The 144179-nt window shown below is 45.8% G+C and overlaps 1 long non-coding RNA gene across 1 annotated transcript; it reads left to right on the forward strand.

Annotated features, from left to right (window-relative positions):
- The first annotated feature begins 51932 nt into the window (after positions 1–51932).
- LOC119971021 lies at positions 51933–84594 on the forward strand. Its single transcript, XR_005461721.1, has 4 exons — positions 51933–52199; positions 63745–63860; positions 83775–83914; positions 84319–84594. It is a non-coding gene; the product is annotated as an uncharacterized LOC119971021 (long non-coding RNA).
- Positions 84595–144179: the final 59585 nt, after the last annotated feature.

Here is a 144179-nt window from a genome sequence, read left to right on the forward strand (position 1 = left end):
TCAGGTCTTTTTGAAAGGGTACTCCTACATTAAGTCTCAATGCTGGGCTGTCTTCTGGAGAGTTGGTCCCGGTTTCTCTGTGAGTTCTCCTGCCTTGAACGGCCGTAAGCCTTTTTTTATCCTCCTTTCTTCCCAGTCACCGTGCTGTACTGTTAATCGATTTATCTTCTGGGTGCATCCTGCTGAATGGCTTGTAGTTAGCGCCCCTCATCTCTTGTTCTATTCTACTCAATCGGACACGACAGATCCACCTGTCTGGGGATGACATCCCCAGCTCCAAAACTCTGTTGCGGCCTTATTATCGTGCAATCCTTCACATCTTTCTGGTTATTTCCAGTGAGCTCATTGTCCTTCAGGAATGCGATCAGCAGTCTCTCATAATGGGATGAACTCCTTACTGGGTACCACAAAAGAATCTATATTCATCAGGGAGGGGTTATTTATAATTACCTTCAGCGCAACTCGTCGTCTGTACAGGCCTTCATACTCTATTCTTGTTCCTTCCTATCCCATCTGCCTCATCTCAGCCTTTCGGAATATCTTTTGATTTCCCTTTCTCTCATATATTTGTCGAATTTCCTTTGAAAGCATCCAAATCGTTTGCCTTCAGCACTCCCAGTGGGACTGAGTTCCAAATTCTAACCAGTCTCTGAGCGAAGAATCCCGAGTTCATTTGGAAATAACTATCTTGTCTCCCCACTCCCCAGTTTTGAATTTTCCCACAAATGCAAACATTTTCTCCACACCTACCATGTTCAATCCATTCATAGTTGTAAAGGTTTAATTCTGTTCCCCTCTAAGTCTTTGCCACCCTGAAAGGAAAATCCTCGATCTCTCCAATCTTCCTCAATGGCTGAAATCTCTTAATCTGTGCCACCCTTGTGAATCTTTATTGTATTTTCTCCAGTATGTCTGTGGTCCTTCTTATATTGTGGGGACCAGAAATATTTGGTGTTAATGTGAAACCCGACCAGTGTCCAATACAAGTTTAGCACTGTGTCACTACTTCTGAATTCTATATCCTTAACAATCAATTCTACTATTATGATTAATAATTGTTTTTTATCCACATTTTGACGATTTGTTCAATTGTATGCTTTGATCTCTTTGTCTTCTACCATTTCCAGTTTCTTATTTCCTAATGGTGTCGAAATGCTTCAAATTGTCCGATCAGTATATGGGCTGGATTCTCTGATCAGCGACGCCAAAATCACGTTTGGCGGCGGGGCGGAGAATCCCCCGATGATGCCGAAATCGGGGGTGGCGGTGCTTTTGCGATGCTCCGCCCCCATGCCACATCCACGGCCTCCGTACGTTGGCTGAGGCTCGCCCCGCGATGCTCCATCCCCGACCGCCGAGTTCCCGCGGCGTGGGACGGTTGGGGAAGGGCCGATCCGCGGGCAGGGGTGGACATATTCAGGGCTGGGGCCACTATGGTGGGGCAGTCCGGGGCGCGTGAGCCAGCCGAAGGGGGGGACTATATCGTGGGCCGGGTCCGCGAGCGGCATCCGCCATGAAGCACGGCGCGGCTGCTGCAGGCCGCCGCCATGCGCATGCACGGCCACGGACCAAGCAATTCTCCAGGCTGTACGGGCAGCTGGAACTGTGAGCTCTATGCTGCCTCCCTGCTAGCCCCATCACAGCTTATCTTTCCACCCAGTTTAGTATCATCAGAAAACTTAAATGCATTACACTCCATTTCTTCATCTAAGCCATTAATATGGATTGTAAATAGCTGAGACCCAGTTCTGAGCCTTGGAGCACTCCGCTATTCACTGCCTGCCAACTTGAAGAAGACCCATTATGCCACTGTGGTTTTGTATTGTTGAACCAATGCTCTATCCATACCAAAATATTACCCCAACTCAATGAGCCCTTATCTTTCCCATTAACATTTTGTGTGCACCTTACCAAATGCCTCCTGGAAATCCAAGTATACTGAATCTACTGGTCCCCCTATATCTACCCAACTAGTGATATCCTTAAAAAACTATACGATTTCACTTTGGTAAAACCATGTTGACTTGTTCTTATCATACTCTGCTTTGCGTTGTGCATTGTGCATTGTGAAGACTTCCTTAGTAATAGATTCCACATTTTCCCAATAACTGATGGCAGGTGCTAAAATTGGCAGCCGACCTGCCACATTTAATTGAATAATTCAGGGTCAGTTAGGCTAGTTCTCAATCCAATTGACCCTGAAAATGTGCTGCTATCATAGAGTTATTCCACATAATTATTATGCTGTGACGTTACTAGTTGTTGTTATTACCTGTGGATATTTGTATTTAACTGCTGTTAGTTCTAATTCAATTCAGTTACTATTATTTTGTTGTTTACTTAGCTTCTCCCATTTTTGAGTCCATACTATATTTTAAACATAGTTATTTTTCTACATTAAGGAAGATGAACTTATAACGCATTTTCGACTTCGTTTTTGTGGTCAAGTTACCACAGTTGCCCACGCCTTGAAACGTTTGGTATGGACAGCAGGTTGGGAGCGGGAATCCTGATATTTTCACTTACCTGTTGAAAGGGGGAAAGGGAGGAGGGGGTCACCATTTGGGAGCTGCCCTTTGCCGATTATGTGGCAGCCCCCTACCCCCTTAGTTTGAACCCCTTTCCTTCCTACCTGCTACCCCTTAAACCCACACTATCCCCCCCTCTGACACTGTCGATAACCTGTCCAAACCTTTCTGGTCCAATATGTCAGATGTACCTGATCTGGAGATCCATGGGGCTTTGTCTGCTTTTCCATCTGTACTTCCCTTTGGCAAGCGCTACTGGTGCCTTCCGAGTGGCTGGCAGCTCCACAGGGCAGAGCTTCCGCCTCAGTGAGATGCAAAAGTCCAACTTGGTCCGTATTGATGAACCATGCACCACTTTAATGCTGTGGGTCTGGTTGTGCTCCATCTCAACATTGTTTCAGGGGGAATGTCATCTGCCACCACCCCATCACCATCAGCCTGATGTTTCTGTAATAGTGATTAAATCCAAATCATTTACATCTATTTGTGCCACCAATTAATCTATCTTATGGAATTGGGCATTCATGTAATGAATTTTTATTTTCATAATTTTACTTCCATTCTCTGCTCTGAACTTAATTATTAATGTGCAATTTTTGTTAAACTCTCTGCCCTTTCCTGCTCCACTCTGCTTGCCTTCAGCCACATTACAATACTGTTTCAATGCCTCATCCATTTTCTTTGAATTTTGAAATCTTCCTCCACACGAACCCTCCCTCCATCCCCTCAGCTCCCCATCACACCCTCCCCCCACTCTCCAGTTAACGTCCTGCCCACCGCCCTAGTTATACGATTGACCAGGGCACTGTGCCATTCTGGTTCAAGTGGAATAGTTCACTCTTCCCTGAGTAGTGATGCCAGGACCCCATGACCCGAAACTCTTTCTTCCCACACCACCCTCTGAGCCACATATTTAATTTTCTGATCTGTTCAGTCCAATGCCAACAGGCTCGTGGTTCAGGTAACCACCCAGCGATGATTACCTTTGATGTTCTGCGTTTTAATTTTGACCCCCAACTGCTCAAATTCTATGAGTACCTTTGATTCGATCTATGTTTTTTGGCTCCCACAACAAGTTTTCTAATGTCTTCTAGTATTTTAGTGCCGTTTTCTGCAAAGCTAGATCTATCCTCCAAATTCATTCACAATTCCTTATCAACCTACTTGTCTCAAATCCTTCCTCCGATCTGAATTGCTACCTTTACCTCTATTTTATGCTTTCTCTGTTTTCAGTCTATGTCTTAGCCGTTCCGCTATTTGTCCTCTAACTCCACGTGTAGTTGTTTGTGATCAGTCTGCTAATGGAAGGCTGTCAGAGAATTTCAAACATCTTTTTAAAACATGGCTGCTTTCTGTGTGGGGTACAGGTGAATTCTCTTCTGCAAGTGATGCGGTATTAACTGTTCAATTTTATATCTGCGATTGATAGATATTTTTCATGAAGGAGATGGGACAAAGGTGGGAATCTGGAGTTAGGTTGCTGTTCAGCCGTTCGCTGAGTGACAGGCTCGAGGGGCTAAAAGAACTCCTGTTCTTAATAAATCAACCATAACTGCAGCCGTAAGCTGGCTGGAAGGATTTATCCTGTTGCTTGATTTGAGCAGATGGCCTGGTTCCGACACAGCGTTTGGCAGTGGGGTGGAGGAACAGGAGAATCTGGAGCATCTGCATTTGCAGAATGGAACTGGGATGGAGATGTATTTGCAAAATCTGACATGTGTGCTTGGGCTGCACAGAAGATAATGGCAGCTGTGCTGTTATGGACTTACTTTGGGAGGATCAGAAAAAGCATCAAAAGATCCCTCACCAAAGTCAGGAACAACTCATTCTTGACTTCCTCTTATTCCTTTACATACTGCCTCTTGATGACATTTGTGGCTCACGTGGGGACAAATTCTATATGTATCCTCAGGACATCCCAGGACTATCTATCCATGCCAACCTCTCGACAATTCCACTAACCTCTGTGCTACCAGATTACTTGTCTGCCATCAGCTTTTGCAGAGGTGGCAATTTTCTCATGCTTTACATTGCAACAGCACAGTCATCATCATATTTATTCCCCGAAACAAAAGTGTCCTCTCTCCACAAGTTTTATCTTTATTCTTTAGTCAGTCTCTGATGGGGAACCTGTCTGAAACTTTGACATCCTTCTGTAATAACAATAATAATCTTTATTAGTGTCACAAGTAGGCTTACATTAACATTTTGCAAATACATCTCCATCCCAGTTCCATTCTGCAATTGCAGATGCTCCAGATTCTCCTGTTACTCTACCCCACTGCCAAACGCTGTGTTGGAACCAGGCCATCTGCTCAAATCAAGCAACAGGATGAATCCTTCCAGCCAGCTTACGGCTGCAGTTATGGCTGATTTATTACATTAACACTGCAGTGAAGTTACTGCAAAAATCCTCTAGTCGCCACACTACGGCACCTGTTCGGGTACACTGAGGGTGAATTCAGAATGCCCAATTCACCTAACGAGCACGTCTTTCGGGACTTTGTGCAAAGAAACCGGAGCAACCGGAGTAGATCCATGACCCAAGCCGCAAATCAACCCTGGGACCCTGGCGCTGTGAAGCAACAGTGCTAACCACTCTGCCAATCTGAACTTAATATTGTCTCCATCGAAAGACCATTTACTTCTATCTATGCAACCTCATTCTCCTTTGCCCCAACCTCAAGTCGTATGCCGAATCTTCATTTCCTCAATGCAGGTGGGAGTCACCTTTAACGTTTCATGATGGAAATAAAATTTACCTCTGCATTCCTGACCCCACAAGAACATTCATTTGACAATTTTTATGTTGGTGTAAATATTGCATTGTTGTTATTATGATCCTGGACCAGACCCCAACAGTGTCTAGGATACTGGATAGAAACCCAAAATTTTATTTTTAATTTGTAAGACAATGAGGAACAGATACTTCCAGATGTGATTTCACGCAAAATAGGTGTACGGTATATTAAAATAAATTTCATTATGAATACAGTATTAAAATACCTTTAACATCACAAAAGAAGATAGCTTATAATTACTCCTTAAAAATTGCTAATCAATACAGTGACACAATAACCCTTAACTGCTATCTTTATTCCCACTCAAACAACAAGAAAATCCATTTCAGTTCTCAATCCACTTTCAAATACAGTTATCGCATAGGAATACATGCTGAACAAAGATGTCTGAATATTCTTCTTTGAGAAAGCGACATCCTTTCGCACTGCTTTGAAGAAAAAACCTAAATCTTGTCAGAACCGTGCAGAAACTCTGGCTGTATTTCTACAGAAGTTGCTACTCAGCTTGTTTCCACTCAGCTTTTAAACACATTCTTCTGAACTGCTTGGAATGAAACTGCAAATATGTCTGCAGACATACCTTTAACTGATCTGCAGATGCTTGACTTTTGCCCACATTTCCATCTAAAACTCAACTATCTGTTTTTCTCCAAGACGCCCGAGAGCTCAGCTCCTCCCATCATCTCACCAAGCTGAAACACAAAGGGCTGTATTCTCCGATTTTAAGGCTATGTCCAGAGCATGTGTCTAGTATTACGACCAAAAGTTGGCGGCGTCCCTGCACCGATGCTCCGGCTGGTGGGAGGGCTAGCAGCTGCACCACGGAGACACCGGCTTTCCCTGCAGATATGGACGGAGAATTGCTGAGTCTGTGGCCACTCATGCGCACGGTGGTGGCCTGCAGCAGTCGTGCCATACAACATGGCATTGCCGCGCGCGGCCCCAGCCTGCCAGATAGTGCCCCCTGTAAACCGCCTCGCCACCCCCAGACAGCCCCCCACCAGGCCCCCCAGCCCCCGATGAAGCCCCCGTGTCGGCGGAATGGCTCCCACCCCGCGCGACTGTGGCAGTGCTGGACACAGTTTGCAGCAACGACGCGAGGTTGACAAAACCTCAGACCATAAGTGATCCACGCCATTGGGATGTAAGCCCATAGGGGGCGGAGTATCGGGGGACAGCCTTCAGGTGATATCCTGACGCTGTCCCAATGTCGTGCGGCATACTCAACCATGACGCCGTTTTGGAGGGAGCAGAGCATCCGAAAGCAGGCACCACCCCCGAGTTTGGAGTCAAAACGGATTCTCCGACCAATCACTGAATGCGATTTTGATGTCGGCAAGCGGAGAATCCAGCCCAATGTATGTAACTCAACATGGAACACCATCCCCAAAACATTCCATTAACCCAAGCTTTTACAATGTCTTAATTGCACGGTTGCAGCAGTTATACACACATTAATTCAGGCTATTAACCCTTACTGCACCAACTGCCTAAAATGCAAAATATCAGAAATTCCGACATTCTTCACAGTGTGGGTTTTGGGTTTTGTTTTGGTGTGGGCTTTGTGTTGCTGTGGGATTTTTGTTTTGTGCTGGTGTGGGTTTTGGGATTTATGTTTCTATTTTTATGTTTTGGTTTTGGGTTCTGTGTTTTGGGTTCTATAGAACATAGAACATAGAACAGTACAGCACAGAACAGGCCCTTCAGCCCTCGATGTTGTGCCGAGCAATGATCACCCTACTTAAACCCACATACCCGTAACCCAACAATCCCCCCATTAACCTTACACTACGGGCAATTTAGCATGGCCAATCCACCTAACCCGCACATCTTTGGACTGTGGGAGGAAACCGGAGCACCCGGAGGAAACCCATGCACACACGGGGAGGACGTGCAGACTCCACACAGATAGTGACCCAGCCGGGAATCGAACCTGGGACCCTGTTTTGGGTTCTGTGTTTTGAGTTCTGTGTTTTGGGTTCTGTGTTTTGGGTTCTGTGTTTTGGGTTCTGTGTTTTGAGTTCTGTGTTTTGGGTTCTGTGTTTTGGGTTCTGTGTTTTGGGTTCTGTGTTTTGGGTTCTGTGTTTTGTGTTTTGGTTTTGCGTTGGCATGTGTATTGGGTTTTGCTTTTTGCGTTCGGTGATGGTGTGGGTTATGGCTTTTTGTAATAAATGTTAATGTTTCAAGTCTGGATTATTCTTTGACAAAGCTAAGAGTCACCCAGACTCAAAACATTAGCTACCTTCTCTGACCATAGATGCCGTCATTCCTGCTGAGATTGTCCAGTAGTTTCTGTTTTTGTTTCAGATTTCAGTATCTGCAGTAATTTACTTTTATTAAAAAATGAAATTGGGATAAAATAAGAAAGGAGTTGATAAAGGCAGCTGTCTGAAGGGATTCTGTGACAAGGGGTATACAATGGGGTATAGAGGAAGTAACTTCAAAGTGGAGTGATATGAAATTGGCGCATAAACGCTAAAAAACGTATCCACAGGGTGGGTAACATCAATGCAAAATAATTATATGTCTGTAGCACAATAACTGGAGAAAGGTACACAGTACAAGCTACCATCATATCCACATCCAGCTGCAGAAACAGTCTCCCAAACAGAAGTTATTGCTAAATAGTTAGCTGGGTAAGATCCAAAACTCGCACCCAGAGGATTTCACCTTAATTGAATCTGAAGACAGTTTTTTCAAATGTGACCAAATAGCCTGTGCATGGTAATTATCTGCTGCATTTAGCTCATAGAGTTTTAGAATATTGATTGTTGTTTGGGGACAATGTGGCATCTCAGAGTTCAGGAAATCTAGGTATTTGGGAACCAAGGGGTAACTTCTTGTAATACGATGTGTGTATAGCCTTGAGTGTAATTAAGTGTTGAGTTGTATCATAGTCCTCCTTGCCATGTGTTTTTTTTAAGTTAATACATATTCGTAATTAATTGTTCGCACAATGACTGGACTATTCCTCCCTGGATCGTATATCTTTTCTCACAGTTATACGCTATTAAGAACTGAGGTTCCGAGTTACCCTTCTGGGTTTTAGGATACCCTTGCATTTAATATCAGCGGGGATCTTAACAATTTTTGAGGATGTAAAAGTAGAGTAAGTAAAGGGGAACCTGTTGATGTAGTATCATAGGATTCCCAAAAATCACTTGATAAGTTGACATATAAAAGGTTAATTTGCAACATGGAGATGCAAATAATTTCTTGGAACGATTTGGTTAATAGACAGGAAGCAAAGAGTCGGCTTATTTTCAATGATGTGGAGATGCCGGCGTTGGACTGGGGTGAGCACGGTAAGAAGTCTTACAACACCATGTTAAAGTCCAACAGGTTTGTTTCGAATCACTAGCTTTCGGAGCACTGCTCCTTCCTCAGGTGAAGGAAGGAGGAAGGAGAAGAAGGAAGGAGGAAGAATTAAAATAATGACTGCATATGTTGAAAAAGGTATAAATATGTAACACATCTTGCAAGTAGCAGCTGATTCAGCGAGCTTGCTTGTTGAACTATCTGTCCCTGCATATGCTTGAATAAATGATCTTAAACCTGCTATGAGACTGCTGTGAACTGTCTGTTCACAGAAGGTAGTGGTAACATGTGAGTGTTGCAAGGATAAAGGCTGGTGCCTCATCTATTTAATTCTATATTGAGGAGAACGCGAGTGACATACTCACACATGTTTGTTTTCTCAGTTTTTCTCTGTACGTCTTTTCTGTTTCTCCACCTCCTTCTAATTTATGAATTTCCTTAAATTCAAAAATTAATAATAACAATCTTTATTAATGTCACAAGTAGGCTTACATTAACACTGCAATGAAGTTACTGGTGAAAATCTCCTAGTCGCCACACTCTGGCTCCTGTTCAGGTACATTGAGGGAGAATTCGGAATGTCTGATCACCTAATAAGCACGTCTTTCGGGGCTTGTGGGAGGAAACCGGAGCACCCGGAGGAAACCCACGCACACACGGGAGAGAACGTGCAGACTTCGCACAAACATTTGGACCAAATGTTTGATCACATATTTCAATCTCCTCTTCCTTGCCTTATTTTTAATTTGTCTTGTTGCCTCTGTGGAATTTCTTGGGATATTGAAAGACATTGGACGGGATTCCTTCGGGAAAAATTAATTCTGATGACCAGAGAATTATGGCCATTGTATACATTCAAGTTTTGATGTACATTTAGGGGCTGGTTTAGCACACTGGGCTAAATCGCTGGCTTTTAAAGCAGACCAAGCAGGCCAGCAGCACGGTTCAATTCCCATTCCAGCCTCCCCGGACAGGCGCCGGAATGTGGCGACTAGGGGCTTTTCACAGTAACTTCATTGAAGCCTACTCGTGACAATAAGCGATTTTCATTTTTGCTGAAGTGGAGTGGTGCTAATCCATGGACTACAAAACCCATTGATGTGTTTACACTGCTGCTTCCTTAAGATAAACACTGAGATTTATTTTTATTATTTTGCATCATGTGAACAATGTACTGATTATTAATATGTGGCAAAGTATTTTACAAGCAATAAAAACAAAGAGAATTAGAAAAATGGTCATGAAGATTTAATAACAATTATAATATCTTACAGAATGTTCTCATACAGCATGATTATTCTGTGTCTTCATTTCTGTCCCTCTTCATATTAAACTGCATGTTGATAGACTGGACAAATCTATTTTCTTTCCTTTGATATAAAGATCAGCTTGTCTTTTATCTGCTGCATCTAGGGTGAAATAAAACACTATTACCGTTCGAGGGATTCTGAGTTCTGTTGCTGCTTGTATGACCGCCCTGGAATTCGCACAGGATTTCGCACTTTCAAGCAAGCGAGATTAACATGAATTCAGTGGCATTTCTCATTAATATTCTAGCATGAGCACAGTGTGCATCTGCAATAAGCACTGCTGTATTCACAGAATAAAAGTGAAAGGATTATTTGCCAAGTAGTCATCGCCATTCACATAATAGTTCCAAAATATTACTGTGCAAAGTAATATTAAAATGCTGCTCAATAGAAAGAACAACTTTTTTTAAAATGGCGAAAAATCATTTGTTTTTAATTGGAGATTTCTGCACTGTCACTACACAGAACCATCATTGTAGCATTATTTATGATCATGTCTCTGGTATAAAATACTTAAACTTTTTCCTTTATTCATTTTATTTATTTATGGGATGTGAGTGTCACTGGCTCGGTCTGCATTTATTTATAACCCCTAACTACTACTATGTAACTTCCAAACTGTACCTCAGGGCTAGATTTAGCAGACTAAATTCTTGCCATTTGGGAAGTGTATAGTAAGTAGGGGCAAAAGATTATGACCTTTTAAATACCGTTTTCTTTGCAGAACTATTGTAGAAAAAGTCCTTGGAAGCAATAAAGTTACTCACAATGCAATCCACTGACAGTCACTGTTCAAATCTAATAAAATTCTACATTTAGTTGCTAGGACGAACAATTAGCAAAAAAAACTCTGTTTAATTCATTACCAAATTTTAGTATTGTTAAGGACAGTAGGGGTGTTAATTTAATTTAATGCCACCTTGACTTCTCCTCTCACTACCCATCCCTAAACAGAAAGGTGTATTGTTTTTATTTTTGATATTGGATTGGATTGGATTTGTTTATTGTCACGTGTACTGAGGTACAGTGAAAAGTATTTTTCTGCGAGCAGCTCAAACAGATCATTAAGTACATGAAAATAAAAGAAAAGAAAAAGAAAATGCAAAATAGGGCAACACAGGTACACAATGTAAATACATAGACACCGGCAACAGGTAAAGCATACAGGGGTGTAATGTTAATCAGGTCAGTCCATAAGGGGGTCGTTTAGGAGTCTGGTAACAGCGGGGAAGAAGTTGTTTTTGAATCTGTTTGTGCGTGTTCTCAGACTTCTGTATCTCCTGCTCGATGGGAGAAGTTGGAAAGTAGGGTGGGAAAGTAAGTGGTGGTATATTGTCGCCAATGCTTACATTTTGAGTGTTCCAATACTCAATGAATGACTTGCACAGCAAACTCAAGGTAAGAAAAGATAATGGGGCTGGTTTATTTTTACCCGGGCACACATATGTGGGAGAGGTGCTTTGCAAATTTCACCCCTCTTTGCGCTCATATGATACAAAGGGTAATAAGTGAAAGGAAGGAGGTTCAGAGCCAAATCATAATAAAATACAATTCGGGATTTACATGTGCCCAGAGTCTAGAATCAAATTACTAAACAAACGTTTCTTCAGAGGGGGGGTTGATGTGCAGGACGATCTGTCTTTCCAGAAAGGAGATTTTCACCAGGGGAGAAGTCACAGAGAGTTGAATTCATTGTTCCAATGTTCCAGCAGTTCACAGCTTTGATGAGGCTCAGACTTACATCTGCTGCTAACGGCTTGATGGTAAGATTGTAGACAGCACAGGCTGATTGTCCGCAGCTACTGGTAGAACTCTTGCGATTACTGGCAGGCAGAGAGATCTGGGCGTGCATGTCCACCGATCTCTGAAAGTGGTAACGCATGTGGATAAGGTGGTCAAGAAGGCATACGGCATTCTGGTCTTCATCGGTCGGGGCATTAAATATAAAAATTGACAAGTTATGATGCAACTGTACAGGCCTCATTTGGAATATTGTGTCCAATTTTGGTTGCCACACTACCAGAAGGATGTGGATGCTTTGAAGAGGGTACAGAAGCGTTTTACTAGGATGTTGCCTAGTATGGAGGGCAGTAGCTATGAGGAGAGGTTAGATAAACACGGTCTGTTCACAATGGAACGACCGAGGTTGAGAGGCGACCTGATAGAGATCTACAAGATTCTGAGTGGCATGGTCAGAGTGGATAGTCAGATGCTCTTTCGAAGGGTAGGAGAGCCAAGTACTAGAGGACATAGGTTTAAAGTGCATGGGGAAAAGTTTAGAACAGATGTGCGAGGCAAGTTTTTTACCAAGAGAGTGGTAAATATATGGAACGCGCTGCCTGGGGAAGTGGTGGGAGCAGGTTTGATAGTGGCATTTGAGGGGCATCGAGACAAATATATAAATTGGGTGGGAATGGAAAGATACGGACTCCGTAAACGCATACGGTTTTAGTTTAGGAAGGTACCATGGTCGGCGCAGGCTTGGAGGGCCTCAGGGCCTGTTTCGGTGCTGTACTGTTCTTTGTTCTCTTTGGAGGTCAAGTCCCAGTTGACTATCACTTCCAATAGCTTGTAAATTTAATTAATTCAGACAGCTCAAGTCTCAGTCACGTAACACTGGCTTCAGGCTGTTAAACAAGGGCTTTGGTTGAAAGCTATTGTATGTTGGAACAGGTAACACTTTAGCCAGTAGCGCCGGATTGCAGATGATGAGGAGTTGCAATTATGAAAAATGAAAATGAAAATCGCTTATTGTCACGAGTTGGCTTCAATGAAGTTACTGTGAAAAGCCCCTAGTCGCCACATTACGCCACCTGTCCGGGGAGGCTGGTATGGGAATCGAACCGTGCTGCTGGCCTGCTTGGTCTGCTTTAAAAGCCAGCGATTTAGCTGAGTGAGCTAAACCAGCCCCTAGCTGCCTTTGTTGGTTGGGGCAGACACCTCGCCTGCAAAACCATTGTGTTGGCTTGGCTGGAATGTTACATTCCAGGAGGAATGTGTTAGCCTTCACTTTCAAACTGCTCAGAAAGTTCCAGAAGCCAGCATGTGATTAGCTGGCACCATTTTATCAGTCCAGCAAACAAAATGATTTCACAAAGTAGCCCAGCTGATGGAGACATATATTTATTTTCCGATCCGGGGCAGTATTTAAAGAAATATTCTGCAATGAAGGGCAAATGTTTGCATCGAGAGTTGAAGAAATACTAAACATCAGATGACCCACATTAAACAAGGAACTCCACAGCAATGAGATTCTGAAGGTGACAAGGATGAGGTGCGAATGAGATTTCCATCCCTCAGTATGAGGAAGCCTCATTCCCAAGAGCTTCCCACCAATCAGATTGGCCAGGAGCACTGGCAGTCCCAGCAAGTGTCTGAACTGAGTTGTGGCCGGGACCTCAAGCCCATGGATGAAGAGGACAAGGCCACTGGAGAAAGGGAAGTCCTAGATCAGGGGTGGGCAAACTATGGCCCGCGGGCCGCAAAGGTCTTTATGCGGCCCACCAAGTCATAAAAATGTATTTATTTATTTTTAAATGTTAATCGGGGGGGGGGGGGGGGGGGCTGTTGGGTTACTTACTGGTATAGGGTGGATACGTTGACTTGAGTAGGGTGATCATTGCTCGGCACAACATCGAGGGCCGAAGGGCCTGTTCTGTGCTGTACTGTTCTATGTTCTATGTTCTATATGAGGCGCCCAGAATCATAACCGGGTGAAGTAATTATTTTACTTAATATACTATGCGGCCCTTTAAAATTGTGAATTTCTGAATGTGGCCCTTGCACGGAAAAGTTTGCCCACCCCTGTCCTAGATAATGGACGGATAAGCATTGGGTAGCCTTGGGAAAGGGTGTGTGGTTGTGGGGAGGCCAGACATGGAGGGATGAAGTTGTGGAGGGGGGGGGGGGGGGGGTATTGGCTGGGGGGGGGGGTGCCCAATGTGCACAGGCAACATCTCAAAGGATGTATACCCCCACTTCTGTCCTGCATTTTAAAAAAATGTTTTTATTGGATTTTTGTACAGAGTATATTTTGCCGTTATGGCAAATATATGTACACAGGATATGATATATCGACATACATGTAAGTAGGCATCCATTTGTGCCGGCGATGCACTTCCGGAGGGCAATTCCCGAGTGGGTCTGATGTCGGTGTTACCCCTCGCATCTCCCAGTTGGATTTCGCCGCCATTGTCTTCTCGTGCACTCTGCCACTTCAGCCGGCCCTCCCGTCACCAAATGGAGAAAATTAAATTCACCATCCGAGGGTCAGACGACGGCTTCCACAGAACGTAGGAGCCATTCACCCGATTGTTCCTGGACTTGTTTGTGGCCAACAAACAAGGAGAAGAATAGCCAGGTAGAGGGTGAGATAGAACGGGAGGGGTGGGGGGGATCCAGGGGGGTTGGGGGGGGGGGGGGGGGGGGGGGGGGTAGGCAGGGAAACATTAACCAACCTGACATCCACAGGAACAGAGAAAAAGGAGAACACAGGCCGTCCTGCATTTTAAGCAGTTTTTTTCAAAAAGCCTGCCAACCTGCTTATGCCAACTCTATTATGGCAATGGGCGGCATAATATTTGGGTCAATTGGCTTGGCAGCAAGCTAATTTTAGCATTAATTAATGCTTTAAAATTGACAAGTGGTCTGCTAATTTTAGCACTGGTGGTTTTCATTTTTTGAGGGTCTACCCTGCCTTTGAATGAGGTACCTCAGATATTTAATAGTGATTTTGGCAAAATCACACTTTTCATTTGAAGTGAGTCCTGCCTCTTGTAGAGCTCTGAGAATCGGAAACCGATGCTCCTCTCTTGTGGGCCCACGGATAAGGATGTCACCTGGGAGATTAATTACTCCAAGTTTGCCTTGGACTTAGATGATGAGAAATTTCTTCACCCAGAGAGTGATGGGCCTGTGGAATTCTCAATCACAGAAAGCAGTTGAAGCCAAAACAAAGGAGGGAGATATAGCTCTTGTAGCGAAAGGGATCAAAGGATATTGGTGGAAAGTGGAAACAGGTTACGGAGTTGGATGATCAGCCATGATGGTAATGAATGGTGGAGCAGGCTTGAAAGGCCAAATGGCCTCTTCCTGTTCCTGTTACTCTTTATTTCTAAGATACTGGATCGGATGTGATGGAATATCTCTGAAGCTGTAGAGATGAGTGATGAAGCGTTTTAACATCCTGGACTCCTTGTTGAGGGGTATCTGCCAACACTGACCATTAGCATCAAGCTTGATGAAGAAGGCACTGTTGGCAAGGTTTGCCAAGCTGGCATCCACTAATACAATTGGGTGTATTTCTCTCTGAACTGCTTTGCTGAATTATGTGAGGTCAACGCACAGCTAGAGCTGACTATTTGGGTGGGGCTGTAGCCAATCCTGAAACCACCAGGTTGGTCCCATGACAGTTGATATGACATCTTTGTGCAGCATTCAAGTCACTTCCTCTTTGAATTTCTGCAGTAGTGGATGTGGTGCCTTCCCTGGGGATAAATAGGCAAACCACAAGGCATCTGAGAGCAGTATGGTATGGTATTCCTGTTTGAGCTTAATGAATCCCTGGAAGAGCTCTAGGAATTCTTGGTGGAATTCAGTTTTGGTGTCTGGTTTATAAAATCCCTACAGTGCCAAAGGAGGCCATTTGGCCCATTGGGTCTGCACTGACCAACCGAAAGAGCACCCGACCGAGGCCCATTCCACCGCCCTGTGTAGCCACCCGGGGTGGCCACTTCCCAATTCCAAAATGGATGCCCGCAAAGGTTATTAAACAGAGCAATTAAGTAAAAGCAACACTTAGCAACACCTATCCCCGTAACCCCACCGAACCTGTACACCCCTGCATACTAAGGGGCAATTTAGCATGGCCAGTCCACCTAATCTGTATATCTTTGGACTGTGGGTGGAAACCGGATCACCCGGAGGAAACCCAAACAGACACAGGGAGAACATGCAAACTCCATACAGAGAGTCACCTAAGGTCGGAATCAAACCCGGGTCCCTGACGCTGTGGCACCGCAGTGTTAGCCACTGGACTGAAGGACTTTTTGTAGGGTGACCAGTTACATTCACACATTCCTGCTGGGTAAAGAGATGCTTTGATCACGCAGGCGATAAGAGGTCTCTGATCTGACACCCCTCACGGTAGAGTGGCTGTGGTATGACCTCTCACCTGCCGATGAGTTCCCCCTGGTCCAGAAGCTTGATGTTTGAATGGCTGAACAGGACTGCTAAATAATCTGCCATTGTGGACACTGCAGCATCTGTTTTTAGACTAAAGTGAGTTTTAAATGTTTTAATTCCCAGATTGACAAACTGGATGTTTTTTTTATGATCTGGTACATCTCACAGGAAATCTGAGATGGCATTTGTTTGTTTATAGTCTTTGGTCTGGATGACCTATAAGCCATATTTATTTTGTTGTTTTCTTCCCTTCATGGAATTTTTAATTGTAGAGAACTGCGAAGCGTCGCGATCAGGGTCCCGCCCACAATAGGCATGACCAAGCCTCACGGACCTAAGTAGGTTTTAAACCCACGTAGACGTGCCCACACAGGATCTACCGGGCTCCCGGCTTCTACTGGCCTCCCCAGGGGGTCCCTAGCCAGGTGCCGTTCAGTACTGGTCGACACAAACATGGACCTGGCAGAACGGCAACTAGGGGGTGTCTCCCGGGCCATCGGAGGCTCCTGGGTGGTCGGGGACAGGGCAGGGTGGCCTCCTGGCCCTCCCCTGGAATGCAGGCACCCTGGCACTGCCAAGGTTCATGGGTGGCACTGTAAAGCCAGCAGGAGAGGTGCCACGGTGGTTAGCAGTGTCAGGGGTCAGGGCCTGGGAGAGTCATATCCGTGGAAGGAGAGTGGAGCTGGGGGTATGAAGGTTGGGTGGTGCAGGGCAGGTATCAATGGGCCTCTGGAAGGATTTTTTTCCTTCAGAGAACTTCAACAAATTGGTCAAACATGACTTCGCTTTCAAAGAAGAATGCTGGTTCTCCCCGATTACCGTGAATTTTTCTGAGTGCACAGCTATAACCTACAACACTTTCCCCACAACAAATTTCAATCTAACTGGCCTAGAGTTTCCTGTTTTCTGTCTTGCTCCATTGTTGAACAGAGGGGACACATTTGCGAATTACTTTTACGACTGGTTCCCAAATTTGTTTTTGCGGGTGAGGAGATATGAACTGGCTCCTTTTCTTCATTCAACCCCCTTGGCTGGTCACAAGATAAATTTAAAAGGATTCCTTCCCTGGTGGATAGCTTTTCCCAGTCCCAATATTTATGCTTTAAGAGGAGCCACTTTAACTCAGGTTTTCTTGAATTAAGAAAGAGTGGGCTTATAAACTATTAAATGTGAGAAAAATGATAAAGCACATGCATATACATTCACATAGATTAGAAAAAAGAGTGGAGTCCAAAAATTAGCAAAAAATGTTTTAAAAAAATTTAAAACACCCAATTCATTTTTTCCAATTAAGGAGCAATTTAGCTTAGTCAATTCACCTCGGCTGCACATCTTTGGGTTGTGGGGGGTGAAACCCACGCAAACACAGGGAGAATATGCAAACTCCACACGGACAGTGACCCAGAGCCGATCTCGAACCTAGGACCTCGGCGCCGTGGGGCAGCAATGCTAACCACTGCGCCACCGTGCTGCCCTAAAGTTAGCAAAAATAATACACAAATTAGACTTTGATTTTTCCATGAAGAGTAGATGGCAGAATGTTGCTGCCATTGCGATTTGTGATTCCACTAGTGCTGCCTTCTGTAGGTGAATAGTCGGTTTCAAGATTCCAATGTTCGGTTGTTTAGCACAGAAGCTGCCAGGTTTCCTTTTCAGCTGTGGCTTTGCTGACTTGGATTGTTCCAGTAATTGGAGAGGAGAGAGTTACCACTATGTGGGCGGCACAGTAACACAGTGGTTAGCACTGTTACTTTAGAGCGCCAGGGTCCCAGGTGCGATTCCTGGCTTGGGTCACTGTCTGTGCGGAGTCTGCATGTTCTCCCTGTGTCTGCGTGGGTTTCCTCCGGGTGAATCATTGAATCATAGAATTTACAGTGCAGAAGGAGGCCATTTGGCCCATTGAGTCTGCACCGGCCCTTGAAAAGAGCACTGGGCTTAAACCCCATGCCTCCACCCTATCCCCATTATCCCTTTAACCCAGTCACCCCACCTAACCTTTTTTTTTGGACACTAATGGCAATTTTAACATGGTCAATCCACCTAATTTACACATCATTGGACTGTGGGAGGAAACCAGAGCACCTGGGTGCTCCAGTTTCCTCCCATAAGTCCCAAAAGACATGCTTTTAGGAAATTTGGAATTCTGAATTCTCCCTCAGTGTACCTCGAACAGGCCTGGAATGAGGCGATGAGAGGCTTTTCACAGTAACCTCATTGCAGTTTTAATGTAAGCCTACTTGTGCCAATAAAGATTGTTATTGTTATGTCACACTACTTAGCAGTAGTTGACACTGACCATGTTTTGTTACTGGCATTTAGTCCTAGTTTTTGTATATTCCTGGAAGACGGAAATCCACAAACCGACCTGGAACATTACCCACAGGACATAATTCCTGCTGAATCAGCTTCCATTATCTTCACAGGGGATGGCAGTTTATTTCCGCGTGGCTTTTGTGCTTTAGATGTATACTTGTCTGTAAAAAGGGTGTGATTCCATTGTCTCTCTTTCAATATCACCCACCACCAGTGGCAGAATTTACATCCTTAGCCACCTTTGGCTTGTATGTCCATTTTTAACATCTGAGGTCTTAGTTGAAGTTCAATATTTCTGTATGTAATTTGAGACTTTTCCTCCATCGTTATGACATTTCCAATCCGATGGAAACTTTCCAGAATCTGGTGAATATTGGAAATTTAACACCAATGTATGTACTACCTCATTCACTACTTTTTTAAACATCCGATGATGAAGCCTTCCAGGACTCCTGACTTGACAGCCCGCATTTCTGTCAGTTTGCTGGGTATCACTTTCCTAGTACACTAGTATATACACTATGTATATATACTGTATACACAGTTTAAACTATGTGTACCAGATATACTGGTTATACTATATAATATGTACTAGTTACACTATGTTTACACCATATGTACTAGATATACTGTTTACACAATATAATATGTACATTAGTTACACTATGTATACTGGATACACTATTTATACTATGTATACTACACACGCTGTATACTACACCCTTTGTGTACAGCTTACAATGTGAGCTACAAAACAGGTAAAATGTGAAATACGGAAGTGTCATTGTAATTTTTCTTCAGTAACAGTCATTGGTCATGACAGAAAGCCTCTTAATCATAGTGATAGATGATAGCCTGTAGATCAGAAGTTCTGCCGCCTAACATGTCACTTAATATTTTTGTGGGGGCGGAATTGGAGTCAGGCCAGGACTCACACGTGCATGATTTAAGGAGGCATCTGGCCATTTAAATCATAAGCTGCCTGCACTGAAGTAGCATTTTGGAGGTCGAGAAATGTGAACTCCAGATTGTGCAGATTAGTTCTGCACTCTAAGATAAGAGTCAGCCAGAACTTGTAAATTTGTTCGGAGAGGTAAGATACTCCTTTACATATGGTCTGGGTACATTTGGGAGAGTAAGCCACACTTTTGGATTGTTAAAAGTGGACTTAATTGTGTGCAGAGACTGCAGAAACACATTGGAACTGTCAAAATTGTCATAGAACTGTCAGGCTGACAAAGAACTGTCAGAACTGTCAAATGATCATGGGAGCTGTCAGCATTGTCCAGGTATTAAACTCTCTTGGATTTTAAATTGAAAAGGATGTGTTGAGTATAAATTTTTAAAAAAAGCCTGGGCAGTGTGGTGGTGCAGTGGTTAGCACTGCTACCTTACATCACCGAGGTCCCAGGTTCAATCCCGGCTCTGGGTCACTGGCCGTGTGGAGTTTGCACATTCTCCCCGTGTTTACGTGGGTTTCACACCCACAACCCAAAGATGTGCAGGATAGGTGGATTGGCCGTGCTAAATTGCCCCTTAAATTGGAAAAGATGAATTGGGTATCCTAAACCTATAAACAAAAAGTAAAAAAAAAGCATGGTATTTCATTCTACCTGTTGACATAAGCTTAATGGCAATCATCATAGGATTCATGCTGCATGACTGATTTTACAACCTAACATTATCACAGTGTGGTTCCTGTTGATGAGAAGTTTTATTTTTGTTTGTAAATTTAAAGTACAAAATTCATTGTTTTTCCAATTAAGTGGAAACTTAGCGTGGCTAATCCACCTACCCTGCACATCTTTGGGTTGTGGAGGTGAGACCCACGCAGACACAGGGAGAATATGCAATCTCCACATGGGACAGTGACCCAGGGCCTTGGATCCTGGGGATACACAAAAACTTAGCAGTGGGGTTAGAAAGATTAAGAAAGTATAGATGCACAGCGTGGTCTGACACTTACAGATAGCGAGCTCTTATATAAGTGCTCAAACACTTTTTTCCATTTCCTAGTGCCTCCTTGATCTCATTCCATCTCTCCATTACTTGTTCCATATGCAATGGCATCCATCTAACATGTAATGGCTGGATGCTCACATATGGAGTCTCCTCTATCTTCTGTCTGCAAGGATGCTAGCTCATCGTTTGGCCTGCCTTTATACTGAAAGAACACAATTCATGGACTCTCAAAATACTTGCCTTTCTTGTGGCCTTGTGGAACCTCCTCATGAACCTGATCCTGGGCCCAGTCAGACTCACCATCAACAGGTTCAGGCAGCGTGCGACCGAGGGGGCCAATCAACCCGGCTTTCTGCCCCTCTACCACAGCCACGCTTACCGCTGGGTGACCCAAGTGACAGAGCATGCAGAGTCCACTAGCACCATTGAGGACATGCCCATTGGTACTGTGAGGACTGGGATGCCTTATCCACCCTGTTAATCACATTTAATGTTATAACTTTCATTTGTGATTTGCTTTTTGTTTCAAGAAGTATCCCTATAAGGGGCTGTCTCTTTAATTTGTTCTAGAGAGCATTTGATTTATGTTACTTAGTTATTTGATTTTCTCTAAAATAAACCTGATGTGGTAGGCAAGGCTGAGCTCATTGCTGCCGAGGCTCCATATTCAAGTTAACATGATCAGTTATCATGGACATCCAGGGGTATCAGTATTTGCGAAGAACAGATCAAAGGAAAGGGCAGTGGGGTTATATCGCTCGTTAAAGAAGAAATGAATGCAATAGTCAGGAAGGATATTAGCTCTGATATCTGTATGGGTCAAGCTGAGAAATACCAAGGGGCAAAAAACATCAGTGGGGGTTGTATATAGAGTCCCAAACTGTGGTGGTGATGTTGGGAATGACTTTAAACAAGAAGTTAGATACACTTGCAATAAATTAACATCTGTAATTGTGGGTGATTTTAATCTGCATAGAAATTGGGCAAATCAAATTAGTCATAATACTGTGGGCAAATCAAATTAGTCACAATACCGTAGAGGAGGAATTCTTGGAGTGTGTTCAGGATTGTTTTCTCGACGAATACATTGAATAAACAACTGGAGAACAGGCCATCCTGGACTGGATACTGTGTAAAGAGAGTGGAATCATTGGCAATCTGCAAGGTCCCTTGGAGGATGAGCGACCATAATATTATAGAATATTTTAACAAGGTGGAGAGTGAAGCAGTTGATTCTGAACAAAAAAAGGTTCTGCTGATTCTCTTGGCAAGTGATGTGTGAATGGTCTGTGAATAAAATCAATGGAGTGTTTGTAATGTTTCCATCTAGTTTCCTTTCAGCAATCTACTTGCCACTCATCTATGGTCAACCTGCAGTATACAATTGGAGTTTATCTCCTGTTTTCACTCTTTGTTTGATTGTAGCAGTGTCTCTGGTAGCAAGTACAAAAGTCCCAAACCCAAGTAATCCAACACTGTTATTGTGAATCAAGGAAGCATGGAACCCGATATGAGCTGAAATCAGAAGCTTTTTGAGTTCAGTCTCTTCTAATCAGCAGCTGGCAAGCAATGTCTGTTAGAAACAGTCAGGCTGAGAGAGCAGGAGTGAAAAAGATGATGAAAAAGCACTAACCCTTGTTCTGGGGTCACAGGATTAAAGCTAAAGCGATTGGTTTACGGTGATTCAGAACCGCACCTCACAAGGACATAGCTGTGGGTCACTAAGAATGAAATTAACTATCTTCCAACACAGCTAAAATCAATTGGGTACAGTTGTCCTCTGGGTGAGCCAAAATCAATAGGGTGAAGTTTATTACGCTGCAGAAACAAAAACAATTGAAAAGAGTTTAAAATGTTTTAAGTGAAAGATCAGCAGAAATTTCTGCCGTTCTCTTTCTCACTGCATTACAAATATTCCTTTTGCTTCCAAAGCCTTGAAGCAAAGGGTGAGAGGAACATTTAGGAGGCAACTGACCACTATGCAATGACTGAAAACGCTGAACCACAATGGTCAATTCTATCAATTGCAGAATTTAATCCGTGAGAGTTCACAATAAGAGGTTTTGAAATTGTCAACTAATATTTTTCTTTGTTATATATTATGGTAAAATTCTCCAATGTGTCACCCTTCCCTGTGGCAAGTTTAGATCAAAGTTATTCAGAAATGTAAATGCCTTTCTGTTTGAGATGCTTACCTTCCTGGATCCAGATGATAATTATATTTTTGTCAAGAGGTTTCCAAGAGCGTTCATCAATTTTTTGAAGATGTTCAGCGCTTGGGGTTTCTTGCAGGATCAAAGTCTGAATTTTTGACTAAGTATGTTTCAGATGCTCATTTAAAGGTCACCAATAGACTATTAGATCTTTAACTTGTGTTACAAGCTATTGATTATCATAAACAAGTGCTTGTTTGTTGTATCCATTTGTTACTGATAAATCCTTTACGAATATTAGTTGGGTAAGGTTCCTGCTATTGATTATTGCCCAGGGAACCTTTGTGAAAGTTAATTGACTCCATAATCTGCGAATGCTAGACCCTGTCAGAAATGCCTATTGATTCTTGATCAACTCTCAGAATGATGAGCAGTACCTTGCTCTGGATCCCCTCTCACCAATTCACTCCTCAGATTTCTTTCTTGTGAACTATTGTCTATTTCAGCTGCATTTTGTTTAACTTTTCGTGGAAATGGAAAGGGAGAATAGTAATCATGATAAGTTGACATTAAATAAGGATTCATGATGAGCCCTGAAGCTATGGTAAATGACCCCAGTGGAACTAATTTACAATTAACTTCACGAATGGTACACTCACTTCAATCACACAACTCGCCACCAGTAAACTGACTCTTGTAAAACGAACACTTGTAAAATATAATTCAAGTGTTGCTGTTCCTCCACACTGCCTCAATTCCACTTCAGCCCTCTTTGCACAGCCTTCTACACATGCACTAAATTATTTGCTTTATCTTTCTATCCTTCTGTCCAGTTTTGGAATGGACCGATTGCTAAAATACTCATTTGAAAACTGGATGGTGACAGGATGAAGCAAAAGTGGGAACTGTCATTCCACAGAGAAGGTAAGGCAGTGTGAGCCAGCACAACAGGCAACAGTGGACCACAAGAGAATTGTAACAGAATCATAGAAAATAGGAGCAGGTCGTATGGCTGTTTGACCAGACTCTGTCATTCATTATGATCCTGGCTGATCATCTAATTCCGTAACCTGTTCCCCCTTTCCCCCCAGATGCTTTGATCCCTTTAACCCCAAGATCTGTATCTAACTGCTTCTTGAAAACAAAAAAAATATGTTTTGGCCTCCACTGCTTTCTGTAGTCGAGAAATTTCCGCAGTCATTACTTTAAAAAAAATATAAATTTAGCGTACCCAATTATTTTTTTGGCCAATTAAGGGGCAATTTAGCGTGGCCAATCCATCTAACCTGCACATCTTTGGGGTTGTGAGGGTGAAACCCACGCAGACATGGGGAGAATGTGCAAACTCCACACGGACAGTGACCCAGGGCCGGGATTCGAACCTGGGTCCTCAGCGCTGCAGTCCCAGTGCTATCCACTGTGCCACATGCATCTCATTCCTAAATGGTTTACCCTGTATCCTTAGTCTGTGACCCCTGGTTCAGGACTCCTGAAATGAAATGAATGAAATGAAAATCGCTTATTGTCACGAGTAGGCTTCAATGAAGCCCCTAGTCGCCACATTCCGGTGCCTGTCCGGGGAGGCAGCTACCTGGAAAATCCTTCCTGCATTTATCCTGTCGACTCCTGTTAGAATTTTATAGGTTTCTATGAGACACTCCCCCATTCTTCGAAACTTCAGTGAATATAATCCTAACCGACTTAATCTCTCCTCGTATGCCAGGTCAAAGAATATCCAATTAGGCGCTTTGTATTGCAGAACCTGAGTATTGCTGAAAAAAGACATTTTGTTGAAGCTTTTCATCTTGTAATCATCAGGACAATCACAATGAAATGTCAGGGGAAACAACAATTTTGTACTGTATGAGAAGAGAGTGTTGATTGGTTGGCAAGTGGGCTCTGATTGGTGGGAGGGGTTGCCATGGAACATGCATCAGTTAATGGTGGCTTTTGTTTACAAAATTTAAACCAGGCAGCTGGACTCGGATTGGTCAAGACATTACGCGGAGGAATGAACAAGCAAATGGCTGTCAAATACTTTATTCAGCTAAAACAGGCGCAATGTGTGTACATGTTCTTTCTGTCTGCAAAGAACAGAACCATTTGTATTAATATATACAGCTTCCAGTACACGCAAATGTATCACCTTGTCAGCTTACTGACAATTCTTAGCAAACGGAGGGTTATTCAGCAAATGTTGTCCAATCCCGGAATCACATCTCATGTTGGGCACTGTGATTTGAGTTTTGCAAGTATGGGCTTGGATTGGGTGTGGCCTGTACCTTTCCCATTGTGAACGGTGGAAGGGACATGCTGTTTGATACGATCGATGAGTCTTTGGGATTATACAACCTGCATACCTAGCATCACACTGGCACTAAAATTCAGATACCACTTAACTCATTTGTGTGATAGGCAGAATGTATTTTTGGTTTGGCAACATCATTCTGTGAGCAGTGAATAACAATAATGCTGCTACTGTATTGTAACAGTGTGAAACAGCTGGCAACACATTTTGTAGAGGTAATTACAGATTACCTCAGTAATCTGAGGTAGACTTTAGGGCCGAAAGTGACAACCTTAGGCCCATTCAGAAGCCTGCTTGACATACAGTGTGAAAATGATCCCATCAAGGTAGCTATTATGCTGCAGGAAGCCTTTGCTGTGCCCTATTTTAGCATCAATGAGAACAACATTATAGTGTGTGGAACTGTAAGAATCCAGATGCTGTATTGACCATTGAAGGGAGACCTGTGGTAGACTTTGCTCGAGAACTCCCTTGGCAGATTTATCAGCTAGTAAGTCAAGGAAAGAGAGTTACTTTGACTGCTCCATTTCAAAGGTGAATTTGAGCGCAAGGGGGAGCCCATTAGGACAAGCCAGGAAATTAGTAAATGCTGATGTAGTTTTAAGTAAAACAAACATATAGAGGACATGTGCAAGGCTAAGTGGTTAGTTCTCATTCCATCAAAGGCACATTTCTCATGGAACCCAACAAAGATGCTTGCGAGAGCTGAGCCTAGAGGGGCACCACCATCTATTGGGCAGACATGCTGTCCTTCTCAGATCATTTTGCGCCACTTTCTCCTGGATGGTGTTGAGATTCTTGAGTTTTGTTGGATCCACCCGTGCGGATTTGTATAAAGGTTACAGCATGCAAGAAGGCCATTCAGCCTGTGACATCTGTGCTGGCTCTCTGAGGGAAACGTTCCCCGAGTGTCACTCACCCACCTTTTCCCTGTAACTCTGCACATTCTTCCTTTTTAGATAATATTCCCGGTCCCCCTTGAATGGTTTGACTGAATGTGCCTCCACCAAACTCTCAGACAGGGCATCCCAGAGCCTAACCACTCACCGTATGAAAAGGTTTCTCCTCATGTCACCATTGTTTCTTTTGTCAATTATCTTAAATCTGTGCCCTCTGGTTCTGATCCATCCACAAGTGGGTACTGTTTCTCTCTATCGACTCTGTCCAAACCGCTGAAGATTTTCATGACGTCTATCGTATTTTCTCTCAATCTTTACTTCTACAAGGAAAACAGTGCCAACTTCCATAGAATCCATAGAATCCCTACAGTGCAGAAGGAGGTAATTCGGGCCATCAAGTCTGTACCGACCATTTTGCAGATAGTTAGTGATGCAACCTCCAACCAGCTGGTGGCGCCAGACATCCTTCGCGTGACTTGAGAAACCTGCCAGTTGGTAGTAGGATGTACGGGAGGATAGTCGCACTTAGAGTAGTTCCAGTAAAATTCTCTGAATTCATTTAGTAGTTATTGTCTGTACAGTTGTTATCTGTTAGTTATCTTTCCACAGATTTGTTAATAAATCTTCTTTCTAGTTAAGTAATTAGATGTTCTGTGCATCTCATTACAATGGCCATTTCACAGAACACAATACAACCCTCCGAAAGAGCAGCCTTTCGAGGCCCACTCCCATGCCCTATCCCTGTAATCCCACCTATCCTGTGCATTTTTGGACTGTGCCACCCATTAATCTTCTCCAATGAATCTGCAGGGTTCCTCAACCCTGACCCTATTCCTGTGAATCTTTTCTGCATCCACTCTGATGCCTTCACTCTCACAGATATAGAGGTAGTTAAGTAAAATACAGATAATAGGCAGAATTCATATATAATTAGGATATTATATTTTAGAATTGAACACATGGTTATTCTTTCTTAATGGGCAGAAAATGGCTAAAACCAACCTTTTTACTGAAAAGCTGTTCCACAGGCAGTGATATGTCTGAATTTAATTCAACACAAATGAACATTACCTCATAATGCTAGAATCCAGTGGAATTTTTAAAAAGCCTTTTCTGAACACAGGTATCGACACAAACTCCCTTTCACCATTTTTAGATGTTGTATTCCTTGGCAACGGAATGCTAAAATGGTAATGATAATTCGGTCTGGAAGATGGAATCATTATCTATTAAGAAAGAATTCTTTAACTCTGGTATCAAGCACCATTATAAACCTGTGGGCTTATGACAGTCAGGATTGAACATGATCAGACACCTTTACAAAGGACAGACGCCGTGAGAGTTCAGCCTTTGAATGGTGTGAAATGTTTTTAAAAATCTAATAAGATGACCATTCAGTGTTAAATCATCAATTAAATAATTATCAATAACAGCGAATGTTAGAAAAGGATAATCAAAGAGGGAGGAGCTTAAACAAAGGAAAAACAGCCACTGTTGCGAGGGGTGGTGTAATTCAATTCACTATGGTATAAAGATAAAAGTTTTTACCTTTGGCACTCAGAAAATCTCAAATCATTACTTCTCCAGCTGACTGAATAGCTGAACACCTTTAATCTTAACTGAGAGAGTGGATGTCCTGCCCGTCAGACAGCTAACCACTCGGAGATTTGAGGTAACAATTTACTTTAAATATTTGATGGATGTTCTGAGGCATTTCTTTTTTTTTTAATTTAGAGAGCCCGATTAATTTTTTCCAATTAAGGGGCAATTTAGTGTGGCCAATCCACCTATCCTGCACATCTTTGGGTTGTGGTGGTGAAGCACACACAAACGCGGGGCGAATGTGCAAACTCCCCACGAACAGTGCCCCAGAGCCGGGATCGAACCTGGGACCTCGACGAGGCAGCAGTGCTAACCCACTGCGCCGCCGTACTGCCCTTTCTAAGATATTTCTGACTGTAGCATTGTAATAAATGTAGGAGTCTATATTAGAACTAAGATTATGTTTTCCATCTTTTTATCATCTTCAATGTTGCAATGTAATTAGCCACTTAAAGTGCATTACATGTTTAAGTTTTCTAATAAAATGACAGTTAAATTTGTGGAATATAAGCTCTCCTGTAGTATTCTGTACACTCCTAAGTGGTTGGATATATTTTTTGAAGAGGGACCCCCCCCCCCCCCCCCACCCTAATATCCAAGTAATTATAATCTCGTTGATAATTGTTACAAAAGGGATCACTGGGGGAAGGTAATGTCTCATGATGATTTTATTCCTCGAGGGAGAAGTGGTTCAATTATTCAGACACATCTGCAGGAGCTGATTATTTTGAACTCAGGTGAATGTGATTTGATAGAGATGTTCAAAATCATGAAGGAGCTGGGCAGAGTAAATAGGGAGAAGCTATTACCACTCGTAAAAGGATCACAAATGAGTGGGCGCAGGTTTAAGGTGATTTGCAAAAGATGCAAATGTGATGTGAGAAAGAACGATTTCACACCACGAGTGGCTTGGGTCTGGGATGCACTGCCCGGAAGTGTGGAGGAGGCAGGTTTTTATTGAGGCATTCAAGAGGGCATTGAAGGATTATTTGAGTAGAAGTAATATGCAGGGGTGCGGGGACCAAGTCATGATACTTTTTTGGAGAGTCGGTGCAGACACAGCGGGCTGAAATGTCTCCTTCTGCGCCAGAATCATTCTGTGATTATTGAGGGAGTGCTCCTGATTTGAGATCACCCCAAGTAGGATTTAAATTATAGTTCACCTCATTTATATTCAGGAAAGTGGAGAGTATATCATCACAATTCTGACTTGTGCTTTTGGACAGGCTTTTGAGAATTCGGAGGTGAGTTACTCTCCACAGATTTCCCAGCCTCTGACCCATTGTTGCAACCACCGTATTTGCAAGGCTAGTCTAGTCCAGTTTCCAGTCAATGGTAACTCCCAGGATGTTGGGATTTTCAGTGATTTTAATGCCACTGAATATCAAGGGGTGACGTTTAGATTCTCTCTCGTTGGAGAAGGTCATTAATGTGACGCAAATGTCACTTGCCACCTGTCAGCCCAAGGCTTGTTATGGTCTGGGTCTTGCTTTATTTGGACACAAACTGCTTCAGTATCTGAGGAGTTGTGAATGCTGCTGAACATTGTGCAGTCGTCAGCAAACATCCGCACTTCTGACTTTATGATGGAGTGAAGGTTATTGATGAAGTAGCTGAAGATGGTTGGGTCTAAGACACTACCCTGGGGAACTCATGAATCATGTTCTGGAGCTGAGAAGTTGGCTTGCAACAACCACAACCATCTTCCTTTGTGGCAGGTGGGAGTTTTCCCCTTGTCGGGGCTCCTTGATGCCACGTTTGATCAAACATTGCCTTAATATCAAGGGCAGTCACTCTCACCTCACCTCTGGAGTTCAGCTTTTGTCCACGTTTGGACCAAGGCTGTAATGAGGTCAGGAGCTGAGTGACCCTGGTGGAACACAAACTGAGCGGCAGTGAGCAGATTATTACTAAGTATCGCTTGACAGCACTGTCAAAAACCACTTCCATCACTTCGCTGATAACGGAGAGTAGCTCGATGGGAAGGTAATTGGATGTGTAGGATTTGTACTGCTTTTTGTGGACAGGACATACCTGGGCAATTTTCTACTGTGGCGGTTACTTATCGTTACTGTAGAAGAAATGCAGACAAGTTGATATTGAGCTCACAGCACTATGTAACCAGATTGTCAGTCTTTGCGTGATGTTTGCTCTTTATGCAGGACAACAAATAGTGTCAGGAGTTTGTGCTGTAACTGTGATTCTGTATTTTGGTCTGGTATTTCCTGTTTTATTTTATTCACGTTTGTTTTTGAATCCCATGCTGACAATTTTCAATCATGTCAATCTCCTGTTTCAATGCACTTTACTTTCAACACACCCGGCTGTTGATGCTATGCGTCCATTCCATCAAGGTTGTAATCTCAAGATCCATTCATACTCTGTGAATTTTATCTGTTTGTGTTGCTTCCCTCATTTCTAATTCAGCATCTGTGCCCCATAGGGGCGAAAAAATGAACCTGCGGAGATGTTCATTTATCAAGCAGTGTTCTGTTATTTCCCGTGGAGATCCTCCAGATTAAAACTGTGGCCTGCTGCCTATTGACTTAGAAAATGAATACAGAGACACTCACTCTTATTATTTCACTGGAGTTTATTTCCAACAGAAATTTCCGCTGGATTGCTAGTAATGATACAATCCATGTGATCCCGTTTAAATTTAATTTATTTAAAGCTTCTTTTGTTTTACCACATCTGTGTTTAATTCATCAAAGCACTGAGGGTTTATTAACTAGGTTACCTTTGCAACATATTTTATAATCCACATCACCGATGTCAATATTTGACGAAGCATTCACTGGACATCAGATTATGCTAACTTCACAATGAATACTTCTGCTATGCCGGGGAGAAAAGCTTCCTGTCAATAACTCAGGGGCAGCATGGTAGCATGGTGGTTAGCATGAATGCTTCACAGCTCCAGGGTCCCAGGTTCGATTCCCGGCTGGGTCACTGTCTGTGCGGAGTCTGCACGTCCTCCCCGTGTGTGCGTGGGTTTCCTCCGGGTTCTCCGGTTTCCTCCCACAGTCCAAAGATGTGTGGGTTAGGTGGATTGGCCATGCTAAATTGCCCGTAGTGTCCTAAAATGTAAGGTTAAGGGGGGGTTGTTGGGTTACGGGTATAGGGTGGATACGTGGGTTTGAGTAGGGTGATCATTGCTCGGCACAGCATCGAGGGCTGAAGGGCCTGTTCTGTGCTGTACTGTTCTATGTAACTCAACTAATAAGTTCATAAGTTTGCAAGATACAGGAGCGCAATTGAGCCATTTGGCCCATCGAGTCTGCTCCGCCATTCTATCATGGCTGATATGTTACCTACAATGCTACAGACCAAGAGTTGGATTGCGAAATCAGCCAGAGTATCTCCTCCCCAGAACACATGAACAAGGAGCAGGAGTAGGCAATTTAGCCTCCCAAGCCAAAACAACTTCAATGTGATCATGGCTGATCCCATCGTGGCCTCAACTCCACTGTCTTGCTGGTTCTCCATAACCCTTCAACCCATTACCAATTAAAAATCTGTCGAACTCCTCCTTGAATTGACTCGCTGCCCCAGCCTCCACCACACTCTGGGGTTACAAATTCCAGCCCTTTGGAAGAAGTAGTTTCTATTCAAATCTGTTTTAAATTTGCTACCTTTTATTCTAAGATTATGACCTCTTGTTTAGAGTCTCCCACAAGAGGGAGCATCTGCTCTATGTCTACTTTATCCATACCTTTTATCATCTTATATACCTCAATTTGATCTCCCCTCATTCTTCTAAACTTTAGAGAGTATTCGCCTAACCTGTTCAATCTCTCCTCATACGACAAACCCTCATCTCTGGTATCAACCTAGTGAACCTCCTCTGCACTGCCTCAAATGCCACTACATCTTTCCTCAAATAAGGGGAGCAAAACTGTGCACAATACTCCAGGTGCGGTCTCAGCAATGCCTTGTATAGTTGCAATAACACTTTCTTACCTTTATATTCAATTCCTCTTGCTAGAAATGCCAACATTCCATTTGCTTTCCTTATTACCTGCTGCACATGTATGCTAATTTTCTGTGACTGATCCACGAGAACACCCAGATCCCTTTGCATCAGAACACCCCAAAGTCCCCCCCCCCCCCCCCCCCCACTTTTGAATAATAAGTTGCCTTTCCATTTTTTAAACCAAACTCAAACCATTTATATTGACAAAAAGTAGGAAATTATATTTTAACTGACTTTTTGGCCGAAGTTATCAACTGGACGAATTTCACTCTTATTTTGTTCAACATTTTCGTATCGATTGCTTTATCTATCAGATGTAGTTGCATTGATGTTGTTTTTAGTTGCAAAACCTTCGATCCATTTGCTTTTCTACAAAGTGTGCAGTAAAAACATTCTTTAGGTCATTGAAAAAATAGACAGAATGTTACTCAGTTCAGTTACAATGTTTACATTATTGAACTGGCAACTGGGCTCAGAATCCTAGTTAGATAGCAGATCTTATGTGGCTTTCTTAGAAGCCAAGCAAGAGAAACCCACATGTTTTACATTGCTCTGTTTTTTATCACCTATGATTCCAGTTAACTTTTAGGGCATTGTGAAGACTCTCTACTAGTTCCAGGGGTGGGGAAGAAATTATCCTTAATTATGCATGTTTAGGATTGCGGTAAGCCACATCACTGATCTGCTGTATGGGGGCAATTCTCTGACCACAATGCTCCCAGTGCTGATCCCGCTATGTTGGGAAAATAGCAGGAGAGCCCCAAAAAGGGATTTGTGGCGGGCACCAAGAGTTTGCTATTCTGCTGGCATTATCAGGATCTCGCCCAGGAACGACAAGAGCCTAGTTATGCCTCATTTTAATCTAATTTGTGAGATTAGATTACAGTGAGAACCCTGGCAGTCTAGATGCATTGAGAGTGATGGCATGATGCATAAAGATCTCAGAGTGTCCAAGGCTGGGTATAGAGTGCATATAGTTCTATCTCTTCTCGTTGACTCTGTTAGATCTTGTGTCCTCTCACAGTCCAGTAAGTCAGGCCATTATAATTACTTGGCCACCACTCTCAGCTGCATCACTCTCCAAGTATGGGTCAGAGGAAGACTCTCGCAATGGCAAAGGCTTTCTGCTGACAGCGCACTGACTCCCATCTTCATGCCTGAGTGTGCGCTGGAGCATTTTATCTTGGACCGTGTGTGATGAATGATATCTGTACAACTGTACCTTACCTTTAATGCGATGGCCCCTTTAAGACCAGGCTTCTAACCTTGGGGGACTCCGCCTCTGGCTCCGCCCCCAGGAAACTGTATATAAGGTTATACTTAGTGGGCAGCATGCTGTGAGCACACTTCTTGGTAGCTGTCTGGTTCTCTGGTAATTAAAGCCTTTGAATTACCTATCTTCTCTCCTGTGTTGTAATTGAGGGTATCTCACCGTGGTTGAGGGGGTGGAGGTGGAAGGGTCATGTTGGTGTCGAGTGGGTGATGGGGATTGCATTCCAGGATGTCTGTCACTGTGGATTTTATGGGTTATCAGCGGTAGTGTCTCTTGGGGGGCCTGTAGCAGGAAGTGAGTCAAGATGGGGACAGGGAGCCACCATGTTGAAATGAGTGCTTTAAATTACATTTCATGTATCAGGTGTAACCTTTTGAAATGGTGAACATTTCATGTGAGAATTATGCATTCCTTAGCTATGATTACTGACCTCACCAGTGCCAACTCATAAGACCATAAGATGTAGTAGCAGAAATAAGCCACTCGACCCATTTAGTCTGCTCCATCATTCAATAAAATCATGGCTGATCTGATATAATCCTCAACTCCACTTTCCTGCCTTATCCCCATAATCCTTGATGCCCTTACAAATTATTATTTTCCAAGTCTCATTCTCTGAGGGACTTATGTTCACTTTGGCCTTCTCTTCCTTTTTAGATATTTTAAGAAATTCTTGATGTCCATTTTTATATTACTTGCGAGTTTACCTTCATAGTTTATCGTCTCCCACTTAATTATTTTTTTAGTCATCTTTTGTTGGCTCTTAGAACTTTCCCAATCCCCTGGTTTACCATTAATCTTTGCCACATTATTTGTCTTTCTTTCAGTTTGATACTATCCGTCACTTCCTTGGTTAGCCATGATTGCTTTATCCTCTTCCTAGAATCCTTCTTCCTCATTTTTATTGTGATTCACAAGCTTTTTTCAGAAATGTCTGCCACTACTGATCAACCATCTGTCCTGCTAAACTCCTTTCCCAGTCCACTCCACCAACTGTGCCTTTGTCCCGTAATAATTATCCTTATTTAAATGTAGTACAGTTGTTTCTGACCCAAGCTTCTCACTCTCAAATTGAATGACAAATTCTACCATGTTATGCTCAATGTTTTCCAGGGGATCTTTGACTCTCAGATTGTTTATTGAAGCTGTCTCATTATACATTACCAAATCCAAAATAGCCTGCTCCTTGTTGGATCCACAAAATGTTATTCTAGGAAACTGTCTCAAATACAATTGATGAATTCTCCCTCATGGCTACCTCTGCCAATTTGATTTTCCCAATCTACGTGAAGATTAAAATCACCCATTGAATCGCAGAATTCCTACAGTGCAGAAAGAGGCCATCGTCACCGGCCCGTCGAAAGAACACCTTACCTAGGCCTAATTCGCCGCCTTATCCCTGGAACTCCGTAACCCCACTTAACTTTGGGCACTGAGGGACAATTTACCAAGTCACATTCACCTAACCTGCACATCTTTGGACGATGGGAGGAAACCGGAGCCCCCGGAGGAAACCAATTTCGGAATCGAATTCAGATGCCTGGTGCTGTGAGACAACAGTGCTAACCACTGTGCCAGCGTTACCTGTGTTATGGGGCCTGCAGTTTACTCCCACCAGTATCATCTTCCCCTTATTATTTCTTACCTCCATCCATATGGATTCTACATCTTCTAATCCAAGACCATTTCTTGCTATCACACTTATTGCATTTCGTAGGATTAACAGTAGAGTTGAATCCAAGTAGGAGAATTGTTAATAGTTCAATAAACATGTTGAAGGATCTCCAAGTCTGAACCTTCCTTTGTCAGTGTGCACATCAAGGAAGCAGCTTATGCTAAGTCAAGAGCAGAACAAAACATGGTACGCGGGAGTGATCTGTTTAAATCCATATGGTTACAACTCAGCAAACAGTGACAACCATTAACGGCACCCAGGCAATATGATGTTCGGGATTCCGGTTCCACAGCAGCTCAGGTACCAAGGCAATCTCAGTGAAAACTGGCGTTGGTTCAGGCAGAGATTCGAGATCTACCTGGTAGCGTCTGACCTAGATGGCGTGGCGGATGCAGCGAAAATAAAGCTTCCACCTACCATCGCGAGTCCAAGAGCAGCTGAAATCTTCCAGACCTTCAAATACTCAAAGGGGCAAAACAAAAGCGATTTCCAGGCAGTCCTGGGCAAATTCCAAGAATTCTGCGAGGAACATACAAGAAAAAATGGTAAAAGAGGCACCAAAACTCACCACGAGGTAGGCTTGCAGCAGAAATCTGCAGTTTTGAATTGCAGCCATCTTGGTAAAGGTGCTGCACACGCGCAGTTGAAAAAAGGCCCCAAGTAAAGGAACAGCATTCTGAGCATGCCCAATCGCTTCCTATGACTTATGTCCCACGCTTCGTGACATCAGAGTCCCCAGACCACACCCACTTAAAGGGGAAATGTCCCAAAACACGGAAAAAAATTTATGACTCAGATGAAGATTTCATCATTGGAGATGGCGACCCCAGTACCAAATCCGAATCGCAACGAGATGTGTTCTACAGTGAAGAATCCGACATAGACGCGGATGTGTTCTTCGGATTTGAGGATCATCAGCCCAGCACGTATGACATCCCGATTCGTGAGTGCAGGATTATGCTGCGGCCTGACACCAAGAGACAGAGACTGGTACAAGCCCACAGAGAGCGGCCTGCTGCCACACAGAGTGGTCCACGCACCACGAAGGGTCCCCGACTCCTCACAGAGAGTGGTCCATGCACCACAAAGGGTCCCAGCCTCTACACAGAATGCGATGAAAGACTCCACAGCGAGACAACTGCACGTCTCCACACAAGAAGTGACTCGAGTGATACAAGCCTCCACAGCGAGCTCGTGGACAGCCTCCACAATAGAAGCAACGCAAGACTCCAAAGCGCAGTCTTTGCATGAACAAGAAGTGAGTCAAGTAACACAAGCCTCCACAGGGAGCTCATGGACAGCCTCGACGATAGAAGCAACGCAAGACTCCAAAGCGCAGTCTTTGCATGAACAAGACCATGAGGGTCTAGCAACCTCCTCTGAGCAACCAGCAGCAGACGATGCAAGTCTGCCACGCTCAAGTGAACAACAGAAAGACTATGACATTCTGCCATGCTCAAGTGCACAGCAAGAAGACTATGACAGACTACCACGCTCCAGTGAACAACAAAGCAACTATGACATTCCGCCCAGAATGTTTGAGCCACAAGAAGAAGACTCTGACAGTCTACCCAGCTCAAGTGAACAACAAGAAGCTACTGAGGCTCTACCCACTGTATGTGAGACAATTGACGACAGCATCCCACTTCCCATACAAGATGTGCAATGTGACAGACATCAGCTAGTGTGTACAGAGGCACTCGACAATCACAGTGAGACTACTGGTGACACCGGTGACACCACATTACGTCAAACCTCATTCACTCCAGCCTCTCCACAAGCAAATGCGTTCCTGAACGTTTTAACTCCGGACGTGGAGCATCAAGAAACCTCAGAAGATGCAAGTGAAACAGACCAGACTCCAGACGGGGAGCATCGACAAGCCAAAACTGACTCAGGTGAAACAGACCAGACTCCAGGTGGGGAGAATCAACAAGCCAAAGCTGATTCAAGTAAGCTGGACTTGACTCCAGACTGGGAGCGCTGCGAACTCAGTGATGGCATGCTCAAGGAAAAGCAGATGCCATAAAGCACGCTGACACGAGTAACTGTGTGAAGGACTCGTATTATCCACAGAGTGTGGTCCTTGAGCGCAGCAAACATGGCATCAAAACCAACCAACACAACAACAACATCAAAGACAATAACAAGAAGCGTACCAAAGGCAACAACATCGACAGCAAGCACGACAAAGACAACACCTATGGAACAACGACTGGTACGACATGGTACAACTCTGCTCATGAGGGACACTGTTACTGCTCAGCTCAGTACAATGGCATACCATGTCAGGACGATGCATCTTACCAATTCACGTTTGCTGCACTACCAAAAGGCAACCTGGCTTTCAAGGCAGATGCCATCAAACGTCGCTATCACAAACATCGGAAGAAAAAAAGACTCCAAATCAGACAACAAAGTGATGTGACTACTTCTTGGTTCCTTACGCACAGGGACACTGACGGCGTTTACAAAGCAATGCCACCATCAACATCACCACCTCACCAACCCAACAAGAAAGACACTTGACCATAATAATTAATGAATTTTGGACTCATGCATATGATTTGGACTTATTGTTTAATGATCACTGTTATCAGAACTTGTACATAGCAACACTTATCTACCTGTTTTTGCTCAATTTTCTTTAGCACTGTACTGAAAATATGTAACATGAAAAAAGGGGGTGTGGTGATATGCATCACTGTAAATACACAAGGGGTTAATGTAAGTATACGTAGACTAGATAGACACTAGAGGGAGCACCAGAGACATGACACACAGACATTTAACAAATAGGTCAGTAAGATAGGACACGACCAATGGGCATTCACGATACATACAGAGGTGACACTACCACAGGAGGGCATTACACCAACCCATATAAAAAGGACACAGTACACATCATCTTCCTCTTTCCAGTGGAAACACTCAGTGAGTACAGGCACAGGGTTGATTGAACATCACACCCACCACGTGGATTGTAGCAGACTGGTCCGTCAGTCTGAGTAGCTATAGAAGGATTAACAGTAGAGTCGAATCCAAGTAGGAGAAGTGTTAATAGTTCAATAAACGTGTTGAAGCTATCTCCACGTCTGAACCTTCCTTTGTCAGAGTGCACATCAAGGAAGCAGCTTATGCTACATCAAGAGCATAACAAACCAGGGATCAAAGGCTATGGGGAGAAAGCAGGATTAGGCTATTGAGTTGGATGATCAGCCATGATCGTGATCAATGGCGGAGCAGGCTCAAAGGGCCAAAAGCCTTCCTCCTGCTCCTATCTTCTATGTATCTATGTATCTATGGAGTGAATCAAATTGGCTGAAGACTGTCATCTGTGATGCTGGGGATGTCAGAGTGAGGCCAAGGTGAATAATCCACTCAACACTTCTGGCTGAAGATTGTTGCAGATGCTTCAGCCTTGTCATTTGCACTGATATGCTGGGCTCCCCTATTACCAGCGATGGGGATAATTGTGGAGCTCCCTCCTCCAGTTACTTGTTTAATTATCCACCTCCTTTCATGACTGGATGTGGCAGGACTGCAGAGCTTTGATCCGATACATTGGCACTAACCGTCTGCAGCATGTCTTTCTCAAAGTCAAACTGCAAGAGGCCAATAGGTTCTATGGCAGAACGTTTACTTTGTAAGGTAAAATGTCCTTGGTTCTAGTTAGGAATCTTTATTTGGTCTATTTAGTGTATGTATGTAAATGTGATAGGCTCATCAAACTCTGCTTAATCAACAAATGGTGTGTGTAGCCTGAATCGCTCAGCATTGGAATGCAAACATCAGCTCGTCAGAACTGCAATTATTGCAACTGAAATGATTGCAACTGTATAAAGATCCCGAAGATAATTCATTCTAGAGTTGTTTGTCGGCCATAAAACATTTTGCGCATTGCCATTCAATTAGAGTCAAGTAATTTTTGCAGGTATTGTAAATTCTGTTTATGGTGTGGAACGTCTACTTCTGGGTTATCGTCATCTTGCTGCATGAGTGATTTGAGCAGAAAATGTGTTGGTGAGCAGTTTCCAAACACTTCATTTCGCCCTAAACAATTCCAAGAGTTAAGGCTGGAATAGTGCCATTAAAAGTGCTGCTGAATACTTATTTCTGCCTTCTTGTTCTTCTTTCTCTGACATGAGCAGCATCAGTGTAGCACCAAACTGGACTCTAAAATGCTGACATTATGTACCAAATGTGTATTTACCAGTGAGAAAAATGAATGTCTCATAAACATTATGTTGCCCACATACAAGTACAGGAATCTATTAAATCCATTCTCTAATGTCTTCAACCATTATCTAGGATTCTATATGGTAGCATGTTTAAGGATCCACTGATATGTAATAAGTAATAATCATTATTATCACAAGTAGGCTTACATTAACACTGCAATGAAGTTACTGTGAAAATCCCCTGGTGGCCACATTCAGGCGCCTGCCTGTTCGGGTACACTGAGGGAGGATTTAGAATGTCCAATTCACCAAACAGCACGTCTTTCAGGACTTTGAATTCATAGAATTTACAGTGCAGAAGGAGGCCATTCGGCCCATCGAGTCTGCACCGGCTCTTGGAAAGAGCACACTACCCAAGGTCAACACCTCCCCCTATCCCAATAACCCAGTAAACCCACCCAACACTAAGGGCAATTTTGTACACTAAGGGCAATTTATCATGGCCAATCCACCTAACCGCACATCTTTGGACTGTGGGAGGAAACCGGAGCACACACGGGGAGGATGTGCAGACTCCGCACAGACAGTGACCCAAGCCGGAATCGAACCTGGGACCCTGGAACTGTGAAGCCATTGTGCTATCCACAATGCTACCGTGCTGCCCCTTGTGGGAGGAAACCGGAGGATACCCACCCAGACACAGTGAGAACATGCAGACTCCGCACAGCCAGTGACCCAAGACGGGAATCGAACCCTGGCGCTGCGAAGCAACTGTGCTAACCACTGTGCTACACTGCAAACATTGTTCTGGTAATAATGTTGTGACATTTTGGATGAGCTCTTCAGATTTTGTCCGGATTTCATTCTAAATTATGATACACAGGCATTTTTTACCATTTGCATTTTCATTTTCATTGGAGGCATTGACCTGATGTTTCCTCGTCCTGGGGGTGACAGGGTTGGAGGTCTGTTAAGTTGGAAATGGTAGGAATGGAAAGGCCAAGCAATCTCACTGCTGTCAAATGTTCTGGAGGCAACGGGCAGCGAGGTCGAGAGCACCCACCTTGGCGGTGAGCAACCAATTAAACTGGCTGCTACTTTGAGCAGTTTCTCCCTGGGGAGCACAGGAACAGGCAGCTTCACTCCACCCAGCTGTAAGGATGCGAGATCCCAATGGCAAGTGGGTGTTGGCCGGAAGTATTTTGTCACAGTGTTTTAAAATGTCTCCACCAAGCTTCAAGCTCAGTCCTCCAACTTTTTCTACAGTTTGTTTTCTTTTCTCTGAGTCCATATCCAGCAGGCCTAGCCAACCAAGCATAGGAGGTCATCAATGGGGCACAGACCCGCATAATCAAGCACAGGATAATTGTACCCTCCTGTCAGGGCCTCAGATTGTACAAAGACAGCAGCAATCCAGGCAGGTGGTGCAGGGAATTGCATGCAATGTTGGAGGAGGATTAGGGTTAGGATTTGAGGCTGCAGAGATGTGGTAGCCGCCCATTCCCTATGGCAGCATGGTTAACACTGCGGCGCTCAACTTTTCTGCCTCAGGATCATAGAATTTACAGTGCAGGGGGAGGCCATTTAGCCCAACCAATCTGCACCGGATCTTAGGAAAGAGCACCGCACTTAAACCGACACCTCCACCCTATCCCCGTAAACCAGCAACTCCACCTAATCTTTATGGATACTAAAGGCAATTTATCATCTCAAATCCACCTAACCTGCATGTCTTCCGACTGTGGGAGGAAACCGAAGCACCCGGAGGAAACCCACACACATACACACATGGGGAGAACATGCAGACTCCACAATTGACCCAAGCCGGGAATCGAACCAGGGAGCCTGGAGCGGTGAAGCAACAGTGCTATCCACTGTGCTACCACGCTGCCCTTGGATGTTTCCAAGGATCCTCTGGAGATCTGTGTGGAATCTCCCAGTCAGAAACTAATTGCTGTTTTAAACTGGTCACAGATCCGGCCATTCAACACACTTTAACACAGATTTGGCCGCTCAGAACCCAAAGAATAAAAGAAACAGGTGCAAAAATAGACAATTTGGCCACCCATGTTTGTTTCATCATTCGCTAAGATCATGGCCTGAACTCCAGTTTCCTCTACTTTTCAATCTGTGAGGGTGTTTGGATTTGGGATCATCGCTGGATTTGCCTAGGTTCAGGAGATAATCAACTGCACACGAGACCATTGAGGCTCCCAGACAGCAGCCATGAACATGTGTCACCAGAAAGGGTTTCCACTCGCTACATGTTCGACTTGCATGTGAGCATGTAAATGGATCCTGCAAGGTTCCAGGACTCATGACTGTCATGACTCAGACACCTGGAGCTACCTCAGGGCCTCTTAGATTTACATGCAACCTCCACACTCCTGTGGATGGAAAGTGGAGGATCAGGACTACGCTATGAAGATATGGATCCTTATACTTGTGTGGCACTCTAATAATCAGGCAGACGAGACCTACAACTGGTGTTACTGCATTACAAGAACATAGGAGATCATTGAACCATTTTCAGCACTGAATCAACGTGTCACATTTCTGCTGTTCAGTCTCTGCTATGTCGCAAACTTCAATTGAGCCGGTGTCCTTCTGCTGCCCTGCCGTCTGGGGAAAGGCCCTCATTCCTCTCCAACATGGCCTCCAAGTGGTTTGGGTCAGTATCAACGATCTTTGTGATGGTCTTGCCCGAGGTTCCAGCCCTACCCAGGATTCCAGGTTTCCCAGGTTTCAGGACGCCCCGGATTCCAGACACCCCCAACTTCCTGACACCCCCAGGTTCCTGACATCCCCAGGTTCCTGACACCCCCAGGTTCCTGACATCCCCAGGTTCCTGACTGCTGCGGGTTTGTGACTGTCCTGGGTTCCTTACTGCCCTGGGTTCCTTACTGCCCTGGGTTCCAGACTGTCCTGGGTTCCAGACTGTCCTGGGTTCCAGACTGTCCTGGATTCCAGACTGCCCCATGTTCTGGGCTGACCTGGTTTTCATAGTGCCCAGCTTCCAGACTGTTCCAGTTTAGATTTAGATTTATTGTCACGTGTACATTGAAAAGTATTTTTCTGCGTACAGTCCAGGCAGATCATTTCATGCATCAAAAAACATAGAACATACGATAAATACACAATGTAAATACATAGACATTGAGTGAAGCATATGGAGTATAATGCTAGTTTCCAGACTATCCTGGGTCCCAGAATTCCGTGGGTTCCAGAATGCCCTAGGTTCAAGACTATCCTGGGTTCTATGCTGTTCTAAGTTCTAGAATGTCCCAAACCTCTCTGGATTACGGATTCTCCTGATTTACAGACTGCCCGGGTCCCAGACTGCCCTGGGTTTTAGACTGCCCCAGTTTTCATAATGCCACGGGTTCCAGACTCCCTGTGTTCTGGATGGCCCCAGGTTCCAGACTTCTCTGGATTCCAGTCTGCCCAAGATCCAGACCTCTCCGGGTTCCAGACTGTCCCGGGTTCCAACCTGTCCCGGGTTTCAGACTTTTCTTGGGTTCAGGACTGGCCCAGGTTCCAGACTTTTCCGGGTTCCAGATAACCCTGGATCCAGACTTCTCCAAGTTTCAGACTGCCCTGATTCAAGACTTCACCGGGTTCCAGACTACTCCATGGCCACCAATCAGACAGCGAATCCATCTCCCTGTTAATTCAGGTGTTTATCCAGTCAGTATTGTGCGCCATATCCCTTTCTCCCTGGGGTAAGAATCTTCCTTGCAGCCTTCTGCAATTGAACGTGAAAATTGAGTCTCAGGAATCTGACACAATTGTAGAGATGGCTTTCTGAATTGGGCAGTTTGGGGAATGAGACCGGTAACTAATCGTAATTTAGTGGAATTTTAATCGGAAAGAATGCATGGGTTTAGCTCACTTGGCTAAATCGCTGGCTTTTAAAGCAGACCAAGCAGGTCAGCAGCATGGTGCGATTCCCGTACCAGCCTCCCCGGACAGGCGCTGGAATGTGGCGACTTGGGGCTTTTCACAGTAACTTCATTAAAGCCTACTCGTGACAATAAGTGATTTTCATTTCATTTCATTTCATGGGTTGAGAGCGGGTGGATAGTGACATTGAGCAAAATGATATATGATTGCAACATGGCTCCAATAATGCACTGACTTCTGAGTTTCGCTCGCGTGTATTTGGTTGTTTGAGCAAGTTGCTTTCATGACTCAGAATCAAGAATAACGCAGGTGGGAAGGCAATATTAACATCATTTAAGGTGATAATTAGATGCAAATGAGGACCTTTTCACAGGAACCTAACTTTTCTTCCGATTTAACAATTCTAGCATATGTTTCCCAGGGCTCCGCACACTGGCTCGTTAAATGGACTCAATCCATGTGGGTGTGTCAATTTGGGATTGCCTGAATTTAATAAATGTTCTCTTCTCACAGTTGCAGTGTTAGTTCTCATTGACACACATTTAGCCAAGAATTTTAACCACACAGTGATTGGAAAATTTTGGGGACATTCAGGCGGACATCAGAAAGATAGGAGACATGTCTTGGACGTTTTGACAGTGCCTCAGAAGTGGAAGACCATCCACAGCAATGACGATGTGTTGGGTCAGGTTAGAATGTGGGCACCACAGGGGCCAACAATACACAAGGCAGCACCTAATGAACAGACTATACGAGGCTTAGCTTTGATCTCCCAGAAACACACTGCATCCATGGGCTGAGTTTCTAGGTCTGCTGGCTGAAGATCTGGAGCTCTCCTGGAGAAAGCTGCCTATTTCCTGGATTCAGTGAAGGTACCTAACCAGTATCCGTGAAGGTAATCACCACCCTCATTTCTTTCTGACCTCTGGTTCCTCTCGGGGCATCAGCAGGGATACGCTGAGGTCTCTCAGTCCATTGTATATAAATGTATACGGTTGGTAAAGGATGGATGGTTTGCCAGGACCAGGGGTTAAACTATCCCTGTCATGGCAATGGTGAGGAAGAGCAAAAAACCCGAGGACATCAATATAAGATTGTCATTGAAACATCAAATCTTGAATTCCGAAGAATCGTCTTTCCCCGAAGAGTGCTGAGAATGGGGAATCCACTACAACAGAGTGTGGTTGAGGAATATCGTATTAATCCATTTAAAGAGAAGCTGGATAAGGATACAAGGGAGAAGGAAATTGAGGAGAATGCTTGAGGAGGAGAGTTGTGTGGAGTATAAACACCTGCATGGATTGATTTGTTTCGGTGCTGTATACTTTAACAATCTTTTGGCCTTTGAGTTTTAGTACTCCTGAAGGCCTCTCCAAAGACTACTTTATCTGTGGATGGGCAGACTGGACCATCGGGAGATCAGGCAGAATGATAATTACTGACTGAAGCTTGAACAACGCAAAATGGAAGAGCTTTGATTGGAGTACATAGTTTCCTTTATCTCTCTCACCACCATCTTCATCCTGAGCTCACACCAGCATTCTGCACCCAACTTGGTGAAAATTAGTGATGAATTGTAAGACCATGCCTATGATCTCTGACTTCCTTTTGAAGATGACAGACATGTTGGCGTCCACAGTCTGCATGGCTGAGGTCGTGGTTTGTATGGACTTACGAGAGTCAGGTTTGAGGTTCCATGCACGGCCTGGAACATAATCTTTCAATTCATTCTGTCACCAATCCAGTCATGCGAGGATTGGATTACTTCATTCTCTCAGATTTTTGCGACTGCGCTTAGTGCTTCTGTCAGTAACTAGAGAAGATGCTCATGCTTTTCCTTATTGACAGACCCCAGGATTCTGTCTGTGGGTCCTGCTGAGCAGACTTCAAACAGTGTTGTGGCACTCAACTTGGAATCTCCCCAGCAGTCCCTCTCACCAGGGTTTTCTTGAGCTCACTTATGGGATGTGAATCTGAAATGAAAAAATGAAAATCGCTTATTGTCACGAGTAGGCTTCAATGAAGTTACTGTGAAAAGCCCCTAGTCGCCACATTCCGGCGCCTGTCCGGGGAGGCTGGTACGGGAATCTCCAGGTGAAAAGTCAACTAACTGGACCCACAGAGTGTGATTGGCTGCGCTGACACACGGATAAACGTGGCTGCACTTCCTGTGATGATTCACCCTCAAAAAGAGGTCCTCGAAAAAAATCATCCTTATTTCTTTTGGAAAACAAAAGAAATGAAAATAAAGAAGTGGCAAAGTAACAATCTTAACAATTACTCTATTAGGGCAGCACAATGGCACAGTGGATAGCACTGTTGCCTCACGGCACCATGGTCCCAGGTTCGATCCCGGCTCTGGGTCACCGTCCATGTGGAGTTTGCACATTCTCCCCGTGTTTGCGTGGGATTCGCCCCCACAACTCAAAGATGTACAGGGTAGGTGGATTGGCCACTTTAATTTCCCCTTAATTGGAAAAAATTGATTGGGTTCTCTAAATTTATAAAAAAAACTTTAAAAAATGTTTTTTAAAAATACTATATTCAATTTTCTCACAGTTCTGTCATTGGCGATATTCGTTCAGCACTTTTGCTACATATTGTTAGTTCTGTCCCCAGCTTTATCCCCAGCTATCTGAGAATTTCCGATATCTCCATTTTGGTTTGAGAGAGGAACGGATGTGCCATGAAACCTGTGTTGTTCTCTGCATTGCTCTATCCGGATGGCTTTGAAGTGTAGTGTTGATCAGAGAACAACGTCTTGTAAACTAACAAAACTATTTTATTAAACGCTACTAATTGGATTCGACACTTATCCCTGAGAAACAAATAGCTGATTGGTCACACATAAACTATACACACTATACTCATCTACATCTAACTCACGAACATAATAAACTACTCTCTTGCTCTCTCAGTATCTTCAGTCCTTCTAGTCAGCTCCTGCTCCTATCACCTACTCCAACCTTCTGTCCCACAAGGCTCAGCGTCATCTCTTATATACTTCTAGGATAAGCTCCCTCTAGTGGCTGTCTGTATACATTTCATTAATCCTTACATTACCTTCATGTATGATAATACCACACTAACCATCCTCTGAAACTGAGATGTGTTGGCTCACCTCTAGTCCTGTCCTTGCCCCTTACATTTTGTATTCGCTTTGCCCACATGGGGTAAAAATCTTGATCTGTTAGTGAAAACATATGAGTTATTCAAACAAAGTGCTTTCAGAGAGGGGAAGAAGTGGGCACTGCATGAGAGTGAGACAATGATGTCAGCAGACAGTTAAATTGGGAAATAATGAAGTGGGTAGCAAGTAAAGGCTGGGGATTAAAAGTTTAATGCGTTTGAGATGAAGGGTTATGGGGAGAAGGCAGGAGAATGGGGATGAGAAACATATCAGCCATGATTGAATGGTAGAGCAGACTTGATGCGCCGAATGGACTAATTCTGCTCCTATGTCTTATGGCCCTATGGGAATGGTTATGATGGAGCACACTTTACAAAACAGAATGAAGGTTGATCTGGAGTTGGGAGGATGGTGAGCATGTTTAAACCACAGGACACAGGTGAATCTGCAAATTAACTCATTCTGCCTGACCTGGTTAAGTCATTGAATCATTTGAGATCGGATTTGATTTATTATCACTTGTACCGAAGTACAGTGAAAAGTAATGTCCTGCATACAGTCCAGACAGATCATTCCGTACATGGCATAAACGTCGGACATGCATAAATACCCAATGTAAATACATAGACACAGATATCGGATGAAGCATACAGGATTGTAGTACTACTCAGTAGAGACGATGTGCAGAGAGATCAGTTCAGTCCATAAGCGAGTCATTCAGGAGTCTGGTAACAGCGGGGAAGAAGGTGTTTTTGAACCTGTTAGTGCGTATTCTCAGAGTTTTGTATCTCCTGCCTGATGGTAGAAGTTGGAAGAGAGAATAATCTGAGTGGAAGGGGTCTTTGATTATGCTGCCCGCTTTCCCAAGGCAGCGGGAGGTGTAAACCGAGTCAAAGGATGGGAGGCGGGTTCGTATGATGGACTGGGCGGTGTTCACGACTCTCTGAAGTTTCTTGGGGTCTTGGGCCGAGCAGTTGCCATACCAGGCTGTGATACAGCCAGATAGGATGCTTTCTGTAGCACATCCAAAAAGTTGGTAGGAGTCAATGTGGACATGCTGAATTTCCTTTGTTTCCTGAGGACGTATAGGCACTGTTGTGCTTTCTTGGTCGTGGCGTCGATGTGGGTGGACCAGGACAGATTGCTGATGATGTGCACACCTAAGAATTTGAAGCTGTCAACCATCTCCACCTCGGCACCATTGATGCAGACAATGGTGTGTATGATGCTTTGCTTCCTGAGGTCAATGACCAGCTCTTTAATTTTGTGACATTGAGGGAGGGATTGTTGTTGTTCCACCACATCACTAGGTTCTCTATCTTCCTCCTGTACTCTGACTCATTTCCTGCACTGCATCCAAACCAGGATGTAACTCTCCTGCTGCTGACCTACTTAACCAAATCCAAACATGTCTACTTGGTGAGAGCCACTGGCTTCTTCTACCGTTGCGGGAAAAATGTTCATCCATCTGGTTCCTGACTGAACCCAGCAGTAATCCCAGGGATGTAGTATTGAATTGGATTACTGCCCCTTTTCTCTGTGCACCTATCCTATCTGACTCCTGGCTCATCCAAATTCCTTTTCTACATCGCCCCTTTAAATAAAGCTGTGAACCTACCAGGTCAGAGACACGACCCCACCTGCACCTGCCCCCACACCCGGTATTATCATAACTATCATAACTATGGGACTACGATGTTGTGGGCATTACGGAGACATGGTTAGAACAGGGACAGGAATGGGTTGTTGGAAGTTCCGGGGTATAGATGTTTCAGTAGGGAAGGTGGTAAAAGAGGTGGCGGAGTAGCGTTGTTAATCAAGGATAGTTTAACGGCTGCAGAAAGGCAGTTCGAGGGGGATCTGCCTACTGAGGTAATATGGGCTGTAGCAAGGAATGAGCTAAAACAAAGGGCTTAGGAGAGCTAGGAGGGGGCATGAGAAGTCCTTGGTGGGTCGGATCAAGGAAAACCCCAAGGCTTTTTACTCTTATATGAGAAATAAAAGAATGACCAGGGTGTGGTTAGGGCTGGTCAAGGACAGTAGTGGGAACTTGCGCATGGAGTCAGAAGAGATCGGAGAGGCACTGAATGAATACTTTTCTTCAGTGTTCACAAAGGAGAGGGGTCATGTTTTTGAGGATGAAAGTGTGATACAGGTGGGTAGACTGGAGGAGGTAGATGTTCTGAGGAAGGATGTATTAGCAATTTTGAAAAATCTTCGGGTCGACAAGTCCCCTGGGCCAGATGGGATATATCCTAGGATTCTTTGGGAGGCAAGGGACGAGATTGCAGAGCCTTTGGCTTTGATATTTGGGTCCTCACTGTCCACGGGGATAATGCCAGAGGATTGAAGCGTGGCGGATGTTGTTCCTCTATTCAAGAAAGGGAATAGGAATGACCCTGGTAATTATAGGCCAGTTAATCTTACTTCCATGGTCGGTACGTTAATGGAAAAGGTCCTGAAGTATAGGATTTATGACCATTTGGAAAGATGCAGCTTAATCCAGGATAGTCAAAACGGATTTGTGAAGGGTCAGTCTTGCCTCAGAAAATTGACTGAATTCTTTGAGGAGGTAACTAAGTGTGTAGATGAAGGTAGAGCAGTTGATGTCGTATACATGGATTTTAGTAAGGCATTTGATAAGGTTCCCCATGCTCGGTTCATGAAGAAAGTAAAGAGGTGTGGGATAGAGGGAAATTTGGCCAATTGGATAAGTAACTGGCTATCACATAGAAGTGGTGGTGGGTGGAAAATTTTCAGACTGGAGACCAATTACCAGCGGGGTAACCACATGGATCAGTGCTGGGTCCTCTGCTATTTGTGATTTTTATCAATGACTTGGAGGAGGGGGCTGAAGAGTGGGTCAGTAAATTTGCTGATACACCAAGATTGGTGGAGTTGTGGATGAGGTGGAGGACTGTTGTAGGCTGCAAAGAGACATTGATAGGATGCAGAGCCAGGCCGAAAAATGGTAGATGGAGTTTAACCCTGATAAGTGCGAGGTGATTCATTTTGGTAGGAAAAATTTGAATGTGGATTACAGGGTCAATGGCAGGGTTCTGAGGAATGTGGAGGAACAGAGAGATCTTGGGGTTCATGTCCACAGATGTCTGAAGGTTGTCACTCAAGTGGATAGAGCCGTGAAGAAGGCCTATAGTGTGTTCGCGTTTATTAACAGGGGGCTTGATTTCAAGAGCCGTGGGGATATGCTGCAACTGTACATGACTCTCGCGAGACCACATTTGGAGTATTGTGTGCAGTTCTGGTCACCTCACTATAGGAAGGATGTAGAAGCATTGGAAAGGGTACGAAGGAGATTTACCAGGATGCTGCCTGGTTTGGAGTATAGGCCTTATGAGGAAAGGTTGAGCGAGCTAGGGCTTTTTTCTCTGAAGCGGAGGAGGATGAGATGTGACTTAATAGAGGTTTGTAAGATGATGAGGTGGATAGATAAAGTGAACGTTCAGAAACTATTCCCTTGGGTGGATGGAGCTGTTACAAGGAGGCATAACTATAAGGTTCAGGGTGGGAGATATAGGAGGGATATCCGAGGTAGATTCTTTACTCAGAGAGTGGTTAGGGTGTGGAATGGACTGCCTGCTGTGATAGTGGAGTCGGACACTTTAGGAACTTTCAAGCGGTTATTGGATAGGCACATGGAGCACACCAGAAATGACACCGCGTGGAATAGCTTGATCTTGGTTTCGTACAAGGCTCGGCACAACATCGAGGGCCGAAGGGCGTGTTCTGTGCTGTACTGTTCTATGTTCTATCAGAACTGCAAGGGTCAATGAAGTGTTCAGAGTAGCCTTGGGGAAGTGTGTGTGCAGGAGGTAGCTTGTGAGAGGCAGAAATGCAGATGTGTAAGTGAGTGCAGATCATAGTGTAAACCAGTCATGGGATAAGCTGTACATAAGTGCAGTTTTGATATTATTAATCAACTGTGTATTCCTTAGGAGTATATGTCGAATCCAAGTTAGTCGTGTGAATAAATTTATAGCTTTGTTTAAGTTTAAGCTATTTTGTGGTCTTTGTGAACATTCTGCCAACCATCCTGAATAAACAACACAAAGAACACCAGACCCCCAAAAGCGATTCTCCACCCGGGATGGGCCAAGTGGCCGCCCAAAAAAGCCCGAGTCCCGCCGGCGCCGTTCACATCTGGTCTTACCCAGTGGGACTTCGAGGGCAGCCTCCACCGTGGCCTGGCCCGCGATCAGGGCCTACCGATCGGCAGGCCAGCCTCTCGTGGTGGGGGCCTCTTTTGCTCTGCGCCAGCCCCTGTGGCCCTACGCCATGTTGCGTCAGGGGCCGGTGCGGAGAAGGGAGCTACCGCGCATGCGCGTGTTCGCAGCGCGCATGTGCAGACCCGCGGCGGCCATGTGACTCCGGTATCGGCAGCTGGAGCGGCGTGAGTCGCTCCAGTGCTGTTCTGGCCTCCTGTAGGGCCAGATGATCGCTATACATAGCGGTCCGATGACACCGTCGTTAAACTCTCCAGTTTTTACAATGGTGTCAACACTCAGCCTTCAGATGGGAGAATCCCGCCCCATAAGTCCAGCAAATGTGCCTTGCGTTGATGAATTGGGACTGTGTTAACTTCATTTGGCTTATTTGCAGCTTTTAATAAGGATTCACTCTAGTGTCTCACAGGCTATATTCCTTTTAGTACAGTTACTCAGATGAATAGTGCCACTTGAACATGCAGTACCGGTGATTTATTCTTACAATAAAGCTCTCGCAAGATAGATAATCAGTTATCATGTGTACTGCACAACAAAAACGATTAGCTTTCAAATTCCATAACAGTGCTTTGCTATGAAGATTGATTTATATTATATTCAATCATTTGCAGATTAAAGAGCGACAAGTGAATATTTTTTAAAATCTTCACATTATCCCAAAACTTTTAACTGCCTTAAAATAAAAACATGTCTGCAATTTGTTTCCTACCAAAGATACCATTTGGTCTTCACTTTTGAGCTCTGTTCCCCTGCTGCAGTGAAAATACCAGATGGCGTCGTTATTACAGTGTTGCCGAGTAGGTGGGAGTTACTACTTCAAAGCGGTGTTGTGAATTGTATTGTTGTCTCTTTGCCAGACTAAGCTGAATTGCAACTGAAAATGCTCTTGGAGAGAGGTAAATATTTTAGCTAATTTAGAACCATGCTGATTTGTTTCAACGTAAGTGATGAATGCGTGTTAGAAGCATAAATGATGCATTCAACTAATTGCTTTGTCACCATTCCAGGTAGTTTTAGCACTTTTGCAGAGCTGTGCACAGAGATTCTATCTAACCTTTCTGAATCGCGCGTTTACATAGGACTCAATATTTGCTTGGAATAACCAAAGACGCTGAGGTGTATTTTTTTTAAGCTATTGCCGCTTTCCGGGTGAAGTAATAGTACAATCCAATTCTCAAGGATTCAGTGCAATCCAATTCTCAAGGATTCAGTGCAATCCAATTCTCAAGGGTTCAGTGCAATCCAATTCTCAAGGATTCCGTGCAACCAATTCTCAAGGATTCAGTGCAATCCAATTCTCAAGGGTTCAGTGCAATCCAATTCTCAAGGATTCCGTGCAACCAATTCTCAAGGATTCAGTGCAATCCAATTCTCAAGGGTTCAGTGCAATCCAATTCTCAAGGATTCAGTGCAATCCAATTCTCAAGGGTTCAGTGCAATCCAATTCTCAAGGATTCAGTGCAATCCAATTATCAAGGGTTCAGTGCAATCCAATTCTCAAGGATTCAGTGCAATCCAATTCTCAAGGATTCAGTGCAATCCAATTCTCAAGGGTTCAGTGCAATCCAATTCTCAAGGATTCAGTGCAATCCAATTCTCAAGGGTTCAGTGCAATCCAATTCTCACGGATTCAGTGCAATCCAATTCTCAAGGATTCAGTGCAATCCAATTATCAAGGATTCAGTGCAATCCAATTCTCAAGGGTTCAGTGCAATCCAATTCTCAAGGATTCAGTGCAATCCAATTCTCAAGGATTCAGTGCAATCCAATTCTCAAGGATTCAGTGCAATCCAATTCTCCATGTGGCATTAGTGGGCAAGGGACAACTGTATTTGCCTTTTGATTTTAAAGAAGATTTGTAAACTTGTGTGAATTGTGGCATGATCCAAAATGTTACAAACGTATTATTTTTTTCCAGCCAAAAATGCAGTAAGGGCACGGCACAAACTGGGAGAAAATAACATCATTCAAAAACATCCACAGAACAGCATTGTCAGTTAATGCAGAGTGCTGAATTCACACACAAACTACAGCTCATATAACTCATCCACCCACAGCACAATATCACTGGTGCATAGCTTACTCCCTACTTTTGTGCTTCAGAGCTGTCAGTTAGACCATTCCATTTAACACGTGTATTGTGTAGAATCCCCTGTCAGTGATATCATGAAGGCTCGCATCAGCGGTGTTTTGATTTGGCAGAATGGATCAGATGCGAGTTGCTCACGTTGTGCAATGGGCAGATGTAGCCACCACTACATTTCATCATTAATTGTGTTTTCTGAGAGTTTCCGCGTGACCATTCTCTTCAAATCTGTTCACTTGTTTTATTATTTTGTGTTTCTTGCAATGAAGAGCAAACAGATCTGTTGCAACAGAGAGTGTGGCTCATGTCTGGAAGAAATATAAAATGGGATAGTAGAGAAGGAACCTGGAGAAGGTAAATATATCTTCCTTCTGATAATGTATTTTGCCTCATTGACAAATAGTTCGGGCCAATCTTTCACTATATAAATAGCACCACTTGTCGGGAGTTGAAGACTGATTTACAAATATATTTTAACACCAAGCACATACTTTAAAATAGCATTGAAGGTGATACCTTTTTCATGTTTTTCTATAACTCAGATCCCAGTAGATATTTGGGTTTTGGCCAATCTACCATATCAAAGTCACATTACAGCTGCTTCACTTAATGCGCCAGCTAATCTGTTTAATGAAACAAGGTCATAAGGACCAAAATCATCTTTTGGATTTCAATGCTGTTGACTTCTCCGACGAGCAGAGGACAGGAGGAGGGCTATTCATTCGCACAAACCTGTTCTGCAATTCACTGAAATTATGGGTGATTTTGACTCCTTCCACCTGCGATGGCTCCACATTGTTGAAAAAAATCCAATGGTCCTTCTCAGTAAAAGTAATGAATGCTTGTCCACTTCCACAGAATCCCTAATTCTATTTAATCATTTTACGTGTGTCTTCTGTGAGCAAGCAGGTGGCACGGTGGCACAGTGGTTAGCACTGCACCAGGGACCTGGTTCGATTACGGCCTTGTGTGACGGTGTGGCGTTTGCACTTTCTCCCCGTGTCTGCGTGGGTTTCCTCTGGGTGCTCCGGTTTCCTCCCACAGTCCAAAGATGTGCTGGTTAGACGGAAGGCCATGTCAAATTGCCCTTAGTGCCCAAAGTTTAGGTGGGGTTACAAGGATAGACCGAGGTAGTGGGCCAAGGTAGCATGCACTTTCAAAGAGTCAGTGCAGGCTCAATGGGCTGAATGGCCTTCTTCTGCACTGTAGGGATTCTAAGCATTATTAAGTGTTGTGCTTTGTACCACATTTTTAAAAAGTATTGAAGATGTGCATCAAAACAAGATGGGCTAATTTTTGGAAGAAATGCTGACAAGGTGTGTCCTTTAAGGCCACATAATTAATAAATAGAGTTGCAGGTTAACCTGAATTAAATTGTTTGATGAGGCAACCAGATGGGGTGTGATCAATGAGCGTTTAATTATTCTTCAGAAGACGGGTCAATAGCTAGGATATTATATTCAGCTTACTTCCTCTTTTTGAAAATTGATTAATGTTTGTGTCAAATGTAAAGTACTGGTATTCTGACACCCATATTAGTATGATATGTATGTCTGGTAATTTATCAGTATATTCCAAGTGATAATCTGTGGCTAACACAGTAGCTTCACAGCTCCAGGGTCCCAGGTTTGATACCCGGTTTGGGTCACTGTCTGTGTGGCGTCTGCACGTTCTCCCCGTGTCTGCATGTGTTTCCTCCGGGTGCTCCGGTTTCCCCCTACAGTCCAAAGATGTGCGGGTTAGGTGGATTAGCCATGATAAATTGCCCTTAGTGTCCAAAAAGGTTCAGTGGGTACGGGGAAAGGTTGGAAGTATGGGCTTAAGTAGGGTGCTCTTTCCAAGGGCTGGTGTAGAATCGATGGGCCGAATGGCCTCCTTCTACTTTATAAATTCTATGATTCTATGATTAGATAGGTTGCACAGAAATTTGCATAGGGGCTCAGCAGCTGCAAGAACCTGGGACCTCGGCGCCAAAAGGCAGCAGAGCTATCCACTGCGCTACCGTGCTGCCCTGTATGAAGGGAAATATAGTAAACACATAGGCATGATGCTGTGGAAATCAACTAAAAATCAGAAGTCATAAAGCTTAATGACAGGGTGAATCTTAGGGTGTTAGAGCCACAAATTGTAGGTGTAGATTGCAGGCATTCTCAGCCTCCTAACAGCCAACTTCTGCAGCCTGTATAATTCTGCTCATTCGGATGGCCCGGTCTCATCAGATGTTGATTGTGCAAATCAATGGGGAGATGGGTTGAGTGAAAGAGAAGGATAATTGTGTGGGAAAACAACAACTCAATTGAGACAGTTCATCTATTCTAGATGACAGGTCAGTGGACCCTTACCTCTCTGGCGCAGGCCAACCTCGCTGTTGGTGACTGTTCTCTTCTTGGGCAACTCCATGATCTCCAGGGCCTGTTCTTCATAGGAGGTGAGGACTCAGGGGTGAAATTCTCCGACCCCCCGCAGGGTCGGAGAATCGCCCGGGGCCGGCGAAAATCCCGCCCCCGCAGTGGCAGAAATTCTCCGCCACCCGGAGGGGGAGGGGGCGGGAATCACGCCCCGCCGATCGGCGCGCCCTCCGCGCCGATCGGCGAGCCCCCTTCGGCGATTCTCCGGCCCACGATGGGCCGAAGTCCCGCCGCTGAGAGGCCTCTCCCGCTGCCATGGTTTCAACCACCTCTGGTGGCAGCGGGATTGGCGTCGCGAGTGGGCCCCCGGGTTCCTGGGTCGCGTGGGGCGATCGGACCCCCCCCCCCCCCCCACCCTCCTGTTCCTGTGAAGGTGAAGGGTAAGTATGGCTGGCTTCGGGAACCTTGGATAATGAGGGATATTATGAGCCAAGTCAAAAAGAAAAACAAAGCACTCGGAAGGTCTAGAAGGCGGAGAACAGACAAAGCCCATGAAGAATACAAAGAAAGTAGGAAGGAACTATACAATGGGTTAGGAGAGCTAAAAGGGGCCTTGAAAAGCCCTTGGCAAAAAGGGTTAAGGAGAATCCCAAGGCATTTTAAACGTATAGAAAGAGCAAGAGAGTGGCCAGGAAAAGGGTTGATCTACTCAGGAACAGAGGAGGAAATCTATGCATGGAGCCAAGGGAAATGGGTGAGGTACTAAATGAGTACTTTGCATCAGTATTCATCAAAGAGGAGGACTTGGAGGATAATGATTCTAGGGAAAGGTGTGTAGATATACTGGTTCATGTTGATATCAAAAAAGAGGGTGTGTTGGGTGTCTTAAAAAGCATGAAGGTAGATAAATCCCCAGGCCCTGATGGGATCTACCTCAGAATACTGAGGGAGGCAAGAGGGGAAATTGCTGGGGCCCTGACAGAAATATTTGTATCTTCATTGGCTACAGTGAGGTCCCAGAGGACTGGAGAATAGCCAATGTTGTTCCTTTCTTTTTTTTTTATAAATTTAGATTACCCAATTATTTTTTCCAATTAAGGGGCAATTTAGCGTGTCCAATCCACCTACTCTGCACATTTTTTTGGGTTGTGGGGGCGAAACCCACGCAGACACGGGGAGAATGTGCAAACTCCACACGGACAGTGACCCAGAGCCGGGATCGAACCTAGGACCTCAGCGCCGTGAGGCGGTTGTGCTAACCACTAGGCCACCGTGCTGCCCATGTTGTTCCTTTCTTAACGAAAGCTAGCAGGGATAATCCAGGATATTATATGGTGGTGAGCCTTACGTCAGTGGTTGGGAAATTATTGTAAAAGATTCTTCGGGACAGGATTTACTCACATTTGGAAACAAATGGACTTATTAGCGATAGGCAGCATGGTTGTGTCTCACTAACTTGATCGAGTTTTTTGAGGAAGTGACAAAGTTGATTGATGAAGGAAGGACAGTGGATGTTGTCTATATGGACTTCAGTAAAGCCTTTGACAAGGTCCCTCATGGCAGAAGGCTACAAAATGTGAAGACACACAGGATTAGAAGTGAGCTGGCAACTGGCTCTGTCATGGAAGACAGAGGGTAACAGTGGAAGAATAGAGGGCTGTGACTAGTGGTATTCCACAGGGTTCAGAGCTGGAACCTTTGTTGTTCGTAGTATATATAAATGATTTGGAGGAAAAATGTAGCTGGTCTGGTTAGTAAGTTTGCAGATGACACAATTATTGGTGGAGTTGCTGATAGTGAAGAGGATTGTTAGAGGATACAACAGGATATAAATAGTAGGAGATTTGGGCGGAGAAATAGCAGATGGTGTTTAATCCGGACAAATGTGCGGTAATGCATTTTGGAAGGTCAAATACAGGTGGGAATTATCGAGTAAATGGCAGAACCCTTAGGAGTACGGGCAGCACGGTAGCATTGTGGATAGCACAATCGCTTCACAGCTCCAGGGTCCCAGGTTCGATTCCGGCTTGGGTCACTGTCTGTGCGGAGTCTGCACATCCTCCCCGTGTGTGCGTGCGTTTCCTCCGGGTGCTCCGGTTTCCTCCCACAGTCCAACGATGTGCGGGCTAGGTGGATTGGCCATGATAAATTGCCCTTAGTGTCCAAAATTGCCCTTAATGTTGGGTGGGGTTACTGAGATATGGGGATAGGGTGGAGGTGTTGACATTGGGTAGGGGGCTCTTTCCAAGAGCCGGTGCAGACTCGATGGGCCGAATGGCCTCCTTCTGCACTGTAAATTCTATGTAATTCTATGAGTATTGGCAGTATTGGGTTAAGAAGTGAAGCTCTCCAAAAATGGCTGTTAACAGAAAGCACCTTAAAGCTATAGAAAGCCTTAGAATTCACAATCTTTATAGAATTAACAGCTAAGGAAAGCCAACAATAAAATGTTGACTGAGACCCCGAACACAGACACAAGTTTGATGTGCAAAAACTGAGCACCCAGCAGCAGACTGCTCGTGAAGGGATGCAAAATGCAGGTTTTGTGAGGGCCCACGAAGAATCCAGCACGAGTTTGCAGGATACAAAGAAATAACATTTATTTACAAATTAACATATATATATACAGCAGCAGCAACAACAACAACAACAACAACAGCAGCAGCAACAACAACAACAGCAACAACAACAACAGCAACAACAACAACAACAACAACAACAACAACAACAACAACAACAACAACAACAACAACAACAACAACAACAACAACAACAACAACAACAACAACAACTTCTCTTGCTGCCAACTCCTCTCTCTCTGGTTCCAAACTGGCCAGCTCTATTTATGCAGGGAGTCTGCTAATGATTTCTCCGCCCCCCCTCATTGGGGAAGCTCATACCCCCACAGGATTTTGGGATTGTCATTAGTCCCCAGCCAATGGTAAGCAGGCAGGTTATAACAGTAGGATTGTGGTAAAAAGGGGCACATTGAAAATGTGTGTTCAGGAAAGAAGCAGCAAGTTCCAAACAACAACTATAAAAAGCAAGAACCAAGTAGTACAGTATATCAAATGGAAAACTGAATAGGGGAGAAGGATCCATGTGATACAAAAAGGGCTTGAACAGGAGCCAGAGTCACAGTAAGATGATGAACATACTGGCCATTGCGGGCTCAACAAACCATTATTGGGTCACTCCTTTATGGGAAACCAGTAACAATGGAGGTGGACACTGGATCAGCAGTTTCATTGGTACCAGAAATTGTGATCAAGAGAAACTGACATATTGCCTTCACCTCAACGATAATAGGGGCTGTTTAGCACAGGGCTAAATCGCTGGTTTTGAAAGCAGACCAAGCATGCCAGCAACACGGTTCGATTCCCGTAACAGCCTCCCCAAACAGGCGCCGGAATGTGGCGACTAGGGGCTTTTCACAGTAGCTTCATTTGAAGCCTACTCGTGACAATAAGCGATTTTCATTTTCAATACTAAAAACCTATACTGGTGAAGTGGTTCCATTGAGGGGCGTACCGATGTAAATGTGCAGCTAAACGGACAGATGGCAGATTTGTCCCTGCTTGACATTAAAGGTGACTACCAGCCCGAATAGGGAGAAACTGGCTGGAGATAATCAATCTCACTGGGCCAAATCGATCTCATGTTGGAGTCCGAAGCAGGTCTACTGAAAATTTGAAAGAAACATGCCATTGTCATTAATGGAAAGCTGGGAAACATAAAAGAGATCTCAGCCAAACTAAAGATTACGCATGAAAGCCAAGCAAGATGCTTAAAGGCTAAGTCAGTGTCTTACGCCATCAGGCCTAAGGTTCAGGCGGAATTAGAAAGACTGGTCAAAATGGGGGTCCTCAAACTCGTTAGTCTTAGTCAAGTATTCATGTTTACTCCTTGTTGGGACAAGGTCACTTTAGGGGGCAGCACAGTGGTGCAGTGGTTAGCACTGCTGCCTCACGGCACCGAGGTCCCAGGTTCGATCCCGGCTCTGGGTCACTGCCCTTGTTGAGTTTGTACATTCTCCCCGTGTTTGCGTGGGTTTCGCCCTCACAAACCAAAAATGTGCAGGGTAGGTGAATTGGCCGCGCTAAATTGGCCCTTAATTGGAAAAATGAATTGGGTTCTCTAAATTTATTAAAGAAAGGTCACTTTAAGAGTCCGATCACATGTCTTGTTCATGATGTCATTCGCCATTTGCGTGGACAAATGGACAGCCTATCCTAAAAGCCTGTAGAGTAAATACCTTTCCAATAAATCCCTTTTTTGTTTTGTAACTTCATGACCTGCAAGCCTATCCTTCAAAAAATATCACAGTATGCTTATTGCAGAATTTTCGAGAGCTGACTGACACTAACACCTTAAAAGGTCAAATTCTTCAAAACGTCCTGGTTTGTTGATGGAAGGGTTTCAAATACCTGAACAGCCTTTGAAATGCAAATCTTCCATTTAATTTCACATAGCAATACTTCCTCTTTTTCACAGCAGAAATCACCTAGCTACATTTGATGTGGAGAGGAGCTGTCAATCATAGCAAGAGTGTTTATAAACATTGCCGGTGGCACCAATGCAAGGCACTTGAGATGCATTAAAGTGTGAAGGGAAAGATAAATCAACAATCCGCAAAAACCTGTATCTGGAGTAGTAAAGCTGTCAATCACTGGCTAATGCAATGCATTGCTTTGTGAAACTTAATGAAAGATTTGTATTTCAAAGACTGTCAAGGGATTTGAAGCCCTTTGTATTTGGCTTTCAAGAAAGCTGCTGACACTTGTAACAGCTGCTGCTTTAAACACATTTGGCTGAGGCAGCAGATGTTAGGGTAGGGTAAGAGAAAATGCAATGATTTTTCACTCCACTGCCTGGACTGCTCTTCAGCTTCCAGGCATGGATCTCTGATGGGGGGGGGGGGGGTTCTATTGGGGGTCTCTTTGGAGGTCTCCTGGAGGACTCTGTTGGAGGTTTCTGATAGGAGTCTCGACGCAAGTTTCTGGTGGGGGTCTGATCGGGGTCTTGGTTTGTTGTCTCTGTTGGAGGAGTCTCGGATTGGGGTCTGATGGGGGTTCTGATGGCTGATGGGGGGATCTGATGAGGGATCCGATGTGGTGGGGGGGGGGGGGGGGGTCAGTGGGGTGGGGTCAAGTCACACGTATGCATGCGTGCTTTGGAAGGTTGGCCCGTTCTTCCTGTAGTGGGAGGAGGGGAAGCCAGCCCCTACTTGTCAGTGTGGGGGTGGGGAGGTGGGTGGGTGAGGATTTTCATTGTGGGGCCCGCCACTGGACCTTGGTAATGGGCCATCTGCTCAAAATGGTGGCCCGATACCCGGATTCCGATGGAATCTGGCGAGTTCTGCCCCATGCATAAATTAGCATGCTGATGGAGAGAAACCCGCACCTGGGCACCGCTCCTAATTCCAGTACAGATCACTAGCAATTCTCTGCTGGCAGGAGGACATAGTCCCCAGAACAGAGAATCCAGGCCATAGTCTTTAGCTTTTCACGAACCACATGCGTAACTTCAAATGTAGTATTATTTACCCCCTTAATGAAAAGTGCTATGGTTTAAAAAAAAACACACAGACCCAGTGTTGGCCACTTGTGGTCTGAAGGTTAACAAGCTGCAGTTTGCTGTTTGCTTTCAATATGTACATAGTTCAAAATGATTAACTGCAAGATGAGAGTTTGCTCAGACACCAGACAGGACTTGACTACAAAGGCAGGAAAACAGCATTAATTTTAAATATACTGTGGATTATCCTTGTGAAAGACATTTTCAACATGTGTTCTTAAGTATTCATGAGTCACCATAGTATACACAGGGACAATACACAGGGACAAGTTGGATCATTTGCATTCCAAAGTGTCGATCTGGGAGCTGTGAACCATCAAAGTGCGTCTTATTACCTAGGCTTCATTTACTACTGCAACAGGAGAGATTCCATCTGCACAGAATGCTCCAGAACTGTACTAAAGCTTTTTTAAAAGAATCCGGCCACACTCACATTTGCATTTTCATGTATCAGCTAACTGTCAATCAACTTCAATGATCTATCCATTATGGTATGACTAACAGAGGCTCCCTTTCCATTACCCACACGGAGTAAGGACGGCACATTTCCTTCCCTGAAGGATTTTATTGCGGTGTCACAGCATTTAGCACTGCTGCCTCACTGTGCCAGGGGCTAGGGTTCAATTCCGGCCTCGGGTGACTGTGTGGAGTTTGCACATTCTCCCCATGTCTGCGTGGATTTCCTCCTAGTGCTCCAGTTCCCTCCCACAATCCAAAGATATGCAGGTTAGGTGGATCGGTCATGCTAAATTGCCCCCTAGTGTCCAAAGATGTTCAGGTTAGATGAGGATAGGGTGGGGGAGTGGGCCTCGGTACGGTGCTCTCTTCAGAGGGTTGGTGCAGACTCGATGGGGCAAATTGCCTCCTTCTGCACTGTAGGAATTCTATGAAGATCCTCCAAATCCAGTGGCAATAAAGATGGTCCAACAGTAGCATTCTCTCCCAAGGTAACCTGCCCAGCATTTAGGCATCAGTTGCTCAAATCCAGCTCCGCTGAGTGAGACCTGGGCCGGCGTCAATCCCGCCCCCACCGTTTCCCGAATTCTCCACCACCTGAGGTTCGGCGGGGGCGGGAATCGCGCCGCGCCAGTTGCCGGGCCCCCCGCGGCGATTCTCCAGCCCGCGATGGGCCGAAGTCCCGCCGCTGACAAGCCTCTCCCGCCGGCTTGGATTAAACCACCTACCTTACCGGCGGGATTGGCGGCGCGGGCGGGCGCCGGGGTCCTTGGTGGGGGGGGGGGGGAGATCTGACCCTGGGGTTGGCCCCACAGTGGCCTGGCCCGCGATTGGGGCCCACTGATCGGCGGGCGGGCCTGTGCTGTGGGGGAACTCCTTTTCCTCCGCCTTCGCCATGGTCTTCACCATGGCGGAGGTGGAAGAGACCACCTCCCCAGCGCATGCGCCGATATGATGTCACCAGCCGCTGACGCTCCGGCGCATGCGTGGACTTACGCCAGCCGGTGAAGTCCTTTCGGCCCCGGCTGGCGTGGCACCAAAGGCCGTTCACGCCAGCCAGTGGAGCGGGAACCACTCTGCCATGGGACTAGCCTCTCAATGTGAGGGCTTGGCCCCTAAAGCTGCAGAGACGTCCGCACCTTTGGGGCGGCCCGATGCCGGAGTGGTTCACGCCACTCCAACACGCCGGGACCTCCCGCCCTGCCGGGTAGGGGAGAATCCTGGCCCTGGTGTTTATATGCCTGATGACAGACTCTTGAAGCAACTGCTGTAGTTGGGGACTCACAGATGGACAACTTTAAGGATATCCTCAAATCAGCCTTGAAGAGTTCAAACATTTTCCCCAACTCAGGGGCGTTCCTGGTTTATGACTGACCAAAGTGGTGAAGAACCCCTCAAGCGACCTCATCAGGAACATGCAGGTGCAGAATTGAGGCATCGGAAAGAGTACAGAAACCGCCAAACATCCCATTTGGGCGACCTTTCAAACATCACATCCTGAATGTTGCAGAGTCTGCAGATTGTGCATTGGGCCACCTCAGAATCTATCGAACTGGTGTGAAGGCGAATAATTCTCCATCCCTCGGGACTGCTTTAGAAGAAGAAAAATTTGCTACCATCCGCACATGCCTTTTGACAGAACACATCCATTGTGAAGAACTAAGTGGTGTTAGGTCAGGTGACTAAAACACGGTCAAAAAGAGAGATTTTAAGGAGGGCCTCAAAGGAGGAAGATGAAGTAGAGAGGTGAAGAGGTGAAGGTAGGGAATTCCACAGCTTGAGGTCCAGGTAACCGAAGGCCCAGCCACCAATGGCACAGACATTAAAATCAGGGATGCTCAATAGCCCAGAATTAGTCACAAACACAGATATCTCAGGAGGGTTGTGGGGCTGGAGAAGATCCTTCAAAACAATTAGAATGTTGAAATTAATCCATTATTTGACCAGGAGCCATTATAGGTCAACGAATATAGTGTGAATTTGCTGTGCATCATGACATGGCGACAACAGAGCTTCGAATATCCGTAACTGTATGGAGGGTAGAGTGTCAGAGACCAGTTCGGAGAGCATTAGAATAGTCAACTTTATAATACTAATATTTATTGTCACAAGTACATGCAGGGCAGCACAGTAGCACAAGTGAATAGCACTGTGGCTTCACATCGCCAGGGTCCCAGGTTCGATTCCCAGCTGGGTCACTGTTTGTGCGGAGTCTGCACGTTCTCGCCGTGTCTGCGGGATTTTCTCCGGGTGCTCCGGTTTCCTCCCACAGTCCAAAGACATGCAGGTTAGGTGGATTGGCCAGGATAAATTGCCCTTAGTGACCAAAAAAGGTTAGGAGGGGTTATTGGGTTTCGGGGATAGGGGGGAAGTGAGGGCTTAAGTGGGTCGGTGCAGACTCGATGGGCTGAATGGCCTCCTTCTGCACTGTATGTTCTATGACATCTAAGTAGGCTTACAGTAACAGTGCAATGAAGTTACTGTGAAAAGTCAAAAGGCATGAATATGATCAAAGATCAAGAATGCAGAAGATGAATGGTTAGTTCATTGAGCACAATTTTTTCGGTCAATTTTATCTGTTTCCACTTTCAGTTCCAACCTCACATTCCAGTTTCCCCACTTTTATACCTTTCTAAAGATACTTTTTCACATGATCTTGATGCACTTTGTACCAGCTCTCGCCAGTCTTTATCAAGGAGTTCAACACTCTCAAAACATATATCATCCAAGGCTTTCTTCCTGACTCCATTGTCCCAAGATTTACAGGCTGGAGTTTAGGGGTTTGCAAGGCATAGAATATATTGTGGGCTAGATTGCTGGTCCCCCAGCCATGTGTTTCTCTATGGCGCACCGTTCACTGCTGGTGGGATTCTCCACTCTCGTCGCTTGTCAATGGGATTTCCCATTGAAGCCACTCCATGCTGCCGAGAAACCCTTGGGTAGGGGTGTGCTGCTGGTGGGAAGCGGGATCCCAATGGATGGAGAATTCCGGCCTATATTTTGGCTATATTACATTTATCTTAATCTCTAGAGTACAGACACAGTGATAGAGTGAACATTGTATGTCAATATATCGAGCCTAATCTTAACACAATTCTACCCATTGGTGCCAAGACATACATACCCTCTTCCTCATCCACCTCCCCAAATACATAGCCAGTAATGATCGTGTGATACCAATCAGCAGCGTAAATCTTGTCTGTCTTCTCCCTTCTCCATCAGCCCTAAGATTCTGAAATCTATCATTATATCCTTGTAAAGACTGGTTGATTTGAGGATGGATTGAAAGCTCGCCATTATTTGTCTATACTTCTGCATACTACATCATGTAAAGGATTCAGCCAAGAGATATCAAAGAAAGTACATTATTGTTAGATTCTATTGTTCTGATCCCATTTTATACTGGCATGATTAAAGTGCAGAATGAATATTTGAATTTGTATAGACATTAAACTTATTTTACTATTCCCCCCCTCTTGAAATTATTCTTTGATCTAATTTAAATGATCTGATTTCAGAAGGTCTGCTTTGGAATGAATCGCTGCTCACCAAACTATTTGGAGTCAGAAACGTTGCTGATTGATAAATACCAACTTGCCACAACGCCAAAATGATGTCATCCGTGAAAGACTGGGTAAATCTTTCCTCACTAAAGCTGGTTTCTATTGTTTCGCAATTCACACAATTGACTTTTGGTCCTTTTTGTAATTGAAATTTGCTTCAATAACCATCCTTACCAGTCAAAACTTGCATGGAATTCATTTCGATTTAGACATTCAGTTTTTCATTTTAATATGTATAAAACAAAATTATGTGATCTCTGGAAATACTTTATCTGAAACAGAATTAACTGCCGGACGCTTGCATCACGCACGTGAAAACGTGTGTTACAAATGAGTCCCCTCTTAGTTGGAATTTTTTCTTGTTTCAGCAGCCTTTTTAGAATTGGTGTTCTATTTGGTTATTGCCAATGGAATACCACTTGTTAATTTATTCTTTGTCATCTATTCTTTTCGATATGCTTCAACAGCACCAGAGGTTTGAACACATTTGCTGAGCGAGATTATGTGAACTTTCAGTTGCAGCAGTCAGGTCTAACTGACCAATTCTTACACAAAGAAAAATGGCACCAGAATTAAAACATTGGGCCGTAATCTGTGAGGCCCAGGATTGGTGGAGGGGGAGGGGGTACCCCAAAGATGCGCTGGGGCAACCCCTTCAGATATTCCCAGGTAAGGTTTATATGGAACTTACACAGGAGTGATAAACTCCCCAGGGCAATTGCCCTGCGCTGGACTCCATCCAAAAATGTGATTTAAATTGTAAACCTTGTGAAATGAATAGTTGCCCAAAGCAAGTTAAATTAATTGAAACATCTTCTAACTTCTATTACACAGAGCCACATTGTCTCCCCCCCCCCCCCCCCCCCCCACACACACACACACACACACACACCCACCCCTCCCCTTGAAACTCTACCCATGGGACACCCCATCCCATAACATTGCAGGAAATTCCTTCCAAAACCCAGCTCTCCACCTCTGAGTAGCCCCCCCACCCCCACCCCCCACAGGACTCTTCCCACACCCAAGGGGCTACAACCCCTAACAAGGGTGGCACGGTGGCACAAGTGGTCGGCATGTTGCCTCACAGCGCCTGGGACCCAGATTCAGTTCCGGCCTCAGGTCACTGTCTGTGTGGAGTTTGCACATTCGCCCCCTGTCTGAGTGGGTTTCCTCCGGGTGCTCCGGTTTCCTCCCACAATCCAAAGATGTGCTGAGTCGGTGGATTGGCCAGGCTAAAATTGTCGCTGAATGTCTAAAGATGCGTAGGTTAGGCTGATTGATCATCGCGTGATAATACAGGGATAGAGTTAGGGAGTGGGCCTAAGTAGTGGGCCTCTTGCGGAGGGTCGGTCCTGACCCGATGGGCTGATTGGCCTCCTCTGCACTGTTGGGATTCTATGGTTCAGTGAGGAACTCCCCAACATGGACTTCTTCGGTATCTGAGATATCACGGGCGCGATTCTCCGCACCCGCGAAAAATCGCGAAGTTGCCCGTTAAAACGGGCGTGTTTTACGACGGCCGGGAAGGGTCCATTTCCCGACGTATTCACGTCCGGGAAATGGGCTAGGAACGCGGCCGCGTCAATCACGGGCGTGATGACGACGGAACGCGACGACGATACGACCACGCCCACGTGACGCCGCCCGACGCCGTAAAAAGGCACGGGCGAGCACAGAATCTGTCAGCCATGATGTCGGAGCTCAGGAGAGCTGCCCCTCGGTTTGTTGAGGCCGATGTCGAGACGCTGCTCGATGCCGTCGAGCAGAGGAGGGGCATCATCTGCCCGCGTAGAGGGCATCGCCAACCTGCCAGCGCTGTGCGCCAGGCCTGGCGTGAGGTGGCCGCTGCCGTCAGTGCTGTGGGGCAGACCCTCGCTCAGCAGAGCAATGCAGGAAGAAGATGCACGTCCTCACCAGGGCTGCCAGGGTAAGTGCCAAGAGGGTGCCCCCTGGTCACAACCATCCCTCCCCCCTTAAATTAATCACCCACCTCTCCCCCTGGCACGGGGGGTGGAGGGGGATTGGGGCAGAGTTATTTGAGGGTGGTTCACAAAGTTGTCACAGACCCAGCGCTCTGGCCCCGTGGAGAGATGCAATTGTCTTATGACAACTTGACCCCCAAACTGTGCCAGTATCTGAACGGACTGCTGATACCTGCCGTATTGTAATGATCTACCTATGTCCCCTCCCCCAACAGGCCAAGACCACTCACAACACCCGTGAGCGGCACCAGACTGGAGGGGGTTCGCCCAACCTGCACCCCCTCACCATGTTTGAGCAGAGGGCACTGGACCTTGTTGGGGGGTCAGGCACCCGGGAGGTCGCGCTATGCGAGGTTGGTGGAGCTGCAACAAGTGAGACAACCCTCCTTTACAAACACCCACCCCTCCCCATCCTCTGTCCCTTCACACACCCTGCCCACTTGGACACCTCCCCCATCCTCTGTCCCTTCACACACCCTGCCCACTTGGACACCTCCCCCATCCTCTGTCCCTTCACACACCCTGCCCACTTGGACACCTCCCCCATCCTCTGTCCCTTCACACTCTGCCCACTGGGACCGTCCAGCGCCTGGCCGAGCGAATCTAAATAAGCCGTTTCATTCTCTTTCCTAGGACGTGATGCCGAACGACCAGGGCCGTCTGCCTCCAGGCGGAGACATGCATCTGGCCCCACCTCACCCAGGGCTGCACAACATTCTGTGCCCGATCAGCGGGGAGTCCCATCCTCCCCAACAGAATCTGTGGAGCAGGACGCCCAGAGGGCGGCGACACAGCAGGAAACAGAAATGGCCCGCCAACGCCCTGCGGCCTCTCACCTGGACGATGACACAGAGGAGGCGTCAACCCAAGACGACCTCGAGCTTGCGGAACTGCTATCTCCCACACCGTCCACCATCCCAGAGACACTCACCCTGGCTGGCCTATTTAGTGATGAGTCTCCTGGGTCACAGCCTGGTTGGCACATCACAGCTGAGCAGGTACAGCAGGTGGAGGTCGGGGCAGACGAGGGCCCGGACTGGCGGAGGCCAGGCCAGGCCCAGCATGCAGCTGGCTCCCAGACGTTTTCTGAGTTCCTGGAGTTTCTCAACCCACCCACACAGCCGATGCCTCAAGAAACCCAGGGAAACAATGACGGGATGAGGGCTGTCTTCCTGGCTCTGCAGACGCTGTTAGAGGAGTCGAACCGCGTCCACAAGCAGGGAGTGGTGCCGCTCATGGCAGCGACCCAGTCCGACACCGCACGGGTGGCATCCGCGGTGGAGGCAATGGGTCAGGTTATGCAAGGCGTTGGGGTTAATGTGCACGCGTCATCCTCGGCCCTGGACAGGGTTGCCCTCTCACAGGCAGCAATGTGCCAGAGCCAAAACGACATTGCCGGCGCCCTGCGGGCCTTGGCCCAGTCTCACCAGGTCATGGCCCAGTCGCAGCAGTCAGTCGCCGAGAGCATCAACCGCCTGACACATGTGCTGGATGGCGTCATGCACTCACAGGTTGAGGTCGCACAGTCCATGGCGGGAATGTCTAACTCCCTGGACTCCGTGTCTGCAAACGTTCGGATCCTGGTGGATACCGTCGCAGGCCTCCAGGACTGGCAGCGCCGGGTGTCGGTGGCGCGACGGGGCACCTCCCCGCTCGCACCTCTGTCACAAAGTGAGGCCCGGGGGCCACCGGGCTCCCCGAGGGAGGAGGAGGTTTCGGGGCCCGTCCCATTAAGTCCACCACGGGACGTCCCGGAATTCTCGGCCTTCCACCGTCCCATCCCTGGTGCATCGGGTAGGCAGCAGGCAGAGCAGGGTGGCACAACGTCACCCGAGACGCCCGCAGAGCAGCCTGGCCCATCAAGGCCGGGTCGCCCCAGGAAACGCATGGCCAAGGAGAAACGAGTCGAAGGGGGCAATTCGCAGCAATCCTCCTCCACTCCTGCTGTATCATCTGGGGACTCACGTAGACGTAGTGGTAGGGCCGTAAGGTAACAAAGTGAGACACAGAGTAAGTTGGCACGGGTGAAGGGCACAGTTTAGTTGTAGGGGCTAGGGCACCTGTAAATTATTGTTAACATTAAACGCACTGTTCCATCTTACTTGTAAAACCGTGTGATTGTTCCACAGCCACAGGAATCATGATGGTGACCGAGTGTCGCTGGGGTTGACGAGCGGTGAAACTTTGGTGCCGGGTGTGCAGTCCCTGCCCCTCCCCCCACCCCCTCCCACAGCTAGCCCATGCGGGCACGTGATGGAGTGTCCGTGACGAACTCAGCAGCCACCAAGGTGGATGGTTCAGGTATTGCCATGGGTCAGACTCTCTCTAACGATTCTGAGCTCACAGCTCATCGCAGAGCGGGCTGTCATCATTCCACAGGGCACTGATCACACCCGCTGACACAGCCATCAATGTTGTGCCATACCGTCTGGACCCAGTGGTAGGGTGATGTCGAAGTGGATCAGTGTACACTGAGAGGGGGGGGGGGGTTGTGGTGGTGGCAGTTGTGTGTTGACCCTCTGCACGACTAGCGATGCAAGTGGTGGTTTGGTGTTCAGCGGGGACGTCACATGCGATGCGTGAACCGTGCTGCCACCAAGGCGTTGCGTGCCCGCCGTCCTCGCCGGGTCCGTTGTCCCGCCTCCTGGACATCACCAGCACCTGCGTCGTGTCTGCGTGCTGCGCCCGCCACTCCACCAGCCTCCTCCTCCTCCTCCTCCTCCTGCTCCTCCTCCCTCTCCTCCTCCTCCTCCTCCTCCCTCTCCTCCTCCTCCTCTGTGCTGGCACCACTGCCACTAGCTTCTCCCTCCGCCTCCTGCAACAGGTCATCTCCCCTCTGCATCGCGATGTTGTGCAGCGCACAGCAGACCACAACAATGCGAGCGACCCTGTCGGGCTGGTACTGCAGGGCCCCTCCGGAGCAGTCCAGGCACCTGAATCTCATCTTCAGGAGGCCAAGGCAGCGCTCCACCACACCCCTGGTTGCTGCATGGGCCTCGTTGTATCGGGTTTCCGCGTTGGTCTGAGGCCTCCGTATAGGCGTCATTAGCCAAGACCTCAGCGGATAACCCCTGTCGCCTAGCAACCAGCCCCTCAGCCGGGGGGGGGGGGGGGGGGGGGGACGTCCCTCAAACATCGCAGGGATGAACGACTGCGCCAGTATGTAGGAGTCATGCACACTCCCTGGGAACCTTGCACAGACATTCATGATCCTCATGTGGGGGTTGCATACCACCTGGATATTCATGGAGTATGTCCCCCTCCTGTTTGTGAACACGTCCCTGTCCCCTGCAGGCGGACGCATGGGGACGTGAACACAATCGATTGCCCCCTGCACCATCGGTATCCCGGCCACTCTGGCAAATCCACGAGCTTGTGAGTCTTGAGTTGCTCGATCCTCGGGAAAGGTGATGTAGAGGTCCGCAATGGCATAGAGGGCGTCGGTCACATCCCGGATGCACCTGTGCACCGATGACTGGGAGATCCCGGAGAGGTCCCTGCTCGGAGACTGGAAGGAGCCGGTCGCATAGAAGTTAAGAGCGACCGTCACCTTGATGGCAACTGGGATCGCGTGTCCTCCCCCCGTTCCACGTGGGGCGAGGTGCGCCACGATGTGACAGATATGTATCACCGTCCGCCTACTCAGCCGGAGTCACCTCCTGCAGGTGATGTCCATCATTGTCTGGAAAGAGCCGGACACAGTACACCCTCGGCCTTGGTCGTCGCCTCTGGCGCCGTGGCTGCACCCTCACTCTCTCCTCTTCCTCCCCATGCTGCTCGATGACTGGCAACTCCTCGGCCCTTCCCTCTGCTGCTGCAGTTGGCCCTGCATCCACTGCGGGTTGTGGGTGTGGATGCTGCTGCATCGCCAAATGCAGTACAGCGGCCCCAACCACTGCGCAGAACATCGCCGTTCTGTTCACAGACATTGTGCTAACCTACAGAAGGGTGGTGGGAGGCAGAGAAACGGGACATGTTAGACGGAGGTTAGTCGACACCTCGGCAGCCGCCAGCCACGGGATACCTGTGTGTCCCGGTGGCCTGGTCGCGCTGCTGACGCGCGGGCAGCCTAACCCCTGGTCACTTTCTGCATCCAACGGGCAGTTAACTACGTCCTCTTCACCAGTGCGTCAGTGGCCTGTGGTCGTAAGCCACAGGGCAACCAGCGGCCTTGTCCTTGTGACCGGCACGCCATGGCATGGTGGCAGACATTTTGTTACGGGGTTGGACGGGTCACTCGCTCACTCTCTCCCTAACACCCCCCCCACTCCCACTCCCCCCCTCCATCTCCCCCCTCCGTCGCCCCCACTCCCCCCTCCGTCTCCCCCACTGCCCCCTCCGTCTCCCCCACTCCCCCCTCCGTCTCCCCCACTCCTCCCCTCTGTCTCCCCCACTCCGTCTCCCCCACTCCTCCCCTCCATCTCCCCCACTCCTCCCCGCCGTCTCCCCCACTCCTCCCCTCTGTCTCCCCCACTCCGTCTCCCCCACTCCTCCCCTCCATCTCCCCCACTCCTCCCCTACGTCTCCCCCACTCCTCCCCTACGACTCCCCCACTCGTCCCCTACGTCTCCCCCACTCCTCCCCTACGACTCCCCCACTCGTCCCCTACGTCTCCCCCACTCCTCCCCTACGACTCCCCCACTCGTCCCCTACGTCTCCCCCACTCCTCCCCTACGTCTCCCCCACTCCCCCCTCCGTCTCCCCCACTCCCCCCTCCGTCTCCCCCCATTCCCCCCCTCCCCCCCCTCCGTCTCCCCCACTCCCCCCTCTGTCTCCCCCACTCCTCCCCTCCGTCTCCCCCACTCCTCCCCTCCGTCTCCCCCACTCCCCCCCTCCGTCTCCCCCACTCCCCCCCTCCGTCTCCCCCACTCCCCCCGCTCTGGACCCCCCTCCCGTTTTCAGGGATGCCTTCCCCGTTGTGACTGGTTGACGAACTTGAAAAGCAGGTGTGTTGGACGCCATGTAAACAGTGCGTGATGACGTCGGGACTTCGCCCATCCGGGCCGGAGAATAGCGGGGGGCCAAAAACTAGTGATTCTGGTCGTGTCGGGGGCGTGTTCGAGGCGTTTGACGGGAATGGCGACCTGGAGTTTCTGCGGGGTTCGGAGAATAGCGGGAGGGCGTCAGACCAGCGTCGCCGTGAAAATGTGCGCCGCCCGCTATTCTCCGACCCGTCGTGAGTGCGGAGAATCGCGCCCCATAAATGTTGCTGAACATCTCCACTTCTGACCCGATGATAGAAGGAAGGTCATTAATGAAGCAGCTGAAGGTGGTTGGGGCTAGGGCACGATGCTGAGGAACTCCTGCAGTGATGAACTAGGACTAAGATTACTGGCATCCAACAACTACAGCCAACTGAGCTTCTAGCCTTTGTGCCAGGTATGACCGCAACCACCACTACCCCTGATTCCCATTGACTCCAGTTTTGCCAGGATTCTTTGATGCCATACTCAGTCAAATGCTGTCCTGATGCCAAGTGCAGTCATTCTCACCTCTCCTCTGGAGTTCAGCTCTTTTGTCCATGTTTTGACCAAGGCTGCATCGAGAACAAGACAAACTGAGTGTCAGTGAGAAGGTTTTTTTTTAGAACAGTACAGCACAGAACAGGATACCTTATTGCTGAATAAGTGCTGCCTAATAGCAGTGTTGAAGATGCTTTCCGTCACTTTGCTGCTGATCGGGAGCAGGCTGATGGGATGGTAATTGGCCAGGTTGCATTTGTCCTGCATTTGTGGACTCGACAAGATAATTTTCGACAGTATCAGGTAGATGCCAGTGTGGTAGCTGTACTGGAACAGCTTGGCTAGAAGCTGAGTTGGTTATGGAGCAAATGTCTTTAGAATTACTGCAGGAAGTTGTCAGAGCCCATAGCCTTAGAGTTCCTTCAGCCATTTCTTGATTTCATGTAAGGTGAAGGGAATTGGTTGAGGACTGACATCTATGATGCTGGGGACCTCTGGAGGAGGCCGAGATGGGTCATCCATTTGGCACTTTTAGCTGCATTTTATTTGCAAATGTCTCAACTTTATCTTTTGCACTGATATGCTGGACTCCCCATCATTGAAAATGGGAATATTTGTGCAGCTTCCTCTTCCTGTGAGTCGATTGATTGATGTGGCAGGACTGCAGAGCTTTGATCTGATCAGTTGGTTGTGGGATTTCTTAACTCTGTCTATCGCTTGCTGCTTTTTCTGCTTGGCACACAAGTAGTCCTGTGTTGCAGTTTCACCTGGTTGACACTAATTTTTAGATATGCCTGGCGCCACTCCTGCCATGCCCTCCTGCACTCTTCATTTAACCAGGTTTGATGCCCCGGTTTGATGGTATTGGCAGACTGGCGGATATGCCATGCCATGAGTTGGCATGTTGTGGTTTGAGTAAAACTCTGCTGCTGCTGATGGCTCACAGCGCCTCATGGATGCCTGGTTTTGAACTGCTGTTCAAAGCTTTGCCTGCTTAGCACGGTGGTAATGCCACACAATGTGATGGAAGGTATCATCAATGTGAAGACGGGACTTTGTCTCCTCATGGATTGTGTGGTGGTCTCTTCTACAGACAGTATTATGGACAGATGCAGCTGCAGCGCAGAGATTGGTGAAGGTGGGGTCAAGTAGGTTTTTCTCTCTTGTTCTCTGACCACCTTCCACAAACCCAGTCTAAAAGTTATGTCCTTCAGTTTTTGGCCAGCATGGTCAGTAGTGGAGCTACCGAGCTATCTTGGTGATGGACATTGAAACCTCCCACCCACAATACATCCTGTGCCCTTGCAACTCTCAGTACTTCCGCCAATTGGCGTTAAGCATGGAGGAGTACTGATTCATCAGTTGAGGTGGAGTGAGGATGATAGGTTGTAACCAGCAGGAGCTTTCCTTGCCCGTGTTTGACTTGATGCCACATAACTCGATTGGTGCCAGTCAAAATTAGGGCAACTCCCTCCTGACTATACACCACTTTGCTGCCACTTCTGGTGGGTCTGTCCTGCTGGTGGGACAGGATATACCCAAGTTTGGCAATGGTGGCGTCAGGAATATGGTGGTGTGATCAATATTGTAAGGCTGGATAGCTCTCCTTCAAGTGGCATGGAGACGGTGGGCCAAATGACCTTCTCTGTGTGTTACGCTCCCAGCTGGTATTACCACTGGGCAAGTCAGATCCTAGGGTAGAACCTGACTTGATAGATACTAATTTTATCCTTGTTTTGAAACATGGAGGGTAGCTGCCAAACAGAGTGACAAAATCTACTGATGAACTTTTAGCAAAAGAATAAAACATTAACGAAACAAGAAATTATGAACTACATTAATGACTCCTTATTCCACAGCTATACCTTTGCAAATATATAGAGATTTCTACAGATAACACCAGTTACAAAATCTAGCTTATACTCTAATGTTCACAGTAAATACACTGTCCTGTAAACTAGTAGGGGATCTGTGGTCAGACACAACACACTCTGAAGCCAAGTGACAAATGCCACCCCAACATATGCCATGGGTCTCTCATCAATTCCCACAAAATAATTGTGACCAGCTGAATCAGCTGGCCTTACTTGAACTCATTCTTTCACACAAGGGTTTTCAATTTCAATGCACAAAGTCCTTGGCTTGGAATCTTCTCCCAATCAATGCTTTCTCTTTACTTCCACAAGGGTCCCCCTTCAGGTTTTGATCTACCCTTCCAATGTCCCACTCCCCTCGGGTCACAACGTGCATTCAAACTTAGTCTTCCTCCCTCTCAGGTTTTCAGGTATACTAACAGAACACCACTGCTTCACCAGCCCATACAGAGATCTTTGGCTGTCTCCTCAAAACTCTGGCTTCTCATGGGCCTACTTTGCTCCACATCTGCTTCCTGCAGCATTCTCACTTTAAAATCAAAGTCTTCGCAGCTCCTCACTCTTAGTTTCGCTGAACAGGTTCTGTACGATTCCTGTTCTTGGTCCTGGACTTGGCTGTTGTCTTGGCACCTTCCTGTCCCACTCTCTTTTTTTTTAATGTGCTCTCTATCCCTTTTCATGTCCTGCATGTTGTGGCACCTGTTTCTAACTGAAATAAAACTACCAAAGCGGCACGATGGCACACTGGTTAGCACTGCTGCCTCACCACGCCAGGGACCCGGGTTCATTTCCGGCCTTGGGTGACTGTCTGTTTGGAGTTTGCACTTTCTCCCCGTGTCTGCGTGGGTTCCCTCCAGGTGCTCCGGCTTCCTCCCACAGTCCAAAGATGTGCGGGTTAGGTAGTTTGGCCATGCTAAATTTCCGCTTAGTGTCCAAAGATGTGCAGATTAGGTGGGGGTATGGGGATAGAGGAATGGGTGCTCTTTCAGAGGACAGTGCAGATTCTATGGGCTGAATGGCCTCCTTCTGCACTGTTGAGTTTCTATGATTCTACTTTTCCTCTTTTCCCTGTCTCTGTGGGTCCCCGGTTCTACAGCAAAAGCACAGTTGTTTCTTGCTTGTGTTAGTTTTAACTTCCCTTCAAAGTTGTAAAACCTTATTATAATGCAGGTATAAAAATAACTTCAAACCTACTGTCTCCACTCTAAAATAAAACTAGGCACAGGTTTCATCTTTTAACCCACATATAAAGAATATTAATTAATAAATAATAATATTTTAGTGTCACAAGTAGGCTTTCATTGCAATGAAGTTACTGTGAAAAGCCCTCAGCCGCCACATTCCGGTGCACATTCCTTGTTCGGGTACACAGAGGGAGAATTCAGAATGCCCAGATAATATAAAATTATACCTTATTCCTAATAGCCATAAAATAAAAGCACAACTTACTTCAATATATATATTTTCCAACAGTAACATTTTCTATAATAGAAATGAAGTCTTACTACAATTCTACAGGGCCTTGGCCAGATAATAAATGGAACATTTTGCACGGTTTTGTTCTTGGGCCCTGAGATGGGAGGATTGTCCGATAAGGAGCGTGTAAGGGGACAACGTCTTCATTTTCCCAGAGTTCAGAAAAATGAGAGGTATTTCATAAAACTCTTCAGGAATATGACAGGATAGATCCCGTGAGGCGGTGTTTCCCCTGGCTGGGAAGTCACAACTCAGGATCCGAGATTCCCAATAAAGGGGCTGGCTATTTTGGAATGAGTGGAGAAGAAATGGTTTCATTCAAATAATTGTGAACTTTCGAATTTCTCCACCATACTGAGGTTTGAGTGCTGAATTGTTGAGCATATTCAAATCAGTTATCAATAGGTTTTGGATACAAAAGAAATCAAGGGATATGGGCAGTGTGTGGGAAAGTACAGTTGAACTAGAAGAGTATTAACGTTTAACCAGCACTACAAGGCAATGGTGAAAAATCAGGAATTTGACAGGAAACTTTTATTTAATGAAAGCTAACTATGTATCAGAATGTTCTGATGCATAAAATCAGTTTTGTTTCATTTAAACAATGTTGCATTACAAAATCTGCTAGAATTCTTGGAAGATGTAACTAGCAGAGTTGACCAGGGAGAACCGGTGGATGTGGTTTATTTAGACTTTTAGAAGGTCTCACATAGCAGATTAATATGTAAAGTTTAAGCGCATGGGATTGAGGGTAGAGTCTTGAGATGGATAGAAAACTGTTTAGCAAACAGGAAGAAACACATTGGAAAAAATGGATCTTTTTCCAATTGGCAGGCAGTGACTAGTGGGGTATCACAGGGATGTGTGTTAGGACCCCAACTGTTCACATGATTAATTGTTGATTTGGACAAGGGAACTAAATGCATTACCTCAACATTTGCACATGATACAATGTTGGGTGGGAGGGTGAGCTGTGAGGAGGATGCAGAGATGCTTCAGCGGGATTTAGTTGAGTGAGTGGGCAGATGCATGGCAGATGCAGTATAATGTAGATAAATGTGAGGTTATCCATTTGGGTAGCAAAAAATAGGAAGGTAGATTATTATTTGAATGGGTGTAAATTGAGAGATGTTGGAGTCCTCATGCATCAGTCACTGAAAGTAAGCGCGCAGTTACAGCAGGCAGTCAAGAAGGCAAATGATATGTTAGCCTTTATAGTGAGAGGATTTCAGTATAGGAATAGAGATGTTTTACTGCAATTGTATGGGGCATTGGTACAGGGACACATCTGGAGTATTGTGTGCAGTTTTGGTGTCCTTGTCAAAAGAAGGATGTTGTTGCTATGGAGGGAGTGCAGCAAAGGTTTACCAGGCTGATTCCTGGGATGGTGGGACTGTCATATGAGGAGAGACTAAATCGGTTAGGATTATATTAATTGGAGATGAGAAGGGATCCCATAGAAACTTAAACATTCTAACAGAATTAGGCAGGGTAGATTCCGGAAGTATGTTGCCGATGGTGGGGAAGTCCAGAACTAGGGATCATAGTTTGAGGATAAGGGTTAAACCTTTTAGGACTGAGGTGAGGAGGAATTTCTTCACTCAGAGAATGGTGAATCTGTGGAATTCACTACGACAAAAAGTCGGCCAAAACATTGTGTCATTTCAAGAAGCAATTAGATATAACCTTTGGGGCTAAAGGGATTAAGGGATATCGAGAGAGGCTGGATCAGGATATTGAACTTGAGCAACCGTGATCATAATGAATGACGGAGCAGGCTTGAAGGGCCGAATAGCCTTATCCTGCTTCTATTTTCTATGCATCTTTCTATGTATAAGAAGTGCAGAGTCATAATCATTTCATGCAAAACATTTGTTAGCTTTATCTGTAAGGCTATGATCCTAACATGAATTAATGCTGTGTGATTAGGGGTGCAACTCTTGTCTGATTTTCCAGATGGTACTGATTGTCGTACTCCACTTGTGGGCGGGAATCAGCAGGGCAACAGAATTGCAACTGAGACCTTCCTAGTCTGTGTCAAGTCATAGAATGTCATAAAGTTCATTTATTAGTTGAAAGCGGACATACGGTCGAAATGAAAGTTGTTGGTTACTGCTCAATCATCTGCAGCTCCTTCAGTCTCCATCTTCAGATTAAAAAAATATTTTTTGAAAGGTGTCTAATGAAATCCTCCGTAGCATTAGGTTTATTTCTATGAGGGAACCTGACCGTAACTCATTGACATAAATTGCAGAAAATTAATCATATTAAACAACCCACTAAACAATGTCCTCTATACAACCTCTACCTTTAAAATGTAAATTTATCACACAAAATATCTCTCTTCCGAAAGTGTGTCCAGGAAGATATTAAATAAAGGTGACAGATGTTTTCTGAAGACACGTTATTTCCATATTTTTCATATTTTAGAAATGTAATGTAGAATATATAATTTTGCAACTGAAAGTTTCACTTCAGAGCAGTCGAAAATCTACTTGCCTGTTGTTGCACAATCTACATTGTTTTCCACTGAAAATAGTGGCTTGCCTTAGTGTTCTGTGATGTTAGAAGAAAGTTAATAAGATCCAGGTTGGAACTTGTGTGATACTCCTGAAGTATCATATACGAGTTAAGTCCAGAGGTGTACTTCCTTTTTTTTATTCTTTTGTGGGACGTGGGCGTTGCTGACTGCCCAGCCCTAATTGCCATTGAGAAGATGCTGGTGAGTTGCCATCTTGAATCGCTGCAGTCCATGTGACATAGGTACATCCTCAGTGCCAATTGGAAGGGGTTTCTAGGAATTTGACCCAGCGAATTTGACAGTGAAGGAATGGCGATATATTTCCAAGTTAGGATTGTGTGTGGCTTGGAGGATGTTGTGGTAAAAGATTGAAACCACTCAAGTCTGTAATTTGCAACAACAGAGACTTTTATTCAAAAGCATACTTCGGAGACACAACTTGCTCCGAAAGGGTGTCTGCCAGATACAAAGGCTGCATAACATATTCATATCTTTGCTTATCACTCTTTTACACTATAAATTCTAAGAAGCAGAATTATTCAATCTGCTGTTTTCCCCTTTATCCTCACTGATGGCTCTAGTCCATTACGTTTGTGATTGTTACTTTCCTACACTATCATGCTGACAAAGAGATGTAATAACTATTATTTTAAAGTTGTTAATGCTTATACCTCCATTTGCCAATTTCAAAGCTATTAATGTTTAATGCCAAATTATTTCAATTACCTCACTTCAGAGGGGAACCCTAAATGATGATGTTCTCAGGTATATGCTGCCCTTGTCCTTAGATGATAGTGGTCATGGGTTTGGAAGGTGCTGCCTCAGGAGCTTTGATGAGTTCCTGCAGTGTATCTTGTATATAGTTACTGTGCGCCGGTGGTGGAGGGAGTGAATGTTTGTGGATGGGTGCCAATCAAACAGGCTGCTTTGACTGGTTTGTGTCAAGTTTCTAGAGTGTTTTTGGAACTGTACTCATCAGGCATGTGGAGGGCTTTCCATCACACTTCTGACTTGTGCCATGCAGATGATGGATACGTTTTTGGGAGTCAGGAAGTGGATTACTCTTCACAGAATTCGCAGCCTCTGCCCTGCTCTAGTATCCACGGTAGCACGGTAGCATGGTGGTTAGCATAAATGCTTCACAGCTCCAGGGTCCCAGGTTCGGTTCCCGGCTGGGTCACTGTCTGTGCGGAGTCTGCACGTCCTCCCCGTGTGTGCGTGGGTTTCCTCCGGGTGCTCCGGTTTCCTCCCACAGTCCAAAGATGTGCGGGTTAGGTGGATTGGCCATGCTAAATTGCCCGTAGTGTTCTAAAAAGTAAGGTTAGGGAGGGGAGGGGTTGGGTTACGGGTGTAGGGTAGATACATGGGTTTGAGTAGGGTGATCATTGCTCGGCACAACATTGAGGGCCGAAGGGCCTGTTCTGTGCTGTACTGTTCTATGTTCTATGTTCTACTTATATAGTTGTTCACCATATATTTTTATGGTTGTTTGTTTATGGTTATTTATTTATGGTGATTTATTTATATGGTTCAGTTCAGTTTCTGGTCAATGGTAACCCCTCGGATGTTCTTAATGGAATGTGCAAATAATATAAATTAAACATGGAATTGCCAATCACATGCCTTTGTCGTGTCTGAGATTAAACGCTGAGAAAACAATCAAAATATTCACATAACTTTTCAGAAAAATAATTTATTTTTAATCAAATCCACAAGTTTACGTAGTACCTTACTGATTGCACAACAGTATTTATCTCTGCTCTTTTTATGCGGAGCGATTAGAACCATAAGTTGCTAACCACTGAATCACGCTTTTACTTTCAGCCAAGTTCCTAAAATCAATGGGAGGGAGGAGGAAACTGGGCATAAATGAAGTCTGATTGCATTTTGCAGTCAACTGCTTAAATTGGAGAGAAAAATAAATACATATTCAGAACTATAATGTTTATTTGCTCTATCATCATATATCCCACAATATACTAAGGCTCTGTCAACACAAAAAGAATCATTTTAGGAATAGGTTCCAGGCACGGAGTTTTGCCTGCCTGAAAATAAGTGGTGAGTCCAGGTTGAACCATGGATATATCTCTTGTTACAAATTATTGAATTTCGCACATGTTGCTTCACCATCACATTATCTTTTTTGGTTTCTACACCCATCGCCTGAACTTATCCAAGTGTATATAGTCTTTTTTTGGCTGCTGATAAAGGTGTTTTCCACCATTTGACCATTTTCTTGACAAAGTTGTAGCAGTCTCTCTCTCTCCTCTTTCATTTCTCAATTCAAGGCCATATTGACCAATATGTGCACATGAGGTTCCTCCAGCCATTTTAGCATTTACGTCGCCCAATAAAATGACCATATCAGTATGATTTACCTTGATTACAGCACCGAAGGATATTTCCACAAAATACCTCCATATCCTGCCCACAGTGATCTTGTGCATACTGTGACAGTGGATACTATTAAAAAAAAATATTTTGGGAGAATATTGTGTTGACCTGTGATGAATGCTTTAAGCGAGATTCTCCCCGAAGGGTGTTTTCCGGCAGTGGGAGGCAACCTTATGTTGGCCAACAACAGGATCTTCTGGTCCAGCCGCTGTCAATGGGATTTCACAATGAATCAACCCCTATGCCACCAGGAAACCCGTGGTGGGGATGTGCTGCTGGCGGGTAGGGAATATCCCATCAGCGTAAAGAGCCGGAAGATCTCACCCTGTCTGTCTATGTGTGTGCCTAAAAGATTTAATTAAGATGGGAAGAGGATAATGGAAATAATTTGCCTTGGAAGAATTCAGACATAAAAAGGAGTGAAGGAGTGTGTGACATGTGGCACAGTGGTTAGCACCGCTGCCTCACAGCATGAGGGACTGGGTTCGATTCCGACCTCGGGTGACTGTGTGGAGTTTGCACGTTCTCCCTCTGTCTGCGTGTTTTTTATCCGGGTGCTCTGGTTTCCTCCTGCAGTTCAAACTTGGGCAGGTTCAGTAGATTGGTCACGCTTAATTTACCATTTGTGTCCAAAGGTTAGGTAGAGTTACAGGATTCCGGGGTTAGGGCAGGGGATTGAGCCTGGGTAGGGAGCTCTTTCCGAGGGTTGGTGCAGAAGCAATAGGCTGAATAGCTTCTTTCTGCACTGTAGGGAATCTTTGAAGGTGCTAAATGCATGCATTTATAATGACACTACTGTCTAGTGGTTTTATAAGTAAATAGGCTAGGTTTGGACATTTGCATTAGGAGATACATATGGGCCTGCTTTTTTCCAGCTGTTAAATTTCAAAGGGTAGCAAGGAACTTTTACAACTTGCAAAGGTTTCATACATAAACAAGGGAAGGTCAATACATTTTATATGACCCAAAAGTGGAGGCAATAGGAAAATATGAAAGATTTTTATATCCTGGAAAAGTTAAGTTCAAAGCGGTGATGTGGAAAATTGAATTGTGAATGAAAGGGAAAAAAAGGATATCTAAGGAGAGATGTTGAGTTGATTAGGGTTTGGCTTTGTGGGGACGATCTCCTGAAAACAGCTGGGGGCTGGATGTAGGGAAGCTTGAATCAGTCATCTAGTCAATGCAAAAAAGCAATTTTGGTCTGAAGCTTCTTAGATTTCCACAGCAGAGAGCAAGAAGTTTGAGGGATAGTGCGGTGCACCCTTAATTAAAGCTACAGCTTTGCCTTGGGTTACATTACTGGATTTTCATAATCAAGCATCGGTAAATGAGAGTTGCCTGGAATGTGTGCCCTTTTGAGTTTGGTCAAGTAGGGAGTCTTCTGGGGGGAATGTTTTGTCAGAGTAATTTTAACTGTGCAACTGAAATCTTAGTGCTCCTGACAGGATTCTTGCCCCAACCCCCACCACTCTACCATTCTCAGTGCCATTCTCTCTCAGCCAGGTGATTGAAGACCCAATGGAAATGGTGCAGCTTCAATCAGAATCATCACAGCTCACAGTACATCAAAGACATTGCAGGACGATCTATGACAAGCCTTCCATCTCATTCTGCTGCCACTTGGGTTACACTTCAGAGCAAAAGCAGAGTGGGCAAGAGCATTTATGTCTTTTTCAGCTCCACGAGACACCTACTGTTACAATAAAGGCTTAATGTTTGTTTCCACGCTTTTCCCTAAATAACACTTGCCCCCTCACCACCAAAAAAAAATCTTTAACTTATCAAACATTTCCATTGTCTCATCTGACATTCAATTCAAAGTGTTTCTTCTCCATCTCCAAACAGAAAAGATCTCTGAACACTTTTTCATAAAGTTGCCGCTGTCTTACCAGGGAGCCTTATATGAATATGCAGATGCTGCATACTCTGGCTGGGGATCTTGCAGGGAGATGAGCCCATACCTTACCTTTTATATTCTAATTCCAGAGTCCAAACCTTTTTGGGTGGGTAAAATGGTCCAGACTCGCAACTCAGTACAACTCAGTTTTCTTACAATTGTTATTGTACAACATCAGTACACTGCTCCCTTCAATTTCAATCAATTCTTACATAACGCTGTTCCTTCAACTCTCCATAATTTCAAACATACTCACCTGAATGAACACTCAGGGAAATCTGTCCCCTTTGTGGGGGTAATCACTTCCACCCATGGGATGGATCAGCTCAGTGGGCTAGACAGCTGGTTTGTAATGCAGAACAAGGCAGAACTGTACTGTTCTAAAACAAGGCCAGCCATACCGGCTGAGAATTCTGAATTCTCCCTCTGTGTACCTGAACAGGCGCCGGAATATGGCGACTAGGGGCTTTTCACAGTAACTTCATTGCAGAGTTAATGTAAGCCTACTTGTGACAATAAAAAGATTATCATCACTATTACCCTTGCAAATCCCGCTTTGTCCCTAAATGCCTGCTTCCTCTCGTATAATAATCATCTACAGCAATGGTTGACACAGTCCCCACTTCTGATAGTAATTGTGCATCAATTCCATTTCCTGGATCCATGAATAATGTACAAATGTGTTTTAAAGGGGAGAATTCTGGTAGCACCAGTATCATCACGTTGCTGAATGAGCTTTAACTTCTGTGACATGGCCAAGAGATGGGGAGGTTTTGTGAGGACCACGAAGAATCCAGGATGAGTTTGTAGTGTTAAAAGAAATAACTTTATTTCCAATGACATATTTACAGCAGCAGTAATAGTACTTCACCACTGCGTCACTTCTCTAGCTAGTACCATGCTGGTCAGCTCTCTTTATGCAGGTAAAACAGCTGATGGTTTGTCTGTCCGTCCCCTCATTGGGGAGCTCATACTCAGAATACCCAATTGTCCCCAGCCAATAATATTCAGGCAGGTTACAAAGGGAGGCATATCCAGCATAATTGGAACCAGAGTAATTATTTTATAAGTCCTGTTTGCAGATTGGCCCACAGAAGTTCAATAGTCAAGACAGTCTCAAAGGATTCTTTTGTTCCCCAACCCAGTCTTTATCAATGGTGCGCATGATCGCTGGTGGTGGGATTCAATATTTCCATTGCTTGTCAGTGGGATTGTCAATTGAATCCACCCCACACCGCTGTTAAGTCCACAGCAGAGTTGTGCTGCCGGTGGGAAAAATGAATCACAACGGAGGGTTTCGGCCAGAATTTTAGTAAACACATATCACATGGGCAGCACGGTAGCATAGTGGTTAGCACAATTGCATCACAGCTCCAGGGTCCCAGGTTCGATTCCCAGCTTGGGTCACTGTCTGTGCGGAGTCTGCATGTTCTCCCCGTGTGTGCGTGGGTTTCCTCCGGGTGCTCCGGTTTCCTCCCACAGTCCAAAGTTGTGTAGGTTAGGCGGATTGGCCATGCTAAATTGCCCTTAGTGTCTAAAATTGCCCTTAGTGTTGGGTGGGATACTGGTTATGGGGATAGGGTGGAGGTGTGGGCTTGGGTAGGGTGCTCTTTCCAAGAGCCGGTGCAGACTCGACGGGCCGAATGGCCTCCTTTTGCACTGTAAATTCTATGATCTATGATGATCATTGTGTGGTTTGATTGTACTTGCTACTTCTCGCTCAACTATTCATGTAGTCAACCCATCTGTCTCCGTCTGAATAAGTTTGTTTCAGTTCCAAGCATGTTTTGAAATTCAATTACAAATCTCTATGGTTTCTGGGATAAAACCCTACTAACTTTAACAATTGTCAATTTATAAGTACAACTGCTTGTCCCTTTAATGTTGGCTCACTTTAAATTAAATGCACTCTTGCTGAAGTACTAGCTGCAATACTGAATTATTCAACTCATGAATATCATGCTCCATGATACAAATACTGGGTTGAAAGTTGTAGATCGAACTTTTCATCATGCAACAAGGTTTCTTGGGTTGGATAATAATGACTCGTAACTTCCTGCATGATCCACGACTTAAGACCCTGGTGCGCCAACATGAGCGCTGTACCGACCGGGAAATGTGGGCATAAGGGCATGCACGCTGGAAGGGCGCATCGTTTAAACTCCAGGGCGGGTTTTTTTGACACCTTGAAGCACTGAGCTTTGCTGAAGCACCTAAATGTAAAATCCAGTCAAAGCACTAACTTGGGCCACTTACCCGGACTTTTGGTGAGTTCTTACACCTTTTTATTTATGTGGAAATGGTTCAGCCTAGCACAGGCAAGAGTCATCAGGAGACATTTTTTGGAAGGTTAATGTTTTATTTTGTTTTCTCAAGCTCCTTTGTCGGGCATCCTCTTGCCGTGAGGGTGTTCTCGAAAAATTGTGACCTTTCAATCGTGAAGTTCCTCCAAGTAGTTTCAGAAGTTTCCTCTTCTGATCAAAGGTCCCCCGGGCATTGACGTCTATCTTCTTGAGGTAAGCCTACAAGGCATCTTTGAAGAGCTTCCTTCGTCCTCCCCTTGTTCGGGATCCTACTTTGTGCTGGGTGAAGGAGATTTGCCTTGGCAGTTAGGACTCTGACATTCTAAGCATCTAGGTGGCCGAAGAGAGTTTGTTTCAGATGATCTTGGCCTCGAAACTGGTGCTATTGACTCCTTGAAGGACACTAATGGCAGCATGCCTCTCCTCCCAGCTGATTCAGAGCTAAAGTATATTTGGATTTTGCAATGAATTTTAAGCTGAGTTGTTTAATAGTCTTCCTGACGTAATGGTCATCCTTAGAAGCCTCATGTGATTACTTCAAATGCTTTAACAAAGTTTAATGCTTCAGTTGATATATGCAGCCTCCTTTAAGTTAATGTGAACTATCTCTCTGACAGGTATTGCAGCGAATCAATCACACACCCCTAAGAGTGTTTTGTCAAAAAATGATGTCAGAGGAGATGCGGGCCAGGATACTACGCTTCAGCAGCTGCTGCTTTTGGATGTTGAGCTTATCAATTAACAATTAATATGTCAAAACCCGCCCCTACACCCCCTTCCCTTCCCTCCCATCCTCCCTCCTTCTCTCCCTCTCCCTTCCTCCCCTTCACAAACAGATGGAACTCACTGTGTTCAAGTGAGAAAATATATTTTATTGCAATAAATTTGTAAATTTGAGGTAGTTTTATGTCACTGCTCTGCTGATAAAGTTAAACATTAAGTTAAATGTTAACTGGTTTCAAAGTTTTGTGTTTATAAAATTATTTTTGTCAACAAATGTTTCACATTAAAGTTTACAAGCTTCTACAAATGTGTTACTGAAACATCAGAACACAACATTTAATTGTGCGATAAATATAAATGAGTAAGATAATTGAGGTAAACAAGGCAGAAACATATTTAACAAGGATAACACACTAGTTAGCACTGCTGCCTCCAGGGACTAGTGTATAATTCATACCTGGGTGACTGTGTGGTATTTGTGCATTCTCTGTGTGTTTGTGGTTTCTTACAACCATGGAATAGAAACATGGAATACCTAAAGTGCAGAAGGAGGCCATTCAGCCCATCAAGTCTGCACCAACCCTCTGAAAGAGTACCCTACCTGGGTCCACTCCCCCGCCCTATCTCCGGAACCTAACCTGTACATCTCTGGACGCTAAAGGGCAACTTAACATGGCCAATCCACCTAATCTGCACATCTTTAGACCATGGGAAGAAACCAGAACACCCGGAGGAAACCTATGCAAACAAGGGGAGAACATACAAAGTGCACATCGACAGTCACCCAAGAACGGAATTGAACCCTGGCGCTGTGAGGTAGCAGTGCTAACCACTGTGCCATTGTGCTGCCACCGTTTCCTCTGGGTGCTTCCATTTCCATTCACATTCCAAAGATGTGCAGGTTAGGTGAATTAGCCTTGCTAAATAACCTCTTAGTGTCCAAGGGTTCAATGGGGTTATGGGATAGGGCAGGAGCGTGGGACTGGGTGGGTGGTCTTTCGGACTGTCAGTGCAGACTTGATGGGCCAAATGGCTTTCTTCTGCACTGCAGTGGTTCTATAAACACTGATCAAAAAAAATCATGTTACAAGATGTTACAAGGACAGAGAAAGCAAAAAGCCCTGGGACGCTTTTAAAATCTTATGACCATAATCTAAATTAAAACATACAAACATTTTTAAGAAAGTCAGATGTAAAGTTATGTCATAATATAGTGCAGATTTAAATACTTTCACAGATTTAATACAAATAACCAAACCTATGTTCACTTATAAATAATCACCTTTAATAAGAAAAGAATAAAATTAAAATTTCTTCAAAAGAATCAACAATAATAGTAATTCCTCTTTAAAAGAAAGAGCAAAAAAATTGTTAAAATAATACCTTTTTGTGGTGAATGTATAATACTAATAATCAACTAGTGTATTTGTATTTGTGCTGTCGGACTTGTATTTGTATATTTGTATCTGTGCCATACTGTTGCCCTTGTAGGCTTCTCCTATGGGCCATTGTATAGCATTATCCACAGGGGAACATGTTGGGGCATGTATGGGCTCTGCCCATGGCTCCTCCCTTGAAGGGAGGTATAAAGACCAGTCAACCTGCAGGCAGTTCTCAGCATTGATTCAGTCGCAGGCAGGCACTGTTCTAAGTTGATTAAAGCCACGGTTTACTTCTACTCATGTCTTGAGTGAATTGATGGTCACATCACTTTTAAAATAGTTGCATACTTGTTAAAATAATTACCTGTAATTTTCCATCTAAATCTATTGTTTAAATGCCTGTCCTCAATGGGCAGTCCCAAGCGGGTCGCGTCATAAGGGGGCGGGGCTGCACTCTTACTGCGCCACGCTGGAGTCTGCGCAGACGGGACTGCTGGAAGCCTCGGGCTGCTGAAGAGAAAGGAAGGTTCGTCGTATCAACGGAGCACAGGTAAGTGCGCACATTTCTCTTTCAAATTCACCGCCCCGTGGCTTTAATGTGTCACAGAGCAACATCCGCCACAGCTGCAATATAGCTTCCTAGGGATGGAAAGAGGTTCTGCGCAATCGATGTCACTAGAAAGGCTTATCAAGCTCCTCGATATAACTGAAGGGGGAACAAGGCGCATATTCTCAAAATCATATCAACATTTTTAATGAATTTACCTTTATCCCGGGAACACCTAAAGCTCCACAAATTTGCTTTCCATATGTAAATCTTTACCTCCTGGAAACAAATATTGTGAATTTGTGGAAGAAAAGCCGAGCTTTCAGCTTCTTATTCTTCCAGTGAACAAAGTTCATATGCAGATTTGTAAAGTGATCCCTCACCTTTGGAAATGAAACTCCTGCTTTATGGTTGCTTCCAGTAGCCAACTGCAGCCTGATCTCAGTAAATGTTAGCTTAATTAACTGGAAAGGTCAGCCAGACACTTTTGATTATTCTTGTTCTCGTGCTTTGAGGCTGTTTAAACACTTTTAATATTAAGGTTACCATGAAGTCATTTGGCATGGTAAAGGGTTCAGATCATTTAATTGATCAATTAAATCAGCCTGTAAATCAGATCCTTAAGTATCTGCTTCAGCTGGGCTGTGGAATAATACTGCTTGGAGCTCGGAATGAATTTTCATTACAGCTGAGGCCATATTGACTTGCGATGACTAAAAGTGATTTCCCATAATATTTGATCCGGACCCGATTACTTTCTATGGAAATTGGCTGACTTTGTTGCTTCCCTAGATATGAGAAAAATCAGGACTTTGTTTAGCTTTGTTACTTACGCCTCACAAAGGGATTTTGAAAATGCCCCCCCCCCCAAACCTTTCACTTTCTCTCGCCCCGCAAATAATTTCAAATGGACCACCTTTCATACTTCACCTCAGAAAGTTGGAGTTTTAATAAAACATTTCTCTTCCTTTCATGTCTGTCATTACACTTCTCTGTACTTGCTTACCTTTCCGGTGAAAGATCACTGAGCTGAAGTTTTTATTCACCTGATAATTATTCTTTTCATTTTCTTTTTGTTTCAGTGGAAGCACAGGACGGCTGCGAAAAGAACTACACTGAAATAGCAAGGTCTCGGGAAAATAACACAAGACAAAATGGGCTGAATGGTCTCTTCTGTGTCATGAACGTACATTTCTATGAACTTGAGTGTGTGTGTGTGTGTGTGTGTGTATATATATATATTCACATATATATATAAAATGCAATAACTTTAGTGCATTAAATAATCCCAAAGCACTTCACAGGAATATGATCAAACAAAGGTTAACACTGAACCACATAAAGAGCTATTAGGCTCTAATGTTTGGTCAAAAGATGGGTTTTAAGGAGTGTCTTAAAGAGGGAAAGAGGGTTGAGGGAGTTTGGAGAGGGAATTCCTGAGCTAAGAGTCTTGGCAGCTGAGCACACAGATTTACATGGTGTAGCAGCCCAGGGGGGCTCAATGGCCAGAATTGGAGAAGAGCCTTGGGGAGTTGCAGGCCTGGGTTTAGATTGCAGGAATAGGGAGGGACAGGGCCCCCGGAGAAATTTGGAAATGAAGATGAGAATTTGAAAATCATGCGTGGCCTAATTGAGAACCAGCGTGGATCAGCAAGCTCCGGAATTATGTGTGAATGGGATTTGGTGTGAGGGCAGCAGAGTTTTGGATGATGCTAAGTTTATGGAAGGAGGAATGAGAGCGGCCAATCAGGAGTCAATTAGAATAGTTGAATCTGGGGGTAACGGCAAAGTTGTTGGGTTGTGTCCATTTCCGGGCTCGTTTAGTGGGGTATTTTTCAGCAACTGCAGTGCTGAGAGCGATCCCACTATCCAACGGTACTTTGCCATTTATTTTGGCCTTGGCAAGGAACACCCCGTCGAGGTTGCACTTACATCACAGGGCAAATCTTTTGACCCGTCTCAGTGACACCACGGTGGTTTCCAGACCACCCCCACTGCACCCAAATTACCCCTTCTGGGGTCCTCATGCCCTCTTTACCCCACCTCTAATGGGTAAGACACCCCAAGGCCTGACCCCTGGCATGGATAACTTGGCACCTGGGCACCTTGGCACTGACAACCTGGTGCCCTGACAGTGCCCTGTCTAGTGTGTCAGCATGGCAGTGTCAAGGTGCCAAACTGACAGTGCCAAGGTGCCCAGGCACCAGTGGGAGTGCCAGAATTCCATCCAGCTCAATGCCCAACCACCTAGGAGTCTGAAATGGCCAGAAAGACCTCCCAGTTGCCGTTACGACTGGTCCACATTTGTGTGAACCTCAGTACTAAACGGCTCACTGAAGGAGGCTCCCAGGTGCAGCTGATGAATTCTGGGCCCTGGGAGAATCCAGCGAATGTATATTTATGCATATCTGGATCTCGTTCAGTGAGGTCCAGATCGTGACATCTTGTGAGACTCCGATAATCCTCGCGAGCCGTTTCGAGCTTCACGGATCTCACAAGAGGCCGCTCCAAGACTGAGACGATGAGGCCATTGAATCGTGCCATTGCCTCTAATTATCTACACCCCAAACAATCCTTATTATTTATAACAAAATCCTATTAGGCCTCTTTTGTGAGGGCCACAAAAAGTCCAGCGAAGGTTTGTAGTCAAATAGAAAGAAACTTTATTCACAACAATATGTACCCAGTAACAGTAATTCAATACTGCTTCCTTTTCTAACCAGTACCACACTGGCCAGCTCTATACAGCTGTAACTACTAGTGATTTCCCCGTCCCTCCCTCTCATTGGGGAAGCTCATATTCCCCAAGAACAATAGGGTAACCGATTGTCCCCAGCCAATAGGATCCGGGAGTGTTATAACAGCCTCCTTATGAACATAAACAAGGTTACGAAAAATTATGATCCCATGTATACGACATCTTCATTGCCCCTTTTGTAGCCACAAAGTCTGGATGTCTTTCAAACCATGGTTTGAAAAACATTCCTGCAGCAGATGTATACAATACTGTTGTATCAATTTCTTAACATTCATCACGCATGTGGAGCAAAGTTTCTCTTCAACTTTCTAATTGTGTTGTGTTCTTCCTGTTGGGTAAGTAATCAACTTCATTCCACCCTGAGAATGAATCAACAAGGACCAGATGTTCTCTCCCATTCCACTCAAATACATCAGGCACAGTGAGTGACCTTTGAAGGTCTAGGACCTGATGGAGGTTCTTTGGTTGATGAGGCTTGAGTGCGTTGCATCGTGCAAATCTGGACAATTCCCTCTCTGTCTACGTCCATTGAGAGCCAGTACATGCAATCCTTTGTGCTACATTTTGTTCCTTCCAACTCCAGGAGTCCCTGGTGGAGGAGCTGGGTGTGGTCTTTCTACAGAGAACTGGGCATGGTGAACTTCTGGCCAAGCAGCATCAGTCCATGTCACATTGTCAACTCCACTCTCATTGAGTAAACAGTGCGGAGCTCGTGGGGAAGCTCTTTTGATGTCAGGGGTCATCATTTCATGATGATGTCACGGAGCTCCCTGCCTGTGTGATCCGCTTATGGGCAGCTTTGAGTTCCTCAAATCTGAAGGATGACAGCACTTGAATTGTTACAATATCAATGCCCTCTTCATGATCTGCCTGCTCAGTGATGGGCAGGTGGGCCCTGGAGAGGATATTGGCAGGGTATAGCTCCTTACCGCGCTTGTAGGTCATACTGGGTTGTAGCGTTGGAGCTTGAACATTATCCACTGCAGGCGTGGTGACACATTGTGGAAAGGCTTGGTAAGCATGGTGATAAGTGTCTGGTGATCAGTTTCAACATTGCCACGGTGACCATAGATGAAATCATGGCATTTCACGCATGCGAAGACGAGAGCAAGGAGTTGCTTCTCGTTCACGTGTTTGAGATTCTTAAGGAAACTGATAAATTGACTTCTGATAACAGACTGATCGCGGACTGAGTTTGCCGCAACATCTAAAACAGGGAACATTAACTCAAGCTTAGACGAAGAAAGTGGATAAGACGGGTTTGATTTAACTACTTTTCACAGAGATGGGTGAATGTGTGAAATAGACCACATACGGGCAATTGCGGCAGTAGAGTGCAAAGTTTTGGAAATATAGGAAACCATGAAGAGGATAGTTGCTAATTTCAGGAAGGCACAGACAGACTGGTGAAAACACAGTCAGGTGGCATTCTGAAAGAAAAATTGAAAAGAGGCAATATGAATGAAATAGAAACACTTCAAGCAGGTACAAGAACTGACAACCTTGGGTATTCACAAATCTCTTAGAGTTACTAATAGACGTAGCCTGCCCAGTAAAGGGATTTCATGTCAATAACTTCTAAATTATTTATTCAGTGGGGAATCTTTGATTGACATAAAATAGACAATATTCTGTGACACAAATGGCCACCAGAGGTCAGTAAACTTGATCTGTTTATTCCAAGAAACTAACTAAAGAACTGATTCTTGTCACAAAGACGAAAAGCTCATTCCAGACAAAAGGTCTTCATTGCACATATCCTAATGATCATTTGAGGGCATTCCTGAATTTTCTAGGTCTTTTGAAAGAAAGAAAGAAATTATATTGAACCATCAACAGGGGTGCCTTAAATCAATGGGACTAATTCAGAAACTATTAAGCCAGATAAATCCATCATGTTTGGTAAAGAAACCACAAGTGTGAGGAGTCACATGGTGGAGCAACCATATTTGTCCTTTTCACTCTTTAATACAAAATGCTGGTTGCAGGGTAAGGGTGGACACAGAAAAAAAGACAATCACATCTGTGCTTCAGAAAGATGTGATGTGAAGATTGACACATTGTAAGATCTCCAATCCTGTTCCATTTGGGACCCACAAAGGGGGCAAGCTGATTCCATGGTAACGATACCACCAGAATCTGACTTTGCAAACCTACAGAAAGTCCATCGCTTCAAGAATATCCTGCAAACACCCTCGGCAAGTGCCCTTAGCTGTTGATCTCACCTAATCTGCACCTTTGCAAAGAAGATCTGCCATCAGGCAGCCAGCATGCTCCTTCCAAAACAAGACAACCCCCTGAATTTTCAGCAATTCCTTTTTGTTGTATAACTATAAAAGTGCACTATTTTCTACATCTGTACTTTCCTCTCATGTGCCTGGGAGTGTGATTGTGTGAGGGGGTTCAATGTGGGGGTAAATGCTTAAATAAACACTTACTTTCTTTGTTTAGCCCACAAAAAACCTACTGTTGGTTACTCAGCTTTGTGCTTGAGGTTCTGTTACCAACAGGGCTACAGACAGAGAGTTGGAAGGTGGAAATTAGACAGAATAATTATTTCTTGGAACATATGAACCAGGAGCAGGAGTGGACAATTTAACCTATCAAGCCTGCTCCACCGTTCAATACGATCATGGTTGATCTTACTATGGCCTCAACTCCACTGTTCTGCCCATTCTCCATAACCCTTCAACCCATTACTTAATAAAAATCTGTTTTACTCCACCTTAAATTTATTTATTGTCCCAGCACCCACTGCCGTCAGAGGGCAGCAAATTCCACAGATTCAGGACCCTTTGGGAGAAGTAGTTTCTCTGCATCTCTGTTTTAAATCTGCTACCCCTTATTCTGAGACCATCACTTCTCATTCTAGAATGCCGCACAAGAGGAAGCATTCGCTCTACGTCTACTTCACCCCTCACAACCACTTCACCCTCCAAACATGCTTTGCGTCCCATCTGTGGCACCTTATGCCCCTCGCCTACCCCCGTGGCCCCTCATGTAACCTATGCCAAGCTCTGCAACTTATATGCCCATTGACTCACTGTACAACTTCCAGAACCAATGACCACCATATTGTAGAGATGTTTGTGTAAAAAAAAAGCTTTAAGAAAAAGTAACCTTTTGATCACTTTCCCTTGTGCAGTCTGGACTGCAAAATAACAGTGTCAAACAGCCAGGTCTTTGAAGTTTCAAAAAACACTTATAGCCATCTCAACATGACTTAACTTGCATCAACAAACGTTGTGAAATTTACTGCGTGACCAGAGAACCTGTGCTATCAATGAACCAAATGTTTCAAAAGAACAAAGAAAAGTACGGCACAGGAACAGGCCCTTCGGCCCTCCAAGCCTGCGCCGACCATACTGCCTGTCGAAACTGAAACCTTCTACAATTCCGGGGTCTGTTTCCTTCTATTCCCATTCTATTCAGGGGCTGGTTTAGCTCACTGGGCTAAATCGCTGGCTTTTAAAGCAGACCAAGCAGGCCAGCAGCACGGTTCGATCCCCGTACCAGCCTCCCCGGACAGGTGGCGGAATGTGGCGACTAGGGGCTTTTCACAGTAACTTCATTGAAGCCTACTCATGACAATAAGCGATTTTCATTTTTTCATTATTCATGTATTTGTCAAGTTGCCCCTTAAACGTCACTATCGTCCCTGCTTCCACCACCTCCTCCGGTAGCGAGTTCCAGGCACCCACTACCCTCTGTATAAAAAAACTTGCCTCGTATATCTCCTCTAAACCTATGCCCCCTGGTAATTGACCCCTCTACCCTGGGAAAAAGCCTCTGACTATCCACCCTGTTTATGCCCCTCATAATTTTGTAGACCTCTATCAGGTCGCCCCTCAACCTCCGTCGTTCCAGTGAGAACAAACCGAGTTTATTCAACCTCGCCTCATAGCTACTGCCCTCCGTCCCAACATCCTAGTAAATCTCTTCTGCGCCCTCTCTAAAGCCTCCACATCCTTCTGGTAGAGTGGCAACCAGAATTGAACACTATACGCCAAGTGTGGCCTAACTAAGGTCCTATACAGCTGCAATATGACTTGCCAATTTTTATACTCAATGCCTTCATGCCGTATGCCTTCTTGACTACCTTTTCCACCTGTGTTGCCCCTTTCAGTGACCTGTGGACCTGTACACCTAGATCTCTCTGCCTGTCAATACTCTAGGGAGCATCTGTTCTAGTCTTCTGATAGCTGCCTGGGCTCTCAGACAAGCATCCTTATATATTCTTGGCTATTTGAATAAAGCACACCTGTACCCCAGAGGTAACACTGTTTGATTTAAATCTCAGGCCCTCTGACCTCTGCAGTCAATTTCACAATGTTTGTTTGCTCAAATTAAGGGCTTGTGATTTTTAAACTTCTGAAGACCTGGTTGATTGCCACTTTTATTAGCTTGCAGTCCAAACTTTTTATTTCAAGCATCTGAGGGAGTTATCAATGGATGACAAAGGGGCACCTCTGCCACTGCAAAACATGTTGTGGGAGGTATGGAAAATCCAGCCCCTGGAATCGAGACCCATCCTCCATTTTGAAGGGCTCATCAGTCGAGCCGACTCGGTGACAATCCAGGCTGTAGTGCCTGTGCTAAATCTGATGTGTGCAGAGATGACCTAAGGGTGAAGTAAAGTACTGTACAAGATGATGATTGCAGCAAGGAATAATAAACCTCATTTATACAATGACTTGCCACATTGTCAAGGCAACAAAAACTCTTGACATTCAGTGCATTACTTTTTGAACTGCAATCTTTTCGATGTACATAAAACGATGTAATATAGGGACAGAAATATCATTCACACAGAAATTACAATGAATAGCTAGTTGAGATGTTTCAGGGCAGCATGGTAGCATAGTGGTTAGCACAGTTGCGTCACAGCTCCAGAGTCCCAGGTTCGATTCCCGGCTTGGGTCACTGCCTGTGTGGAGCCTGCACACCCTCCCCATGTGTGTGTGGGCTTTCTCTGGGTGCTCCAGTTTCCTCCCACAGTCCAAAGATGTGCAGGTTAGGTGGATTGGCCATGCTAAATTTCCCTTAGTGTCCAAAAAGGTTAGATGGGGTTATTGGGTTACAGGGTTATGGGGATAGGGTGGAGGTGTGGGGCTTATGTAGGGTGCTCTTTCCAAGGGCCAGTGCAGACTCGATGGGCTGAATGGCCTCCTTCTGCACTGTAAATTCTATGATGATTATTAGTTGTGCGCACAAAATGTCGAACACCAGGGGATGGATTTTCAAAGGGCTGTCGGGTTGGGACCCAGTGTGAACGAGAATGATGGTCAGACTTCTCGAGCCTTCTAGAGCAGGTTGGAATGCAGGGCAGAGTAAAATTGGGCACCATAGCAGTGTGCCATGCTTGCCATCTACCTGGCAGGCTTGTCACCTGGCAAGGGAGAGCTGTCTCCATTTCAGCACCCCATGATCATCTGAGGACCCCCAGGGTGTGGACCACACCCCCACCAATTGAGCAGTCACCCTCTGCCCCCTACACTAGTCAGCCCAGTTGACCCTCAAGCTAATAGCTGAGGGGCAAGCTGGGAAAGTGGAAGAGGGGCTTTTACATGACGTTTACACAGGGTATGGTGACCACACCTCCAGTGTTAAACTAAGCTCTTAAAATTGCAGCCTCAGAGGTCACCTCAGGCTGGATAATCTTGTGCAAAATTAAAGTTTTTATGTTTGCCATGAGGACCAAATAATTTTCCCTGCAGTTGTTTTGAGATAAAAACTGAGAAGCCAGTACAAGCATTGCACGAAACCTTGACTTCTATAGCTGCTTTCGCCTTCCCTGGATTTCCCAGGAGGCGTCAGGTTTAACGGCAAGTCAGCAGCAGCCCCTAAAATGGCTGACACCTGATTTTGCTAATGGCACCTCGGCCCCTATTTCAGACTGGACCAGACTAGCCCTCAGTTCATAGTTCCACACCACTAATCCATGGGTTATCATTTTGTGCTGTAGAAATGTGCACAGACAGAGATCAATGAACAGAAAACTGTCCCCATACACTTTGGTGTCAAATCAAAGGAAATTGAATTAATTGTGCAAGAAATCAATTCAGACCAATTCCATCTCCACTTCGTGTGGTGCAACAGTTCAAAAAATTAATTAGTTATATGAAATAAATTCAAAGTCCGTTTCTGGCAATTCGCGTTGTCACTGCTGTAGATAGTACCTCTTTACCATTTCAATAGCTTGAAAAACAGCACAAATCTAGGTATCACAGTCTCTCCCAACATCAGAGAGGCTCGAGAGATTAACATTAATCCATTGCTACAAAAAGGAAAAATTAATTTCAAATAATGGTGCAATCTCTCGATGTCCTATTGTGAACGAGTGCACGCGACCAAAATGACAGTAATGCTCAGACTGTAATTACAGAGCCACTTATTCACTGTGAACCAACTTAAAATTCATGACTCTTTCATCTGAAACCTTAACAAGGTGCTCAGGAAATTTATTTGGAGATATTTTGTCGAATAATTAGATTGGAATGGCTGTAAGATGATGGAAAATCAGAAGGTTACTTGACCTGTTCGAACAGTGCTTATCGAGTGTGAACCATAATGATAATGGCTTCATTTACATCCATTTGTTTTTTTAAAATATTTTATTGGAAGTTTTTTCAAATATATACAGAACAAAAACGAGCAAACACGAACGGCAACAGTAGACCATGCACAATTGCCACTCTTCCCCCGTACCACCCCCTCCACCCCTTCATTTTACACCAAAAAGCCCCCCCCCCCCAAACCCAAACAAAACACAAAAGAAAAATTCACCACCCAGGACAATGTTCACATCTGCAATACGCTGTTCAGATTTGGATATCAAACCTTGGGGAATATACATTGGGCAGGATTCGCCATTTCAGAGATAAAGTGTTGATGCCAGGCGTCAATCCCGGATCAATTCAGGACATGCTGATAGGGGAGCACTGGTGCCCTGTGGAACTAGTGTGATTCCAACTGACTCTGGAGTCAGATTCACTGCGGATGGGATTGGCACTGGAGAGTTTGACAAGCCTGTGCTACATATAAGCACTCCACTCTCATTGTAGCCAAGAAGATGCCATCCCAAAGAGCAGCCCTGAGATTCGCCAAAGCAGAGCTGGTGACGCTGCTGGATGTCTGGGGGAAAGGCTGTACCCCGGGTGAGAAGTAGCTGGCCCACAGATGTCAACTGGCCTGTGTGCAGGTGGCAGGGGCCATGAACACTGTGTGCCCCACCACCAGGACCGGGCAGCAGTGCAGGGAGAAGCTGCAAAATGTCCTCAGGGTGGCCGGGGTGAGTCACCACCGTGCCCCTGGCACCAACCCCTGTCCCACGCTCCCCAACCCTCATGCTGCTAAGTGGACCGATAAGCAGTGCTGGGTGACGATGGGCAACCCCCAGGCCAGCCAGTGTTAGGCACCACCACTGTGCTCCTGGCACCAACACCCACCCCACACACACGTAGCCCCCCCTTCACCTAGAGGGCAATCAAACCCCACCCATCGACAGGCTCCTCGCACCCCACCCTGCACCACAAGCCAAGACCCATCACGCCCCCCCGTGGCCGGATGCCCTGCACACACAGGGTACTGGTTGTGGACTACCTGTGCTGCAGGGGATCCAGGAACTCATGTCGGTGCAGCAGTTCCTTTTTTTAACAGTGGCTTGAGAGTATTGCATGGTGCACATCTGGAGACTTACCTCTTTCTGACAGTATATATGGAGTGCCAGCACAGTGACTTATTGGCCCTGTGTCTCGTTGCTTCCAACCCAGGGTGACGTTGTCGGGTGTAGTACCTCTAAAGGAAAGTAGGGATGATTAATCACTGGCCATGCAGTATCAATCCATCCTGTATGTTTGGTCTGCTGGCGAAGAATGTGGGGAGCTCATGGGGAAGGCCCCTTGAAGTCTCAGGCCAGCCCGTCAGAATGACGCTGTGTGCACTTGTCTGCATGTGATATCCGCTTGTAAGGCATCTTTGACTTCCTGGATGTTACAAGGGGACGGAACAACTATTGTTATGAAGTCTATGTCTTCCTCACGATCTGCCTGGTCTGTAGTGGGTAGGGAGGCTCTGGGGTGGGCATCAGCCATAGTACAGCGGCTTGCCATACTTTTAGACGGCGCTGGGATTGTCACATTTCAGCTTCAGCACCACCCTTTGCAGCTGTGCAGACGCAGTGTGGACAGACTTTTTAAAGATAGTTCAGAGAGGCTGGTAATCAGTTTCGATGGTTGCAGAATGACCATATGTGAAATCATGAAAGGTTAGAGCAAGGAGTTCCTTCTCGATCTGTGCAGAATGAGGCCCAGTGTCAGTGAGGGCTCTTGATTCTGGATGCAGACTGTGCCAAGTCTGTGCTGGGAAGCATCTGCTGATATAAGTACGGGATCTCGAATATCAAAGGATTGTAGCACCGGTGGGGCTGCGGGTGCCTGTTTGAGTCTGTTGGAGGTCACTGTGTGGTGCTCCTGCCAGCACCATTCAGTATCCCGGTGGAGGAGCTGACAAAGAGGTCCACTGACCTCGCTGTCGCAAGGAATTAACTTAGCAAGGTAATCTGTCATATCAAAGAAGATCTGCAAAGCGTGCTGGTCCATGGGAATAGCCATCTGTCGTAGAACCTTTGTATTGTCTGAATTTGGCTTTACACATCGGCTGTGCGTAAGTGACCCATGTCGGGTACCTGTTTGACCCTAAATCTACATTTAGCTGGGTTAAGTTTCAGCTGTTTGGCCCTGATTCTATTGATGATGAGACAAAGACGCGCATCATGTTCTTGCATATAGTACGTCCCCTGAACTGGATGTCATCAACAATGATTTTGCACGGTTGGCCTGCAATGGGTTGCTCCATGTACCGCTGGAAGACCTCGCTGTGGAGATCCCATAGGACATATGAAGAAAATGATATTTGCCGACCAGAGATACGAATGTGGTTAGTTTTGAGGATTCCTCGTCTAAAAGGATCCGCCAGAACTGGCATTTCGCAGCTAGGATGCTGAACATCTTGACATTTGACATGTCTGCTATTACCTGTCCCACTATCTCTTTTTTCATTTGTTCATGGGCGTCGTCGGCTGGGCCAGCATTTGTTGCCCATCCCTGAGGGCATTTAAGAGTCAACCACATTGCTGTGGGTCTGGAGTCACATGTAGGCCACACCAGGTAAGGACAGCAGATTTCCTTCCCTAAAGGACATTAGTGAACCAGATGTTTTTTTTAAACGACAATCGACAATTGTTCCATGTGATTGTGATTGGAATTTAAATTCCAGATATTTTATTGAGTTTAAATTCCATCACTTGCCGTGGTGGGATTTGAACCCGAGACCCCAGATCATCACCCTGGGTCTCTGGATTACTCGTCCAGCGACAATACCACTCGGCCACCGCCGACCCGTGATAGGCTGCTGCGGCCTGAGCTCTCAGCTACATTAACACCCAGTTGGTGTACAGCCATACCCAGCCCATCATGTTGGTGAATGCCCGCTAGATTGACAACAGCCTTTTTTCCTGAGGAATTCTGCCATTCCTGTAATTTTCAGGACACTATGATGAACCAGAGGCTAGCTGATTGTATGGCCCCAATACAAATGGCCATGAATCCCTTCCACCTGCAACCATTATTCAAGCAGAATGCATCTGTAAGTCGAGGCATGTGCAACCCGGGGCATCATGGAGCAGGTGTGGCAGGAGGAGGTGGAATTTGAGGAAACGTGGAGGAGATATCTCTTCACTCCAGACACCTTAGTGAGCATCCAACTTAGATTTTGTGGTCGTTACTAAATCATCACCACCATTGCTCCACAATATCACCTTTAATCTATCTGCTATGAGCCATCATGGTGCCCTTCTGGCCACAGTTAAAAGAACCAACAAAACACTTTTCCAGAGCAACTTTATCCAAAAACACACCCAATAATCGATTTAGAAAACAGAACTATTCCGGCTTCTGTATTTCCTTGGTGTCTCTGTTGCAGGCATCTTTGTCTTTCCTACTATTGCTGCACAGTGCATTGAGAATCGGCCAACTCAGTTATATAAAGACCCATGACAGAAACTCATCACCCTGAGTAGACGTCATGATTGAACTGAGGGAAAGCCATGGATGACGGCACAATATCAGGTAACAGGCTGGGAATTACGTGGCAAAAAGCTCACCTCCTGCCTCCGCCAAGACTGTCTATCACCTGCAAGGCACAAGTCAGGAGTGTGATGGAATAATCTCCACTTGTCTGGAGCTCCCATAACACGCAAGGGTCTCAACACCATCCAAAGCATCCATTTGATTAGCAACCTATTCTCCAACTTTAACAGTCACTCTCTCCGCCACTGATGTGTACTGGCAGCACTGTGTCCCATCGACAAAATGCACTGCTGCAACTCACCAAGACTCCTTCAACAGCAACTACCAAACCCACGATCTCTCCGACCAAGAAGGACAAGGGCAGCAGATACATGGAAACACCACACCACCCTCAAGTTCCTCTCCAAGTCACTCACCACCCTGACTTGGAAATATATTACCTTTCCTTCAGTGTCGCTGGGTTAAAACCCTGAAACCCCCTCCCTGACAGCAGTGTAGGTGTAACTACACCAGATAGATCACAGCGATGCAAGAAGGCAGCTCACCACCACCTTCTCAAGGGCAATATGGAAGGAGCATTAAATGCTGGCCTAGCCAGCAAGGTTCACATCCTAAGAATATTTTTTTCCATAAGAAGTATTGACTTTACAATTTAATTTACAATTTAATCCGCAAACCAACCTCCCATCCATCGACACTATCTACAATTCCCGCTGCCTCGGAAAGGCAGCCAGCATAATTAAGGACCCCACGCACCCCGGACATACTCTCTTCCACCTTCTTCCGTCAAGAAAAATATACAAAAGTTTGAGGTCACGTACCAACCGACTAAAGAACAGCTTCTTCCCTACTGCCATCAGACTTTTGAATGGACCTACCTCGTATTAAGTTGATCTTTTCTCTCCACCTTGCTGTAACTGTAACATTATATTCTGCAGTTTCTCCTTCCTTCCCTATGTACGGTATGCATTGTTTGCACAGTATGCAAGAAACAATATTTTTCACTGTATACTAATACATGTGACAATAATAAATCAAATCAAATCCAATTAATTTAATACGCCAAGTGATATGCTTTGCAAATAGTGATGCTTTTCATCACAGGGTATAGTAGATTTTGACAGCAGCAGTGGTTGCTCACATCTTCTTTGTGTACCTTGAGTATTGCAGCTATAAGGTTTATAAAGCTGCCTGGCTGAGATGAAAGAGTGATCAAAGGTCCAGCGGGGTCCTTGATTTTGGTGAAAGCCCACCACTGCCCTGATAAGTACATGATTGGCACACCATCCTGAAATGAGTTCTCACCAGCTCCTCAACTAGCGGGCAAGATACCCATTGCTTCCATAAATACAACCCTAAAATCTGTGAGCGAAATAAGCAAAATACTCCAGGTGCTGGAGTCTGAAACAAGAGCAGAGGATGCTGGCAAAACGCTGCAGGTCTGTCGGTACCTGTAAGGAGAGAAACAGTTAATGTCTGCGTCCTACGGCTCTTCGTCAGAACTGAAGAATAGGGAGAACGTGTTTTGATATTGACGTGTAACTGGGAGGGATTGCAATAAAATGTGGCAACTTTAAGAACAAGAGGCACTTGGCCTGGTGTGGGAGGGGCAGTAGGGGTTGGAGGGGTGTTGGTTGAGGGCATTTGCATTGAGGCAATACATGTGTGGGGTGTTTAAAAATAGGGCTTTAAGATGGACGAGAAAGGTCAAAATTTAAAGCTGCAACGTGCCCAACTGAAAGATGCAATGCTGCTGCTCCTCCAGCCTGCACTGGGCCTCACTGGAGCATTGCAGTAGGCCAAGGATGGACATGTCTGTGTAGAGACTGCACGTTCTCCCCGTGTCTGCGTGGGTTTCCTCCAGGTGCTCCCGTTTCCTCCTGCAGTCTAAAGATGTGCAAGTTAGGTGGATTGGATATGCTAAATTGTCCCTGGGTGGGCTTACAGGCATTGGGCCTGAGTTAGGGTGAGGACTGGATGGGCCGAATGGCCTCCTTCTGCACTGGAGGGATTCTATGATACTGATAGGACGCTTGGAGGGGGACGGGGAGCTGGGGTGGTGGGATGACGTGAAGGTAGAAGAGACAGGGGTTGATGTGAGCAGTTATGGGGAAGGGAGTACCACTTGGAAGGAGGTGGGGGGCGAGAATATGGAGAGGTGGGATAGGATGGCAGAGGTGCCAGTGGCCAGGCCTCTTAGTTGATAAACCTGGCGAGGTTGTTCCATGTGCAGCAGTCCTGGAGCACATGTTGGACGGCCTGCCGTGCCAGCCCATGCTCCATGCCCAATTCTTCCTGGTCATTCTCATTCTCCTCATCAGAGGAGGCCTTGCATTCTTCCTCCTCCTCCAGCATGTTCTCCCCTCTGCTGCGCGATGTTGTGCAGGACACAGCCTGCAGGACCACAATGTTCATGACCCTCCTGGGGCTACATTGGAGAGCCTCACTAGAACGGTCCAGGCATTGGAAGCACATCTTTGGCACTCTGATGCACCGCTCAATGGCGTTCTGGTTGATGCATGGGCGTTGTTACAGCGGTTCTCCGACTCGGTCTGGGGCCTCCGCACAGACAGCATCAGCCAAGACCTCAGTGGGTAACTCTTTTCGCCCAGGGGCCAACCCCTCACCGGAGGAGAGGGAACTGACAAGTGCACCAGGATGTTAGTTTAGCACACTGGGCTAAATCGCTGGCTTTTAAAGCAGACCAAGGCAGGCCAGTAGCACGGTTCAATTCCCGTACCAGCTTCCCCGAACAGGCGCCAGAATGTGGCGACTAGGGACTTTTCACAGTAACTTCATTGAAGCCTACTCGTGACAATAAGAGATTTTCATTTCATTTCATTTCATTTCATAATATGCAGACATGCAGATAATGATATACAGACAGGCACAGACAATCAGCAAATGAACACAGAGAACAGGACATGACCAATGAGCAGGCAGGACACTCAGGGGTGGTATCTCACTATAAAAGGCACGAGGCACTCACACTCCGCCTCTTTCCACTGATGAACATCTACAGAGTGAACCAGGGTGTATGTACAGTATCACACCTCCAGCACGTGGCTAAGAGCTAGTCTAGTTCAGTCAGACAGATAACCACACTTAGGTTAGCAGAGAGTCAAACTCATAGAGAACTGGGTTAACTATTCTACTGGTTCAATAAATCAGATTGAACTAACTTCAAGGTCTGGAGTATCTTTTGATTAAAGCTGCATCCAGTTGCAGCCTGTGTTATCCCAGAGTACATAACTGTGATGAATGGTATCAGTAGCTGCTGTAACTGTACCTTACCTTTAATGCATTGGCCCTTTAAGACCGGGCTTGGAACTCTGGGGGACTCCGCCTCTGGCTCCGCCCCCAGGAAACGGTATATAAGATGAGGCTCACTCGGCAGCATGTGGTGAGCACACTTATCGGCTGCTGTTCAGTTCTCAGATGATTAAAGCCTTTGAATTACCAATCTTCTCTCCTGTGTCGTAATTGAGGGTATCTCAATAACACATCAGATGTAAGCTTTGTTCACACTGCCTGAATATTGGGTACAGATGTGCTGGTGGTCACACACCAACTGCACATTCAGAGAGTGGAAGGACGTCCGATTTATGAAGGGTATCCCCTGATGAGCCTTTGCTTATTGGGCGGGGCATGTGTCTCATTGATCACCCGCTGGACCTGGGACATGCCAGCGATGGCGGTAAATCCTGCCGCCTGGGCATTCGGGTGGGCTTGAACTAGATTGGAGCTTATATAGTTTGCTTCCCGTGCGCATAGGGCAAATCGTCACAGCACAGTTGCACCTGTGAACAGATGTCAGAGATAACAGACAAGTCCCAGCTCAGGGTTACCGTCACCTTGATGGCTACTGGGAACGAGTGCCTTTCTCCAAAACTCCGTGGTGCCAGGTACGCCATCATTTAGCACAGATAGTGCGCAGTCTCCCTGGTTAGCCAGAGTATTTGGCAGCATACACGATCCGGCAGGTCTTCGAAGGACAGACGCCGACGGTATATACGTGACCTGATATGACACCTGCTTTGCACCTCCTCCTCGGCCTGTTGGACGGCCGGCTCACCAGCCTCTCTGGCTGGCCCCTACTCCTCAGAGACAGGCTCCTCTTGTGCAGGGTCCTCCCCGAAAAGGCTTTGTGCCTCCAGCCTCTGTGCGACCATAACGGCAGTTGCGATCAGGTAGATAGCAAGAATTGTTGGCTGTACTCTGAAATTCATTCTCACGGGGGAGTAGGGGGGTGGGAGTGAGAGGGGGGGGGGGGGGGGTTGGGGAGGAGGAGAAAATGGCACCACAGAGTCTCTGTCCTTAGCAGCCATCCTTGTCAACAGCGGTAATGGTGGCTGCCACAATCCATGTCAGCGGTAGGCTCTGCAGCCTCTGTCCTGTCTCCGCAGTCGGGTCTACTGCCATCAATCGCCTCCATGTTTAGAGGCTTGTTTGTGGGCTGGTCCTACAGATGGGGGTGAGCGAGGGAAGTGTGCATCTGCTGGGAGCTTAATTACGGTTCCACGTGTGTGTCCTGGGTGTGAAATACAGGTTGCGACAACCTGAACGGGGGCAGGATGGATGAGAGCAGGGGTGCAGTGGACAGGCAGAACGTGGAGACAGCTGGTGGTCCTGCAGAGTGGGATAGCTGATAATGTCACTGGTGAGGCCACTGCCCTCAGAGGGAGAGTGTTCCAGGGAGGGTGTCAGAGGTTACGGCGCTTGCGTCCTTTGCTTGGGGTGAGCTCTGCTATTCCACTGCTTCCTCTGCAGTGGGGCTGCGCTTCTGATGAGCACTCTGAGGAGTGGCAGCACCTGGTGGGCCACTGATTGACCTTAGCCACACTCACCCCGTTAATGATTTAGCTGTGGCCCGAGGGTTTCCAGAGGGGCGGCTTGGACAGTCTCCCAAATGACCAGAGGCTCTGTGAATATTTACAGGACAGGGTGAGCAGTCAGCAGAGTGAGCAGCCAGGGGCCTGTAACTAGTGCCAAATGGATGTGTTTCAAACAATTACCGCAGCAATGGCAGTCTGAGTCAGCCCACCCCGATCCCGAGGGGGACACCCCGAATCCACGGAGCTGTCAGCAAGTCACTCCATACTACTTACCCTGGCCTGGCAGCCGCACCCCAGCAATCATTACAGTTTTTAACAGTTTTTCAAACTATTCTCACCTTCTCTCTCTCTCCCTCATTAGCCATGGCGCCCAGTCCCCATTGTAAATACCTGTTGTAAACCGGAGCATGGCACCCGAATCGGCATTGGGCGCGGAACTCGATTTTTGCCGGATGCCCGATTCTCTGGCGATCGTGGTTCGGGCTGGCTGAGTGGCGAGTCGCAGAACTTCGCCCAATGCTTTGTTTGGCTTGAGCAATTATTTTTTTTTTGTCTGCTCACTTCTGTGCCAGAAGATGTTTATCTACATTGAAGGAGCGACGCAAATGCAGGTTGCCAGTTAGAACATTAAGATCCATATCTGCTGGCAGCTGCCACACAAAATAAAGGTTCTCAAGGAAGATCTGCTGGTTCAAATGTGGCTGTCAGTCTCTGTGGACAATCTGAAAGTGCATCAAATGGAATTGCTGTCTGCTCAGGACATGAATTTAAAGTTCCAAAAGCCAATAATAATGGATAGTAGATCCTGCCTTCTGCTGCCCCTTGTGGGCAGCATGGTAGCATAGTGGTTAGCACAGTTGCTTCACAGCTCCAGGGTCCCAGGTTCAATTCCTGGCTTGGATGGGTCTGCATGGGTTTCCTCCGGGTGCTCCGGTTTCCTCCCACAGTCCAAAGATGTGCAGGTTAGGTGGATTGGCCATGATAAATTGCCCTTAGTATCCAAAAAGGTTGGGTGGGGTTACTGGGTTATGGGGATAGAACAAAAGAACAAAGAACAAAGAAAATTACAGCACAGGAACAGGCCCTTCTGCCCTCCCAGCCTGCGCCGATCCAGATCCTTTATCTAAATCTGTCTCCTATTTTCAAAGGTCTACTTCCCTCTGTTGCCGCCCGTTCATATACCTGTCTAGATGCCTCTTAATTGATGCTATCATGCCCGCCTCTACCACCTCCGCTGGTAAAGCGTTCCAGGCACCCATCACCCTCTGCCTAAAAAACGTTCCATCTCCCTTAAACTTTCTCCTCTCACCTTGAAATCGTGACCCCTTGTAACTGACACCCCCACTCTTGGAAAAAGCTTGTTGCTATCCACCCTGTCCATACCTCTCATAATTTTGTATACCTCAAGCAGGTCCCCCCTCAACCTCCGTCTTTCCAACGAAAACAATCCTAATCTACTCAACCTTTCTTCATAGCTAGCACCCTCCATACCAGGCAACATCCTGGTGAACCTATCTGCACCCTCTCCAAAGCATCCATATCCTTCTGGTAATGTGGCGACCTATTCCAAATGTGGCCTAACCAAAGTCCTATACAACTGTAACATGACCTGCCTACTCTTGTACTCAATAACCCGTCCGATGAAGGCAAGCATGCTGTATGCCTTCTTGACCACTCTATCAACCTGCATTGCCACCTTCAGGGTACAATGGACCTGAACTCCCAGATCTCTATGTACATCAATTTTCCCCAGGACCCTTCCATTGACCATATAGTCCGCTCTTGAGTTTGATCTTCCAAAATGCATCACCTCGCATTTGCCTGGATTGAACTCCATCTGCCATTTGTCTGCCCAACTCTCCAATCTATCTATATTTTGTTGTATTCTCTGACAGTCCTCCTCGCTATCTGCAACTCCACCAATCTTAGTATAATCTGCAAACTTGCTAATCAGACCACCTATACCTTCCTCCAGGTCATTTATGTAGATCACAAACAACAGTGGTCCGAGCACGAATCCCTGTGGAACACCATTAGTCACCCGTCTCCATTTTGAGACACTCCCTTCCACCACTACTCTCTGTCTCCTGTTGCCAGGCCAGTTCTTTATCCATCTAGCTAGTACACCCTGAACGCCATACGACTTCACTTTTGCCATCAACCTGCCATGGGAAACCTTATCAAATGCCTTACTAAAGTCCATAAGACCATAAGACCATAAGACATAGGAGTGGAAGTAAGGCCATTCGGCCCATCGAGTCCACTCCGCCATTCAATCATGGCTGATGGGCATTTCAACTCCACCTACCAGCATTCTCCCCGTAGCCCTTAATTCCTTGCGACATCAAGAATTTATCTATCTCTGCCTTGAAGCCATTTAGCGTCCCGGCCTCCACTGCACTCCGCGGCAGTCCATGTATATGACATCCACAGCCCTTCCCTCATCAATTAACTTTGTTACTTCCTCAAAGAATTCTATTAGGTTTGTAAGACATGACCATCCCTGCACAAAACCATGCTGCCTATCACTGATAAGTCTATTTTCTTCCAGATGTGAATAGATCCTATCCCTCAGTATCTTCTCCAACAGTTTGCCTACCACTGACGTCAAGCTCACAGGTCTGTAATTCCCTGGATTTTCCCTGCTACCCTTCTTAAACAAAGGGACAACATTAGCAATTCTCCAGTCCTCCGGGACCTCACCTGTGCTCAAGGATGCTGCAAAGATATCTGTTAAGGCCCCAGCTATTTCGACCCTCGCTTCCTTCAGTAACCTGGGATAGATCCCATCCGGTCCTGGGGACTTGTCCACCTTAATGTCTTTTAGAATACGCAAAACCTCCCCTTTCCGTATGACAACTTGACCTAGAGTATTTAAACATCCATCCTTAGCCTCAACATCCGTCTTCTCCCTCTCCTTTGTGAATACCGATGCAAAGTACTCATTAAGAATCTCACCCATTTCCTCTGAGTCCACGCATAAATTCCCTTTCTTGTCTTTGAGTGCGCCAATCCTTTCCCTAGTTACTCTCTTGCTCCTTCCATACGAATAAAAGGCTTTGGGATTTTCCTTAACCCCTTTTAGCCCTTTTTATTGCGTGTTTGAGATTTGTCCTACTTTTCCGATATTCCTCCAAAGCTTCATCAGTTACATGTGCTTCCTTTTTCATTTTAGCTCGTCTCACAATTTCACCCGTCATCCATGGTTCCCTCATCTTGCCATTTCTATCTCTCATTTTCACAGGAACATGTCTGTCTTGCACTCTAATCAACCTTTCCTTAAAAGACTCCCACATTTCAAATGTGGATTTGCCCTTAAACAGATGCTCCCAATCCACATTCCCTAGCTCCTGCCGAATTTTGTTATACTCTGCCTTTCCCCAATTTAGCACTCTTCCTTTCGGACCACTCTTGTCCTTGTCCATGAGTATTCTAAAACTTACGGAATTGTGATCGCTATTCCCAAAGTAATCACCGACTGAAACATCAACCACCTTGCCGGGATCATTCCCCAATACCAGGTCCAGTATGGCCACTTCCCGAATTGGACTATTTACATACTGCTCTAAAAAACTCTCCTGGATGCTCCTTACAAACTCTGCTCCATCTACGCTTCCAACACTACACGAATCCCATTCAATGTTGGGGAAGTTAAAATCTCCCATCACAACCACCCTATTGCTCCTACATTCTTCTACAATCTGTCTGCATATTTGTACCTCTACTTCATGCTCACTTTTGGGAGGCCTGTAGTAAAGTCCCAACAATGTTACTGCACCCTTCCTATTTCTTAGCTCCACCAATATTGCCTCAGTGCTCGAATCCTCTATCGTGCCCTCCTTAATCACAGCTGTGATATCATCTCTGACGAGTAATGCAACTCCTCCACCCCTTCTACCTCCCTCTCTATCCCTCCTGAAGCATCTATATCCTAGGATATTCAGTTGCCAGTCCTGCCCTTCCCTCAACCAAGTCTCAGTAATACCAATAACATCATGTTCCCAGGTACTGATCCAAGCCCTAAGTCCATCTGCCTTACCTGCTACACTTCTCACATTAAAACAAATGCACGACAGACCACCTGTCCCTTTGCGTTCATCATCTCTTCCCTGTCGACTCTTCCCCTTAGTCACATGGAGTTTATTATCTCGTACCTTACCGGCTTTAGTTGCTGCTTCTTTACTGACCTCTAACTTCCTAATCTGGTTCCCATCCCCCTGCCACATTAGTTTAAAACCTCCCCAACAGTGTTAGCAAAAGCACCCCCTAGGACATTGGTTCCAGTCCTGCCCAGGTGTAGACCATCCGGTTTGTAATGGTCCCACCGCCCCCAGAACCGGTTCCAATGTCCCAAAAATCTGAACCCCTCCCTCCTGCACCATCTCTCAAACCATGTATTCATACTGACTATTCTTGAATTTCTACTCTGACTGTCCCGTGGCACTGGTAGCAATCCTGAGATTACTACCTTTGAGGTCCTACTTTTTAACTTTTCTCCTAACTCCCTAAATTCTGATTGTAGGACCTCATCCTTTTTTTTACCTATATCGTTGGTGCTTATATGCACCACGACAACTGGCTGTTCACACTCCCCCTTTAGTATGTCCTGCAGCCGATCGGAGACATCCCTGACCCGAGCACCCGGGAGGCAACATCCCATTCGGGAGTCTCGTTTTCGACCACAGAAACGCCTGTCTACTCCCCTTTCAATTGAATCCCCGATGACTATAGCCCTGCCAGTCTTTTTCCCGCCCTTCTGTGCAGCAGAGCCAGCCACGGTGCCATGAGCCTGGCTACTACTGCCTTCCCCTGGTGAGCCATCTCCCCCAACAGTATCCAAAACGGTATACCTGTTTTGGAGGGAGATGCCTGCAGGGGACACCTGCACTGCCTTCCTGCTCTTTCTATGCCTTTTGGTCACCCATTCCCTGTCTCCCTCACCAATCCTAATCTGCGGTGTGACCAACTCACTGAACGTGCTATCCACGACCTCCTCAGCATCGCGGATGCTCCAAAGTGAGTCCATCCGCAGATCCAGAGCCATCATGCGGTCTAACAGGCGCTGCAGCTGGACACACTTTGCGCACATGAAGGAGTCAGGGACATCGGCCGTGTCCCTGAACTCCCACATTGAGCACGAGGAGCATAACAGGGGTCTGGGATTTCCTGCCATTTTTACCCTTTACCTTAACTGACTACAAACTATACTATCAGATAATTAATAAGTGAAAGGAACAAAGATTTTACTTACCAATCACAATACTTACCAACACACGAAGAGTTAAATTTCTCCCAGCTGCTGCTAATTGGAACACTTTCCTTACCAGCCAATCAGATCTCTGCTTTGCTGTGATGTCGCTCTTCCAGGTAAGTTTTTAAAGTTTTAAAGAGGTAAACTTACCTCCCGCCGAGAATCTGATGTCCGCTGCTCCTTTTCAACAGTCTTTTTTTTTGGTTAGATGAGGAGGGCGGGTGGGAGACACTACACGTGTAGTGTCTCGGGTTTAACCGCTGCCCAAATATATCAATTCACTCACCTTCCCAGAGTGCAATTCGGCTCCTCCCACTCACTGCAAACTGCAAGTTGCGTTTCTTTTAAAGTAGGGAACCTTACCGCTCCCTTTCAGCTCCTCCCACGCACTGAAACTGCTTTGGTGGAGGTGTGGGCTTGAGTAGGGTGCTCTTTCCAAGGGCCGGTGCAGACTCAATGGGCCGAATGGCCTCCTTCTGCACTGTAAATTCTATGAACTATGAAGGAATCATTTGGGTGCCCTGCAGAATTATCCATGAACAATGGCAATATTTGTGTGGCAATCACTTTTCATAAAAACAATTTATTTATGTTTTTAAGTAAAATTCACATCTGTATTTGAGTCATAGAGTCAGAGTTTTACAACACAGAAAGAGGCTCTTCAGCCCATCATGTCTGCACCAGCCATCAAACACCTTTCTATTCTAATCCCATTACCCAGTACATGGTCTGTCGTCTTGTCTGCTATGGCATTCCAAGTGTTCATTTAAATGCTTCTTAAATGTTGTGAGGGTTCCTGCCTCCACCATCCTTTCAGGCAGTGAATTGCAGGTTCCCACAACCCTCTGGGTGAAAAATCTTTTCCTCAAATCCCCTCTAAATCTCCTGCCCCTCGCCTTAAATCTATGCCCCTGATTATTGACCTGTCCACTAAGGAGAAAAGTTTCTTCCTATCTATCCTATCAATGTCCCTAATAATTCTGTCCACCTGGATGGGTTTCCCCGCAGTCTTCTCTGCTCTTAAGGAAACCAACCGCAGCCTAACATAACATAAAAGCTCCAGTAAGAAGTCAAACAACACCAGGTTAAAGTCCAACATGTTTGTTTCAAACACTAGCTTTCGGAGCACTGCTCCTTCCTCAGCTGAATTCCACCCTTTCCAAGCCTTTCATACATTGACTATCCCAATTAGCATTCGATAAATTGAAATCCCCTCCTATTATTCCCCTATTATTTTTACATTTCTCAGAGATTTCTCTCCATATCTGCTCTTCTTTCTCTCCCTGACTGTTTGGGGGGTCTTTGATACACTGTCATAAATGTGATGGCCCCCTTTTTGTCTTTAATCTCCACCCAGATGGCCTCTATGGAAGATCCTGCTACGAAATCACTCTCCGCATTGCAGTGATTGATTCCTTGATCAATACTGCGACACCACCTCGTCTTTTACACACACTGCCTCCCCCCACCGCTGCTTCCCATCCCACATGCCACCTGAAGATTCTATTCCCCGGAATATTGAGCTGCCAGTCCTGGCCCTCCCCCAACCATGTGATAGCAATAATATCACACTTCCAAGTGTTAATCAGCGCCTTCAGTTCATCAGATTCACCCGTGAGACTCCTTGCAGTAAAATAAATGCCATCCAGCCTTGTCATATTCCCTTGTGCCTTAACATGTTTGTCTTTGCTCTGCCTTCCAGACTGACTAGGTCTCTCATCGATATTTGGCTGTGCTCCCACTGTATCACCACTCCAAATCCCAACACCCCGCCACAACAGCATCAAAGGGTTTTTAAATTCCCCGTGCTCCGCTGTTTACTGTGAGTTTAGCTCAAACCACAACAATGAATGTCTTCAGCTTCATTCCCCACGTCAGCAGTTTTCCTTGATGCAAGTTGGCATTTTGCTTGGGTGGGCTAATTAAGAAGGTCAGTTTTATCATCCTTAAAGATGCCTTTGAGCTCACGTCAGCAATTTTAACATGCCCCAAGTTGTCATGTTTGCCTCTCGGTGTGTGGGCTTAATCCTGAGTGCATGATGGTTTTTGAAGTGGCTGATGCAGGATGCAGAAACAGGATCAGCTTTAAATTCTGTGAAAAAATTTGTTTGTTCCAACAAAACGGTGTCAGATAATCCAGGAAGTATACATTCCCTGGCCCTGCTTGAACATCGAAGAAAGCATTTTGGGGGGGGGGGGGGGGGGGGGGGGGGGGATGAATGGGGCCCAGTAAACAAAAAACACAATATTATTATATTAATAGAAAGAAATGAAAATCGCTTATTGTCACGAGTAGGCTTCAAATGAAATTACTGTGAAAAGCCCCTAGTCGCCACATTCCGGCACCTGTTCGGGGAGGCTGTTACAGGAATTGAACCGTGCTGCCAGCTTGCCTTGGTCTGCTTTCAAAGCCAGCAATTAGCCCTGTGAGCTAAACAGCTAAACAGAATGAACATGCACTATAATTTTGCCATGTTAATTATGTGAGCTAATGTTAGGATTAATAAGGGGCTGGTTTATAGTCTGTGGTTGCTGCCAGGCCAAATTAAGTTTATCACGTGTAACATCATTCCAATACACCAAACGTTTGACTGATCAAAGGGTTTGCTTCCACAAGTAGCACATAACAAATTCAATGTGAAAAGGGTCAGAGAATCAAGAACAGAAAGGTGATGGCAGCGTCAGATGACATTTGTGTCATTAAGTTTTTCACCCTATTAAAAGAGAATTTATGAACACTAATTCTCCACCATCATTTTGCCACCCAGTTCTTCACAATGCCAGTGAATGATGTTGATTGGTAATGTTTTCTACATGGTGTAATGTCTGCTGGTGTTCACATCAAGTCAGAGTCTTTAAGCTTCTGCCTAAGGCAAATGTGCTGGTCAGCATGTTAGTTACAAGATACTCCACCCTGCATTACCACACAAAACTGAGGCAGAGTGGGAGCGATGGCATTATAGAAAGCTCACACGTGCATACAGTAAACAGGGGAATTTAATTTAGGGGCGGAAAGCTGGAGTACTGTGGGAAGGTTGGGCTTTATTATCATTCAGCTGCCAAACTTTCCAGCCAAATCAGATGTCCAGGATTTGGGCCTGTGAAGGCTGTTGGAATATTGGACTTTAAGGGATATCAGCATAACATCGCCAGAAGGGAAGTGCGCCATGTGGACCAGTCTTAGTTTCACTTTTGGTTTTGGGCAGAGCACACACGCACAGCTCTTGCGGGAAGTGTGTTCCTTTCTTCTTACTTGTTTGGTGGAAGGAGCTGGAAGTGTCGACTGCCCGACTTCATTTTAAATTTGCATTGGGCTTCAGGCTCCAAGAAAGCCTGCTCCTGCTGATTGAGTTGCAGGGGCTTGGAGCATTCGAGGCCTGTAGGTTAAGGTCTGAGAAGTTGGAGGGGAGGGACCAACAGGGACACTGGGAGAAAAATCTACTTCATTATAACAAACAGAGGTGGATGTCTGAGCGTTTTGTGTGGTGCGGGTGTGGGAGGCTGCAGGTCTCTGAAGAACATTGTGTGTTTTGGAGGGGGAGGAAAATAAAATAAATTAAAAGACTTGAGACATGGAGGGGGGGGGGGGGCGAGTTCAACTCTAGCTCCATCACTTCCCTCCCTTTGTGTTTAAGTCCAGATAGCTAGTGGTGCTTGGTGAAGGAGGAAAGGAAATCCTCTTTGTGCCAGGCAGTACTAGCTGCCTGGTGAAGTCATAGAATCATTGAATCCCCACAGGGCAGAAGGAGGCCATTCAGCCAATTGAGACTGCACTGACCCTCTGAAAGAGCACTCTACCAAGGCCCAATCCCTCACCTAACCCTATAACTCCAGCAAGGGGCAATTTAGCATAGTTCATCCACCTAACTTACATATCTTTGGACTCTGGGAGGAAACAGGAGAAGCCAAAGGAAACCCACGCAGACATGAGAAGAATGAGCAAACCCCACACAGACACTCACCTGAGGTTGGAATCGAACCCGGGTCTCTGGTGCTGTAAGGCTGCAGGGCTAACCACTGTGTCATCGTGCCGCTCTATCTTCGTCCCCCCACCTTGCAAGAACAACCACAACAAAATAGACCCCCATCACCACCTTTTATCCAGTGGCACAAATAACACAATTAACGACAGCTCCCAGCCCTGACACCAAACCCAGCCTTGACCCGAGCCCTGAGTCCAACCCTTACCTTAGCCCTGACCCCAGCCCTGACCCCGACCCAGTACTGACCCCCAAATCCGGTTCTGACCCCAGCCCTGACCTCGAGCCCAGCCCTGACTTCGAGCCCAGCCCTGACCCCAAACTCGATTCTGACCCCAATCCTGACCTCGAGCCCAGACCTGACCCTGACCCCAGCCCTGACCCCAAACTCAGTTCTGACCCCAGCCCTGAACTCGAGCCCAGCCTGACCCCGAGCCCAACCCTGACCCCGAGCCCAGCCCTGACCCTGGGCCTGTAAGGGCTCCGAAGAACAGAACCCCTAAGAACAGTAAAGACAAAGCTGGCGACAAGGACAATTTTCGAGTAAAAAAATAGGCAAAAGAAACAATTCCGACCAGAACCTTGAGTCAAGGATTAACTTTCAGGAGACCACTCCACTATCGATTGAAGTGGAGTAAATCAGGGTTTTAGCCTTTGAGAAGGCTGTACATTAATTTTAAAATTGATAGGAAGCACTCCAGACCGTTCCTTAATTTGTTTTACCTGAACGTGACCCGCGGAGCACTCGGTGTGACGGTAGCTGGAAAATACATTATTTCTCAGCCAGCAGGTCGCTGGTAATACTGGACAGTTAAAACAACCAGTGGATTCAAAACCTTCTGGAAAGTAGGCTAAGAAATAAAATAAAGCGGTAGGCTGTGTAAATAATGAGTTTACTTGACGAAGATGGGCAGTCTTTTCCAACTGCGTGCCCTCGCACGTGGCGGATCCCCAATCTCAGAGAGACCTTTTTGGAAAAACAGCGTCTCAGATTGGAAGTAAAATAATAATAGCAGTCTTAACCAAAATTAATCAGCATTAAAGATGAAATCGTCTGGTTTAAAACAGACCGGTGTTTCCAAAAACATTTTTTTTAAAGCCGCAATCCAACTATGAAAATAAATGAGAGGGGAGGAATAATTAAAGAAAGCACCACAACTTAAGAACAGGTAATGTAGATGACAGGAAAAGGTAGTATTATGGAACAAAGCAAGATTTCAATATTACTTTGTTGCAAACAGATACTGGATGAAATTTAAATAGCAAGTTTCTTGAGTGTAATAGGAAGGAAAATGTTCAACCTATTACAAAATCTTGTCCATCCTGCAATGCCTTGATGAACACCCCCCGGCCAAACCATTGTTCATGGTAGAGATATTTAGATTTCATCGATGTAGCCAAGCAGAAGGTGAAAATATTCAACAATCTGCAGCCATGCGACAGAAATTAGCAAAGGATTGTGAGCTTGGACCGACCCTTGAAGATACTCTGCGAGACAGACTCGTGTGCGGATTGGGAAATGAGACAATTCAGCGACGATTGCTAACAGAAAGCACTCTAACACTCAAACGTGCTGTTGAAATAACAGTTTCTGTGGAGTTTCCAGTTAAAGAAGCTTCCCAAATCAGAGCTGGCACCAAAATAAACAAGATAAATACTGAGAAAAGAAGATCTCTGAACAATCATCCAAACCAAAACGTTTTGATGAAGGAGAAAGTTTTAGCAAGAAAATATTCTTCAAGTGAGAAGTGGATATCCTCCACACTACTTGCAATAATTCTTATAGGGTGCAAACCGTAGACAAGAGAGTTCGAGGGAGACACAGCAACCAAATCCTCACTTCCAAAAGAGAATTTGCAGAGTTGGTACCTGAAAGGCCAACAGCTGCCAATCTAGGTTTAGAAATCCCTGAACCTATAATTGTGACTGTGTCAAATTCAGATTCTACACCAGATGAACCAAAGGCATCTGGAGGAACTGAAACAGAACCAACTTTAGCAGATACGAAAGGGAAAGTGCTGGAAAATCTCAGCAAGTCTGGCAGCATCTGTAGGGAGAGAAAAGAGCTAACGTTTTGAGTCCGATGACTCTTTGTCAAAGCTAACAGATAGAGAAAGTGGGAAATATTTATACTGTGGAGTGAGAATGAAAGATGAGTCATAGCCACAGAAACCCAGGGAAACCGGGTGCTCGTGGCCATAGATGCCAAGGGGAAAGAGTGCTAATGGCAGTCCCCAGAGAGGACAAAAGATGTGAAATGTCAAACAGCAGGGAAACTAACATCAGAGGATGAACTGTAGGTGTGGAGGGGGAGAGGAAGGGGGAAGCAAAGAGGAGAAAGTTGCAGGAAAGGTGGATAAGATTGGGGGGGGGGGGATTTAAATGTATTAAGAAAGAAAGAAATGGTAAAAGACAGTTAAAATGAAATGAAAACAAATGGGTCGAGGTGGGGCTGATCGTCTGACGTTGTTGAATTCGATGTTCAGGTCGGAAGGCTGTAGTGTGCCTAACTGGAAGATGAGATGTTGTTCCTCCAGTTTGCGTTGCGCTTCACTGGAACATTGCAGCAGGCCAAGAACAGACATGTGGGCATAGGAGCTGGGTCTTTTGTTAAAATGGCAAGCAACAGGAAGGTCAGGATCCTGAATGCGCACAGACCGAAGATGCTCAGCAAAGCGATCACCCAGTCTGCGTTTGGTCTCTCCGATATAGAGGAGACCATATTGGGAGCAGCGAATGCAGTAGACCAAATTGGAATAGATGCAAGTGAAACGTTGCTTAACCTGGAATGAGTGTTTTGGGCCTGGAATGTTAAGCATGGAAGAGGTAAAGGGGCAGGTGTTACACCTTCTGCGATTGCATGGGAAGGTGCCATGGGCGATGGGAGAGGTACTTGGTATGGTGGAGGAGTGGACTAGCACTCCTCCCGAACAAAATCTGACTGGCTGATTAAGTAACCTACAGTGTCACAACCTTTTCATCTTTTGTTTCTACTGTAAAGAAGAACCGAACCCCCTTAAAATGTAACAGGAGGACGGACGGTCAGGTGCTGGTGTCTCCATGTCCAAATAGTAACTGTAATAACCCTCACCAGACCCAGGGGGACGCCCCAATTGATCTCCCCGTGGGACTCATAGAATTCAAGTTCCCCCATTAATGGGCGGAGGCCCATCAACTGGGGATCATAAAAATCACCTCATAAACGTCGGCTCAATCTGGGCCCAGTGAGAACAATGGACCTGATAGGGATCCTGAGAAGCTAAGCCATGGTTCATTCTTTACTATTCTGTTGCATTAAACTTCTGGACTTACCTTCGCGAGTCTCCTGAGCTTTAATGATGACCTTCCACCTTCAGACCATGCAGCGATACCTTTACTTTGAGCCCTCTCTGAGATGGTGTGCCCTGGCAATGTACTCCTGCCACCAGGTGCACAGCCTGAACTATGACCTGCAGCTCCAGTTCATAGAGGGGTCTTCATAACTCCCTGCAGGTACTGCCCATATTTTACCAGGATCTACTCAAAGTATGGAACCTGGTGACCTCGCACAGCAGCTCTCCCCCGTGCTCGGACGTAATTTCATATTGACCCATCCCTCGGGCACAGGTGGCCCCTCAATCTGAATCACATCACAGAAATGTCCTCCGTTCCATTTAGCACGAGGCAAAAGAGTGGTTCCTCTATGGGCTGCTGCACAACTTTCACCTCCTTGCCAGTGCCCACCTTCTGGAGATATCCTGGCATGCCTGGAGATTTCCTGGCGTGCCTTGTTGTCGTTCGTTCGCAGCAGTCCTTACATGGAAGTCCTACCACTTACCATCGGATGACAAAGTGGAGGGTGTTGCACACAGCAGATCCATACAACCTTAGGCTGCGTTGATTGAAATGAAAATGAAAATCGCTTATTGTCACGAGTTGGCTTCAATGAAGTTACTGTGAAAAGCCCCTAGTCGCCACATTCCGGCGCCTGTCCGGGGAGGCTGGTACGGGAATCGAACCGTGCTGCTGGCCTGCTTGGTCTGCTTTATAAGCCAACGATTTAGCCTTGTGAGCTAAACCAGCCCCTTTCACGGACTCCCAAGATGCATGTGTCTTTTGCGGCCTTGTGGAGTGCGTGGATCATGCATCTGCAAGTTGTCCGAGGCTGCACTCCCTTTTTGGTTTTCTGAAAAATGTGGCACTTTCTTTTTGGTCGCCCTTCAGCCCCCTGCTTCTGATCTTCAGGCACCTGGTGCGGAGGGGGTTGGGATGGGAAGGGAGGAGGGCCTCCTTGTGGGTCTGTTTCTGGGCCTGGCTAAGCTGGCCATTAATAGGTCTAGGTAGCGAGCGGTCAAAGGGGTTATCCGCCCTGATTGTCTGTCCCTCTTCCGTGGCTAAGTTCACTGTCGGGTGCCCCTGGAAAGGGAGCATGTGGTGACTGCTGGCACCATTGAGGCCTACCATGCCCAGTGGGCACTGTAGGGGCTGGGGTGCATTATCAAACCCTTTAATCACATTTTAGTTTGATGTTTGAACTTTTATTTGAGATTCTGTTTATTTTGATGCAGTACCCTTTTAAGGGACTACTTTTAACTTATCCCCCAGTTTGTTGATTGAGTTTATTTGATTAACTCAAAGAAGCACACAGCTCTGCTGGAAGGCTCTTCCTGTTTCTCTTGCTGTGAGTTAGAAGAAGCCAGAAGTTACTACTCTCTGCTTTATTTACCACCTGCCTTGGGAGTTAGGCCGGAAGAAAGCCTGCTGCTGCTTAATTAAGATCTTGCTGCTCCTGCCTAATTAAGGGCTTGCTGCTGTTGCATAGGTTTGCTGCCTGCAAGGCCTGAGGCCTAAAGGCCTGAGGCGTTGGATGGGAGAGAGGAACCAGAACACTGGGAGAAAATATATTTATTTCGCAAATCAGAGGGGGGTGCCTGGACCTCTTGTGCGGGTCTCTTTGAAGAACTCTATGTATTTTGAAGGGGGGGGGAAGGAAGATAAGTTAAAAGACAAGAGAGAGGAAGGAGGCATGCACAACTCTAGTTTCCATCTCCGCCCTGCCTTTGTGTTTGAGTCCAGATAGCTGGTGGTGCCGGGTGAAGGAGGAGAGGGAAACATTTGTGTATAAGGCAGTACTGGCTGTCTGATGAAGACATCTTCCTCCCCCCACCTTGGGAGTACCAGAACAAGAGAGACCCCCACAACAGGACCCCCCCCCCCCCCCCATTTCACCACCCCCTTCAGCCAGTGACTCACTGTGGGTGGGCCGCCTGGCGGTCAGTCTACTGGAGCCCACCGCCTAGAGGGCAACTTGATCAAATGTCCGACCCTTCATCCCTGGTGAGCTGCTCCTCTCATACTCGTAATACCTCGGGGAGGTCAGGTCCAGGGTGGTGCCAATCCTGTTTGGTCTCAGAGAGCCTCACCCCTGCCTCATTTACTCCTTCCAATGCCAGCTTTTTATTGACCTGGCCCGGGAGGAGGTGCTGGAGGGCTCATTGCTGTCAAGCATGAGAGCATGTATTACAAGGTCTTCTGGTGTGTGGCAGCCTGCAGTGCCATCTCTGTAAGGAGATGGACATTTGCGGAAGCAGCGCAACTGCCCCCCCCCCCCTCCCAAGGTGGTAACTGTGTGACCACTTTACAGAACACAGCCATCCAGTCTGCAAGCACGATCTCAGCCTTCCTACTGCTTGCAATTTTAACTCCGCACCTTGCTCTCATGTCCGTATGTCCAAACTGCCAAGAAAATACTCAGGGTGGTGCCAGTATTAATAAACTGCAACAGTGGAGACCAGGAGGCCCTGTAAAAGATGCTGTCACCATGATACACACAAACCTGTCAGTAACTAGATAGTAATCCAAAAATCAAAGTTAGCTCGCTGCTCTGTTAATCTGTGACTGCCACACGGTGGAAATCAAAACGGGAAACAAAGTGAAATTAGAAGACAAAAATAATTTAAAATAAAAACGCTTTTCCCAGAAGGGCAGGTTAATATGGTGGTGAAAAAGACATAATGGGCACTTGCCTTTATCAATCGAGGCATAGGTTACAAAAGCAGGGAAGTCATGTTGGAGTTGTGTAGAACTTTGGTGAGACCACAGCTAGAGTGCTGTGTGCAATTATGGTCGCCACGTTATAGGAAGGATGTGATTGCACTGAAGCGGGTGCAGAGGAGATTCACCAGGATGTTGCCCGGGATGGAACATTTACGTTATGAAGAGAGGTTGGATAGAATTGGGTTGTTTTCGCTGGAGCAGAGAAGATTCAGGGATGATCTGATCGAGGTGCACAAGATTATGAGGGGCATAGACAGGGTGGATAGGGAGCAGCTGTTCCCCGTAGTTGAAGGATCAGTCACGAGGGGACACAAGTGCAAGGTCAGGGGCAGGAGGTTTGGGGAGAATTTGAGGTAAAACGCCCATTTGGTGGTGACGATCTGGAAATGCACTGCCTGGGCGGGTTGCCTCACATCCTTTATACATCCTTGGAACATTATAACATTCAAGGCTGTGGGCCAAGGGTTGGCAAATGGGATTAGGTAGGCAGGTCAGGAGTTTTCCATGTGCTGGTGCAGACTCGATGGGCCGAAGGGCCTCTTCTGTGCTGTATTACTCTGTCATTCTGTGATACTTATGTGTGTAGATTTGTATTGGCAAAAATATTTGTTCATACAGTTTGAGTGCACAGCCAGTTCTTGTTAATTTTAGCATTGCATTAGGCCATTTGTATACAATGGTGGCAGAAGCCATTTTAAATTTAAACTTTAAAAATGTTGGCGAGACACCACCTCCATTTTGAAGTGCCCTCTCTCTGACTTACCTGCTGTGCCATCCTGCTGCTGTTTTCCAGTTGGATGGTCTTTCGTTGGCCCTCCAACTTTGAGAGCCTACCCACAATCCTTAAATTGACTGTGAGACCATCCTCTGGCCATTAATTGGCCACTCCAGGGATAAGCACAAAGAGTGGCTGTTTCCCAAACAGTGTTGGCCTCTGATCCCCATTCCAGCCTGGCTGTGGAGTTCAGAAGCCCGCAGGGAAAATTCTCCCTTCCGTGTCCCTCCATTGGCTGCACTCAATTATTGGAACAGTTCTTGATAAATAACTGATTAAACACCCTCTTGACAGAGCATAATATGTTCTCACAATGCTCCATTATGTACCACAATGTTTTTAAGTGTAGTGTCGCTCAATTCTTTTTTCGTTTATGGCAGCACAAATTAGTTTCTTGTATAGAGCTGGTGTTGCAACATCAGTAAAACTAGTCATTACCGATGACAGGAGAAATGTTTTAAAGATTGCCTTAATTGAAGGTTTGCACAAGTAAAGCATTCTTTATCAGCGACAGAAACCACCGTCGAAGTGAGATGTTATTCAGATGTTTCAGCCCTGCCTTGTTGAACCTGGATGAGGTCATTTGTTAATAAGCAAATAAACCGGAAGATTAACATCTTCGTTGGTTTGGGTGTCATCACTACTCTGAAGGATTGTGGGAGGTTATTCACACCAATGCTCTTCCAATACTGCTCTGAGTTTGGTCAATGGAATTAAGGAAAGGTATATGGGAAGCTAGGAATATATATGACAGCATTTTTGACGTTAAAGTTCAGTCCCAGTTCTTTTTTGCAGGAACCTATGTGATAGAAAGCATCATCGTTCGAGATTGAGTGCAACTCCGATAGGAAGAAAAAATTGCTGAGGTTGCATAACTGTTGCAACCACATGCAGGTAAATGCCAACAGTTAACTTTGATACACATGTTTTGCTGCGATTAAGGAAAGCAGGATTCATACCAGCTGTACCAGACAGCGTACACAGCCCTGAAGCGGAGGTTACACAGAAGCAGGCAATCCAGTAGGAAAGGAGAGCAATAGATAGAACTCAGATGTCTCATAAAGCCAAAACTTCCCAAGAAAGGCAAGGCAACTGGCTCATCCGTGCCAGCTTGTAAGGATAAATTGTTCGATAAACATTGTTAGTTATAGACATCAGGGAGATAAATTGATTCAGGCCTGTAGTTGGGCAAGAAGTGGTCAAAGTGATTGCTTGATGCGCACAATCAGATATTGGTCTCTCTGCTTCATTTGAATCCAATTAGTGGGTGCCAGCATAATGGGCACTGTTCATTGTCAACTTGCCAATTGGGGAGGGAGAAACCATTGATGTGGCACTGATGTCATTGGAAAAAAAACAGCCTGCACCTCTCGAGGAATTTTCTTGAATTCAACTGAATCCCAACAGGACCAGTGAAGTAGAGTAGAGTTAATTATGATGCCAACTGAGATCAGCTAACGCAGTAGAGATGGGGAGTCAAAGCTGGATCTTCCTGGCCTTGGTGGCAGTAGCTGGGAACTTTTTCCCTCCCTCTGCTGATTTTATGTGCAAAACTGGAGCAGTGGAAGACGAGAAGAGAGCCGGTTTGAATCTGATGGGCTGAATGGCTGCCTTGTATGCTGTTGGGACTCTATGGGCGGGATTCTCTTTCCCGACTGGTCACCGGATTCTCCGTTCTGCAAGTCGGTCAATGGGGTTTCCCATTGGGAGGCAGCCCCACGCCGTCGGGAAACCCCCGGGTGACGGCATGAAGAATCACACCGGCGGAGAATACTGGCCCATTTCTTTACGTTTCTTTTGTCAAAAACAATTTTTTTGTTACGGAATAATCAGTGAGTAATCAGGATGATAAAGGAAGTAAAATGAAACAGCATTTTAAACAAGTTGGTTGGTTTGTTTGTTGCTCATTTGTGACTTTCCTAAACCAGTGATACATTTAGTTCATCCACGTTATACCGATATGATCCCTCTGAGCAACTAGACTTTTCATGGCACGTTTGCAACGTTCACAGGCTCTTTCCAATGCTCCACAGATTTGCACCAGATGCGGTGTGTTTAATTATATATAGATTTAATAAAGATGAGAGTTGCCACACAATAATACAGCTGGATTGGCACAGAGATTAGATCAAAGCTGATAGACCTGCTGAATTACTTAAAATCCAGTTAGCAGAGCCTTGATGTCCTGCGCCAAATATAATTTCCTTCCACAGGGGTACAGCATCAAAATGCGAAGACATGACAAATGGAAAAATTTAAAGAAAGGCTGCAGAGATCAGGATATAAAATCCAGCCTGTCACAGTTAGGTGAATTGGACATTCTGAATTCTCCTTCCGTGTACCCGAACAGGCGCCGTAGTGTGATGACGAGGGGATTTTCACAGTAGCTTAATTGCAGTAAGCCTACTTGTGACAATAATAAAGATTATTATTAATAAAGAATATTATTGTAATTGAAACAGATTTGTGATAGCCCCCCCATATTATTTCCAATCTACCTGACAGAGACCATTCACCTCTTCAAAGATCAACTGTCCTCTGTTGTTATTCAGTCTCACACACCATCCAGATGGAAAGTTTTATAACCTTAGCTGCCTTAATTACCTGGTAACAGCTAATGATTGGATCAGATCCGACTGGACTTTCCAGAGTCCAAGGTTTGAGTTTGGTCTCAGTTTTCATTCTGGCAGCAATAAACAGACAAATCTCTTCAAAGTATCCAGAAAGATACAGTTAACTCTCTCCGGAAAAATCCAGCTAACTCTCTCTAGAAGCCACTGTGAGGGCTGACTCGCTCTTCAGACAGCTTCCGGGGTCTGGTTTCATGGAACTACAGAGGCTTGAAAACAAACTGATGAAAAATAAGGTGCTTCTCCAGGAACAGCTGTGAGTAATGCATTTTTAAAACTCCAAAGTACCTGAGTGAATGAATCCAGAAGAAGATCATTACAGGCTGCAAACCAAAGGCTCTGCGAGCGTTCTGTGAAGAAAGGTCTGCTAAAACCATCATCTGGAACAAAGGCGTATTCTTCCCTTCACTTATGGTTTTTACCCCTTTCTACTCCTGTGTTTATCCGTCTTGTGTATGTGTGTGTGTGTAGATGTTGGGGCAAGTTAAAGTGGGTATTCAGTATCAGCTGGTCGTTAGCCATTTGTATTTACTGCATATTGCATTATAGCTTTTGCTATAAATAAACTGTAATTGTGTTTATACTCACAAGCCTGGTGACTGTAATTATTGGGCACCAAGTGCCAAAGACTTTGGGTATTTTTAAAAGGATTGTTGGTGAATTCACTTGTGTTGTGACTCCAAGGCACGTGGGGTTGGAATTGACTGTGCACCAGCCCGGGGGTTGGAACACTATACATCATCGTCCCTTTAATTAACGTTCCCCAATCAATCAATCCTACTCAAACCATGCCTCATGCTTTTGTAGTTTCCTTTATTTAGATTCAGGATCTCAATTTCAGAATCAATCACATCACTTTCCATCTTGATGAAGAATTCTATCATACTATGATCACTCCTCCCCAAGGGGACTCAAACAACTAGATGGCCAATTGTTCATTTCTCATTGCAAATATCCAGTCCAGGTTGGCCTGTTTTCCAGTTGGTTCCTCGATGCATTTGTTCAGAAAACCATACCTTATGCACTCCAGGGCTTCCTGATCTATAGCATTGTTACTAATTTTTAATGAGAAAGGAATAATTGGCCATCTAATTGTTTGTGTCCCCTTAACATCAAGGCAGCATTTGACCCAGTATTGCATCAAGGAGCCCTGGCAAAACTGGAGTCAATGGGGATCAGGGAGAAAACTCTTCACTGGTTAGAGTCATACCTGGCACAAAGGAACATGGTTCTTGGACGTCTGTCACCTCAATCCCAGGACATCACTGCAGGAGTTCCTCAGGACAGTGTCCTAGGCCCAAACATCTTCAGCTGCTTCATCATTGACCTTCCTCCCAACCTAAGGTGAGATGCGGGGATATTTGTTGATGGTTGCACAATGCTCAGCACCATTTGTGACTCCTCAGACTCTGAAGCAGTCCACATGCAAATGCAGAAAGGCCTGAACAATATCCAGGTTTGGGCTGACAAGTGGCAAGTTACATTCACGCCACACATGTGCCAGGTAATGATCATTTCCAATAAGATAGAATCAAACCATTGTCCCTTCATATTCAATTGCATTACCATCACTAAATCCCCCATTATCAACAGACCAGGGGTTACCATTGACCAGAAACTGAACTGGACTAACCATATAAATACTGTGGCTACAAGAGCAGGTCAGAGGCTAGGAGTCCTGCAGCGAGTAACTCGCCTCCCAATTCCCTAAAGCCTGTCCACCATCTACAAGGCACAAGTCAGGAGTGTGATGGAATACTCTCCACTTGCCTGGATGAGCGCAGCTCCAACAACGCTCAAAAACCTCAACGCTATCCATGGTGAAGGTAAAGTCGCCATAGTCCCAGATGACCATAGGCTGCTTTCCCTTTTGAGGGGGAGAACTGACTGGTGGTGGTTTAACCACACTTCAGGTGAGGGACAGGTTTGAGAAGGCAGGACCTTCATGAATAATGTCGACTGGTACAGGAATTAAACCAGTATTGCTGGCATTGTTCTATGTCACAAACCAACTGTCCTGTCCATTGAAGTAAACTGGCCACCTAGCACAAAGCAGCCCGCATGATTGGCACCCCTTCCACAAACATTCACTCCCTCCACCACCGATGCACCATAGCAGCAGTGTGTACCATCTGCAAGATGCACTGCAGTAACTCACCAAGGATCCTTAGACAGCAACTTCCAAACCCACGATTGGTACCAACTGGAAGGATAAGGGCAGCAGATACCTGGGAATGCCACCACCTAGCTGTTCCCCTCCAAGCCATTCACCATGCTGAATTGGAAATACATCATCGTTCTTTCACTGTCTCTGGGTGTAAATCCTGGATCTACTTCCCTAACAGCACTGCGGGTGTACTTACTCCACATAGACTGCAGCGGTTCAAGGCGGCAGATCACCCAACCTTCTCAAGGGCAATTAGGAATGGGCAACAAAAGCTGGTCGAGCCAGCAAAGCCCTCATCCCATAAAAATGAATTCTACAAGAGAAGATCAGAGGCTAGGAACCCCGAAGTAAGTAACTCACCTTCTAATTCCCCAGTCTGTCCCTGGAGTTCAGCTCTTTTGTCCGTGTTTGAACCAAGACTGTAATGAGTTCAGGAGCTGAGTGACATTGGCGAAACCCAAACTGAGCGTCAGTGAGCAGGTTATTGCTGAGTAAGTGCCGCTTACTCTGCACTGCTGATGAACCCTCCGTCACTCACCTGCTGATGGAGAGTAGACTGATAGGGCGACAATTGTCCAGGTTGGATTTGTCCTGCTTTTTGTGTACATACCTGGGCAACTTTCCACATTGCTTGGTAGATGCCAGTGTTGTAGCTGCACTGGAACAGCTTGGCTGGTTCAGTTCAGTTTCTGGACAATGGCAAATCCCCCTGGATGTTGATTAGCTCCTTGACGACAGGAGACTGTGAGGGGCGTGCTTCAACTTGAAAACCATTTAACCATTTAACGAGCTTCGGGCTATTCAATATGCTCACTGCTGGTCTCGGCGAACTGCCGGGGCTATCTGCAGTAACAGCCGTAGAATATTATGGAAAGGTTACTATGTGACCTCAGTTTGATTCAGTGTGCATCTTTAAGCGTGCTGTTCAACTCAAACTCCATTCAGGAAGTTACGGAATTACATGGGTTATAGTTAATCTTTTTTGGGATCTGAGTACTCTGAGTTGTAACCTGTGCAGGAAATCCTGGTTTGAAGCCTAAAACTTGTTCTTTTAATAGCGGCACTAAAACTGCAAGAATTAATGCAGCCACAAATACTGTGTTTGCCTCTTTGAAACATATGTAGATTTATTTTCTCATGTCAATATTTTCCTTCCTTTCCTGAAAGCTGTTGACCTCGTCTCACAGTTCTGCAGCTGTTGGATGCCAGAAGGCAATTTGCCCAGATTGGCTATTATTCATTTGTGGATCCGGACAACCAGTATTCCTGGTTTATAATATGTCGTCAGAGGCACCCTTGCGAACATGATCCTGTTCTTCTTCAACGCTTACCATACACACAAGCCACCAAATGCAATATTATTGTATTTCAAGGACCAGTTTGTTTGGTCAGCTTTTTTGTGACTGTTGCCTGAATCTTCACTCTCGAGTCGAGTTGCTCAAGTAATGAAACCTCCCACCTCCCAACTCACTGCTCCTGCTTCAGAAGATGCTCAGCTGAACGGAAGGATCTTCATGGGAGGAAGTGTGCTGGATTCGGGCCTGTTGCAGGTGCTGCCAAGTACCGAGCAGGGATGTTTAAATGACCCGTCTCTGTTCTCTGTGAGTTTGTCCCAGTTGTTTTGCTGAATATTAGGCCCACCAGTCCTCACCCCTCACATCCCCTCACCCACCCATGTTCCATTCATGCCAGCCCATGACCTTACCTACCTCCATGGGCCCTTATAGCCCCGAAGCCAACTCATGCCACCCACGCACCACCCTCTGCCCTTCAACTCAGCGGTGGGTGAGTTCACAAGGGCTTGTTGAGTTATTGTTTACCTCATGTAAGGGGCTGGTTTAGCTCACTAGGCTAAATCACTGGCTTACCAAGCAGGCCAGCAGCACGGTTTGATTCCCATACCAGCCTCCCCGGACAGGCGCCGGAATGTGGCGACTGGGGCTTTTCACAGTAACTTCATTGAAGCCTACTCGTGACAATAAGCGATTTTCATTTTTCATTTCATGTGTATCTCACTCTGCCACCTTTCAAGCCAGATTGGGATCTTTCGAAAATGGGGGATGGTTTTCAGAGCCCGGACCCATCAGCAATTTTGGAGTCTCTTCATAGTTTCCACAATTCACAGAAACATAGAAAACATGGAAAAGATAGGAGCAGGAGGAGGCCATTTGGTCTTTCAAGCCCACTCCACCATTCATCATGGTTATGGCTGATCATTCAACTCAATAGACTAATCCCACTTTCCTCTATATCCTTTGATCTCCTTCGCCCTAATAGAAACATTAAACAAATAGGATCTGTTATGATCCAGGCAAGCATCAGCATTTTTGAAATTCTTTTGTTAGTTTTTGCTCACTTTCTCACTGGGTGTTCATGAGAAAATAATATATATATTAATAAAAAGATGTTCTCGATTAAAAATCGCACATGGGGAGTGGAAAACAGGTAGGCAAAGGGTTAAATTGTTGGATCAGCCAGAAACTTTAAGAAAACCTGCACTCAGGATAATTTAATCATTTGCAACAGTAGTAGACTCGCCAACTTTAAGGGCATTTAAGTGGTCACTGGATAGACATATGGATGAAAATGGAATAGTGTAGGTCAGATAGGCTTCAGATGGTTTCACAGGTCGGCGCAACATCGAGGGCCGAAGGTCCCGTACTGCGCTGTAGTGTTCTATGTTCTATGTTCTATGTAGGACATTATAATAATAATGGGAAATCCATGTCACAAGACTATGGCCCCAGCTTGTCTGCAGGAGATTCATTGTTCTACCCAGAGCAGGGAATACAATCCCATTAACGCCTCATCAAGGACTAACGGCATTATTTCAGGTTAAGGGGAACATTCTGAACATGATCTGGTAACTTGTAAAACCCAAACATCTCTACCGATACCTCCTGATCAGATTGTACTCTATGAAATTGATCAATGCCGTCCATGCTTATCTGTAACTGAGAGCGAACTTACAATATCTGTGTATGAAATCCCTGTAAAAATCAAAACAGACTTGTGCTAGCTGAAGGCAGCAGCATCTTCTGGTTCTCCTGTTGTGCACACAGCCATTTTCAAATAAACAAACGTTTTACCAACAACACGCAGTCGCAAACGCACTCTGAGCATGTCTTCCCTCCAGCACTAGGGTTGAGTGATGAGGCTGGGGATCTTGGATAATACAGAGATGTGCTTTGGTCGACTGAATTAACCTTACTCAATCTTGACTGATCTTCCGTAAGGAAGCCCCTTTATTGAAGATGCCAGAAAGACAAGGCGAAGTGTAGAATAGATTTGGTTGTAGAAATTGATGGACTAGTGAGAAAACAATCTCAATTCTAACAATTAAACAAGCATTGCTTCATTTGTGAATGGTAATATGATTTATATTTATATTTATATTTTTTATATATAAATTATATATATATATATAATATAATATAAATTACATTATATATAAATTTTTATAAATTTATAAATTTATATTTATATTTATATTCCCGTAACAGCCTCCCCGAACAGGCGCCGGAATGTGGCGACTAGGAGTTTTTCACAGTAACTTCATTTGAAGCCTACTTGTGACAATAAGGGATTTTCATTTCATTTAATTTCATTTCATTTCCAGGACAAAGTGATCGGCACAATGGCACAATGGTTAGCACTGCTGCGTCACAGCGCCAGGGTCCTGGGTTCGATTCTGGCCTTGGGTGACTGTCTGTGTGAAGTTTCCACATTCTCCCCCTGCGTGCATGGGTTTCCTCCAAGTGCTCCAGGTTTTCTCCCAGAGTCCAAAGATGTGTGGGTTAGGTAGATTAGCTATGATCAATGACCCCTTAGTGTCCAGGGATATACAGGTTAAGCTATCGGGTTACGGGGATAGGGTGGAGTAGATGGGTTAGTGAAGTCATTTTCAAATTCGGGGTCACGCTCCGTGGGTGGGTGATGGGCGGGTGTAGGGAGGGTTGCGGGGCCATGCATTGCATCACTCCCGATCATGGGAAGAAGTGCCCAAGGGCCACGGCTGGCTTTTAAAAATGCCGTCTGCGACTGGCTTTCAGAATACCAGCCATCCCGCGCATGCATGCCCCCTTAGCAGTGCGCAGGCCCAGAGCTCAGCGAGGCAGACCGCCTCCTCCTGACGTCAGTGCACTGGCCCAGGAGCAGATTCTTTTAAAAAATCAATGGAGCCTTCTCTCCAGAAGAGGCAGCAGAGAGCAGCTCACATGCCCCGTACACCAATGGTACGTGTTCTGGGCGCGAGAGAGATTCCTCCATTTTGTAGCTGACAATAGTGCTGGTCTGGTGTGAGCTCCAGGGCCTCTGGTCAATAACCCATTGAGAACAATCTGAAATCAGGAACAAAACAGTATAAAGATGATTCCTTGAGGTATGGGTTTATTAATTATGCCACTGCAAATCAGGATGTAAAGCCCATGTGTGTTGTATGCAGGGAAGTACTGGCAAATGAAAGATTAAAACTTTCAAAAGTTCAAAGGGAATTAAAGACTATGCATGGTGAGTTTGAAGACAAACCTCTTGATTTTTTTCAATGGATGCAGTGAGAACATATATCATTAGCTGAAGTCCTCTAATGCACGGAATGTGAGCCCATGAGAATATTTTGCTTCTTAAACAGGTTAACAATAACAAAGGTTTGAAAATGAACTGCGTCATATTCCACATATCACACTAATCATTAAACAATAAGGAAATATCACTGTTCCATATTGGTACCAATATAAAGTGATATCAGCTCATTTTCACAAGAAACAAACCAAGACATGGTATCACCTCTCACAGGTTCCTCAACAGAAATGGAGGATAAGCCTGAGAATGTGTTAGCATTTCCAGAGGTTTGTCATAGAAATGATCTGTCCATCAATGTGTGACTTGTTTCACCTATCAGTGTCATTCTCCGTCCAGGAGCCGCAGCTGTACAGACCCCTCCCACATGGCCCAATTTCACTGGAACCAAATCCTGGCATCCACATATTCCACCGGCGTTCAAGGTGCAGTTGAGCATCTTTGACTTCCAGTGTGTTCAACCCGCGATGACGTGCCATTTATATGCAGCACTCACCAGACCAGCAACAAAAGTATCAACAATCTGCGAAAGCATTTGTTCAACGGTATCGTCTGGCGGCCCATTTGGAGCAATGTCACGCACCGGGTCGCATGGTGCCTTCTTGCTTCAAACCGTATTGCCTTCTGAACTCTTATGTCCCCCTGAGCCGGTGTTCCAGGACCCAGGTATCTTCTTTCCGCTACAAAACAGGAAGGAAACAGCAACAGCAGCCTCCAGGCATTTGCAGCCACCAGCAGGAGCAAGCAGAAAACACAACCTGCAGATGTGAAGTGCTCACATAACTAACAAAGTCAATTCCTTATTAACAATAGCCTTCAGCTGTGAAGCTAGAGGCTGCTCACCGTCAGAGCATGTTAACGTGACTTTCAGCATATAGCCAAGAACAAGGCTCTGTCCTAAAAGTGTTTGGTAGGACAGACAGGCAGTTATTATAGATGCCCCTGCTTTTGGGTATCCACAATATTGAAAGATGGCATGGAAGCCTCACAGAGTGAAAGCCCCTCAACCCCCCTGGTCCAGAAGCAACTCCTGACCTGGAACACTTCAGCCCATGAGCAAGTCAAACTCCCCGGTGGGGTCTCCCACCCCCCGAGTACCGGGACGGCAGCTCCGGTGCCCTTGAACTGCAAACCTAATAGAAATGACGACTCAGCTCGTCAGTCCGCTCAGCAGATATTGCGCCAGCTTCATGTTTTTAAAAAGCAGTACTGAACGACGTATGCATGATTTCTCACTGGGGAGCCGGTTAATTCCCGAGAGGTCATTACATTTGATTTCAATTTCACTAATGAGATGGACATTGATGAAAATTGGGCTCAGTGATATGCTCACCATATTTGGGCGAGATCTGGGACTCGCCATCCGGAGCGGTTAGATGGCAAACTGATTTGCGGCCGGCACAGATCTCGATTTTGGACTTTCCCGCTATTTAACCAGCACGCCCAGATCCATGCCATGCGCTATGCAGTGATTAAGCCACGCCCTGACTTCATCCTCCCAGTTTCTCCATCTCTACCATCTTTGACACACCTGACCCGATGGTGCAACCTCCTTGTGTTTCTGATATGTTTTCCTTTTTCCTTAGCCAAGGATTCCCCTCCACCCCGGAGAGAGGGGGCTCTCGCCTCTTTCTGCACCATTTTCTATAGTTCTCCTTTCAGCCCTTCCCCCCCCCCCAACCCCATTATAGGAATTCTCTTGTCCTAACCTTTGAGCCTTCACACTCGATGATCTTTCTGCCCCATTTCCACCACCAACTACATCTCCCCTTCTCCTTCATTGTCAGCATTCCAAAGGAACCTTCCCCTCTGTGACACCTAGATCTTCCAGATTAGACACCCCGCCTTCCACCTTTCCCTGTCTCTGGACTTGCTTTTGCAACTCCAACTTTTTCCAGTTTTGATCATGTGTTGTCGATGTGAAACTTGGGAGTTTTGTTTCTCTGTCCACAGACGCTGCCTTGACCTGTTGAGTATTTCCACCGTTTTCCATTTTCATTTCAGACCTACAGTGTGGCAGTGTTTTCTTGCTGCAAGCACATTTTTACATTATTGTTTAGCCGATTCCTTCAGTAAATGTTGACAAGCCATTATTATTATAGGGAAAATAATGATGCTGCTTTTCAACTAAATTACAGGTCTAGTGACTGAAGGATTGTCTAAATTGAGATTTCTTCTTCTCCATAATTTTTAGTGAAGTCGAGCAAAGATTTGTTTCATAAAGACCCTTCGCTCTCCTTGGGAACATTTACATTGTCAGAATTGTAACCTCCAACAATTCAAGCTGCTTTAAAGATTGAAACATTTTTGTTCAGCATACAATCAGCATAAGAAAAATATGCGCTCTGAGTCACGTAACAACCTTCTTGGAAAAAACTGAGGTACGAGGAAATAGGGTTGAACATAAGTGGTTAAACCCCAATGCATATACCCGAATGGCAAATAGCAGGATACTTTATAAGAGAAATCACTTGCCTGTTAAGTTTTAAAATATGTTGTTAATATAGGGTTTCCTCGTGTGTTTATCCATAAAGTTTGTAGTTCCTTCTTTGGGGAATTATTCTTTCAATAATTTATGACTAGAGCTTTTGTAGTTATACCAAACTATTATATTCAATTTCTGAATTATTCACAAGAACATCTTGCAGTATGCACAGTATATGGGATGGGATTAGCTGTGATACCATGAATATTGAAACATTTATTTCCGTGAGTGTAATAATACGATAACCACAAAGAAGATCCGTCTTGTCTCGTACACACAACTTCTGACAAGAAATACATCGATTTCCTTTTTATAAAAAGGTTCTCCGATCTTTGCAATCTACTGATAAACTAACTGATGTTCACAATTCCTGGTATTAAAGTATTGTCACACCTCAATTGGACAAACAACGGATGTGTACAAGGATTCTGAATACAGTACTGATCGTTTGCAAACCAATCATGCTTTGCAAAGTTACCGGAGGCCAAGGAATAGCCAAGGTTTTGTAGCGTATGCAAATCTCTACAGCATTTTAAAAATTAATTGGATGGACAAATTGACAAGCTTTCAATACAACAATTGAAATGCACCCCAAAGATGTCTTGGCTGGGGAAATACTTGCTGCATTCTTTCATAATCGTCTCACAGTTAAGTGTAACTGCGGCTCCTTTCTGAGCTGACACTTCACTACTAGTTAGCTGCGTTCAATGGGTTACAGGTGGGAAATTTCGGCCTCACAATACCTTAATAATTCCTAACTGCGGTGCAGCCTGTTCATTGGGGTGCAGCACCTGAGCACGGGGAGAAGGTGTAGCTGGGACAAGCAGTGAGAATGCTTCTGTGAATTTGGGCCATTAAAAGGTATGGTGCTCCTGTGAATTAGATATTCAGTGCGTGGGGGGGAGCACAGGGTAAATGGTTTGAGGTCTGAGCTGCCTCATTAATTGAGTGTTGCTTGTTGCTCTTGCTTCTTTTTATACGGAACAAGGTAGCAGAGAAAGATTGACCTTTAGGAGTATGTTTTTTAAATTAATTTACAGAATATGTGCATCACTGGTTAGGCCAGCATTTATTGCCCATCCCTAGTTTCCCTTCAAAAGGTGTTGGTGAGTTGCCTTCTTGAACCGCTGCAGTCCTTCAGGTGTACGTACACCCCCTGTGCTGTCAGGGAGGGAGTTCCAGGATTTTTCCCCAGAGACAGTGAAGAATGGCGATATATTCCCAAGTCAGGGTGGTGAATTACTTAATTTTTAAAAAATCTTTATTGTCACAAGTAGGCTTACATTAACACTGCAATGAAGTTACTGTGAAAAGCCCCGTGTCACCACATTCCTGTTCAGATAAACGGAGGGAGAATTCAGAATGTCCAATTCACCTAACAAACACGGGCACGATTCTCCGCAAATGCAGAGAGCCGTAAAGACTGCCGTGACACCGACCGTGCTTCACGGCAGCCTCCGCGCCCCCTCCTGGGACCCGATTCACCCCCCCGGTCGGGGCTAGCATTGCGGCCCCGTGAAGAACGGCATCGCAGGCTTAGCGAACATTCGCTAAGCCCGGCCGGCAAGACTCACGCCGGCTGACGCGCACGATGACGCAGCCGCGAATGCGCGGATTGGACGGGTCCAACCCGCGCATATGCGCCGATGACATCATCGCGCATATGCGTCAAACCCGTGCATGCGCGGGCCGTTATGCCCCTCAGCCGCCTCGCGGACTGATCCTGCGGGGCGGCGGAGGGACAAAGAGTGCGCGGGTATCGGACCCGCTGCCCGCGACTGGTGCCCACCGATCGCGGGCCCATGCCACCATTGGGCCGTGCCAATCGGTGCCATGGTTGTGCAGAACGGCACTTTGCGGCCGTTTTCACGAATGGTGAGAGCAGGTGTGTTTAAATTCGTGAAAACGGCCGTTAAGGCCTGGGAACTCGGCCCATCGGATAGGGGAGAATTGCTGTTCGCCGTAAAAAAACAGCGAGCAGCGATTCGTGTCGTGGGGCGGCCGTGGGCGGGGGGGGGGAGAATAGCGGGAGGTCAGGAAAAATGTTGGGAAGGGCCTCCCGCTATTCTCCGACCTGTCGTGGGGGGCGGAGAATCGCGCCCATATATCTTTTGGGACTTGTGGGAGGAAACCAGAGCACTTGGAGGAAACTCATGCAGACGCAGGGAGAACATGCAGATTCCGCACAGACAGTTACCCAAGCCGGGAATCGAACCTGGAACCCTGGTAACCACTGTGCTACTGTGCCGTCAGGTGATGAGGTTCCCAGGTATCTGCTGCTCTTGTCCTTCCAGATGGTAGAGGTCGTGGGCTTGGATGCTGCTTTCTAAGGAACCTTGGCGAGTTCCTGCAGTGCATATTGCAGATGGCACACACGGTTGCCACTGTTTGTCAGAGGTGGATGGAGTGAATGTTTGTAGATGGGGTGCCAGTTGTGCAGACTGCTTTGTCCTGAATATGAGTCACTTTAAAAAAACTGACCTCACGAACTGAGGGTTTGAGTCAACATGCTGCAGCACATTTCAAACATGAAAACATGTCTATTTACCGGCAGATGGTGAGAAAGACTAAATGATTTCATGTTTGCCTCTCTCCTGAACACATGATTTTATTTAAATATGGAGCTGGCTAAAATGGTTGTACTCCTGACTCTTGCGTTCTGTGTCTTCTGCTAGACTTTCCTTCTCAAAGTAGGGATCAAATCCACACAACTGTGGTCTTGGGTTGGGCAAGAAGGTAGGTCCCAAATTCAACCCAGCAAGAACAACAGTTGAATCCTGTGCTGTAAAAACCTATCTGATCCAGCTAGCCAAATTAGCTAACCAATCCCCCCCTCCCTAATTCTCAAGGAGTCTGACAACATGCACTTTTATATGCACGTTGTAGTCTGGGGCTAAGGAGAGTGATGGGAGAGGCTCCAATTTCCCATCATTACATGGCTCACCAGGGATCTCTCGTGAACTGCCAGTGGGAGGATTTGCAGGTTGGTTGTGTTGGGCCGTGTTCTAAATGCACATCCTTAGCTAGCAAGTCCTGGGGTGGGACTTAAACCTGGGAGCTTCTGGCTCATAGGTAGGGACTATTCACGGTACCACGAGATTTTTGTCTATGCCTTTTAGTGAAAGGAATGTGACTTGAGGGCAATTGGAAGAGAACAAGGGAATATGAAAATATTTTACATACAAATTTAAATTTATATTGGATTTCATTCTTTTCTCTTTGGCATTTTTTTTTACCTCATAACATTTTTTTTACAGATAAACTGGTTTCAGTTCTATTGTAGTGCATTGAAGCTGGTTTTGTACTCTCATTGTGTGGAAAAGGGGTATCATCTTAATGTTCCCACTGTGTTCTGGAAACTGCACAGTACATGCATGACCATTATGGATGGATGTTCTGATTAGGTATGAGTATAATGTGATACTATTAGGATAGCTTAATAGTTCTGATCCTCAGGTTTCTTACAGGTGCTCGTGTTTCCTGCCACAGTCCAAAGATGTGCAGGTTAGGTGGATTGGCCAGGCTAAAATTGTCCATTAGTGTCCAAAGATGTGCAGGTTGGGTTACGGGGTCAGGGTGGGGCAGTGGGCCAAGGTAGGTTATTCGTTCAGAGGGCTGGGTCAGACTCGATAGGCCGAATGGCCTCCTTTTGCACTGTATGGATTCTATAGAGCACAAATTGGAATCACCTGTTTCCTGTGCTTCCAGTGGCATGGTGGCACTATGGTTAGCACTGCTGCCACACAGTGCCAATGTCAAATGGATGTATATTTAAGAAATGGGTGTTCATCAAATAGCTGCAGCGATGTCAGTGTGTGGGTGGTGCGGAGCTCTGTCTCTGCTTTTTACTTTCATTTTGAGCTGAAAAGCTGCTTTGTGGCCCTGTTTTTGGTTTCACTTTCAGTCGTAGAGCTGCATTCAAACAAGAAGCCGTATATCTCTCTCCCTCTAAAGAATGTCTCCAGATCACTTGATGATTTCAAAGTAATACCTGTTTCTGTAGAGAATTTAAACCTGCTGTCTTTTTTTTTAAAAAGGGTTTAACTTATGGATGTTGCTAGGAAAGGTTTTAAGGGTTACCAATAGAGTATTGTATCTGTGGGATTACATGGGATGGTGGTTGATAAGATAGTTACTTTGTGTTTATAAAATGCTAACTGGGTTCATAGAATAAACATTGTTTTGTTTCAAAAATACTTAAGGTCTCTGTGGCATAACACCTGGAAAGTGGACCCTTGTGCCCCCCCCCCCCCACCCCATACTCAAAATCTATTAAAAGTCATGGGTCAGGTGAACTCCATGATATACTTTGGAGTTTTCTAAACACTGGCCCATAACACCAAGTACCCGGTTTTGTCTCTGCGTGCCTTTCCTCCAGGCGATCCGGTTTCCTCCCACAGTGCAAAGCTGTGCTGGTTAGTTGGATTGGCCATGCCAAATTGTGCCTTAGGTTGAAGTTGCAGAAATGGGAGGGAGGGTGGTGGGATTGAGTGGCCTTTTGAAGGGTCGGTGCTCTCGATGGGCCAAATGGCCTCCTTCTATGATTCTATGATACCAAACCTGAGGAGTGTTTGATTGCATCACTGAAAATCAGTGGGAGACTTTCACATCCACAGCAATTATCACCCTTCACTTTGATTGATGCACGCTCTCATCCAAACAAATTCCTGTTACAAATGCTGCATCTCTTCACAACCACCGTAAAAACCACTTTATCTTCTATTTATATTTATTTTTTATTCACCGATGGGATGTAGGGGTCACCAGCTAGGCTAGCATTTACTGCCCACCCCTAATTGCCTTTGAGAAGGTGTTGGTGAGTTGCCTTCTTGAGCCGCTGCAGTCTCTATGATGTAGGTACACCCACAGTGCTGTTAGGGAGTTTCAAAGTCCATCAAGGTAAAAGGAATTGGTATTTGGCAGAACATTTTCTACTTTTGAATTCCCAATACTATCAGGCACTGGGCAAGTCAGAACAAATTAGATGAATCATAATGCCTTGTTCACAATCTCCTCTCACGACCCACTAATTATATTCCAACAATAATTCACCTTTCAAAACTATCTTTTACCTTTGTGTGAATACACAGCGCCAAGTCAAACTGCCCAACTGTTTTCTAGCAGGAGAGCAGAGATACAATCACACAGGCTTGAAGGAGGCCATTTAACCCATTGTGCTGATGTTGGTTCATTGAAAGAATGGTGAAATTAGTACCTTGTTTTTTCCTCACAACCCTGTAAACATTACCTTTTCATGGATAAATCACATTCACATTTAAATCTGCTTCCACAGTCTGACATCACAAACCATAACAGTTCATTACATTGAACAGATTTACCTCACCTGACATACCCAGGCAGTACCGAGGGAGTGCTGCACTGTAGGAGGGTCAGTACTGAGGGAGTGCTGCACTGTCGTAGGGTCAGTACTGAGGGAGTGCTGCATTGTAGGAGGGTCAGTACTGAGGGAGTGCTGCACTGTAGGAGGGTCAGTACTGAGGGAGTGCTGCACTGTTGTAGGGTCAGTACTGAGGGAGTGCTGCACTGTAGGAGGGTCAGTACTGAGGGAGTGCTGCACTGTAGGAGGGTCAGTACTGAGGGAGTGCTGCACTGTAGGAGGGTCAGTACTGAGGGAGTGCTGCACTGTAGGAGGGTCAGTACCGAGGGAGTGCTGCACTGTAGGAGGGTCAGTACTGAGGGAGTGCTGCACTGTAGGAGCGTCAGTACTGAGGGAGTGTTGCACTGTCGTAGGGTCAGTACTGAGGGAATGCTGCACTGTCGTAGGGTCAGTACTGAGGGAGTGCTGCACTGTAGGAGGGTCAGTACTGAGGGAGTGCTGCACTGTAGGAGGGTCAGTACTGAGGGAGTGCTGCACTGTAGGAGGGTCAGTACTGAGGGAGTGCTGCACTGTAGGAGGGTCAGTACTGAGGGATTGCTGCCCTGTAGGAGGGTCAGTACTGAGGGAGTGCTGCACTGTAGGACGGTCAGTACTGAGGGAGTGCTGCACTGTTGTAGGGTCAGTACTGAGGGAGTGCTGCACTGTTGTCGGGTTAGTACTGAGGGAGCACTGCACTGTCCGATGGTCAGTATGGGTGGAATGCTGCGCTGTTGGATGGTCAGGGTAGGGGAAGTTGGAGGGTCAGTGTGGGGAAAGCACCACACATTTGGAGATTCTGGTAGCCTAGTGGTTAGCACTGTTAATAATTTTAATAACCTTCATTAGTGTCACAGGTAGGCTTACATTAACACTGCAATGAAATTACTGTGAAAATCCCCTAGTCGCCACACTCTGGCGCCTGTTGGGGGTACACTGAGGAAGAATTCAGAATGTCCAATTCACCTAACAAGCACTCCTTTCGGGACTTGTGGGAGGAAACCGGAGCACCCAGAGGAAACCCACACAGACACGGTGAGAACATGCAGACTCCACGCAGACAGTGACCCAAGCCAGGAATTGAACCCGGGTTCCTGGCGCTGTGAATCAACAGTGCTAACCACTGTGCTGCCATGCTACCAATAAATGAAAGAAATGAGAGAATAGAAAAAAAACAGCAAAAATAAACACAACACAATGAGGTGAAGGTTATGGAAAATTGTTGAACTCAATACATTGTGCAGAAGGCTGTTAAGTACCCAGTCAAAAGTTATTTTTCTCGAGCTTGAACGTTGTACAGGCCAAGATCACAAAAGTCAGAATGGGAGTCAACTAAAAGCTTGGGGTCGTGATGTACCATCAATTGCATGCGAGGCGAATGATTTACCAAAGTCAGGCTTTAATTGACTAGAACACAGCTCTGCGATCGTCTACAATGGAAAGGGCCGATCGTCAGGCGTCTGACCATTTATACCTCGTTAATAGAGGCGTGGTTAACTCAGCCTCTCGGCCAATCAGTCGAGAGGCACATGACCGACCAGGGCCAATGGTAAGCCGACGTTCTGGCCCAATGGCAGACGAGTATGCAGATCATATCACCACAGATCGCACTTAAGGTCTGAACGTCGATGTTTAGCAAAGCGATCACCCAATCTGCCTTTGAGCTCTCGCATGTAGAGTGGACCACTTCATGAGCAGTGAAAACAGTAACAGTAAGCTGCTTTTTATGGGAAGAAAGGGTAATGGGGAGAACAGAAATCGAGTGGACAGAGTTTTCCCTGCCCTATTGGGGCCTTTTGAAGCCTGGTATCTAGGCGAGATATCTCTTTGAATTTACTTCACTTCCATCTGGGAGATTTGATTATTTCTCCAGCAGGCCAAGCGGACTGTCTTTTGGAGACAAAATGTTTCAATTTAGTAGCTGAAGAAAATTGCGTTATTTTTCTCATCACCAGAAAGTCGTGTTGATTGTGGATTGATATTAATGGAAGTCATAAGGAACTGCACTGCCCAGACTGAGATAACTCTTTCAGCTGAAGTCATTAGGAAGCAAATGGCCCTGAGGAGAAATTAGTCGAGACAATGGATAAAAATAACTATAGAAAAGTTCAAATTCATTTATCTTACGGCACTGATATGTGTGCGTGTTTGTGTGAATTTGACATTGGATGACATTTAGAACTGATATATTCAATCAAATGTAAGATTACATACATTTTCTACTGACCAAATAATTTTCTTTAATGACAGGAAGGATTCATAGGGTCTGCCTTCACATATTTTGAAGAGGTCTGTAAAATCTTTTCTTTTATTTAAAACATAAATTTAGAGTACCCAATTCATTTTTTCCAATTAAGGGGGCAATTTAGCGTGGCCAATTCACCTAGCTTGCACATTTTTTGGTTATGGGTTTGAAACCCATGCAAACACGGGGAGAATGTGCAAACTCCACACGGACAGTGACCCAGAGCCGGGATCAAACCTGGGTCCTTGGCACCGTGAGGCCACAGTGCTAACCCACTGCTCCACCGTGCTGCCCTCGTAAATTCTTTACTACAGTATAATTGCACAGATACTTTCTTTTGCACCTTCACTTATTACACATATTTAAGGAGAAAAGCCAAAAAAGGCTTAGTGAAACTCGTCAAAACAAAGTCGAAGCTTACTGAGACTTAAAAATATTATTGCTAGATCCTCGGTTTAAGAAACGTACATCTCAATATTGGACTTGATAGTGCCCGTTGCGTTGTTGCCAAAATGGCATCCACACTTCCCACAGGGCCCGCTCCAACCACCAGCTTGGGTGGCACCACTGTGGGCATTAGCAGCATGTACCAAATGTCTGCCATGTGGGTAGATCATGATGTCAATCAGCAGGTAATGCTGAATCAATGCCAATTTCGACCTCACTACACTGGCTAACATCCCTTGTTCAACACACAGCAGCAGCAAAAAGGATTCTCCGTCAGCATTATTTAAAGGGACCATAATCTACTCACAGGTTCGCTGGTTAATTTCTTCTGGTCCATTTTGAGTTATGTGGATATGTTTGGTGGTTTGGCAAGTCGCTTTAAGTGAGGGAGGTTGGCGGGGAACAGTGCTGCATGCGGAGAAGGTATTGATTCTGTCTTCAAGGGTTGCAGTCAGATCACTTATTCCTAGTAATGGGTCCTATAGTTACCATACCCTTTGGGCTGCAGCATCTGTTTGGGTGATGTGACATTCATGGTTGAATAGCTGACTGTATGCAAGCTGAGAGATGTGGGTGTGAGGTTTGATGCTGTGCTAAGTTTGTGAGTTAATATAAGGTCAGAATGATGCCTGATAGAGACTGTTAGCTGGTGAGTGAGGGAGGGGTGGTGAATGGAACATTAGGTCAAGTTAGCGGTTCATTTGTCAGGATATTGCAGTCAAAGATGAATTCACTGACCTAAATGTGGGAGGTATGATTAGTAAGTTCACAGATGACATGAAAACTGGAGGTGTGGCAAATAGCGAGGAGGAAAGCTTTAGATTACAGAATGTCATAGACGAGCTGGTCAAATGGGCAGAACACTAGCAAATGGAATATAACTTTGAATAGTGTGAGGTGATGGATTTTCGAGGATAAACAAGGTAAAGGAATATGAAATGAAAATCGCTTATTGTCACAAGTCGGCTTCAAATGAAGTTACTGTGAATAGCCCCATAGTCGCCACATTCCGGCGCCTGTTCGGAGAGGCTAGTGCAGGAAATTAATCTTGCTGCTGGCCTGCCTTGGTCTGCTTTCAAAGCCAGCGATTTAGCCCTGTGCTAAACCAGACCCTTGTACAATGAATATACAATGAACACTCGGAAGAACAGAGGACCAAATGGACCTTGGGGTGTATGTCCAAAGATCCTGAAAGCAGCAGGACAGTAGATAAAAAGTCATAAGGAATAATTACCTTTTTTAGCTGAGGCAGAGAATATCAGAGCAGGGAGGTTATGATAGAGCTGTATAAAATGCTTGCTAGAAATCTAACTTTTAATATATAATAAGTTTAAAGGAAGAAATGGTTCAGAACTAAAATGGTTATTAAGGTAACACAGTTCAAACAGACAGTGAGAACTGCTGAATAGCATGAGAAGGATCAGATTAAAACTCCAAACAGAAGGAAGGACACATTTGTCAGTATGAAAATCTGGGCAGCTTTCCTGGTCCAGTTTTCATGGCAACGGATAAAGTTTGGTGGGAACAAAATATCACAGTCACACCATATCAAAATTTGATGGACAGACATTTCAAGCGAATTCAGTGAACTGTAATTATTATGACCCAATCGCAGACAGAAAGGGGACAGAACATTAACGATAGCAATTACCTCAAACATAGGTGCCGGTTTGAACAATTCATTCCGGAATCATCTTACTTTATTTCTTAAACTATTTCCTGCACTTTTGCTTTGAAAGCTGCCATTTTGTCTATTTTCAAATTCTCTGTATTGTGTATTAAGATTTGAAGAAAGCATCAAGAACTGTAATTTGTATTGAATTCAACTCAGTCATCTGTATTTGCTTGGACAAAACAAGCTTTTAAAAACTCTGGGCAAAATTATCCCAAAGGGAGACAGAGTGCCGACGGCGGAGTGAAACCCGGAGTGTTTCACTCCGGCGTCGGAGGCCGCTCCTCGCCCCCTATTCTCCCCCCCCCCCCACCCCGGGGGGCTAGGAGCGGCGTTGCGGGAAACTCGGCCGCCGGGCCTTGACACTTGCGTCAAAGTGGCGCGCCGAGACTGATACGGCCGGCGGCGCCTAAGTGACGTCAGCCGTGCATGCGCAGGTTGGCCGGCTCCAACCCGCGCATGCGCGGTTGCCGTCTTTCCCTCCACTGCCCCCGCAAGACGTGGCGGCTTGATCTTGCGGGGCGGCGGAGGGAAAAGAGTGCATCTCTTAGAGACGCCGGCCCGACGATCGGTGGGCACCGATCGCAGGCCAGTCACCTCATGAGCACGCCCGTGGTGCTCGATCCTCCCTTCGCCCCCCACAGGGCCCACACTTACCTGCTGCGCGCTGTTCACCACGGCAGCGACCAGGTGTGGTTGCCGCCGGCGTGAACCGGTCGGGTTCGTCAGGCCGCTCAGCCCATCTGGGCCGGAGAATCGCCGGTCGCCGTGAAAAACGGCGAGCGGCGAATCTCCGAGCGGCGTGTCAAAAAACGCGACACGCCATTTTTGGGGGGGTGGGAGAATCGCGGGGGGTGCCAGGGCGGCGTGTCGTGATTCGCCCGGCCCTCCCGCGATTCTCGCACCCGCCGTGAATCACGCCCTCTGTATTTGCAAGCAAACTGACCTGATCAAGAGACATGTTAAAACTGACTGAATAAGGCTACAATTTACTTCACGCATGAAGCTCAGTTTTATGTTCTGTTGAGTGATATATAGTGCGGCAACACAGAAGATATATTAACCAAGTACAGATCTATCAATGCTCAATAAACCACAGCTGGAATTCTGTGTGCAGTTTTGGTTGTCACACTATAGGAAAGATATGATTGCACTAAAGAGTGCAGAGGAGATTCACCAGGTTGTCACCAGGGCTGGACTGTTTCGGCTATGAAGAGAGGCTGGTTAGGCTGGGGTTGCTTTCCTTAGAGCAGAGAAGGCTGAGGGGGGACCTCATCAAGGTGTACAAAACCATGAGGGACATAAGTAGGATAGATAGGAAGGTACTTCTTCCCTTAGTAGAGGGGTCAATATCTAGGGGGCACAGATTTAGGGTAAGGGGCAGGAGATTTACAGGGGATTTGAGGAAAAACCACTGCTTAGCACTGTGGCTTCACAGCGCCAGGGTCCCAGGTTCAATTCTCCGCTGGTTCACTGTCTGTGCGGAGTCTGCACGTTCTCCCCGTGTCTGCGTAAGTTTCCTCCGGGTGTTCCGGTTTCCTCCCACAGTCCAAAGACGAGCAGTGGATTATGTGGATTGGACATGCTAAATTGCCCTTAGTGCCCAAAAAAGGTTAGGAGGGGTTATTGGGTAACGGGGATAGGGTGGAAGAAAGAGCTGAAAGTGGGCCGGTGCAAACTCGATGGGCTGAATGGCCTCCTTCTGCACTGTATGTTCTATGTTTTCACCCTGAGGGTGGTGGTAATCTAGAACTCACTGCCTGAAAGGGTGGTAAAGCAAGAACCCTCACAACATTTAAGAAGCGTTTGGAGGGCCACTTGAAAAGCTGTGGTATACACGGCTATGGACCAAGTACTGGAAAATGGGATTGGAATAGATAAAGAGACCAATCTGTGCGAGGCAGTTCCTGCCACAAATGTCGGTATGAAGTGTCTTTCTGCGTTGTTGTTTTCAGTGCCGATGGTTGCTGCCGTACCACGCAATGCCATGATGGCATATGCCAGTACACATATGATGATGCCATTTCCATCTATCGTCAGCTGATGCCTCCCAATTGAGAAACTCAAGCTTGAGCGCCTTCATGTCACTGTTGCAAGCGCCCTTGAAACAGAACTTTGGGCATCCTACCTGGGCATCTGGCTCCAGCTACCTCGCCACACGGAAAATCCTTAGGCCCGCGACCATCTTCCATCCAGTGAAGTCGCCCCTTGCGTGATGAGTGTCAACATCCGTGAGAGTGTTGCCTTTGAGACGACTGCATTATTTGGGATTTTGTTCTTCTGAGAAATGTCTAGAATGCGACAAAAGCGGCGAAGGTGAAAGTTGTTGCTCTTTGTTTCTGAACAGCTTTACGTCCTTGGAAGTGCTTTGTGAATAATAGCACACGGATCCAACTGACCTGAATAGCTACAGTTTAAAATAGTGCTTTCAATTAGTGTTTGAAGCAAATCTCACACAGCTTTACTCCGTGGCCCAGGCTTCAAACCAGCCAAGTTAATATTGCA

This window comes from Scyliorhinus canicula, chromosome 9, assembly GCF_902713615.1.
Source record: "Scyliorhinus canicula chromosome 9, sScyCan1.1, whole genome shotgun sequence".
Classification (NCBI taxonomy): Eukaryota; Metazoa; Chordata; class Chondrichthyes; order Carcharhiniformes; family Scyliorhinidae; genus Scyliorhinus; species Scyliorhinus canicula.